The 113,151-nt window shown below is 38.2% G+C and overlaps 3 protein-coding genes across 7 annotated transcripts; all 3 read left to right on the top strand.

Annotated features, from left to right (window-relative positions):
* The first annotated feature begins 1,063 nt into the window (after window positions 1-1,063).
* On the top strand, window positions 1,064-57,566 carry znf609b (zinc finger protein 609b). Of its 3 annotated transcripts, none has more exons than XM_079864930.1 (9): window positions 1,064-1,509; window positions 10,865-11,733; window positions 39,871-40,096; window positions 49,352-49,439; window positions 50,032-52,342; window positions 52,746-53,070; window positions 53,601-53,975; window positions 54,956-55,034; window positions 55,536-57,566. In XM_079864930.1, the coding sequence occupies exons 2-8, from the start codon at window positions 10,990-10,992 to the stop codon at window positions 55,027-55,029; spliced, it is 4,143 nt and encodes a 1,380-aa protein (XP_079721056.1). In that variant the 5' UTR covers window positions 1,064-1,509; window positions 10,865-10,989; the 3' UTR covers window positions 55,030-55,034; window positions 55,536-57,566. The 3 variants fall into 3 exon arrangements, with proteins under 3 accessions (XP_079721056.1, XP_079721055.1, XP_079721057.1); XM_079864929.1 differs by having other exon boundaries at window positions 54,956-55,025; window positions 55,536-55,957; XM_079864931.1 differs by lacking the exons at window positions 1,064-1,509; window positions 10,865-11,733 and adding an exon at window positions 35,270-35,323 and having other exon boundaries at window positions 54,956-55,025; window positions 55,536-55,957.
* Window positions 57,567-57,763: 197 nt separating this feature from the next.
* On the top strand, window positions 57,764-94,272 carry gramd2aa (GRAM domain containing 2Aa). Of its 3 annotated transcripts, XR_013820417.1 has the most exons (13): window positions 59,868-60,069; window positions 67,512-67,613; window positions 75,116-75,173; window positions 78,038-78,110; window positions 79,521-79,624; window positions 80,836-80,934; window positions 83,695-83,766; window positions 83,857-83,919; window positions 85,006-85,183; window positions 87,581-87,674; window positions 90,235-90,342; window positions 90,433-92,367; window positions 93,724-94,272. XR_013820417.1 is itself a non-coding variant. In XM_079864941.1 (12 exons), exons 1-12 carry the CDS (start codon window positions 59,139-59,141, stop codon window positions 90,434-90,436), a joined length of 1,065 nt encoding a protein of 354 aa, XP_079721067.1. In that variant the 5' UTR covers window positions 57,764-59,138; the 3' UTR covers window positions 90,437-91,237. The 3 variants fall into 3 exon arrangements, 2 of the variants coding, with proteins under 2 accessions (XP_079721067.1, XP_079721068.1); XM_079864941.1 differs by lacking the exons at window positions 59,868-60,069; window positions 93,724-94,272 and adding an exon at window positions 57,764-59,248 and having other exon boundaries at window positions 90,433-91,237; XM_079864942.1 differs by lacking the exons at window positions 59,868-60,069; window positions 67,512-67,613; window positions 93,724-94,272 and adding an exon at window positions 74,929-75,002 and having other exon boundaries at window positions 90,433-91,237.
* A 1,427-nt stretch (window positions 94,273-95,699) lies between these two features.
* Window positions 95,700-112,190, top strand: LOC307155275 (E3 ubiquitin/ISG15 ligase TRIM25-like). The gene is made up of 11 exons (XM_079865837.1): window positions 95,700-96,371; window positions 96,978-97,073; window positions 97,200-97,430; window positions 98,294-98,447; window positions 98,984-99,043; window positions 99,197-99,723; window positions 109,247-109,390; window positions 109,671-109,901; window positions 110,767-110,920; window positions 111,374-111,433; window positions 111,585-112,190. Exons 1-11 carry the CDS (start codon window positions 95,775-95,777, stop codon window positions 112,118-112,120), a joined length of 2,790 nt encoding a protein of 929 aa, XP_079721963.1. The 5' UTR covers window positions 95,700-95,774; the 3' UTR covers window positions 112,121-112,190.
* Window positions 112,191-113,151: the final 961 nt, after the last annotated feature.

The raw sequence follows: 113,151 nt of genomic DNA, 5'->3' as shown, positions 1-113,151 counted from the left end.
TTATTCACAAATGTTTAATGCCATATTCCTATTTTATGCATCAGTTAAATTCGCAACTTTGGATGGAAACACAGCTAGTGATGCGTATCTTCATACCATATTTGCACCATATAGCAAATCTCTGGCAAAGAAAAAAAGATTGTATTTCTTTAGAAGGTTTGCAAAATAGTATACCGATCCCTTTTATGGTCCATTTTTGTGTGTCTCTTTTAGGCTCGGCATCCCTGCTCACTTCCCACTCTCAGTGCTAAACTGCTAAAGTTCATGGAGGAAAAAGTCAAATGGAACGACATTTAATAAGAGTTTTCATGTAGGCAGGATAACTAAATTGTGATTTGATTCTTCAGCATGACAGTAAAAACCATGATCTGTTCGAACGAGTCCTTTTTATTATTCAAAACTGAAGAATGTTAATGCCATTCATTGCAAGTCTACAGAATCATCTAAATAATATTTAATCCCTGAAGAACTGATTAATAGTCATTCAAAGAAGTTAATGAAGACAAATTGAATAAATATATTGTTTTTGGTGCATTTGCTTCTAACTAAACTTAGTTTGAATTTGATGCAAACTCTGAATCAACATGCACCAATGCTACAATTTTCTAAATGTCACAATCATTTGTTAACAAACATGTATTCATTACTTCAATTACTCATTGTTTCTGCCTTAAATTATTACAGTGTTTAAATTAATTCATGTTTAGCTTACTGTGTGATTTGTATATGTACATTTCTGAAATGCAGAACAGTTGCCTCTGATGACAGATCACTCTAAATTGTAATGTGGACTCATGCATTTTCTGTAAAGCTGCTTTGAAACGGTGTGTATTGTGAAAAGCGCTATACAAATAAATGTGAATTGAATTTGTAAAATCAATTTGTCATTTCATATAAAAAAACATTAAGAAATATGTTAAAACAAGACCAGGAAGAGGAAAACAAGTTAAGGCAGAAAAGAAGGCTTTTTTAAATGTGCTCCACTCATAAACACACACAAACACATGGTGGAAATTCCAGGAAGAATATCGACTGATCCAGTTTCCGCGTCTTACCGCGCACTGCGCGCGCAGGGTTCAATCCATCCGGATCATTCTCCTGGATTTCATGGCGCTTCCTCCTCCTGCCCTTTAGTTACATTGTATCCCCCTTACTGAAAGGAGCGAGGGATCTAGGACTCAACTCAAGGGAAAAAATGAATGAATATACGTGAAAATGGACGTGCCGAGATGTTGGATTTATCGTCTTGGAGTTTAAGAAAGACGTATTTGAAGAAAGCTGTGAGATTTCGATCCTGCGATGCCAGTTTCAGGGCAGTGTTTGCATTTCTGAACGGGATCTTTAGGAGTGTGATGGCTGCTGGCCTTCCTTTTCTCTAGTTGCTGGATGTGTTGGGAAGTGCACTGCTTTGGGATCATTTTTGGAATTCCGTGCGCAAATCCAGAGGCCTTTCCACCTTCCTCTATGGAATGTACATAAGTATTCTCTGGATAGGGGTTCGCGTGTGGGGTAAGTGACGCTGGGATTAATGCATTTCTTTTGTGTGTGTGTGTGTGTGTGTGTGTGTGTGTGTGTGTGTGTGTGTGGGTAGGGGGTGGTGTTTTATTGGTGCAGATGGAGACTGGAGGTGCTTTAGCCCGTTAGCTTAGCTCGGTTGTCATGGCTCACACATGCTTTGACCATCTTAGAGAGTCATTTCCTTAAGAGCAACGCGTCGCGGATCAATGCGCTCGAACAGCGCGTTAGGTGCGGCGAATCGAACAACGAGTCCCAGTTTACTCGATTACGAGCACAAATAAACGGGTTGCGAGTCCATAAACACCCCGACAGTGCTTAAAACGGCTGTGGTTTGTTTATGCTGGAGTTGCAGTTCTCTGTGGAAGAGCTCGAGTCTGTTATGAATGTCAAAGGATGCGTGCGAGTATCAGAATATTCGCAGTGAATCACTGCTCCAACACAGAACTCACTCCAGATAATACAACCTTCAACAGTCACACGTCTTCAGAGCAGTGCTCATACACTAACAAAAGGTTTTAGACATGGTATCATGATTATATCATGGTTTTTGGACGCGAACCATGATAGTACCAAGTGGTTTTCTTTCAAGTATATTCGATTACAATGTAAATTACATGGTTTATGTAAGTACTGTGTTATTAACATTTGATGCCATATTTCTATCTTATCCGCTTGCTTGATTTTCCCACTGATGCTAAATAATCGTAACAAGTCCACAAGTTTTTCCAGTAGTTAGCATTATGATGGGGATTATTAGCTCTTCAACTAATCTTACACTCATTCTAGTTTTCATGGGCTGTTTATAATGGGATGCTATGTCAAAACATAATTGTAGAATCTTTCATATAAATTGAAAATTATTTGTTTTGCTGCAGGCTATAGGGAAACACTTTTCATTTTCTCCTTTTAATTTCATAAAAGTCTATTTTGGCTCTGAACGCTAACAAAAAAAAAGGTTGGTGTATGTTTTCCTTTCATTGTCCATTTTGTACCATTTTCTGATGGTTTCAGATGTTGGTACCATATAAACACCATGGTATTCTTTGACATACCACATCCATGTAAATACCTTGGTGTGTTAATATCATCTAGATTTATTCAGTCCATGGACTGCACTACTAGCTAGGGGAACCTATTGTGCACTATTCAGTATGTGTGTGAATGCAATTGAAATGCATTTGCTCTGTTGTAATGTTTAAAGAATTAGCACAGATATCAAGTAGCCTCAAATAAAAAGACAAGCAGGGAAACCATAATAAATAGCATATGGAAATAATCAGCTTTCAGAAGAAACCCCAGACTTTATGTGGTCTGTTATAAAATGGGCTATTTGAAGAGTTGGAGCAGACACCTGCTGACATCCTCAAGATAAGTCGAAGATGTTTGTTCAGAAAATCATTTAATGAACTTGGGTTTCATATTAAGTGTTTTGTTTACAATTTCCTTCTTTTGGAAACACAGTATGTTAATACAGTCAGTGAAGCACGATCATATGGCTCATTTCTATTGGCCACACATCATCATCTGGTTCTATATAAAAGCTTATGTCAGGTGCTTTTATATAGAACCTTCCATGGGTTCCCATCATGGGATCATTCAATGGATTTAGTTGTCATTCATTTGTTATTGTGATTCAATTTTATGAATGAAACAGCTCGTAAAAATATTTGTCTCTAGAATAACCTGTTAAACATAAAAGGATTATGCAATCATTTAAACTTTTCTCCTTGTTTATCCCTATATCCTCTCATTTTTGCCATACAGGGTCCTTTAAAATTGAGCCAAGAACCCTAGTGTTCTATATAGAAGTCCATTGAACCCGGAAGACTAATTTTAAGTGTTCCCACAAAGGATTTTTTAATGTTTTTTTTTTCAATTTATGAGAAAAATAAGGTCTGCGGTAGAGCTGCGTGATTAATCTCATTCCCAAATGACAACGATTCGCCTGTCTATGGAATCAAATCACTCAAACCTGCGTTGTGCTGAACCAGAGCAAATGTCACGTATAGGTATGAAACCGCACACAGTTTTGTTATTTCTGTGTTACAAATATTCATTTCGCAGAACAATTGGGATAAAAGTTTATAGTTCGGATATCAACACTGATGTCTACAGTACGGTAGTGATCACAATAGAGCAAATCATCTCCTGAAAGCACTTGACGCTTCAAATAAAGATTATATCATTACATCGTTACACCAGTAGGTGGCGACAAGGGACTGTTAAACATGTATTTGGCATTGAATTCATCATTCAAGAGATGCGTTCAAAAACACTGATTCATCCAGTAATGAAACAAGTGAAGTGTTTATGAGTGAGTCGTTGAATCATTCATTTAACCTGTTTTTTTTTTAATAGTTTATTCAGATTAATTAAACATTTTAAATAGACTGTTGCAATTAAAATGTGTCAAAGCCTCTAGTAAATTAGGCCTGCATGATATTTCGTTTAGTTTAGTGATCTCTGTGTGAAACGGAAAAATCATGATTCCCAGTTTATCCAGAATCATGCAGCTCTAGTGTGTGTTAAACATAAGTTGACGATACTTGGATGTTTTATTCTACAACATAAATTACACACGTTTGGTGTGTAAGTGTGTGTAATTTGCGTCGTGGAACAAAACATCCAAGTATCGTCAAATTACGTTTAACACAGAGCTTATTTTACTCAAAACCTCATTATAAAAACCCATAGGGAAATCTGGAGGGAACCACTGGCGGGTTTTGACGTCACGACTGCAGCACTATTAGACGGTACTGGTAATACTTCAAAGAAAAATGTTTGTGACACTATGTCCCCAGAAAATTGCAATATTATGAATGGAGGCTTGACACCAAATACAGGCAAATATGTGACATTTTCTATCATCTGCTTTCAATACGATTGGCTTTTATCAGTGATAATGTTGTAGAGTGCTCATGTGGAGATGAGTTGGCAGTCAGCCGGAGGGCGAATCTATTTCCTGGATCTCAGACACATTGTTTTCTCTCTTTATGAGCTGTTGAGTTGAGTTTTGTCTGCAGGCCAGAGCTAGATGTTGTTTACTCTCCATACTTTACACTGGAAAACTTTTGCTCAGCTTTGGTCTAGACAGATGTTTTTGTAAAATGTTTTTCAGCCCATATATATATAGCGTAGCGCTCCAAGCTTTGATATTGAACGTTCTCTGATCCTGTGTCGGGATAGTCCAGGGAAATCAATATGTCCGAGCCGGTGGAATAGAGATGCATTGCTGTAGCTCTCGCTGTAATGTTTGTGAATGCTCAGAAAGATCCATACTCTCATTATGAATTTACAGTTGTCACCGCTCAAGCTATGCGCATCATTCAGTTCAGCGTTTCGATCTTTATTGCACGTTACAAGTGCTCTGTTATGCACTTTGGTGCGATTGTGCTTTATCTTTCTAATGCAGATGAATGTTATTCTCTATCTGCTTTTGAAGCCTTGTTACATTGTGGTGTCAATAGGGCTGATTATTTGATATTATTATACTGACAATGTATATGGCAAGCCGATTTAGTAGTTTTACTAGTAAGAATTACATTTGAGAGCTCTACAATTCAATTATTACTTGTAACAATTACAATTACAGAGCTCTCTAATTGAATTTTTACTAGTAAAAAAAATCATTAAAGATATGTATAATTGCAGAGCTCTGTAATTGAATTAAAGAGCTCTGCAATTGCATTCATAGTAGTAACAATTGAAATAGAGAGCTCTCTAATTAAAAATGAATGGAAGTCCAAACACAGATTCAACAATGCATTACCGTTATCAGAAATGTTCTTCAAGCATCATTTTAGATGCTTAAAATGTTTAGTGAAATCTACCTATTTATCACTATTACATTGGTGAACATAAAAAGAAATGATCAGATATCATTCTTCCCTTTGTACATTTAGTGAAAAACTGAAAAGCATGCCTTAGATTTTTACTGTGTTTCAGATGTTGAATTTAGCCTCTTAAATGTACTTGGCAACACCAGCTCTTAGCTCAATATAATAGTTCCCTTAGCCACTTTTAGTCATTTTACAGCAGATAAATATCAAGATGCAGCGGATTGAATAAGCTGTGCGTCTCCTGGACTTTTAGAGGGATCGAACATGAGTCCACATACACAGACAGGTTAGCTGCAGATGTTGTACACTGACTTTGACCTCTTCGACTGTTTGTTCCAGCAGAACAGCTGCAGTCTTTAGACGTACGAATGACCATCTGGGATTCTGCTCGTCAATGAAGGGGCCTGCGATCAACACGAGCTTTTGCGCCGTGTTCTTGGTGGACTATCGTCATTACAAGGCATAGTTACAGGGAATCCAATGGCTCGGTTATGGTAGAAAACAAATCTTTATCTAAATGGCAACCCAATTATCATCCTAACTTAGAATCCTAACAGTAACCATTTTTCAAATCTAGGATTTAGGAAGTTTCTGTAAGACTAGATTCAAAAAGCTTTTATGATTTAGTATGAATATGGTATCTATATTTTGGTATCTAAAATATGGTATCTAAAATTTTCACTTGTCCCACCACAAAAACAGTAAAAAAAAAAAAAAAAATTATATTGACCCAAAACCTTAATAAATAAGGCTGTGACACCAAAACCTACTTTCCTAAATCATATACATTTCATATGTTGTTAAAGACAAGCAAAGTTGTCTTTTTCAGGTAGAGAAAATGAATAATCAAATATAAAATGGCACTGCATGCATAGTCTTCACTGTATAAATAAAATGTAGATTAAACCTTATTAAAGTTACTAAAGTTAATCAGTCCAGAGCAGTGAGTGATTTCTCTTTATCTTATGTTGTTTGATGAACAGTAATGACACAGATGGCAGGAGGAATATTAGGCTTCTGTCACTTTAAGAGCGAATGCACACATCCAATACACTGATACACATGCATTTTATTTCTCAACTGTTTGTTCACTTAAGATATAGCCTAACATATTATGTTTACTAGGATATTCGTTGAGACCAGCGTTTTTTGGGACGTTTTTCATGTGAATATGTCCGTTCAAGCACAAGATGTAGTTTTATTTTTAAAAAAGTGTCTTTTGGCTAATTTTAGACATTAAGCATTGTATTAATAATTATTTATTTATTAAATAACCCCAAAATTTGATATATAATTTATAACAACAAAGTACAAAAATGTTTTCCTGTTAACACACTTATAAGAAGTATCATATATGTATCTCTCATTTTTTAAAGGAATGAAATAAACACTGCGTATACATTTTATTTGAGGATTGAAATAAAACATTATTCTAAGTTTGTATTTCGAAATTGATCTACTCATCCCTAGTAGGAAGTAGAAGCACTGTTATTGATTCATGCGAGATGCTTGATTAGGGAATTAGTGTCTGAAATTACAGCGCTCACATTCAATGCCACTATTAGGCTTTTGTGATGATTAGAGACTTGTGAAAACTTATATGGAAGTAAATGAAAGGCTAATATAAGCTCCAGCTTAATGAACAAAGCCATCCGCTCGCTGAACTGATCTGCAGTTAAGCTTGGTGAAGCATTTCAAATATGGATAGAGTAACAAGAGTTGATCAGATGCTTAGATCTAGCGTGAGCGGGTTTCTTAAGTTATTTTCCAGCTCTGAGCTCATTGGCATTGCAGGACAAATGCTGCAGACTTGAGTGTTAATTATTTACGCTGTCAGAGGTCAAAGTGCATGCTCCTTTGACTTGTGTTGGCTTATTTGGCCGTACCCTGGCTAAGCAGAGATGACCTGTGTTAAAGAATGACTGCTTTAATTAGACATCAAACATCAGGCTTTGAAAGCAGCCCAATTTCAGCAGACACATGTTCTTAACCAAATACTTTGGCACATAATATAGGTCAAAATGCTCACGATTTCACAGATCTGTTTTCTATTTAGAAGTGAATGTCTTTGCAAAAATGTTGCCATTGTTATCTAAACTTTGCTCATTGTTCAGTGTAACTCTGTTAATCTTGTTTGCAAGATATACACTTTTAACAACTGAATAGTGGTCAAGTGATAATATATTTTTTAACGGCCTATGCAGATATCTAGAGAGCAGAGTTGCCATACGCAACATAAAACTCTTTATTATCTGTTTTTATGACTGTTGGCAGATTTTGGAACTGGCAAAAGAAGGAAATTTCACTCAATGATATTTGGCTCTGTTTACACCAGGTATTAAGATGCGATTTGGTCGATCGGGTCACAGGTGGACGACACTAAATACAGGTCAGGGTCTAAAACGTTTAGAGTTTGACCTCTTTCAGAGCTAGTTGAAAACACATTCGACCTGATTGCTTTCGTAGTGTAAACGCTCATGTGATCAAATGTGTTCAAACAGCCACAAAAGACCGTCTTCTCTTTATTAACATTATGGGAAGAGCTCTAGCCAGACGGGATTTAAACTTTGTCGACTGAAGACCCAAGTTTGGTTTAAAGATGAAAAACGTACCAAACACAATGTTCTCACACCATTCCTGATTTCTAACACACACTCTACAGCGTTCGGCTGGTCTTTCGGCTGTCAGAGCAGAAACTAAAGCTGATGCTCTCCGTGTGTTTTTCCATCATCTCTGGTCACGTTCATATTTAAATTGTGTAAGCTTATTTTTTCCATTAGATTGAAAGATCTGAAAAAGCCCACACATTTACCCACCCATAGACCCTGCCCTCGAAGAAATCAGGACAGAAGTGGTGGAAAGTGGACAAAAGAGACGGATTAAAACACCGGGTGTAAACAGCTGTAAAATGGCCAAATATTGATTAATGATAATTGAATGAATGATTAATTGTCCTGGCCAATCTATTTCACTAGACTAATTAATTTTTTTTTTTTAAATTTTAATATTTTGTGTATAAAGTTAACCATCATCACAATCACCAAATCATCATCCATTTTGATGTCCGTGAAGGTTGTAGTGTATAACTATGTATCTTTACTAACTGTACTTGTATGTGGATGAATAGTAGAACTGGTAAACTGTTCTTTTTTCTAGACTCTTATGCAAGTGTTTCCTTTGTTTTGCCATCGCTGAATCGTCAAATGCCACAGTTGCAGAAATGATTTAATAAGTTATGGAATGTTGGTTGCACTTAACTTAACAGTACATGCATTTACGGTGTACTGACCCAAGAAAGAACGGAGTAATAAAAGGTAACTACATGGTTGGGCTGTGCAATTAATCGTAATTGATTTTTGATTTTGGCTTCCAACGTTTATGAAAACATAATCGAGTTAAAGATAATCGAGTTAAACTATTATTAACCGCTGCCACATTCCTCACTGCGCCAAACCTAACATCCAAATCAGCCAAATAAGTGAGTGTTGTAAAATATAGTCTACTGTTGCTAAACTACGGGACATGTTTGTTTGATATTAAACAGTGTTATTAAAAGCGCATTAAGCCGCAAAAGAGACACTGTTTCCTAGGCGGCTTTCTGTGCTTTCAATAAGCAAAGAATACTGTGGGCTTCGCCTAAATGGTTTAATAGCCTACACACAAAAATTTTAATTGTGTTTTGGGAAGTATCCTCATAAACACAGTTGATTATGTCTTAAGTGAATGTAAACAGTTGAGAAAGAAAACGTGTGTGTGTAACAGTATGTTGGATCCGTGCATTAGCTCCTAAAGTGACAGCAGCCTAATATTCCTGCTTCAGTCTGACGTTAATGTTCATCAAACAACAAAAGACAAAGATAGAATCACTCACTGCTCTTGAATGAATAACTTTTGTAGCTTTGATAAGGATTAATCTATGTTTAGTGTATACAGTGAAGACTATGCAGTGTTTTTACATTTACATTCAGTTTCTGTTGTAGGCTATTAGCTATATTTTTTGTCCATTTTGTTTAATTCGTTTCTTTGTTCTTAATGTATTGCTCTCTGTTTACTTGTCTTCTGTAACATTGTCTACATTAGTTAACCTATTAATTAATCTACATTAGTTAACCCAACTATTAGTTTTTGTTGAAGTAGCCTATCCATAATTGTGAAATTACTCGTATAATGAAATAAGACTTTGATCATATCGTTTCATATCATATCATTTCAATATTGACCAAAATTATCTTGATTGTTTTTTGCCATAATCGAGCAGCCCTACTTACATGGACTTAACATGGGTTGAGGTTAGGATTATGGTTAGTATGTAGTTATTACACAGTTATTACTATAAAAGTACGGTAACACTTTATTTTACAGTGTCCGTGTGTTATAGGGCTGTCACTTTACGTTCGAAAATCGATTGCACAATCGATCGGACCAACCAACACAAGTTTCGAAAACGAAAATAGAGAATCGATTTTAACGGTCTTTTCTCGGAGCTCGTCACGATACGCCCGCAGCGAACGTGCATCACACAGCAACTCTGACAAACACACATTATACTTCTGCATAATGTTTCTATTTTTACTACAAAAATGTGAATTCTGCCGGTATTCAGACAGTCTCATGCATACAGACACAGATTCAGGCTACGGTCAACAATCGCCTACGTAGGCAACATTTGTTTGACTTTTCTAACCGTAAACACAGGCATGTTGAAGACTGCAGTAATGTTTTTCATTGATGTTATGGCAGTCCACTCTGCTTATTGCTTTTCGAGAATGTTGCTCTCCTGTTTGTCATTGTGCATGAAACCTCACGCCAATAAATCAACAGGAATATTGCTGACTTGAGCGCGTCTCAAGCGCCCTCTTTACGTTCGTCCTAATGCCTGTTAGTTGTCCGTGGATTTGCCCATATTTGGCGTTTAAAATGGAAACGTCTTTAGACATGGAAAATGGATTTTACAATCGATTCAATGAACACATATGTCTCAAAAATCAGGATTTTTTCACAAAAGTGACAGCCCTAGTGTGTTACATATGTTACATGTACTTACCATAGTAATAACAGTAAATTATGCATAATTACATGCAACTAACCCTCAACCAAACCCTAATCCTAATCCTAGTACTTAAATATATAATTACACTGTAACAACGACACCTTAAAATAAAGTGTAACCAAAAGTACTTAGTATATACATGAATAACAGAACTGTAAAATAAAGTGCTACTGAAATTTGAATCAAATGCGATGAGATAAAAATGTGTACCTGAAAATAATGACAAGAAAACATGCCTTTCTGTTGAGTTTCTCAAATTAACATGGAAAAGATTGATTGCATCTGTTTGGGACACTCTTACTCTCCTGCTTTTCAAAGTTATTGCTCGCGTTTTGTGTATTTGCTCTTGTGTGGTAAGCCAAGTCCTTATTTAGTGCTGCATATTCATCACTTACCGTTTCATTTTCAGAGTACAATTTCAAGACAGATAATCCCTCTTTGTGTGTCTCTCCTCTAGGGCAAAATGTGGGCGACTGGGAAGTTGACATCAATACGTTGAGGCCACTGTTCTCCTTCTCCCCACACCCTGGCAGTCTGAGAAATCAGACGTTACTGTGACAAACCTGGGCCGCTGGCACTAAAATGTCCCTAAGTGGTGGCACTGCAGGCGGGAAAGGTGTGGACTCGAATGCGGTGGACACTTACGACAGCGGTGATGAGTGGGATATCGGGGTTGGAAATCTGATTATCGACCTTGACGCTGACCTAGAGAAGGACAAACTCGAGATGTCTGGCACCAAGGACGGAGGGGGAATGGCAGCTCCACCCAGCGCAGTAGCGGCTCTGCCAGACAATATCAAGTTCGTTAGCCCAGTTAGTGCCCCTCAGGGCAAAGAGAGCAAATCCAAATCCAAACGCAACAAAAATTCTAAAGACAATAGCAGCAAGTCTCCAGCTGCAGATGGAGCAAAAAAGGAGCATCAGGGACGGACCCAAGGGGAGGTTACCGGTGCGACAGGTAGTTCAGGAGGCGGCAACTCCGCTACGGGCAAAGGTGCCGAGAAGGGCGCCAAGGCCTCACGCGGTGTGCCAAACAGCAAAAAGGAAAAGGAAGTATCGAGTGGGAAAAACAAGAAAGAAAAAAGCGAAAGCGCACCAGTTGCAGTCGTGGCAATTGAGAAGGAGATAGTTGTGAACGCTCAGGCGTTTGGAAGCACACGCAACACGCCCTTTGACAATACGCAGAACGCAGACATTGCTGTGACAGAGCAACTTGGGAATAACGCTCTGGAAACTGTTGGAATTGTCTCTCCGTTAGCTATTAAATCCGAGCCGGAGGAGCTTGATGGGGAATGCAGAGTTCTGAAGAAGATGAAAAATGAAAAGGTAAGCGCGGATGGCCCGCTTGTATATTTCAGCCATTTAGCAGCTACTGCAAATTGTGTTATTGATGTATTGATAACTTGAGTCAATATTAACGACCTAATCCTCCTGAATGCAACTGAGTTGTTTCCTCCTGTTTCTGACATTGTGTGTGCTTTGTGATGGAAAGACCAGATTTAAACTTGCATTACCCAAATAAGGTAATCATGGTGTTTCAACTGTTGGGTCATGGATCTGGCATTTAAAAAAAGATATTTTGCAAAAAAATTAGCATGATCACAGTGTGTATAAAAACGTATTCAAGCAGTATTTACAGTATTATGCTAACGTTATTACATTACAAATTTGTTTGGCTTGTTTTTCCCCCCTGTCGTTCCGGTCTTTGAATAGAGGGAAGTTTCGGGCTGGTTTGGCTGTTAATCCCAGGAGCCAAAGATGTGTTTTGGGGGGGGGGGGGGGGGGAGGGGAGGAAAGAAGCTCAGACCCCTCAAACCCACTGGCCTAAACTTGCTGTGGGGGAAGGGTTGGAAGAAGGTCATTTATCTGCATCTACACAAGCTTTTAATCTGAGCAGAACAACTTCTGTGCTTCTGGGAATCATTAAAATTAGGAAGGAAATTCCAATTAAAGCTTCAAATCCAGTTTCAGGTCTTAAGCAGATAAGTGATGACAGTGTTTGTTTGTATCTTTTACATTGGCCTTTTATCTGTGGAAAAAACAGTTGTGGCTTCCACCGTGTTAAAAACTTAATTATGTAGCCTAATGTTTTGCAAGTACATGCCGTTCGACTAAAAGAACAAATGCGGATTGTCATATTCATTACAGGATTATGTTTGCTAATGTTGTGCTTTGTTGCGTAGATTTGCCAACATTGAAATTCCAGTCACCATAAAGAGCCTACCATGTCTTCTGGAGATGGTTTTAAAGCCCATTTTAAGATCACTCCCTAAGATTTTTTGTCTTTTCAGTCGCATGGTGTGACAAAATAAATCTGTGGTAGATTAGGTAGGTAACCATCATTTCAGATATTGATGACCCAAATGTTGTAAATCAAAGCCAAATCCTGTACTCTCCCAGATTTTCAAAGTGCGCAATCTTCTTGGAAACATCAGTACAAAAAGAGATGTTTGCTTCTCGGTGATTGTTCACATGACTTGGTTCTCGGGTCAAGTAGATATTATGCAATTAAAAGATTCCAAACTTGAAGTAAGAATGCAGTGATTTGTGCAAAAAAAGGTCAATTTTTGCAGTTTATGTTGTGACGGTTAATTGCGCATTGGTATTTAATGTAAATTGAATTCCTGTAGGCCAATTTTTCCAAGAAGAGATGCATTTAGTATGTCTATACGTTCAACATATTTTATAAACTATTGACTGATTAATAGATAATCTGCTTTTTCCCCTCCTTTGTTTTTGGTGTCTGCAAAATCCAACTGGTTGACCTCTAAATTTTAGTATTGGTGATAGTTTTGGATGGTGCAACACTGTTTTTTTTTTTAATGGCGTTTAAAATGATTTTAGCTTATGATGCAGCATGCGAGAAGGAATTCAGTAAAATACAAGGTGGCAAAAAAATCAGCAATTAGAGCAATGGCAGATTTGTGAAACAAAGCCTTTCCGTGGTGCGTTTCCCTCAGCTTTGTGCATGGCGACTGCGAGTATGTCTGGATGGGTGTTAAAGCCAGCAGTGAGGGTGGGGGAAGGGAGTGCGCGAGCGAGCTAGCACTGCTAATTCAGCTCATGAAAGGCTTGAGCAGTGAGAGCAGCTGTCCTCCATTGTCAGCCAGCAAATTTCCAGCATGCCTCATTTCACCTCTCAATGTGAGCAGAGAGAAAGCTAGAGGGCAGAACAGAGGGGGATAAACAAACAGAGACCGATAAATGAGAGAAGGAATGAATAAATGAGAGAGGACTGTTGAATGCCTCAAGTTGCCGCAGTGCTTCCAAACGAAGGTTGGAGAGATCATGTGTTAAATGCCAGCGATGGAGTCTGGGTGTAGCTTTGCGAGGGGTTGGAAGGTGCTCTGCTCGAATCTGCCGAAGAAAAAAGGACAGAGGAAAGAGAAGGGGGAACAAATGATCTGGCTAAATGAAAGGGGGGAGAGGGGTTGCTTTGTAAGTGGATGAAGTCTTTAACTTCCTACACACTAAGGAGCTTGTCAGCACTCCCAGTTCCACTGAGGCGAAAGAGGACTGGTGAAGAAATCAGGACTTCGTCACAATTCACTTAATTGCACTATTGAAAATACAAAGTATTATTTGGGTCACACTTCCACTATAAGCAATGTGTTTTTTTTCCTCCTCAATGTTGTGGTGCTTGTAAATTAAATTAATTTGAAGGATTAGTTCACTCAAAAATGTCTTCTGAAGAAACACAATCACTTTATATTATGTACTGATTTAATTTAGGCTTTTATTCAAAAACAATTGATCAATGCACATTAGAGCTGCACGATTCTGGATAAAAAAAAAAAAAAAATGTTTAAAATAGAGATCACAATATCCCCGCAATTCTGAAAAAACATTTTCTGGAAGTTCTGACCATTTTAATTGCTTTTTAGATTTGATTATTTAAATAAATAAAAATCGGGTTGAGTGAATGATTCAATGACTCACTCACAAACACTTCACTTGTTTCATTACTGGATGAATCAGGTTTTTTGAACGAATCTCTTGAATGAATGATTCAATGATAAATACATGTTTCATAATCACTTGTCGCCACCTACTGGTGTAATGATGTAATGATACAATCTTTATTTGAAGCTTAGGAATAAGATCACGTGTGTAATTGTGCATGCACGGTGGTAAATGAAAGCTCTTTTTTTTTTTTAGATCTATTACAGGAAAGAAGAAATAGCATAGTATAATAGAAAAATGAACGGCATTTTCTAACACCATGCCATTTAGTGCTAGAGTAGATGATGGCAAAAGTTATCGGACATTTAAAAAAAATGGTGGAAATGAGCATCCACATGTTCATTATCCAATAACATTACAGATAAATAAATAAATAAATACAGAACACAAATATCAGCCAATAACCAACATGGTTCCAATATATTTTTCATCCTTATTAAAACTGTTGCATCTTCAGCCTCGCATTCGTCACAGTTAAAAGAGTTAAAAAATGCTGCAAACTCCAAGGGGTTGTGAACAATATAAGCCTGAAGCACACTTTGGAAAATCCACTGCAAACAGTTCATCCTGGAATCTTTTGGCATACAGTGCATTATTTGAGACACACTAATCCTACTCTGGCTGACTGTTTAGGGTGGATGTTATGAATTGGGATGCGGTGTAGTCAGTTTAGGGCATGTGGTCTGATCATTTGAACAGCTCTCTCTCTCTCACGGTACAGAATGAGGGTGGGAACTTGCTGTGATTTTTGTAGAAAACTTTTCATAATCTGTAGCATGTGCAGCACATTGTTTTTCTGAAATTAAAAATTATTTAGCATACAACTTTTGCAAAAACAGCTGTTGTATAAAGTAATGTGGGGGTGGCCATTGGGACCATCATGAATCTCTTTACAATGGCAGTTCTTTCATTTTGACAAGCACAATGCTTTAAGCCCTTGGGGCTGCTGTGAAAAGTGGAACATTATTGTTTGATCAAGAAAATCACAAGATCTCATTCATACTTCTTTCTTATACTGCCGAATGTATAAAGAACTGCCATTCAAGGATGCTTAGTTAGTCGTATGCTGTGTTTAACATCTTTGTGCTCTGGCATTGTGTTTCGAGTTACTCTCTCTAATGAGGTTAGTGTCACTGGAAAGATCCTTTTAAGAAGATTAGAGGGAATTGTTAAAGATTTCAGCGACAGAATGATGTCGGGTTTCTTTGTGTAGGAGACAATCCAGGCAGCATCTAGCGCCGCTTTAGTTCACAGTTTACAAATCTATGTGTATTGGGATTGAATGCTGCATGAAAATCTTGCGTCTCAGAAACTTCAGGGTGATCTTGATATCGTAATGGTATAGTTTGGGATAATTAGAGCTTACAAGATGCGATCTTGATTCAAACACCCACATGATCTTATTCCTAAATGACAGCGATTGAACTATTAAGCCTTTGACAAGTGCGATCACAGCGAACATTCAGATCTGCGTTGTGAATGTGATCCAGAGAGAGCAGTTGTCATGTAGGTTTGAAACCGCTTCACAGTATCATTAATTTTTTGTCTTACAATAATTACAATTTTCACATAAGAACTGAGATATAAGTTTATTGTTCGAATATAAACACTGATGTCTACTGTAGCGATCAAAATAGAGAAAATAAAGATTGTATTAATTACATTGTTACACCAGTAGGTGGCGACACATGACCATTACATTTATTTGTCATTAAATCGTTCATTCAAGAGATTCGTTCAAAAACACTGATTCATAATGAAACTAGATAAGTCTTTATGAGTGTGTCATTGAATCATTCACTCAACCCGGTTTCAAAAAAATTATTAATTCAAGTTAATTAAATATTTTTTAAATAGACTGCAGCAATTAACATTTTGTCAGAACCTCTAGAAAATGGCATGTTATTTGGTTTTTAGTTGTCTATTCAGGATTGTGGGAGAATCATGATCTGTATTTTAAACAAAAAATCCTCATTTTATCCAGCTCTAATTACATCTACATGACCATAAGTATATTTCTAGGAACTTTTTTTGGTTTTCTTTTCTTTATTGTGGAGTCTCTTATATATCACTGGCCCTACTAACTGCATATCAACTAACTAAATTAAAGACCAATATACATTTTTTTTTTACACACATCTTCAAAGATTTGCTAGCTGTTCATCTGTTTAAAAAAAAAAAAATTTGTTAAAATGCTTTCCCTTTCTCACATTCATCTGCTGTTTGTTTCACTATTTCACACCCTCTGGTCATGGGAGCCCCTGAATGAATCGAGCCTTGCTTGCACAGTCAGTCTCAGTTACTCATTACATCATGTAATGCTATGGATGTTTTATGTTGAGAGGACGTGCTGTGCAATATGTTTTGCTGCTTCAGGGGTGCGAAGTGCACATGTGAGATGAAAGGCTCATGCATCCATACTCCCATGTTTCCATAATAAATGTCAGCCATGACCTGAGCTCAGGGACCATGACCTGCCACCCTTTTCTCTCCTGTGAGCACCTATATAATTAATAGCTATTGGAACACAGAATGAGTTATTTAGCAGAATGTTCTTGCTGTTCTTTGCATTAAAGGGATATTTTACTGCTGGAAAGATGAATGTGTATTTAAATTGGGTCATTTATGTAGCAGAAATGTGAAATTATTTTAGAAGTTGGAGCCTTCTAGACTGAGAAAAGCCAGAAAATGTATTTTTGGCTCATGTGGATGAAAGACAACAACTCCCAGAATGCACTTGCTTCGCTGCCCTACGAGGCCATGCCCAAGCCACGCCTACCGGTTACAGAGGGCGGTATCGGTAGAAATGATACAGCTAGGCTACTAGTCGACTGGAAACTGAAAAGACGGCGTTTTATCGTGAGATCCCCCTATGGGCGAGTTGAAGACATGCGGGACGAGCTCCTCCTACTGGCTGGAGTCTCTCGCCTCTGGACAGAAAGCCTCTGATGAGCTAAATGACGATTTTTGCGTCATTGGAGGTTTTTTTCCAGACACACAATACAGAAATCTCTCGTCTCAGGGGGACATGAGGGAGGGAAGCACGGTCATTCGAAAATACTACCAGGTTTCTACTGATGCAAAGCTAAATGCTAATCGTTCACCGATTAAAGTATTGCTTAAAGTATTGCTTAAAGTATTGCTTTAAGTAGGGAATTAGAAATTGCTGGTACTTGGGTACCAAGTTGATACAAAAAAAAAAGTAACTTCACCAGTAGCAGTATTTATATAATATTGGTAGTAATTTGGTACCAGCATGACACATTCCTAGAGATGCACTGATTGCAATTTCCTTGGCCGATTCCAATTTCCAATTATTTTGTGAGATCTGCCGATTCCGATTTTCTTTCAAAGAACTATAATTGACAGCATAAACAAACAAAAATCTACTTTTCCTCAATGCAAAAAGATACAAGTAAAAAGATCATAAAATAAGAGCAATTAAACAAATAAACACAGTATTTTTCAGTAGTTTTTCAGGTGGGCAATACAATATATTCAGGTAAGAAATGCTACAGAAATGAAATTAATCAAATCGTAAAATAACACTGGATAGTCTTCATTGTAAAAATCAAATACAGATTAATGCTTACAATTAGTTCCAAAAGTTATTCAGTCAAGACAGAGTAGTGAGTGATTTTTCTTTGTCTTTTGTTCTTTTATTAACATGACAGAGAGAGCAGCAGGAATATTAGGCTGCTGTCACTTTAAGAGTTTATGCACGGATCCAATATACTGTTACACGACTTGCGTTTTCTTTCTCAACTAGTTAGGTTCCAAAGCTGACTGTGTGCAATTGAATACTCGCCAAGATGGACATTTTAACACGATGTTGTTTGTATTTGACTGTTTAAGCGCAATAAGCCACTCTTGTGAACATGAAACCTACAGGAATTAGTAAAATTATGCACAATACAAGCACTATTTAACCGGAGCAAATGAGACGAGTGAGTGAGAGGAGGCGGGTGTAAGTCTACGGTGCATCTCTACTTTCCAATGTAATGTGTGTGTGCATGTAAACAAAAATCTGAATTGTCAAAATATTGAATCTTGTTAATCCGATCCGTCACTGTCATCATTAATCATTGATTCAATCAATAACATCAATATTGACAAAAAAAGATGTCATCACTACTCTTAATTGATGTTTACTTGAGTAATTACTTGGAAAAACTCTTCTCTACTGAGAAATACTTGAAGGCTATGTTTGTTTGGATAATTTAATTAGCTTTTTTTCTTCATATATATATGTTAATATTTGTAAGAAGTGTGTTCAGCTGAGCAATTGCACTGGTGTATGACTAGGGAGATCTTGGTTTCTTGACAATCAAAAGCTGCTATTCATTGAATTTTGCAGTAGAAACAAGCAAGCAAACACAAGCTTTTGAACATCATGAGGTTGAGTAAATGACATGATGGTCCAGTAAAGAGCTTGAGACTAAAACTGAGTTTGTTGTATATGTTTGTATGGCTGTTGGTTTTCCCACTCAGACTTTAATGTTGTCTAAAATATAGACTTTTCGACACTAAAATATTAAAAGTTTGAAATCAAGCTTCCTTGTGCTGTCTGTAAGATATTGAATTAAAATGACCTCATTGTAAAAACACAAATACATTGAGTGAGCAAACATTTAGGTGAGAGAGCTGATCAGTGTTTACATGTGAATAAGCGTCTAAATGAAGTGATTGCGTCTCTTCAGAAGACTTGATTAAACTGCTTGATTACTGTTATGATGTGTCATGTGCTTATTGATGTTGGGAAGTATTGATTGATGAGATTGTCAATGAATGGACATAAACAATGCGATAATATTAAAACGATCTAAATGGCAGTTTTTCTCTGTGGTATCGAAAATTATATTGAATATTTTTCAAGGTATCGTATCCAAGTTAAGATTTTCAGTATCGTGACAACATTAGTGGGCTTTAACCCCAAAACTGAGAGCTTGGCTTCATCATAAGACTCAATAAATATCAAATCAAATGAGGTGAAATTAGAGGACATGCCAATTGCGTTTACAGCATCTGGCCAGAACCAGTTTTGATTCATTTTATCTGTATCTGAACTGTAATGATACACACACACACACTGATTAGATATAAATCACTCAATGTTGTTCCTCACTGCAGCCGATTGATGATGTTTTAACATGCCTGGCATCGGTGTGTTTTTCCTGAGATTGTGTGAGTTTCTGCACTCAAGGTTACACTGATGACTGCAGTTATTAATGAATCACTTGCCCTTCCTCTTGGTCTTTAAAAGTGTAAGTCTGCACAGCGTTAATTGCATGCCCCTACTGCGACCTTCTCAGATGCCATTTGTGCTATCATGATTGATGTTTAAGTTATCTTAACCCTTATTTAACCCTTTTTTTTTGAGCGGAAAACAAAAACAGTTATGGAAGAGATTCTGAAAAATATATCCTTGTTCTATGGAAGAAAAATATGCATAAAAAAATAAGGGGGGGAGGGTGGTTAGGTGAACTGTCCCTTTAAATGCATCCGCTTGTGTGTATTGAATTTCACATACACAGATAGGGCCCCTTAAAAGGGTTTGATCCAATAGAGCAATGATCGTACAGATGATGCTGATAGGAATATTGATCTAACGCATGTGTCTGGTGCTTTATTATAGTTGAACTGTTGAGCTCATGCCAATAACTGCCCTTATTGATCAGGGGAGATGACATGAATGGCTTGGTTTGAGATTGGGATTTCTAATGATAGTTAGCTACTTATCCTCATTACATATGCTAGGCTGTAGTACAGTATTACTTATTATTTTGATCAAAGCTCGTATATTTAAGTTCAGTAAATGGCAATGAAAATTACCTATTAATTGTCATTTAAGTGAAATTACTGAACTTAAATATACAAGCTTGATAAAAATGATCATTCTAGAAGAAAATGTAAGATGGCACTTAGAGGCTTTTGCATCTGAACTCGTATGTATGTACAGTGCTATGCATAAGTTTAGACACCCATGCTAAAGTTGACTAAAAAGAGGAATAAAAAAATCATCTTTTGGAAATTGAACTTAATGCCTTAATTAAAAAAAAATAGGAAAAATCCAACCTTTAAGGACCTTTAAATCCAACCATGTATGTATGTATCAATCATAAGATCTATTTATTTTTTGATTGTTTAGCAATTCTGGTGTAACTCTTGATTTAACTTCAATTTCCTTGGATACCGTTTGTGCATATTTTCCACATGATTGCAATGATTAATGTTTTTGAGTGTCATTTTTGAAAATAACCATTTTAAAGAGCTTTTACAAAAAGCCAGTTTTTATATACAGTACAACAAAACATTTTCTCAAGTAATAACAGTATGAAGCATTACATGTCAATCTGATTCCAGCTTCTGAAAGCTCTGAATGTACCCAAAACATGTTGGTTTTCATGTGCATTACTTCTATTCTGAACAGAAACTGAGGAGGACATCACAATTGGCATTTTTCTTTTAATGACATATCTAAACAATTTGACAGCACAGCTTTTCAATCTTGTAGTCTTTCCCACTGAGCGAAGGTGCTGGTACTCTCTGCTGGAGTCCACATGCTCTTGAATGCATGACATTGGAGCATTTTTCTTCCATTGTCAAATTTACCATTGTATCAGTCGTTCAGGGTTGTATAAACCACTAGTATAGAAGTGCTTGATGCTTAAACTGAAAATATTGTGAAGTGGTTTTTAAAGCTGTTGACCTGACAGTCACTTAGCTGTACAGTCTATAGCCTACATCACGTTTGAATGGCATGTTGCAGGAGAGCCTTGGAAACCTTGTCCTAACTTTTTCAGTGGATGTGTATCCTAATATAACAGTGACCAATGTTAATGATTTTCACTAGGGATGCACCGATATTAAAATCTTGGCCGATACCGATAACCAATAATTATTTATTTCAAAGGCGATAACCAACCTATTGGCCAATAAATCTAAATTCATTACATAATTTTTGAGAGCCTGATTACAAATCAAAAGTGCACATCTGAAGTGTTTCAGCTGAAGGAAATAATCCATTATTTATCGGCTTCAATATATCGGGCGAATTTTCTTATCGGGCCGATAACGATAACATTAAAAATAAACATATATCGGCCGATACCGATATGGTGGCCGATATATCGTGCATCCCTAATTTTCACTGATAATTACTAGGAGACCAAAATGGTTTTTCAAATGATCTTGGCCACTGTGTCTGTGTCTGTATCTATCTCCAAACTTCAGTAGCAAATGCACTAGAACGTGTAGTAGTTTTATTCAATGAAATCTAAAGTTTCACCAGTTTCTTCACACAATCTATTTGCCGAGAGATCTGTCAATCAATACTTTTTTTGATGGACTTTATTAAATGACGTGCTGTTTAATGAATGAAATCCCATAAAGAAGCCAACTGTTTAGACAACGGCCTCAGAGCATGCAGACGCAATAAACACTGTCGTGTTATCTTGCTTTCGGAGGAGGATGCCTGTTGTTTGGGAACGCAGTCGTGTGAGAAAGTCCTGGGAGGGAATTATACTGAACACTTTGCTGACAGACTTCGGCTCAGGCGTTTCACAATGAGCAAAACAACTGCAGTTATGCCGTCCCATTATGCAAAGTCACACTTTTTATTTAGTAAATGTGTTTCCATCGTAGTTTATGGACACGTTTTCTTATTGGATAAAAAAAATGTATCGACCTCAATTGAGCGTTTAAGTTTCTTTTATGCACATTTTTATAATTTATGCACAACCATTGATATTTTTTGTGCCAAAATGCGCATAAAAATAGGTGGATGGAAACAGGTAGACACCACATGCATTCTGGTCATGCATTTATTTTAAATTGTTGGTCCACGTTACATGCGTATCAGACTAACATTTTTAGCTGTTTCATCTTGTCTTGTTAAAAAGTAGTTAAATATGCATGTTGAAAAGCCTATATTCTGCTTCATTCTGTCGCTACACTACACTATTACTACTAAATGAATGTGTTAAACTGATAACCCTAAACATTCTCTGGCGAAAAAAGCTGAATTCTGGTTTGCTCATTGCTGTTATTATTGGATAGGCTGTCATACACAACAGCAAAGAATAATCATAAAGATTTGTAGCTGTAGTATTTCAAGTCACCTTTCAACAAACTATTATGTGAAAGCCATTGCCAAGAGTACAAAATGTGTGGTAGTAAAACACTAATCTTTTCAACTCCAGCTGTTTTGCTTGACATTCGTGTTTTGAGAGCCCATTCAGAACGAAGGTTTGCGCGTGAATGGATGTTTTTTCCCCTTGTGGTCACCAATCAACGTCTTTTGTTCATATCACTAGACTGAAGTTCAGCTCAGAGTTCAGAGAAATGTGAAAAAGCTGTTCTTCCCCTGGCTCTGTAAATAAGTTGTATCTGTTAAACCGAGTACCACCCACATCGAGTCTTTCCTCTGTTTAGAGGAAGCGGCAGAATGCATTCTGTCCATAAATAGTTGGCTTGTGGTTCTCCAGGGAAATCTAGCAGCATGAAAAACAACTTGTCTTGTAAGTGGGCATGTAGAACATTGTTGTGGTTCTGTCATTGTGAACGACTGTACACCAGAACTTTAAAAATATACACATAAGATAAACATAATTGCAGTATTCTTAAATCTTTTCTTTGTCATGTCTTTGTTCAGTCGCATCACAGCTGATCTGACCTCGGAAAATGAACATTTCTGAAAATCTCAATTGGGTGTTTGAAAGCATTTTTGAAAATGGCATTTTAAACATTGTAGAGAGTTTAGTCTCATTTTTATGCATCTTAAACATATTGCATTATTAAATCACAGCTTGATTGAAACTAACACACAATAATCATATTGTCAGATTTAGTACACAAACATTACAAAACTAGTGGGAAAATTGGTGGAAATGTTTGTGGCATAGATTTTGAAAACTTGATTTTCACTATAAATGCTGGAAATGTTTTTTTTTATCTGTTTTTAATTTTTTATTATCATAGTTGTAAACATGTCATGCGATGTAGTTCATATTTTTATGACACATTTGCCTCTGGGACAAGGTTAAAACAATAAAATATAAGGCATTTAAAAACAAGCCAAGATGTGGTAATGAGACCAATTTAACGTGACCTGCATAAAACAGTAGAAAAACAGATCATAACAATGGACATTTGGGAAAATGTCTTATTAATAGACTTGTTTTTCTCCAGGATTGTGGGCCAGAGTTCTAGTTCATGTTGCTGGAACGCTGGATGTTTATTCTGGCATCAAGCAGCGAGTCGTGTTGCTCTTTTTTTTTTTTGTGCATTTGTTGTGAAAAGGCGTATGACGAAGCAGAGTGCCGGAGAGTCTGTGCTTCTGAGCTGCTTATCTGGATTTCCTCTCAGCCCAGCCTTTTCCAGAGAGGGTGACCTTGACAAGAATGTGGATTATTATTGTAATAGATACTGTTGTTAGTGAATGACTAGTCACACCAGGAGGTGGTATTATGGAGGAGGGGAAAGACTTTGCTTTTCTCCCCCTTCCCCCACATCTGTTTTGCTCTTGATCACTCTCACTCTCTGATCTGTTACATACTATTAGTGCTTGGCTTGACATCTGGATCTTTTTTTTTTTTTTGGGTCTTCCAGCCATCCTTTTTGCATTTAAGAAAAGAAAGCAAGATGTGGTTTGACAGAGCGCTCAAAGCAACGTGAAATTAGCTGGATCTCCTGTGTCTCGAACAAACAAGCTGAAAACGTTCTCACTGGCCGACAAGAACGTTCCTCGTTCAAGAATATGTAATGTCTGCTATTCTAACAGTCCTGAAAGGTACCACGTCATCAAACCACTAGAATGAGCCGCAGTGCTTTCAGCAACTGTTCTTCACGTCTTTATTTATTTATGTGTTAATGCATCTTTCAAATGGTTCAATTAATGAAGAAATGAGTCTAAATCAGAGGTTATCAAACTGGGCCCAGAGAAAGGGGTAACAAGAGGATTAAAGTGGTCTATATAAATAAATAAAAATGCAAAATGTCTGTGTTTTTTAGGACTGTCAAAGTTAAAATGTAAAACATGCATACCTGCCTTTCTCAGTCAGGGTTGGAAATGAGGGAAGTGAAATTTGAAGTGGGACTTTATTCACTCAGTAGCCTATAAAAGTGATACGAGTTCCACACTAAAAAACAAAATGCATCTATGGTTGCTGTGCAGTGTCGACTTTCGGGATTGGCTATATTGGTGATTGCAGCCAATGCACATGCTCCTCTATAAGTGCACATGAACTGAGATGTTGACTGAAAATCTCAACAGAAACTGTTACTTTTAACAGATGTGTTAATAGAAAATGTAATATGGTTAAAGCTGTTTACAGGTACATCTAAAATGATCCAGGTTTAAGAAAGGGATAATGTAGATCCAGCCGATTGTTATCGCAGAATAAACCCCGACAGGGCAATCAGGACTAGCGAAGAGGGGTTTATTCAGGGTGTCAGGGGGATTGGCCACTTGCTAAAAATCACATTTTAATGATGCAAAAGAAGCATGCATGTCGTTAAAATAATAAAGTGGTTACATGTAGGATATGGATCATTACATCGATCAATTGACTTACGATACAATGCATTGATGCAACGGCGTACAAATTTACGTATATTTAAGCCAAGGTTGGGTAAGCTACTTTGAAACTGTAGTTTGACAAGCTACAAGCTACTCATAAGTTAAAGTAGTTAAGATACATTAAAACTACTTTTATTTCTTTACAATGAAATTGCATATTACAAATAACTGAATAATTGTTAATGAACAATGTTTTAAGTAAAAAAAAAAGGGTTTAAAACAAACGTAATGCAATACAATTGTGTTTTCAAATTGTGTTTTATTTTGGAAGATAGCCTACACACAATGCTCAAATCTCAATCTGACTATCAAAGTAAAAGTGCATAATTGCAATAAATGTAACATCATTGCAAGAACAAAATGTATGCAAAGAAATTGGACATGCAGTAGTCAAAAATGTATATTAAACTCACAGCACATGCAGTGATGGAGCTCACAGTATTTACTGAGACCCGAATCATGAGCTGCATATGTGAACACAGTACGCCTCGTTTTTGAAACCCATCACTAAAAAACAGCTATATAGCTTACCTATTTAAATAAATCGTAGCCTTTGCCGTGTGATAAGCACACTAAACTATATCGCTTTCCTGTAGCTCAAACGGTAGAGCATTGGCGCTTGCAACTGCAAGGTCATGGGTTCGATTTCCAGGGAAAGCAAGACCTGATAAGAATGTACAAAATGTGTACCTTGAAATGCAATGTAAGTCGCTTTGGATAAAAGTATCTGCCAAATTCATAAATGCAAATGCAAAATCGCAAATTAGTTTATTGTTTCGATTGACAAGATGATTTGCAAAGCAATAGCGCAGACGTTAGTGATCTTTTAGGTTCATTACGAAATTGTGGCTGGACAGATTAGTCTATGTAAAGCAAATGAGAAACACTGATTCATCATTGTAATTAAAACAGAAATAGACATTTGATGTAGAGTGCAATAAAGCAGGATAATTAATCAATTTAAAATGTCTATTACTTACAAAATGCTTTTGATATATGGGAGTTTTTGCGAAATTCTCGTGTTTTCATTAGGCGTGTTTTCAATTTGTGAAATTTGGAGGGTAAATTGAAACGCCGCTATTGACAGCCAAAACGAACACAGACAACGTATAGCAACTCGTTAACCTCTGGTGATTTAATCCGTGTGAACGTCCCTTGAGCCATGTTCACAAAAAATCTGTATCTTTCATTTTTAATAAACAGACGTTTTAATAATGAAGTTAAAATTCCAAAGGTGGCTTTTTACACATCAGTGTAAATCCTTTTTTTCCCGCAGCTTCAATAAATGCTCTCAGGCGTCCATTTTCTCGGGCAGCAGCTTTGAGGAATGCAGGTCGCCACTCTCGCTCAGCTCAGGGACATTCCCTCTTCCCCTCCAGCCTCCCACAGGCCCGTAAACAATACTGGGCATGAGCCCAAGCTAACCAGCTGCGTGGAGGAGGCCAAGCGAGGCAGGACTGGGGGATGGTCAGACACGACGAGCCATGTTGAGAGAATAGCGTTTAAAACACCTGCTGTGCAGAAGCCAGTCCACCAACCAACTCATTTTCAAAGTGCACAAGCAAATGCTCACTGCGGATGTTCTTGTTTTATTTTAGCATAATTTTGTTTTATTCAGATCATTTTTATGCATCAGACAAATGACGTTGGCTGTTGCGTCGCATGTTGCAGCATTGGCATTGAATTTTGGCTTGACTTTAAAACCACCGCGTTCAAGTCCATTGTGTTGTGTATTCCCTTCGGGTTTACCTCCCACTCCTTTAAAGGGGTCATATAATGCCATTTTTGTACAAGCTAATATGATTCTTTAGGGTCTAAATTAAAAGTTTGTAATAAATTTTAATTAAAAATTCTCATTAGTATTGTAAGAAAACACTAATTTTACCTGGTCAAAAACAGCTCTGTTTTCAGCACACCGTTTAAGTGCATGTGTCTTTAAATGATAATGAGCTTTGCTCACCCCGCCCCTCTGTTCTGTGCGTACACCGTAACACAATAACCATAACGCGTTGTTCATTATAAACGTGGGATTATGAATTATATTGAGAACGTCGTACATAGAAAACATGCCGTAATGTACCCTGAGTGTAAACAGCCGCATTCATCGTGAAGCGTGCAGCAAGCTTTTAACAAAACCAGCTTTATACTGACCTCGTTTGTAAAGCAGTCTGGTGAAATGATTCGCGCAAACATGAAAGCATTGACGTTGATCGTGGGGAATATTCCCTTCGAAAACAAAACTCAGCCACTGCGTCTTCAGCTGTATGGATTTAGGAACATCAAAATGATGCTGTGTTCCTTATTACCCGCTAGGTCCGCGCGGGCTATAATTGACAGCTCGCTCACGAGCGAGGGCGGGGCTGTGTTGAAACGCTGCTGTCAATCAACAATCGTGGGAGGGGCGTCGATTTTCTGACGTCACAAAATCGAACAGCTTGATTTGAGATGGGGGGGAAACATAAAAGAAGATTTAAAAAAAAAAACACTGGATGGATTTTTATCATTTTATGATGGTTGTGTACAGGTACTGCCAACACACATTTCAGTACAATCAACTTGTAAAAGTGCATGTACCATTATATGACCCCTTTAAGATCCTTGCAGGGAGGTTTGATCTTTTACAGATATGCTAACAAGAGAAAAACTATCTTTGTTTAACTCCACCTTGATTTCCTGTGCAAAGGGGTGGGCATTATGGCAAAATATCATATCACGATTTTTACGATCCATGATCTTACCACAATTATTTTTCATGTTTGTTTTTAAGACTATTTTGCAATCACTGAGCATTACAGACAAATGTATTTCCCTATTTTAAAAATTTCACCTGCATGATTCTGGATAAATTGAGAATCACGATTGTTTGCTTCAAATCGAGATCACGATTCTCCCCTGATTCTGAACAGACAACTAAAGAAAATAACATGTCATATTCTAGAGGTTATGACAAAATTTTAATTGCTGCACTCTATTTAAAATGTTTAATCTGATTGAATTATTAAATCGTGTTGAGTGAATGATTCAATGACTCACTCATTAAGACTTGTTTCATTACTGGATGAATTAGTGATTTTGAACAATTCTCTTGAATGAATGATTCAATGTCAAATAAAAAATTTTAACTCACTTGTCGGCACTTGGTGGCGTAACAATGTAATCGATACAATCATTGTTTGAAGCGTCAAGTTCCTTTATTTTACTCTATTTTGATCTCTACCGTAGACATCCATGTTTATATCCGAACTATAAACTTTATCCCAGTGCTCCTGAGATAATTTGAACTATTGTAACACAGAAGTAATAATAATCAGTAATAAGTAATAATAATCACTTCCTTAGTACCGTCAAACAGTGTCTGTTTTTAAACCAACAGCATTTAAGTTTAAAAGCTTTTATCTTGCCATCAAATATGTCCAACAAAAAGGACATATGTAGGCATACGATGGACAACATAATGTTTTCAGTGCTTGAAATAAGCCTAAGCTTAGTTGATCAGCGTAGGTCATCTGTTATCTTGGAAAGCGCAGAAGCAGTTAAGTAAAGCTGACAGATTACTGCCTCAGAGCCACAGTCCAGCTGCTATCAGAGCAGAGCAGTGCAATTCAGCCGGCGTTCGCTTTAACCGTCTTTGGTTTGTGTGTTTAGTTTGTAAGTCCGTTTGATATCAGACTTGGGTTTTTGGTATGTGTGAAAGCTGTTTAGCGTAATGTTTAGATGATCACCTTTGGTACTCACCCAATAGACCTTAATCAGGGTAATGCTAGGGGTGTAGCGGGACGCAAAAATGATGGTTCGGTCGGTACGTTTTCAGTACAGAAGGGGAAATGAAACAGTTTTTGGTTTACTAAACAAACTATGTCTGTCTTTAAATTAAAAGAAAGTGTCAATATTGTTGTTGCGTCCAGTAGCAACACACACTGCAGTTTATGGTGCTGTTGGAAATGAGGGAAGATATTTCAAGGGCCTACAATTTTGGATGCAAAATATGTTAGTGAAATATTTTAGAATAGGGTTAGAATTATTGCGTTCTGTCGGCAAATTATTCTGTCTGCAAAGTTAAAAAGAGACTCTTTTGCTGGCAGGATAATCCTTTATGTGAAATGGAAACACTTGCATGTATTTGTGACATTTAGGGTACGTTTACACGACAACGATATGCTTAAAACTGAGCAGTTTTCCACGTACAGACGACACAATTGTCCAAACGATCCCAATTCACACGGATCCGCGAAAACGACTAAAAACCCCTGTATTGTACAAAATAACAAACACTATAGACTGAACACGTAATACACATGTGCATGACGTCATCGGTTTCACAGATTTGCGTTTTTGTTGTTTACACAGAGACCGTTTTCAAAAACTTGCACTTTAAAACACGTTTTCAGGCACCCAAAACGGCGTTGTCATGTAAATGAATGGCCAAAACGCATAAGTTTTAAGTTTTTAGCTGAAAACGGTGTCGTGTAAACAGCCCCTTATAGGCAAGTATTCAACCGTAAGTTGTAGCTAGTTGAGTAAAACTTGTCTCAAGCGCATTCAACAGCACTCATCTGATAGCAGGGCAAGCCATGTAGATTTATGATTTAGTTTGAAGCGCTTGATATAAAGCACATCTCATGTTTAAGACAACTTGGATCTTGCACTTATCTGGCAGCACCTCACTCCGTGTCCTTCATTATTTTTTTGGTAACACTTTAACAATAAGGTTCATTAGTTAACATTAGTTAGCTACCTTAGTTAACATGAACTGGTTAATATTAATTTCAACATTTACTAATACGTTATTAAAATCAAATGTTAATTCACTGTGAACTAACATGAACAAACAATGAACAGCTGTATTTTTTATTAACTAACATTAACAAAGATAGATAAATACTGTAACAAATGTATTTCTCATTGTTAGTTCATGTTAGTTAATACTTTAACTAATGTTAAAGGGATATTTCACCGCTGGAAAGATGAATGTGTATTTAAATTGGATCTAGAAATGTGAAATTATTTTAGAAGTTGGTGCCTTCTAGACTGAGAAAAGCCAGAAAATGTATTTTTGGCTCATGTGGATGAAAGACAACAACTCCCAGAATGCACTTGCTTCGCTGCCCTACGAGGACACTCCCAAACCACGCCTACCGGTTACAGAGGGCAGTATCGGAAGAAATGATACTAGGCTACTAGTCGACTGGAAACTGAGAAGACGGCGTTTTATGGTGAGATCCCCCTATGGGTGGGTTGCACAAATGCGGGACGAGCTCCTCCTACTGGCTGTAGTCTCTCGCCTCTGGACAGAAAAGACTCAGATGAGCTAAATGACGATTTTTGCGTCATCGGGGTTTTTTTTCCAGACACACAATACAGAAATCTCTCGTCTCAGGGGGACATGAGGGAGGGAAGCATGGTCATTCGAAATACTACCGGGTTTCTACTGATGCAAAGCTTAATGCTAATCGGTGAAGTATCCCTTTAAATAATGAACCTTATTGTAAAATGTCACCATTTTAGTTCCAGGTGTGTTCACAACGTCAAAGTAGGGAAAAACTCTGAGTTTCAAATGGCGTTCCACACGTGCAGTGGTTAAAACAACACTACATTAGTTCGCTACACATGCGTATTTTGGGTGCGAATACATGTACCATTACACCCCTAGGTAGTGTCATCACTCGGTTGAAATCGCCGGGTCTGCTGAAATCCGGGGGTCCCTAGAATCAACACCACTTTTCTCCCCTCCTGCGACGGCCCTGATTGGATCTATTCTGGAAATCACTGGTCTTCATGTTGCAGAAACTTACTGGAGAGCACATTTACTGCTATCAAGGGGCACCAGATTCAGATGAAAATGGGGATCTAGGGAAAGTTTTTCCGAGGTATCCAAACTAGGTGACCGCAAAACAAAATTAATTATCATATTATATAAATTAAATGTATTTAAGTTCACAATGACTTATTCAACAAATTACTATTTCATATTGTTTTGTAAAGACTGGTCAGAAATCATGAGATTAATTGTAGCCTAATTATTTGATTTCTACTGACAATATCAAAGCCAGTTATTTTGGAAACAATTTTTTTTGTCTTTCTGTTATATAATACTCAATATTTTTATCACGGTAAATATGGGTGTTGTTTGTACATACAAATATACAGCTTAACTTTATATTTTAGGAAGGATTTCCTAAGGGGCGTCAAAAAAACCTTCTTATCTAGGATATTATTCTTGTTGACTCAAGGGATGCACCAATATGAAAAATTTGTCCGATACCGATATCCGGTTATTCTTTATATTTGAAAGCCGATAACCGATATATTGGCCGATAAATCTAAATCCACATTTTTATATCATTTTTGAGAGCCTGATTACAAAAACACAGGTCTCACCATTAAAAGCCATGTCCCAAGCACACAATCATAATGATGTTCTCATTATAATTTTATGTAGCCGATATGACAGACTTGCACTTTACAGTATTTTCCTTTTTTGAAGTGATTCCAATCATATTTCAAGGTATTCAAAAACATCATGTTGAACAGTGCGCATCTGAAGCGTCTCGGCTGAAAGAAAACAATCGATTATTTATCGTCTTTAATATATCGGCCTAATTTTCTTATCAGGCCGATAACGATAACATCAAAAATGATAGCGATATGGTGGCCGATATATCGTGCATCCCTGCTATAAACAGTCTGGCCTGTCTCGCTGTTGATTATGTAATTTGCCCATTTTATACTACGTCCGATTGTGTGCCTTCAATGAGCAACTTTAATTCTTTGTATGGATTTGTTTTGAGGGGGATTTTCAAAGTTATCAAGCAAGGTGGGAAAGCAGCTTGAGATATTCCGTGGAAGCTTTCCAGATGAGATTGATGGGTCCGGGACGTCACAGAGCCAATCATGCATGTGGGCTGATCGCCTGCTTATTAGGCTCCATCGATTCCATCTCAACGTCTCACCCTCAGGCACCGCTATCACTCTCAGATTGATTCTTGCTGTTTTGTATTTGAAGTCATAAAAGGCAATTGTTTTATACCCCCTCTATTAGTTTTTCTACGGATGTCTTCTGGGGAATGCAGAATCCTCTTAGCTTTCTGTAGCAGATCTTCCTCTGCCTGTGGAAAATGTCTTTATCGTTTATAAAAATCACTTCCTTGTATGCGGCTCTAACGGAAGACTAAGCATCAGTGAAGTGGAGACTGGAGAGTGCTGATAATTGTTTTTTAATTAGCCAATAATAAATCTCTGCTGCTGTGGTTTTGACGCACTTCGGTTCCCTGCTTTTGAATCTGGAGCAGTGCTGGTTATTAAGCCAGAAACGGGAATGTGGAAACACTGTTTTCTCTTACTTGGAAGGGCGATGATATAATCTTTTCTCATTGTTTGTAAAGATGTCGGCGAGATTCTCTGTTTGTTTGGTGCATCTCCACAGACGGCTGAAGATTAAGCGGTTTCATCTGGCAACTGCTGTGAAGATTCGCCTCATCTCCTGTGGCCGCTTCGCCTTTTTCCTGGCTTAGTGAAGTTATTGGTTTCTCTGCGAGTGAAATGGAGTTGAACTCTTAAGTATGCATGGCTTCTGCTTGCTTCTGCATTCTTTAGGACTGAGTTGTACTTCCACTCTTGTGCAACTGACTCTCAGTTCATCCTCTGATATGTGAAAGTGGACTATTGCTCACATTGTAAGAGTGTTTTACCATCTGATAACCTCCTGAAAAAGGTGGTTTGTATGTTAAATGACCGTTTGAGTTAGTGAGAGATAGCCAGATTGAGCCAATGCACTTTTATTCCTCATACTATTGCAATAATACTATATTTCTGTTACTAAAAACACAAGGATCTAAATCAAACAACATTGGATATTTCTGTATGCATTGTCATTTCTGCATGTTTTTAGATTTAAAACACATGCATATACTTAATGCATGTTAAGTGTACATAATGACTGGTTACATTTTGCACTTTGTAAAACCAGTGCATAGTTAATATTTTTGAACTTTATTTTATCTAACAGTGACCTTTTGTTATATAGCTTGTACCTCTTCAAATATTTGTGATGTTTGCTGCCACTAATTTAATATGTTACAAGGCAACCCAACTTCTATTATTTTTAAGGCAGAAAAAGCACGTTTGCACAGTTTGCGTTATGTTTTTTAATAAACTATATTCGAAAATGTAATTAATCAACCCTCTGGTTTCTCCAGGCTTCAGTCATTGTTGGGATACTCCTCAACAAATTTTGATATCAATCAATATGGAAAAAAATATTTTGATCATATTTTTTGCCCTATATATAACGCTCACTTAAAAGTCTGCTTTAAAAACATTTAATAATAATTTAATAACATTGAGTAAATGTTATTTGGCAGATTTTTAAACATTTGCATTTCATGATTTCAAACATCATTTTGTAATGCCTAAATTCACTTTTAAAAATATAGATTTTCTTTTTTAACACAAAATAGTATAGAATTTTAATATTAGCCATTTATGCTTCATGACTTATTAAACCATAATACATGTATTATAGTCCATTAATCAGCCACTTTTTGGAGATTTTGGAAATACTGGTAAACACTCCTTAAACTCTTCATTCTTTTCACTTTACGATTGGTACTGCATTCCCCCCAAAATATTTTGTAGTGAAGTTCAAGTTAATGTCCATCTTAATTGCTGTAATCTTATCATTATGTGTATTTATATGTAATACCCTGTCAGCCACTACCTACTCATTACAGAGTCCAGGTAATGCATATGCAGAGAGTAAGTTCTGATCTCTAGTCAGATATTTAACTAAACGGCATAAATCCTTCCTCACACTGCAGTTTATTTTAGTCAACAACCTTCCACTTAAACACTAAGACACTGTTTGACCAAAACGTAAAGCTACCAGCCACAGTTCACTTTGTTTTGCAGCGTGAAATAGACATTTATTTGAAACCGAGATCTTGTACTTGTTAAAGGTGTCTCCTAATGAAACTCTTTCAGGGATGATCCTTCAAAGATTTAATGCCTTCCTATTTGATATTTACTTGGTAAATTTGTCAAATCCAGTGATGAGTTTTTTCCTCTGAAGCGCTCCTTGTAAATGCGACTGTTTCCAAGTGGACTAATAAAAGACACTAAATGCCATTAACTATCAGTCAGATTAAATTTTATAACATTGGGAAAGTAGGTTCCTGGTTTTCTGAGCAGAAATGCAATGGGACTGAGCGTGGGTGTGCCGTCTTAAAGCTGAGAATAGGCTCTTTATCATAATTTTAAGAGTTTCGGGGATTTTCTTCATGTCTCTTTCATTTCTTCTATCTTGTCCTAGGCTATATTGGTGTTTTGCGAGAGTATTAAAAGCATCTGTGCTTAGACATAGATGATTGATGTTTTGGGCAAGATTTAGAAATCACATTGAGTTCTCATCTCAGGAAAAGATTAGGTTGAAGAACTGGAATTTTGTTATTTAATTTGAAGGCCTTCATTTTTTCCTACCCTTCTTTGTATGCGTTTGACAGTTGTTTGCTGCCAAGCGTCTGCTGGCAATATAGCTAGATTGTGGCACTTGGCATCAAAACCACTTGAAGGTTTTTTCCATTTACATTCTAAAGGCTCGTGTCAGTATCGGCAGATGGAGATGCACTCTCGTTATTCGTCACTATTAAAGTCCTCCTGCTCAGTAATTTTATCCTTTAACTCATCTTTGATCACCAAAATGACATATTTAAAAGTTTTTTCCTTGAAAAAAATTCAAGGAAAACAGCTTGAATGTAACTCTACACCCTCATTTAGTATACGCGGTTCTATGAATATGCAAATGAGCCCCGCCTCCACTCACTCACTCAGCTCAGAGATCCACTCGTTGACGATCACACGTTGACCTGATTGGTTACAAGGTAGTTTGTGACGTCAGAAACACCAGCGATTTCAAACCGTGTTTTTGAGACTGTCTTTGGTTCACTGCAGTTTTAAGGAGGAAATACTCAGCAATGCTGTTGACTTATGAATTTACACATGATTTGTCTTGAAGCGTATTAAAAACCCCACATAGACACATAAACAACATTAAAAACTTGATTTTCACCACAGGGAGGACTTTAAAAGTCTTGAATGTGCTCATTGGTGTATATAGCAGAGTACATCCAGATCCTGTGAGGTAATTGCTTGATGAATGTGTTACGGTGTATATTACGGCTGTAAGTGTATTTGATGGGCCTGGCGTGTGTTTGAGCATGTCTGTGTGTTTTCTGGGAGAGCTGACAGCTGGATGTTTGCTCGTCTGTTGTGTGTGTCAGCGCACCAGCTACCACTCTGGCGAGTCACGCATTATCATAAATCAGCTGGCGGCCGAGATGACAGGAGCTTCTCTCACTGGTGTGATGTTTCATGCAGGAGGTAAAAACAGTCATGAGCTTCTGAACCAGTTATTATCTCAATCACAAATGATAACAGGCCTCAATTCAGACATGCTTCACTATTTTTACGCATGACCTTCCTCTTCGTCGTGAGGTTTCATCGTTTAGATCAGGAGTTGGGAACCTTTTTAACATGAAGTAAAATCACACCCTTTTTCTAAGTATTGTACTCTATTTTGAATCATACATAAGGCCTTATATTTTAAAAATACGCCACCATTCAAAAGTTTGGGGTAAGTAAGACTTTTTTTGTTTCATGCTCACATCAAGCCTGCATTTATTTGATCAAAAATGCTGTAAAAACTTGTGAAACAATTTTAAAATGTAATTTATTCCTGCGATGACGAAGCGGAATTTTCAGCATCATTACTCCAGTCCCTGTAGTCAATAATAGTATCCCTTAAAACTCATCTTTGATCACCAAAATTACATATTTAAACATTTTTCCTGTCTTGCCTTAAAATAGCTTGAATGTAACTCTACACCCTTGCCTCATTTAGTATACATGGGCTCATGAATATGCAAATTAGCCCCGCCTCCACTCACTCACAGCTGCTCGGATTACCTGATCCTCTCGCTCAGCTTTACTGTGGTAAACGCTACACAGTGACAATATTGGTTTAATTCAGCCATATGTGTTTGAACCAGAAACTGATTCAGAAGAAGAGTGAATTATAGAGGATCGTCTACAAGTCGATGTATCAGAATTGTAGTGTGTTTTATGTCAGGCACATAATGGTAATTGATATGACTAGCCTTTGGCTTGATTACATTATCAAACAGCTAATAATGTGTCGCTAAACACAGACCATGTTCCCGTTCTCCATCAGAGTCACACAGCTGCCCTTCTAATAATCAGCATCCTTAGAAACACTCTGAACATCATTGAAGTCCGTGGAGAAAAGCCCCGGCTTCACATTTTCAGGATTGTTTACATGTTTGTGACGGTAGGAAACAGGTGATTTCAAACCGTGTTTTTTGAGAGTGTCTGCAGTTTTAAGGAGAAAATACTCAGCAATACTGTTGACTGATGAATTTGCACATGGTTTGTCTTAAAGCATATAAACATAAAAACACCACATAACATTAAAAACTTGATTTTCAGCACGGAAAATGTCACTAGAAGTGTCGCACTAACCTTCTAGCCTTTTTTTTTTTTTACTACAGTATTTGATTAATAGAAAGTTCAAAAGAACAGCATTTATTAATTTTATAACTAAATAAAAGTCTTTACTGTCACTTTTCAATTTAATGTGTTCTTGCTGAATAAAACTATCAATTTCTTTCAAAAACAACAACAAACTGACTCTTAAATCTACTTTCCCATCACCTCCAATGCAACAATGTTGTAAGTGTGAGTGTGACTGCATTTCCCAAACGATCATTTACCACTGCAGTGCTGATCAGTTTTGGTTTATAATTTTGGTGACTTCATGTGAGGAATATTCCACATGAAGGAAGTCCTGAAGGAAAACATGTGACAGCAGATATTTTCTCTAGTAGGCAGTGTGTATACAATTCGACTTTAATCATATAATGTTTTATTAACAATTTCACATGTAATGTTAGATTTACTCATGATAGCCTCTCATTTGCTGCTTAGCGAGTGTTAATTTTGGACCTTGACTTCAGTGTTTCCAAAGTAAACAACTAAATATAATTATAATCATATAATATTCCCCTCTCTCCATTTTGTGCCAATGTTTACTCCTCCGCGTGCCAGCGGTGGGACACATGCCCTGGCATTGATGATTTCTGGTGATTAATATATTTAGTCATCTTTTCTTTCTCCTTTTGCCTTTTTTTTTTTTTTTTTTTTGTACCAAAGTGACATTTTTTAGGAGGAAATATATTACAAAATATCGCTTTTTAGGACTAATTAAACTATGGCATGTTAAAAAAAATACATTTCTAATTTTCCCCCTTTGTTTTGGTCATGATTGGGGATTGAATCTCGTCAATTAAGAGTTCAGAAAGTAAGTGTTTACAGTTGCTGGATTTGTCATAACTTATTCTTAGTTTTGAATTTGATTTTGATTTTGGGGTGGACTATGTTTTGATGCTTGATTGTTCAGAAATGCATTATTTTTCTCATATTTTACATTATTACTGAACCTCTCTAACCAGTCTGGCTAGAACACGCTGATTTCGATGAAGCCCCTCATTCCGAAATACGATATGTGCTGTGATTGGTTAGCTGGCCTAGTGTGTTGTGATTGGCAGTGCTTAGCTCGGGAAATGTCCCGCCCCTCAATAACTACGAGTTCTTCTGTAGTGTAAATATGAATAAGCATGGTTTCAATTTCAAACCAGTTCGAGCCCGATTCAGACCCTGACAATGTTAACGAACAAGAGGATTGTGCAGAACGGATTTCATGCATAGACTTTGCTAGCAAGGATTTCACAGGACGTTTTAGAGTGATGTGTTTGTAATTTTCTTATACATTATAACTTCATAAGATCTGTACAAATTGCGTTGTTGTCCAAACGAGCCGTTCGTTGTAGTTCTTGAAAAGGAGATTCTGTTAAATAAAATCTCTCCCTTTGGAGTGGACTTTGAGCTTTGTAACCTTGCATATCTTTTTTATGCTTAAACAGCAGCATTACACACTAACTAAATTGGAAAAGCATAATAAAGTCAAAGCTTGAATATTGTTGGAGCACCTTTCTGTCTTCCTTTTAAAGGTATTTTTGTGGCATTAGTGGCACCAAATAGAATTGCAAAAGTAATGATTGTTCCCAAACATATAAGGGTTCGTACAAGGTGCTTAAAGTGCTTGAAGTACTTGAATTTGACGCTTGAAATGTAAGTCCTGGAAAACCCTTGAAAACAGCCCTATTTATGAAAAGGCACTCAAAGTGCTTGAATTATTGAAAGACAATATGTTTAAAATTAGTGTTACATTTTTTTGATAAAACAATCTTTTCACACAAAATCAACACTGCAACCAGTCTGATATAGATATGGAGCCATCTTGATATTCACTACTTGATATTGCTCATATATCCAAGTATATGATACATATTTCATTCTTCAGGTCAATCATATATTCATGGGAGAAAAAATCAGTTTGAACAAGGAAAGCGATATCTGTATCTTTCTCATTGTATCTTTTTTTTAATTTGAAAGATAATAAAGATACTGTTTGATAAGTGAGATCTCTGATTGTAGTCCTTGAAAACCAAAAAGTAGTGCTTGAAATGTCCTGGAATTTCATTTTACGGTATCTGTATGAACCCTGTAATAATGCATGAGCTCAGAGACTGTAGACGCAGGAGATGGATCACTCACAGAAAAATACTGTGAAGCAGCATGCCGTATTCATACTGGTCTATTTCTGTCCGTTCACCTGGCTGGTGTCCATCATGGCCCTGAATGCAGGTAGGGTCAATTATAGTGCCTGAACACACAGCCACTGTTCCTTAATTGACCAAACAAGCCTGTGCTCTCTCCGTGAGATGATGTGGTGTCAGTGATCATGCTGTGTGTGCCTGTTCCCCTGGAGTGAGGAGTAAGAAACTCAAAGCATCTCTGGCTGTTAATGAGATCCACTGTCCAGCAGGGTGCAGGTCAGGTCCTTTCTGTAACAGAGGATAATATATGTATGGTTTAATTATAACTGTGAAGCACTTTGGGCAACAACGTTGCTATTAAATGTGCTATAGAAATAAATAAGTTGAAGTTAACAGCCTTCATGTAAGGGCATGTGCGGATACTCTCCATGGGCCCTATTTTAACGATCTGAAACGCAAGTATCAAACACGAACGCAAGTAACTTTGTGGGCGGATCTCGCAAATCTAAAATGGGATGATCTGAAGTAGCTACATTACTCATAGGTGTGGTTTGGGCGTAACGTGAAATAAACCAATCAGAGCATCATCTCACATTCCCTTTAAAAGCAGGCGCGCTTGTTCCATGGCGGATTGCTATTATAATGGAGGATTTGCCAGACACACGCCAGGAGCGGTTCACAGCCGAGGAGACCGACGTTCTCGCCAGGGCCGTAAAACACAGAGAAGTGACATTGTATGGGGATGGGAGAAACCCACCCCAAATTAGCTTTGGTTAAACAGGCGTGTAATAATTTGCGTAAATGTGTAAGCTAGATTTATTCCTATTTTAGCTAGTGGTCGAAATAGGTACTGCAGTCCACATTCAAAATATCGGAGATCGTTGTTTCTCCTGCCCCCTCCTCCTCAGAATCGACGGTGCTCACACGGGTTGCCACTTTGAGCACACGCAACAGGAACGAGCGCAACTGACAATGATAATGGCAAATTGTCAACGTCCAGTATCACACAGACCAAAGCAAAAACAGACATTCCAGCCTGGAAACGCACATTTCAAAGTAAAATAACTGGCTGTAGAAGTGTTTTTCAGAGAAACGAGTATGTGAACTTAGCATGTTTCCTCAATATATGCAAACATATTATGGTACTTTTATGCTTTAGTAGAGTGAAAAAGCCTTGTCTGAGATCCACCAGCACTTATCTTCCTTGTTTTGTCTCTCTCTCTCTCTCTTCAGATGGAGTCTCCGGTCTCCACCCCTGCTCCTCCACCGCTTCACCTCCTCTCCTCTATGGGAAACAGTGATATCGCCTCACCTTGTGAGCAGCTTATGGTGCGCACGCGCTCGGTGGCCGTCAATACGTCAGATGTGGCCCTGTCCACAGAGCCGGAGTGCCTGGGACCCTGTGAGCCGGGCACCAGCGTCAACCTGGAGGGCATCGTGTGGCAAGAAACTGAGGACGGTAAGAAAACACACTGTAGCAAGTAGGGCTGCACGATATTGGAAAAAAAATTACATTGCGATATTTTTTTCCCAACGATATATATTGCGATATTGCGAGCCATCAATCCAGGCTAAAGTCAATAATTACCATTCCATGATATTAATAATTTCACTAATAAGCAAGCTTCATTACAAGTGACAAAAAGGTCACTTAATATTTTATTCCAAAATTAGAACATATTTCTGTCAGAATTCGGTGAACGTTCTACGCAATCCAGCGTGGCGGCGCTCTTAACAGATGTTTGTTATTCATTAGGCTATAATTCCTCAAAATAAGTAAAAAAAAAATCGTATTCTCTTACTAAAAGCTGAAAGCTGTCACAAAGGCACCTAAAAGCTGTCACAAAGAACCAGCAAAAGTAATGATTATGAATATGTAAAATACTGCAATGAGACATTTTAATTGTTTATTAATAAACAAGTGTTTTCTGTGTCGGCTGCAAAGATGAAGTTGACGATACTGACTCGCGATCTTCGCAGTAGTGAACGCGCCGGAGAGAAATGCACATTTCATACCGATTACATAGTTTTGTTTTGTTTTGAATGGTTCTGTTTAAATGTAGAGATTTCTGTAGATAATAGATATATTTCTATTTTTTTTAGGTGTGTGAGGCGAGTAGGCTACCTTATACGCTGAGTTTCGGTTCATGGATGATAGCTTAAGCTCCTGTTCAGGCGCTGGCGCCTCCGTGTCGTGATTATCTATTGTCTGCTATATTTACTTTTTATTTATTAAATCCAAGAAATTGGATAATGAAACACTGATTAAAATTAAGATACAATTAATACAAAACGAAATTTGCTTTAAAGAAAGGCTTTGTGCTTTCTGTTTGAGGTCTCTGTGAAAGTTTTAAAGCAGTCTTTTAGTGCCGCTTTCAGAGCGCTCACGTCCGTAATGGAGAACTGTCACGTAACATTGTTTTTTCCTCATAAATGCGAACACGAAAAATAAAAGACAAAAGACTTTTAAAAAAAGACAACCATCCACAACTTTATAACACTCCAGGCAAAGTACCTCTTTTTGGTCAACATCCTCCTTTTTTTACCCGAAATAGTCCCAAATTGCTGATTTTGACTTTCTTTTTGGTACGAAATCATCATTTTTTTGTGGCGGATCCTCTTCGTCGCCCATTTTTAGCTATAGGATTGCCAGTGAATGTTGGCTGTGAGCGGTGAGCAGCGGCACAGCGAACCAATCACTGTGCAGGCACGCGGAACGTGCATGTCACCCCAGCAACAAGCCATACAACAAACTCGTGTTTACTGTGTGCTACCCTGGTGCTACCGTTCTCTTAATACACCATGGGTGCTACCCTTCACATCGCATGTTCCGGCGATGTGACTATCGCTCATGCGCACATCGCGATGTCGATGTTAAAACAGAATATCGTTCAGCCCTAGTAGCAAGGCCTTGTGTGATTTATAAGATGAGGTTGCAAGTTTTGATGAGCCAGACTTTTTTGGTTGAACTTGTGACAAAGTTCAGAAGTCCAATCCGATTTTTGTGCATATCCGATTGAAATCCGGATAAGCTAATCCGAAATCCGCTAATCCGAAGAATGAGCTAATGTGAACAGCAAAAAAATCACATTAAATGCGATTTTTACAATTCTGTTTCAAGCTACATCTATATGTGGTTTGAAATCCTATTCAAATTGCATTTCTGGAAATCCGTTTCAGTCTGACCGCTCAGATCGGTTTTCGCATGGTTTATGAGACTTTCTCACGTAAACGTCAGACATTGTTATAGGAAACATGCTGGAAGTCACTGCCTAAAACAAGGCTGTGTTTTTCCAAAGTGCCTGATGAGAAGAAAATGACAATATAACGGAGACATATTTTGAAACCGGCGGAGACGACAGTGTGGAAAAAAGCCGCTCATACCAGCATCATACAGTTCTGCCTCAGAGGACATAGTCCGGCTAGTCGGCGGCTATACATTGTCATGTTGTAAAATGTAAATAAGACAATTGCAAACCCTCCATGTTGCAGTTGTTGTTGTTGTTTTTGGCGTATGGCTACCAACACAACGTCGCTGACATAGAAAGCAATGTAGATATTCCGGAAAACGAAAGAGTTGCATGGACACATACATCGGATCTAAACAATTGCGATACACAGTGTGGACATCAATATTTTAGATCAGATTCCAATTCGGATACACAAATAATCGGATTTGTACCGACAGTGTGAACGCATCTTAAAGGCAAGATTATCTGAAATAGATTATATCATTTTAAACACAGGGGGAAAAGATGATGTAAATAGTGTCTGTGATTGGTTGTAAAGTCAATTTGGAAATTTGTATAGATTGTGCTTCTGATTATTTCAGAGATATAACTCAACATATTATATTATATTATATGAAAATACAGTATGTGAACATGAATTTAATGAGAAAACACATTAGGCAGGCAGAACGCAAATACGACGCGATGACGTCATGAATATGCTAATTGACGTATGACGTCATCTAGTGACATTTAGCGACTTTTAGTATCAATGCAGTATCTCTGTTTCCAAGTGGAACGATAAAAACAAGCCAATCATGATATTTTGTATGCACACAAACTGGTGGTGGTTGAGAAGATTTCCCTGATCCCATTCTAAATCACTTTGGCCCTATTTACATCTGGTATTAAGGATGGTTTTGGTCGATCGGATTCACAACTGGACGACACTAAATACAGGTGTAAACGGGGGCTAAAACGTTTTGAGCTTGTCCACTTTCAACCACTTCCAGAGGCAGTGGAAAACACATTAGACCGGATTGCTGTCATAGTGTAGACGCTCATGTGGTCAAATGTGTGATGGTCGAAGTTTGTTTTGAAGATGAAAAACATACCAAGCACAATGTTCTCTCACCATTCCTGATTTCTAACACACACTCACAGTGTTCGGCTGGTCTAGAAATGAAAGCTGATGCTCTCTGTATGTTTTTCCGTCGTATTCATACGTAAATTGCGCGAGCTTATTTTGTCCATTAGATCAAAAGATCTGAAAAAAAAAATACATTTACCCACCCACAGACCCTCGAAGAAATCTGGACAGAAGTGGTTGAAAGTGGACAAAAGAGACGGATTAAAACATCAGGTGTAAACAGGAATGCGTCTCCCTCGTCTACTTGTGATCCGATCGACCAAAACGCATCTTAATACCAGGAGTAAACAGAGCCTTTTATTGTACATTAGTATTAAATGTGCTATATAGATGGTTCATTCATTCATTTTCTGTGTACAATTTTAATTGGTCATTGGATTATATGCTTATAAACTTGGTGAACTTAATTTAATAAAAACAATTTGTTAAAAAAAAAGAAAGCAGAGAAGAAACCAATTAAGTGTACATAAAAAAAGTGAATCTTGGTTGAATCCTGAGCCAAGATACTTTTCACAGAAGTAGATGCTTAAATATTTTTGTCAGCCTCCAGCAACTGTTACTGATAAAAGACAAAAAACTGGCAGCGAGTTACAATGGTACTTCAGAACAACAGTTATTGAGATGAATAAAAAACGGTCCAGTTTTAAGTCATGGGGGATACAAAAACAATTTAGAATCTAGAGAGCAATTTACTGTGTTTGGAATATAATGTTTTGATTTAGGGGTGGGCGATATGGCAAAAATATCATATGATTTTTTTCAGGCAGGGTCATGATCCACGATCTCATCACAGTCCTTTTTTCGTGTTGGATTTTTAAGGCTATTTTGCATGTCACTGAGCAGTACAGCCAAACTAATTTCCCTGTTTAAAATTAGCTTTACAAAGTAACAAAAAGATAAACGAATGACAGGTCAAAGTAGGTGTGGGACAAAATCTTCTTTCACTTTATTTAATTATTTTATCGTTTTTAAAAATAAGAACAATGATGCAAATTACAAATAATAGAATAAATTCAATATAAGGTACAAATTAAATAAACTGCTTTATTTTATTTAGCAAGGTCTGTTTTGAATATTCAAATAAAACTGCATTAACTTCTTTAAATAGACATTGATGTTACTGAAGGTATTCAGTGAGTGATTTTCTCTGTCTTGTTGTTTGATTAACATTAATTTACCTCATGCACGGATCCAATATACTGACACACATCCGAACTGTTTACATTCACTAAGATATAACCGACTGTGTTTATATAAACCTTGTATGTGTTTGACAGTTAAAGCTCAGTAAGAGAACTTAGTTCAGTGCTTGCACTGTGAGACAGTCAGCTTTGTGCGTACGCTTTCTGGTGTATCTCAGAACAGCGCGAGTTCTTTTCCCCAAACATTTATACTTCAAATGTAAACAAGAGCTGAAATGCCTTTGAAAATATAGGTGTAGAAAAGCATATGTCTTAATCTGTCGTTATTAGTATTGTTACACTTTTAAATGAAAAATATATTATTGTAATTTTACTTAAATAAGCTTGTAAAAGTTGCTCGATCTGTTAGATTTCTAGAGTAATTATAAGAGTACTCCTTACAGTACATTACACAAATACCAAAATAATAATTTGTTCCTGTCCTAATTTACATATCAGTCTCTTCCTGAATTTCTCCTCAGGGATCAATAAAGTACATGCTTTCCTGTAGCTCAAACAGTAGAGCGTTGGTGCTTGCAACACTAAGGTCACGGGTTCGATTCCCAGGGAAAGCAAGGACTGATAATGTAAATGTGTACCTTGAAATGCAATGTAAGTCGCTTTAGATAAAAGCGTCTGCCAAATGCATAAATGTAAATGTACATCTATATATATCTTATTTGAAAACACCTGCCTCGTAATGATTTCAGACCTTCGTACTTTGACTAGCTCTTTAGGCAGAGCAGTGGACGGTACCTGACGCTTGCAATTTAATTTATTCTAACTGGATTTGTCCAGATTCTGTAGGTTTTATTTTTTTTAATCCCTTCTAATCATAGCCAGAAACGTCAGTTTGTTCTGCTCTCCACCAGCCTCAGTCTTGATTGCTGAGAATGAAAAGGAAAAATTTCCTTCAAATCCCTAAATGAGAGCATATCTAGGCTATGGGTAGGCAGTGGAATACGCGCCGCCCACACTCTGCCATCCTCCCAGTGCCACCACATAAAGGCCTGCTTCATCAACATTCACAGCGCATTGGCTGTCTAAGTGTTTTCTATTCCTCTTGCCATGGGCACAGTGTGTCTGATTCACCCTGCTCCTCTGTGGCCACTCTTGTGTGTGTGTGTCTTTGACATGGAGAGAGAACGCAGTTGAAGGGTCAAGAGGGAGAGAAAAACAAGTCCGTTTGTGTGTCCATTGACAGCCCTTCCCAACCAGTGCCACACTTCCACAACATCAGCTCGGATCTGTTTTTGCAGGACGCGTCCCAAACACAGGGCTCCAATCATCTGCTCTTTCACTTTAGAGAGGCATTCTTTGTTGTGCTGGTGTTATACACTTTCTCTCTTTCTCTTTGGGATGCGAGAGCTGGTTCCACTGGTGTGCATCTCTTCTTTTGATGTGTTATTTTTCTCATCAGGGTGTTGGGCAGATCTGTATCGTGGTGACACTTTGTGTGGGTGGAAAGTAGAGCAGCAAGATCCCGTGGCAGGGAACACATCTCTCACACACTTTGAGATGTCTTTCCGCTGTGCTGCACTCTCTTAAAGACGTTGCAGACAGTCCACCCACACTTCTCATAAGGATAACTTCCTAAGTCCTAACACTGACAGTGTGATACGTTTATGTTGGGTTTCGAATCTTTAATGCAGGAGTGATGTGCCTTGCCGCAGAGTTTAGATTAAACACACCTGGTGATGAAGGCTTTGTGGTGACTTTCATGTGCATTCAAATATGATCTTTCCGACATTACTTGAACACAGCATGAGATACCTCTGGTGATAACTCTGGCACTCAAGATCCACTTTCCTGCTGAGTTTAGCTCCAACCCTAATCAAAAACACCTGAACAAGCTAATCAAGGTCTTCTGGATTACTAGAAAGCTACAGACAGGTGAGTTTGATCAGGGTTGGTGCTAAACTGCAGGAAAGTGGATCTTGAAGGTCAGGACTGTGTCTGAAAATGCCCCCAATACCCTCATTCACTATTCCCTACATTAATCCACTAATATAGTAAAACAAGTGAGTGAATTCGGACACTGAGTGCGTCAGAAGGGCTGCCGCTTTTGCGCAGTTTGTGTAATAACTATGTGTAACTATTGTGTAACAGCTCCAGTATTAATGAAAACATTTATCCTAAACTCTATCATGGAAACTATGTATAAACATTAATCAAACTATTTAACAATCAATTTAAAAGGAATTTATACCTGTATGATATTACGCTGTAGCCACATTGGACCAGCGGTTTGGAAGATGGATGGATGATTCCGTTGCGGGCGCCATCTTCTGGAGAAACGCAGGAATTCATTCGGCACGTGACTCTCATAGTGCATTATGGGTATTCTCTAGCCGCTGAGCGTACATCGGTTGTACACTCGTTATTGCGGTGCATTGTGGGATTGAATGGGTGCACTTGAAAACTACGGTTTCGGACACCACTACAAATGTCTGTTCCCTCAAATAGTGCCCTATTTAAGGAAATGGGGGGAAATTTCGGACACATACCAGATTTGCCCAGCCCTGCCATAAGACCTGCGCTATATCCAAAATCGAATACTTCCCTAATATATAGTCTGCAAATAACAGTACGCCAAAAGAGTAGTATGTCCGAATATTCGAAAAACAGTAGACGACAAATCCCCGGATGGCCTACTACTTCCGGCGAGATTCTGAAGTGTGCATTCAATGGACACTTTACTATCCCATGAGGCCATTGGATGGGATTTATGAATAGAAGTGAAGTGACGCTCGTTGGTCACGTGACAGTAACAACATGGCTGATGAAGTACGATTGAATTTCATTCATACTACCCATATTTATACTATATAAAACATACTTTTTAACGGACTTGATTTGCATCTTTACAGTGGTTGTCATTCCACTACTTTTGTTGGATATCCCTTAGTTACACTATGGATGCATGCAGTGCTACCTTAGATTTCAGCAAAAAAACAAGGTATCTTGTAGGGGAACATAATTTAGAGTGACATTTGTGTCAGGAACGTAACTAGGAAAACAACAAATGTTGCCTAGGTAGCACGCTGAGCTTTGTAATAGAGCATCTATCTTCCATGACTTATTGCAGATCAAGTTGTTGCTGAGTCGCAGTGTCCTCTCTTGACTTCCTCGAATCAACAGTGCTGTGCTTTATTTCAGCCAAAGCCCAGTGTGGAAATCTTATCTAGTGCACTGCAACCTTTTATTTGTGGACAGACATATTGACTTGCTCATGTTTCAGCCCAGTGCGTGAATCCCAGAATGGCAGGAGGTTAAGGGCAGACAGCTCTCAGTTCATGATGAAACAGTCAGAGGCAGATTGGTGCAATATTTCTAGGCATCACTCTGACACAAATCCCCGCTGCAGGACGTTGGAAGCAGACCAGGGTCGTGTTGGTGTGGCATCCACTCTCACAAGCCATGCATGCTGATGCCTCCAAATGTCAGCCCTAAATCTTCTGAAAGTTTATTGCTCTTGAAGTAGAGCCCAGAAAGCCCTCACCCACAGACTATGAAGGGCTCAGTGCCAGCAAACACAACTGTGCCAAACAGCAAGGCTCATGTGCCAGTATCCTGATTCAACCCTCTTTCCAGGGCCACCTCAATAAGCCATTGCTATTTTATTGCCAGAATTGACTGTTGGTTTAAACAAAACATAGCTGATTGTGTCATTACCTTTTCTGGTTTCATTTGCATATTTGTCACTTCTTGGATTTCATCATGAGGTCAATGAAGCGCATGCATCTTAAATATCAATATTTTTTTTCCTGTGCTCATGTATTTCCTAGTGAAATGAAAAATTTGGGTGGACATATTGGATGACTACTCCCCCATTTTTAAAATATCACTAGGCTTATGTAACGATGAACGATTTAAAAATCTATATATTTTCATCATGTCTCATGTTATTTCTGCAATTGTTTTATCATGACTTAAAAAAAAAAAAAAGATGGTTTGCTGGTCTTAGCTGGTTTCCTTCCAAACCAGCTTGACCAGGATCCGGGAACAAATAAGAACTTAAAAAATAAGCTGTTTTTTTTTTTAAGCCAGATTTTTTTTAGTGTTGTTTTGTGGAGTTTGTGTTATTTTTCTGAGTGTATGTGAGAGCTTTTGTTTTGTTTAATTCTTTATGTATAGTTTTATTTTAAAATTCTGTGTTTTGCATGTTAAATATTACATGTGCACAATGTATTGATTTAAATCCCCACGATTAAATCTTGACAGAGATGTTTTTAATGAAGTGTAAGAGTGCAGCCGTGCACATGCCAGACTTCTGTTTGTACCACTCTGGCTTCTGAAGAGCATCAGAGGTGAAATGCCGGCCATTTAGCCTCATTTAGTCTGGGTTCAGACAGGTGGCCAGAGAACCACTAATGACTGCAAGTGAAAGAGGAAGGGGCCCCGCTAATGTGCTCTTCGACTGACCTCCATTGACATTTTTCAAAGGAACGGTCATGAATTCAGCTCTCACATTCTGATGCCCATACTATAATGTTTGGGATTGGGAAAACAAGACAAGGTTTTGAGTAAAAAGATACTCCTCCTTGAGTAATAGTATGCAGAACATCCTAGAGGCTTATCTGAAATGCATGTATTAGTTTGACTGAAGACATATCAAGGTTACACAACATTATACTGCCTCTCATGTGCTTATAAGGGCATTTAATTGGAATCTAATATTGATTTTGCCTGCTTTTATGGTAGTGTAAAATCACAGAAATATCCAGCACTTACCTTTCCAAGCTTCTGTAGCAAAGCCTCTGAATCACTGCCAGCCCACAAACATTTTCATTTACTTCAGCTATTTTCACACAATTGCTAAACCATTTGCAGAGGCGGCTCACAGTACTGCAAAGTCAGATGGAGGACACCATCAAACAATTTTCCTCCCAGAAATGACACACTCTGCTCCTTACAGCTTTTAGCTGGTGTAATCATGAAGTACACAGTAAAAAATACCATGCTGCTTTGAGAGTCTCCAAAATACCATTTGAACTATTTAAATTGTGGCTTCTGCCAGTACTGTATGTGAAATATTGTGAATGAGGTGGAGGAGCATTAGAATTATAACTCCATGCTATTACTGTCTCATTGAACCTCTAAGATAAGAGATATTCTCACATTATATTAAGGGTCGTCTTTATTTTTTACAGGTATGCTGGTGGTTAATGTTACCTGGAGGAACAAAACATATGTAGGAACACTTTTGGATTGTACACGTCATGACTGGGCCCCTCCAAGGTACGTGAAATGTTTTAACTTTTCAAATCAGGAAAATCAAGTGTTCTTCTCCCCAGGAGCCCCCCTCCCTTCCTCCCACTTCACTTGCCCCTACTCCCTCCAGGCTAACAGTAAGCCAGGTGTATCACATCCATAACCCTTAGGGATGAGGCACACTATTAAAAACATACACATCTCAAAGCTTATCAAGTGATAAGAATACAATCCAACCTCTGGCTTAATGCAAGAATCTAAATGTGTGCTTTTTTGAATCAGTTTTATATTTTGAATATCCATTTTTAATTAGTTGTTTAGGAGTGATTTTGTTACGAAAAGCTTTTTATTAGTATTTAAATGTGTTAACTCGTAAAGTGCATGCTGTATTAAATATTTAAAGTACAATTCTAAATGTCATACTATTTCGTATTTTAACTGCAAGCACGTTTTAGAGGTCTAAATGTTTTTTTGTTTTTTTTTCCAAATTCCTATTATTTTTTTACAATTTTGATCTAATTTACCCATTGACAGCATTTAATTTAGTGATTGTCATGACGGCTAATTATTATTAAGTTAATTGTGAAGGTCTAATAAATAATTTTCATTTTTCTTTAAGGTTCTGCGAGTCTCCCACAAGTGACCTAGAAATGAGAAATGGACGTGGCCGTGGTAAAAGAATGCGACCCAATAGCAACACCCCAGTCAATGAGAACAGCAACTCGTCTGATAATAAGGGCAGCAACAACAGCAAGACAAGAGCAAGTTCCAACAGCAAGGGTAGGCGTGGAAGCCAAAACTCCTCTGAGCGCAGGACTCCGCCCAACAGCAACACAGAGGACATAAAAGCCAGTCCCTCCTCAGCCAGTAAGCGCAAGAGCAAGCCTACATCAGACATGGAGCCCAACTCCAGCTCTGAGGACTCTAAAGGCAATAAGCGTATGCGCACAAATTCAAACGGTGGAATGACCTCTTCTGCACTCCCAATTCCTATCATCAAAACTGAGTCCCTTCCTCCTCCACTAGACCGAACCTGCCCCTCACCTGTACTGATTGACTGCCCACATCCCAATTGCAACAAGAAGTACAAGCACATCAATGGCTTGAAGTACCATCAGGCTCGTGCACATAATGACGATGATATTAAGTTAGATATGGATGGGGACAGCGAGTATGGGGAAGAATCCTCTCTCCACCCTGAGCCAGGAAGTTGCAACGGAGCTTCGATTACACAGAAAGGCTCTCTCTCCCCAGCACGGTCTGTCACGCCTAAAGGAAGAGGCTTTGATGCTCAGAGTCCATCTCCCTCTCCTGGAAAGTTTGGCTCTAAGACAAAGAAAAAAAATTGTGATGTTGAAGCAGACGTTTGTGGCACACCAATGGAGGGTTGTGAGGATGGGCCTTGCGTCACTGCTGACGAGGCTAGCAATGATGGCATAGAGGACAGGAAGTCCAAAAAACCCAACAGCACTGTCAAGTCTGACAAGCTGTCCCAGAAGAACATGAAATCTTCCAGGTCCATGGCTCCATCCATCCCTTCTCAACAGATGTACGCTCTTCAGCCAACACCATTCAGTGGCGGGAGCCCCAACCATCCCCCTGGGTTGGCTAACATGTTGCAGGGTATCCCCAAGAGTCCCCAGCTGAAAGGCATGCAGTCTAAGTTAGGTGTAGCTGGGGACTCGTCGCCAATTAATCCAGCCTTGAGCAGCTCCAAGGACAAAAAGAAAAAGGACAAGAAAAAGAAAGATTTGGCTAAGGATGCAGACAGTCCCAAGCTCCCAGCAAAAAGTGGGAAAACTGAAGAGGGGAAAAGTCCATACTCTGAATCCTCTGACCCAGGAAGTAGAAGTGAGGGTCATCTCAATGGCTCGTCGGACCCTCATCAAAGCCGCCTTGCTAGCATGAAAGCTGAGGCAGATAAGATATACAGCTTCACTGATAATGCCCCCAGTCCATCCATCGGGGTGGCCAGTCGTGTGGATAGCAGTGGACAGCCTCTCACTCCTCTTCACGTTGTCACCCAGAATGGGGCTGATAGCTCCTCGGTTAAGACGAATAGTCCTGCATACTCTGACATATCTGATGCCGGAGAGGATGGGGAAGGCAAAGCGGAAGGGGTCAAAGTCAAGGCGGAAGATCAGTCAGGCAGGGATAGTGCGAAAAAGGCTCTCTTTCCCTCTCAGGCATCCTCTAAGGAATCTTCATATTATGCTAGCTATGACAACTACTATTCTCCAAGTTACACCCACCCTAGCCCCGGTAGCTCCACTGCTAGTGGGTCTGTACCAGACGGGCAACCTGTGAAACTAAAGAAGGAAGATGAACAAGAATTGCCAGAGGAGAAGGCGAAGGTGGATGTGCAGGATGAGCGCAAAGCTGAGGTCGCTTCAAGTCACCCACACCAACAGCAGCAAGCCTCGGTCATTCAGCAGCGCTCCAATATGTACATGCAGCCACTCTACTACAACCAATACTATGTCCCACCATATGGATACCCAGACCAGGTTTATCACAACCACCTCATGAACAATAATCCAACCTACAGGCAGCAGTATGAGGAGAGGCAGAGACTTATGGCTGAGCAGCACAGGTCTGCTGAGAAAAAGCCTGATTTTGGTGTAAAGGACAGGGAAACCTCACTGAAGGAGGACTGGAAACAGAAGGGCCCTGTTCCTCCAGGCTTAACAAAAGCCCCCAGCCTTTCAGACCTGGGAAAGCCACAGGCCACTGGCAAGCAGAGAGACACTTCCTCCGAACCTGTCAAGTCAGTCATCATCCCTAAAGGGGAGGAGGTCAAGCTACAGCCACAGCAGGCTGAGGGGCTTAAAATGAAGCTTAGTGAAGCTGGCCATCATGGAAAGGATGACTCAAAGGCAAGTGTAGAGTCTGCCAGGCTGGGTATGGAGCAAGCCATGTGGTACAGACAGGTGAGGCAAACATGTGATTCTTGAACTGAACGACAGCACTGTTGACAAGCTAGAGGGATAATTTACCCACAAATGAAAAATGAGTCATCTTTTACTCACCTTCATGTTATTTAGGTTATATATATTTCAGACCGGGGAGTCTGAAAAGGACAAAAACAAGCCCAATTAAAGTCTTCTAATGCAAAACGCAAGATCTGGCCTTTTGAGTATTATTGTGAGAATTGAAATCAAAATAATCAAATCACAGATTTCATTAGGGTGAGAATTGAAATCAAAATGATAAAATCTCAGATTTCATTAGGGTGAGAATTTAAATCAAAATAATAAAATCACAGATTTAATTTGGGTGAACTAATTTCATTACCTTTCAAAAACCCTAACTGTAACTTCTTTCTGTTTCCAGTACCCTGACAGTCAGAGACCGCCAGATGAGGAGCGAGACAGGGAGCGAGACAGAAAAGGCAAAGATGAGAGGACCAGGCCGAAAGACAGCAGCTCCAAAGAAGATAGTAAAGATGGAACTGATGGTTCATGTCCTCCCAACACTGAGGACCATCGAAGCGGGGGGAAAGATCCCCGGCCCAATGCCCACATACCTTTCAGCTCCCCCTTGACACAGCACCAACCATACCTGCATTACATGCATGGATATCCTTTTGGACAAAGCTACGATCCCAACCATCCTGGATACAGAGGCATGTCCTCCGTCGTGATGCAGAACTACCCAGGTAAGATGAATAATAACATCTGAGTTTAACGATTGATTTGTATGGTTTGGCCAACATCATACTCTATGCAAGTACAGAATGGTGCAAAGGATTGCTTGGAAGACGCATTTTGAGTGCACAGTCTTCTTGCGTTGCATTTATTATGTCCTTAGCAAACCTCAGTACTCAAGGTGGCCACTGAGTTACTTTCAAAAACCACTGCTTTTAAACCAGATGCGTTATCATTTAGGTAGCTAGCTTTAGACATGACAACAGTTTAACTGGTTCAGCAAAAATCTCCTCGCGTAGATGACCTGATCCCCACTATAGTGCTCCTTGTGACAATGTTGAGAGTGCAACACATACTTGCACTGCTTTATAAATTGGTTTTGACATTTTATAGCACAATGACATGTGAAATCAACTTTGGCATGGTGGAAAATTGCCATTCATATACTTGCATAAAGTATGTTTTTGGTCTTTATCTGCGTTAAAAGTGCGTAAAGGCACTTCCATGAAGTAGAAACTCAGTATGGATTCCTAATCTTTAGGGTCGTATCTGCCAGCGGGATACCCTTTCTCCCCTTACGGCAGTAAAATGGGAGGTGGAGAGGAAGCAGAGAAATCTCGCTCCAGCCCCACAGTCAGCAACAAGTCAGCTTCAGAGTCCAAAGCCTTGGACATACTACACCAACATGCCAACCAGTACAAGAGCAAATCGCCCACCGTTGCCGACAAGCCCTCCCATGAAAGGGAGCGAGGAGCAAGCGACCGAGAGCGGGAAAGAGAGAGGGATCGAGAGAGGGAGAGAGAAATGGATCGGCCTCGATCATCTCCCTCCCAACGCCTAATGCCACCCCACCACCACCACCATCATCTAGGCTATCCCCTTGTAGCCGGGCAGTACGATCTGTCTTACGCCACAGGTTAGCAATACTTTTTTACATTGACTTGTAATATAAAATATGAATATTCTGATTATTTTGAGATGGTTGTGGATGAAGCTCACACAGTCTATTCAGACTCCGGGGGTGGGGGTGGGGGGGGGGGTCGGTATATATGTATATATGTATATAGTATATATACTAATATGTATATATAGCTAGGGCGTTTCTTCCAAGGAGGCAAGGGAGGCAGTGCCTCTTCAAGAAATTGGATGAGAAAATAATCCATATTAGAAAAATAAAACAACGCAAATATTACAAAAATGTGGGTTTAGTGGGGGGTAATTGATAACGAATGGGGAAAAGTCACGTGAGAGGAAAGAATGACTATCGCAGTATGATTGTGTATGATTGGTTTGTGCGATAAATCCCACCTCTTGTTTTCGTGCAAGTTTGCAAATCGGTCTGAATGAACAAAATTATGGTGTTAATGGGAAGACTAATTAAAATGTAAGTAAACAACTCAGCCATTTAGATATCACCGCTTTTGTCAGTCACGTCAAAATCAAACTTGAAATAGACTGAAAACATGAAGACTGTGGGAAGTGTTTATTGAGCTTGTATGTATGTATGTATGTATGTATGTATTATATATATATATATATATATATATATATATATATATATATATATATATATATATATATATATACCACCTTATTTCAGAACACCACCATACACCACTGATTTGTACTATACTGTGCATTGTGACCTTATGTTTAATTATGACATTGTTATAAATTACTTTCTGTACCACACTATTCAAAATTAGATTTTTTTTAAAGATATGGGGGGAAGGGGGATATAATATGAACCAGGCATTTCTTAATGAGATTTCAAATGGCTCATCTGATGTGTTTAGGAGGGAAAAACAACAAAATATTGCTGCTCATAAAACTGTGCCAATTCCACAAGGAAACTGAGCGTAAACAACATCTTTACTGGATGTTCCTTAATTGCAGGCCTTTCATCGTCAGCAATTGTTGCCAGTCAGCAAGCCTCAGCCCCTTCCCTGTACCCACCAGGACGGAGGTGAGAATGGTAAGAGGAAACAAAGATCAAGGAAAGTCAGCAGAAGTGATGGATTGTGGCCAAACAGAGAGTAAATCGCATAAATCAGTCAGTTTTGACAGCAACACGTGTATCCCCATTTCCACTTTCATGTCATGCGTAATGTAAAAGCTTGTTTTTGATATCCAAGCTTACACTAAAGGTTCTGTAGACCTCCCATCTGTTTCATGGCAGCATGATTATAAGGACTCCTAGATTGAGGCTAGTGTTTTTAGCATAGCAGCATTGCTAGCACTCCTGCAACCGTTTCGACAAACGAAGCCTATGCTGACCTCTGGTGGAAAGACATGTAATAACATCAGGGAAATGGGGAGAGTCCATTGGATTAGGCATGTTTAATAATACATATAAAAAAGACTAAATTTACATTGATAATTAATTAATTGTTTATAGATTTCATTTGAAAGCCAAATCATAGATTCAAAATATGCTGTATTCTGACCAGTTGCTTCTTGTGTTTTCTTTCTTTAGGGAAACCTGATTGTCTCGCCCTTCTTTACAATTAATCATGTGACTGGATCACATGGGGAAGTATATGGAGTTCATTTAGACATCAGTTGAATGGTGTTTCTATATTTTTAGTTTTTCTGCCGGAATGTGTGGCAGATTGATGTTTTCCTAGTATCCGTACCTCGTACCCCACTACAGACTGAGACCAGGTTTAAAGCCATCCCGCCCTGCTCAAAGCCCAGCTGGCCACTGAACTCTTGCCTGTGAACTGGCGAGGAATGATTGAGAAAGCAAGGACTGTCATTGTACTCGCCCGACGCGGGCTGTGGCCAGACTGAGGCGAGGACTCGAGGGGACATAAGAACACAAAGACTGAAAATAGTTTTATCACACTGAGATAACTAAAGTTGTTTCCTTTTTTATTTTAGTTGGCATCCTCACTGAAAAAAAAAAAAAAAAATCGGTTTGACCCACGGTTTTTGAATTGCTCTCTAGATATCGCTGCGGATAATATCTAGCATTGTCTCATAACTCTTGTCTTTCTGCCCTCGGTTCCTAAACGGTTCTCATCGCCACATGCCTCAAGACTGCTCTTATTTTTTATTTTTTTTCCCATGCCTGGCTTCTCTATCATCAGCATGGTTCTGTGTAACAAAAAACTTCAGTTCCAACAACCAGTAAGTTATAGCACTCTGCTTAAACTGTGTAGGAGACAGTCATGCTGTTTTATTGGGACGTGTTCAGCACTACCATCCAGCCTCTCGTGGTAAGCGTCCACTTTTAAAAAGCATGACTGTCCGAGATACTTCACTTCCAGATTCATTCACGTAATATAATTTAAGTGAGCACTGTTCCGCCACAGTCTTTCAGAAGAACATCAGCGGCTGAGGTCCGTTTACTCCAGGGAATTCACTTGGTTATCCTTCAACTTGAATCCGAATATCCTCCTTGGCTACCTTACCTCATCGCGGACAGAATTTCCGACTTATCGCTGTGGTTCTTAAAATGGATGTTTGTTAATGTGACGAGGTATAGTAAGTTCTTTTAGAGAGACGCTTACGTGGTGGCCGTTCTGCTACAGCATTATGGGGTGCGTGACACCAGAGGCCCAGTAGTTTCGTTCTTGCATGGGGCCGCTCTATCCCTGAACACTTATTGTGGAAGTGTTGTGATAACTCCAGCGTGTTTTATGAAACCAAGTGAGCGTTTGACCCGAACATGCTTTCATAGCCCATCATGCTCTGTGTATTTCATGTGTCGTCCAGCATGGTGTACTATAGCACTAGAAATGTGACTTTAAACGGTGTCTCCTCAGGCAAAGCAAACTTTGGTTTCGCACCAAACGCTGTCGACTCTCTTGGTTGCGCACACTATGTGATGTCTGTATATGATGTACAGAGGGACTGTTTTAAAATGCAATCAAGCGACCATCTGATTACTTTGATGTTTTGTTTTGAAATCTGTCTCCTGGGTGTGCTTTTCTTTTCCTGTTCGGTACTGTCCTCTCTGCTTTATCTGCCATGGCTTTGTTTTGGCTTGCTGGGGTTTTTTTTCAAACATTCAGTAGATCCTCGAAACCCTCAAATGAGTCTGGGGAGTCTCTTAATCTAAAATCTGGACCAGTCATAGCTCATGGTGGATCTCAGGCGGTTTCCTGGTCATTTTCTGCTGAAAATGCTGATTTTGGGGTCACATGTTCAAACGGGCAGGTCGATTTTAACAGGCTCTGTTGGAACGAGACGACTGACAGGTGTTCGGAGGATTATGTTGACTCGTTCCCTCTCTCCCATGTGTAAATCACAATGGAAAAAAAAAAGCAGTAAAGCACCATGGTACACAGAATACTAAGAGAAATGGGCTGTTACACATCCAAATATGTAATTTGATATTAGGTACATTGGGATGTTTGTGCTGCACAGAACAACTACTTTCAAACCTGAACAATTATTTTTGTGGTTTTTGTCAGTTAAGAAAGATTCTCAGTATATGAAAATTGTCACGTGCATTTCATTTCAAATGGTGCTGTTGACACGCTGTGATTTGTTGGAAAGAGGACGCAGTGCACTATTGCATGCTTTACGTCATTTCCACGATGGACTAACACCTCTTTCCTGTTGCGCTTCATCCCAAGTGTTTCTCAAAAGACAACTTATCACCGAGTATCAGGCCCCGGTACTTAAAGAATGTTTACATTTTTTTTTTTTTTAATGGCTTTGTTTTGATTTTTTTTTTTTTTTTTTTTTGGCTGTATCACCCAATTCCTCCTGTTCTTTCTTGGACTGTTCTCTTATGTAAAGTGTACATTACCACGTTTCTTTTTTATACAATACTGTAACTTGCCTTTGTACATTTAGGCAAAAAAAATAAATCTTTTTATGAGACAATCACATCTGTCCTTGTGTGGCTCTCTCTGTTCTGTTTTACAGTCATTGAAAGAAAATAATTTGTATGGTTTTTTTATGTAAGTTATCTTAGGCCCTGTTTACACCTGGTCGATTCGGATCACAAGTGAACGGCACTGAATACAGGTGTAAACGGAGTCCAAGGCGTTTTGAGCTTGTCTACTTTCGACCTCTTCCAGAGGCAGCTGAAAACACACTCATGTTGTCGAATGTGTTCAAACAGCCACAAAACACCGTCTTCTCTCCGTCTACTGATCTAATGCGGGAACATTATGGGAAGAGCTCTATCCAGACGGGATTTAAACTGTTGGCTGAAGACCCAAGTTTGGCTTAAAGATGAAAACGTACCAAACACAATGTCCTCTCACCATTCCTGATTTCTAACACACACTCACAACGTTCGGCGTGATCTCGCGGCTGTCAGAGCAGAAACGACAGATTATCACCTCTCCTTCCATGTTTAAAATCATTTGAATGTGTAAATTGGCAAGACAAATCACATCCAAATGATAAACTTTCACTCTGTTGGTTAAACTTAGCAGTTAATCCACGAATAACGTGCGTGCTGAATAATGAATGAACACACTTATCATATAAAATAAAATAATATCTTCAGTCTAATATCTAATATCTTTAAAAAAATCCTTCTCCAGTCAGTAAACGTGTCCCTGTCCCCAAAAATGCCAAATATGTTGATGCTCAACAGCGCCTTCCTCCAGGGTTTCTGCTGCGCATCGTTCATTTTCACCACGCATGCGCACTAGATTTGTTTATAAGACTGACAGGCTCAATAAATTGCTGGAAATATTTCAAATCCTTCACCGTTAAAAACCTTGGATGCATGAAATTCCAAATCCCTAGCATTTTAATTCACTTGCCTTATTGCACTAATGCTGTTAGACAGTCATATGACAACAATAAAATGTCTGAAAGGGTCATTGTTTTGAATCATTTGAGTATTTGCACAATAAAGCCCTTTCAGCTTGTGTAAAGTGCTTTGTCTGTGACAAAAGGAGCTTTTTATGTGCAACGTGATGCAGCAGTGGAGATTATGCGAGATGATTTTGTGGATTGTGAATGTAAAATCTGATTATCGCTGGGGGGAGGGAGGGAGACAGGGAGATGCGGCGGCAGTGACTTTTCCTCTGATGTCCTGCAAGGGCATGGAAGTACACTTTTCCTCTTGCTGCTAAGCAAGTCTGCATCGGACATCTGGGATTTCATGGGATGCACTATATACGCAGCCAGTTCTGAGGCTCCTTCAGCGGAGGGGCCTGAGGCGCAGAAACGCCCCCATGGTCACAGCAACAGGACCTGTCGTACCCGGGACCGGTGAGGCTCAGATGCATTATAGCGTGTGGACTGACTGTTGTTGACCTGTGTCTTTTATTAATGCTGAACTTTAAGCTATTAAAAACTCAGAGATTTATCGCTAAAATGTGAATGTCCCCAGTCATTTCAGGCTGTTTATGTGTGCTTTAGGCTATAGGCCTATGTTTTACTTTGGATTTCATTCATATGCTTTCTTGTGTACATGTTTTAACTTAATTTGCACAATCTGCTATTTGTTATCTTGTTTTCAAATTAAGATCAAGGTAGAAATATAATATTACCAACAACTGTTGTAAAGTAGCCTAGCCTAGGCTACTATATAAAATGCTTCTGCCATTAAGTAAAATAATAATAGGCTAATAATAACAAAATTATTTTGAAATTATTTCTTAATGATAGTAGCCCAAGTTATGAAGCATTTCAAAGACAACAGATTCGTTTTTATAGACGTCTATGGACATTTACTTTGTCAGTCGTTGTCAAAACTGTCTGGACTAAAAAAAATAATTGATTTAACGAGCAAATGGGTAGTTATTCCGATTCTGCAGCGTGTCAATCAGTGTGTGTAATGTGTGTGTGTGCGCGCTGGAGTAAATCCAGCGGGAGTTCCAGGAGCTTCCTAATAACACCGCGAGTCGCTAATGCTGCTGACGCTACAGCTCTCATAAGACCTCACACTGACTACATAACGCTCACGATCACACTTATGACACTTTACATTCATAAACACGGACTATTGTTACGCCGGTAAAGATGTCGTTGTCTTAACACTGACTCACCTCTATGGGACACGTCGAGCGAGGGTTTGGATATTTCCTCAGGTAAGTGTCTGTCAACGGATCTATCACTGACTGTGATGACGCGTTTTTACGGTCATCATCAGCATCGTAAATCCTGCAATGTTTTTTTTTTTTTATAATTATTTTTATTTTTATTTTATGTATGTAAATTTATAACGCTATTCTTTGTATTATATTACCTTTGCATCAAATTACAAAACAACTACTGCTGTGAGGGTGTTTCAGCTGTGGAAGTGATGGTCAAATTGACATCTTTCTCTCTTCTGATTTCCGTTTTCAGGCTCTGTCTATTTTTTCCCTCTTTTTAAAAGTTGTGAAAACACTATTCTTTTTCTATTTGAGCAAATGGGAGCACAACAAAATAATGTAGTCCTCCATTCACTGCTATATAAGTTTACCCAACTATGACGACTTCTGAGAAACCCACGAACAAAGTGACATACTGTTTAATTCACATATCTAATGTGCATGCAAAGGTTTAAATTGTTGTTCACTCAGAGAATATAGATCAGATTTAGTTTTTCTGAAACGTTTTAGTTGGATGTTCGTCTAAAGATTTTTGTTACTACTTGTTTCAGAACGTTGAGAAATTCTAAAGTAATGTTCCCATAATGTTTACAAAAAAATGATGGCATGTTCCCTTAACTTTTGTATAACCAAGAAATAACGTTTTTAAATAAGTTCAACATGCAGAAATAACATTTTTCATAACAGAGTGGGAACAGTAACAAAACGTCATTGGAATATATTTTTATTAGCTGGAATACAGCAAAATAAATTACCATAAGCTGCTGTAGGCTACTTAATTATTGTGCAAAGTTGCTACATTGCTTGGAAACCGCAAACCGTCAAGCAAACGATTTACTTGGCGGATATATATTAGTTTTATTCAGATTATTATTACTATTATTAATACATGTATTAGACATTTGTATATTTTATTATATGTTCACCATCATTTTGCTTAATGCATTGCTTTACAGTGATTTTATCACAGTTACAAAAGTTTAGGCGGCTATAAAATGGCTTTATTGAACTTTAACCACACCGACTTTAATTTAAGCAGATATGTCTGGTGGTCTGTTTCTAGTATGTAGCCTATAGACCTTACTCAGGGTAAGCGCCATATTGAATTTAACACGGATGAAAACGAGGCTGTGAGGAATAGACGTACAGTCTTTACAACGGCGTGCTCTGTAGGCTATAAAGGTCCTAGATAGATCACATACTTTTCACAATTTACAACTTTCAAAACTGTTTTATGGAGTTTTTGTATATTGAAAGTTTTTCTTGAAAGATGTTTTGTCAGCTGAACAATTGGATTGTTGTTAAACATTGAACGCAATATTCTTCACAGCCTCGTTTTCATTCCTCTCTAAAATGAAATATGGAGCTACCCTGATTAAAGTCACTGTTTAATACACACTTAAATACCACGAATTGTTCCTTTAGATTGTGCAGAATACTTTTATCACACAAAACATTTTAACTAGTCGTCATCAACTACAAACTGAAACTGCTGTGTGCTTATAAATGGAAAGGGCAGTGGAGCAGGCCAAGAGGAGTTAAGACTGGGTTAAGACGTTTATGTAGGTCACTCACAGCGAGTCCACTTAACTCTGAACAATAATACATAAACAAATGTGATGCATATGAGAGTTCAACATTTTACCACGACAACCATAGTTTTTTTTACCAAAATTCCAAAAGTGACATTATTAACCAGTCAAAAATAAGGTGACACCTCTCATGAATTTATTAAGGTTTTACAGTAGTAACAAATTATGATTACCATTAGTAGGCAATATACCAGTAGACACCATTAACCAGTAGAAATGTATCAACCGGTAGAGATTTTGGAGTCTCGAGGACTCTATCGTGGTTACGCTGATGTGACGTTGCTGTGCTGAGCGGTCAAGAAAGCATAGGCCTATTATTTGCCCGTCTTTTTAAGCATTGCGGATTTAAAACAAATAGCAGCAAAAAACAACTCATTTTGCTCTATGCGCGCGCTGTCTCTGTTTGAGCGCACAGCCGCTGCTCATAAAGCACAATTGAAAAAAAACTGAATTGGGTTCTTGCTGCCTAATCGGGCTTGAACTGTTCAGTACACTTATGTGTCAAAATGCCCATCTTTGCAAGTATCCTCACACACCGTGTCCTAATCAAGCACGCCGCGACACGCGATAAAAGGTATCTTTTCCGTGTTAATCAGAGTGTTTGTCCTAACCAGCCACGACAGCGACTCGCGATGATTCTATTTTAGAAACGGTTTCTATCTCTGCGACGTCGCGTCTGGAACAACAACAGAAAGTATGATAATCAGGTACTTTTCATGTGCTTTAATTAATGTTAAAAATGTCTGTGTGAGTTTGAATATCATTTTGTGTGTCTTTTGTAGCCGTACACACAACAATTCACCTCAGATCTTCAAAATAAATAAAAGTGAACAAGAAAGTTCAAACGGTCAACTCATTGTTAGTGTATTCTATGACAATTGTTTCAGTAACTCAGTTGCCTATGCATTTTTATGTTAAAATGGTGTAATATTCATGAATTTGATGTAGGCTACTTATTCGTTGCGAGTGCAGCGAGCTTGCCGAGGGAGCCCGCCCATACGCTCTTCTGATTGGCTGTGTTTTTTTGTAGTTGCGTCGCGTCTGGTGTGGACAGACAAATTATTTGCCGCTGGAATCTTATCGCATCGTGTCTGGTTAGGACACGGTGTTATAAACACAGTAATCAAAGTCTTAAGTGAACATAAACATTTGAGAAAGAAAACACATGTGTATCAGTATATTGGATCTGTGCATTAGGTCTTAAAGTGACAGCAGCCTAATATTCCTGCTGTGTTGATCAAACAACAGAAGATGAAGAGAAAATCATTCACTGCTCTGGACTGAATCACTTTTGTTACTAAGAATAAATGTATATTTAATTACTTTATAAAATGTATGTAGTAATTCTTATTTTTTCAGTGTTTGAAGCTTTTCATGTCTATTTCATTTGTGTCTTTGTTCTATTGTAGTTTGTTTTCCTAGCCTAGTTTCTTTGTTCACTGTTTTACTTATTCTGTTTTATTTTTTGTGGCATTGAAAATGGTGAGAAGAATTCTGAAATTTCAATGCTATATCAAACATTTTGAGATAAAATTAGTCATAGCTGGTCTTATCTGGATTTTGGTCATATCGCCCACCCGTAAAGTTAGGAGAGGAAGTGTTCCAGTAATGTCAAAATGAAACAGAGTTGTTGTCCTTATTTAAACCTGCCTCTGACTGACATAAACCACACAGGTGTTTTCCAACATAATAAGCTCACTAGCATGTCCTCACAATACAGTTTGGATAATGCAGTGTGAATGGCTTGCTAAGTGTCCGTCAGTGTGTGTGTCGACGGCCTGCAGACGTACATGAGAACAGCCCTGTTGTACAGCTGTTATTACTGTGAAGCCCTGAAGGCCCTTTATACAGCGAAACCTCCTGCCGTCGCCCGCTATAAACCAGTAACATTAACAAATTAGAGTACTACTTCTAATATTGTAGTTACTACTGCGGTATCTTATGGCATATTGTACTTGAATAGTTGTAAAATATGCACACTACTATATTAGTCATATCAGTTATAAGGCTAATGATTATTCCAGAATGCATTCGTTTTAGACATTTATTCAAGTTAGGCTACTTTAAGTTTGAATGGTGCTATTAGTTAACTGAGGTGTTTGTGAACATCACTGAAATGCTGCCTGTTGTTTAGCCACATTTAGACACAGACTTTCATTTCTACCTAAGTTGATTTGGTAGACATGCTTTTCAGTCCACAAGCTGACAGGTTGTTTGTTTAAGGTCTTGTAAATCATGTGTATTAAGAGCAAACATGGTTCTATAAAGAACCTTTCCATCGCATAAAAGGTTTTTTTTATAGTGGAAAAGGTTCTTTAGATAGTTAAAATGTTCTTCACATTAAGAAAAAAGTGTTATTTTAAGAACTGTTCACTGAAACTGTTCTCTTGCTGCATGTGGCAATTTTGTCAGCAGGGCCAGAAGAAAAATGGTGGTGTGTCTTTAAGAGAGGCTTCTGTGCCTGCAGGCTAATGTTGATTCAGCTAAATGGATTAGCAGTTATCCTGCCTCGTAAATACGTATTAATATAGAGAGAAACAAGGAGGGCACTGAGTAACCTCTAACATTTAGGACAGCTCTAGGCGTCATATCATGATATAAACAGTTCATAGTACTATACACTTTCAGAATCTGGATCCATAATGCATAAGAGCTGCTGAGATGAACATTCATTTTAGAAATGTTCATGACTTTATTAATTTCCATGACCTTTCCAAGTTTAGAAATTCTCTCATATCCAGGTTCACTCCTTCTTACATAAAAATGACAGTTCTTGAGTAAACAAATGTAAAAAGAAAGAAATATCTTTACACATCTTGATTTGCTAATTTTGTTTTTCTTTAAATCATTTTAAGCCATCCAAGAAGTGTCCTTAATTATAAAAAAGTAAATAAAAACTTTTAAATCTTTAAAAATAAAAAACTGTACTGTACTTGCAGGTAATATAATCTTAATTAAATAAAGTGTAAATAAAGGCCACTTAAGTGTAATAAAGAGAGTATGCTTTCATTACTGTTTCTTAACACACTTAAGTACACTTTTAATAATGTACACTTTGTAATTGTCAAATTACATGTTTTGCTTTAAAGTGCATTTTAAATTATTATGTTTTAATAATCTTTTGTCGTGCTTTAAAAAAGTACACTTATTTTTAAGTAGTGTATAAACTACTTGTAAAGTACTTGATAATATCTAGTGTTATTTGATGTTACATTGTAATTGAATATCATTTGCTGCAGTATATACAGTATATATACACACAGTATACACACATATATACAGTGTATGTGTGTGTGTGTGTGTATATATACTGTATGTATATATATATATGTATATATACACACACACACAGTGTGTGTATATATATATGTGTGTGTGTGTGTGTATATACAGTCATGGCCAAAATTGATGGCACCCCTGATAAATATGATAAAAAATGGCTGTAAAAAATAAATCTGCATTGTTTATCCTTTTGATCTTTCCTTAAAAAAATTCACAAAAATCTAACCTTTCATTGAAGTAAAAGAACTGAAAGTGGGGGGTAAATCACATTATAAAATAAATGTTTTTCTCCAAAACACGCTGGCCATAATTGTTGGCACCCTGTTATTAAATACTTTCTGCAACATCCTTTTGCCAAGATAACAGCTCTGAGTTTTCTCCTATAATGCCTGATGAGTTTGGAGAATACCTGACCAGAGATCAGAGACCATTCCTCCATACAGAATCTCTCCAGATCCTTCAGATTCACAAGTTCATGTTGGTGCTTCTTCTCTTCAGTTCACCCCACTCATTTTCTATATGGTTCAGTTTAGGGGACTGGGACGGTCATGGCAGAAGCTTCATTTTGTGCTCAGTTGCCCATTTTTGTGTTGATTTTGATGTTTGTTTTGGACCGTTGTCCTGATGGAAGATCCAACCAGGCCCATTATAAGATTTCTAGCAGAGGCAGTCAGGTTTTGATTTTTTATCTGTTTGTATTTGCTAGAATCCATAATACCATGTATCTGAACAAGATGTCCAGGACCTCCAGAAATAAATAGGCCCACAAGATATAAGATCCAGCAGTGTATTTAACCGTAGGCATGGGGTACTCTTCATCCTTGTTTGCACCAAACACATCAGCTGGGTTTGCTGACAAAAATCCCTTTTTTTGTTTCATCTGACCACAGAATCCAGTCCCTTTTGAAGATCCAGTCGTGTCTGACCACTGAATATGCTGGAGTTTGTTTTTGGAGGAGTGAGGAGGATTTTTGTTGAAACCCTCCCAAACAACATGTGGGGATGTAGGGGTTGTTTGATAATTTTTTTTAGGCTTTCTGACCCCCAAGACTCAACTAATCTCTGCAATTCTCCATCTGTGATCCTTGAAGAGTCTTTGGCCACTCAAACTTTCCTCCTCACCGTGCATTAAGACAATATAGACACACGTCCACTTCCTGGCAGATTCGTAACATCTTTAGTTGATTATAACTTCTTAATTATTGTCCTGATGGTCAAAATGGGGATTTTCAATTCTTTAGATATTTTCTTACAGCCACTTTTTATTTTGTGAAGCTCAACAATCTTTTGCTGCACATCAGAACTATATTCTTTGGTTTTACTCATTGTGATGGATGATTAAGGGAATTTGGCCTTTGTGTTTCCTCATATTTAAACTCCTGTGAAACAAGAAGTCATAGCTGGACAATTTCATGTTCCTAGTCACCCTGGTGTGCTTAAAAATGTAAATATTAATGGGAAAATACTAAAGAGATATTTTTCTCATAAAAAATTCTAGGGGTGCCAACAATTATGGCCAGCGTGTTTTGGAGAAAAACATTTATTTCATAATGTGATTTACCCCCCAATTTCAATTCTTTTACTTCAATGAAAGGTTAGATTTTTGCGAATTTTTTGAAGGAAAGATTAAAAGGATAAACAATGCAGATTTATTTTTTACAGCCATTTTTTATCATATTTATCAGGGATGCCATCAATTTTGACCATGACTGTATATATATATATATATATATATATATATATATATATATATATATATAGTGTGTGTGTGTATGTATATATGTATGTGTGTGTGTTACAGTGTGTGTGTATATATATATATGTAACATTAAACCTGCAGGAGCTTGTGAAGGCGGAGTAAAGAGGTTTTCTTCCCAGTTCACATGTGATGGGGGCGTTTCTTAAAGGCACAGCAACACAAAATGCCCTTCTTCATTCTAAGGGTCAGAGAGAGAGAGAGAGAGAGAGAGAGAGTGAAAAAAAAATTAATTTATGCTGGAAAAAATATTAATGATGAAATATGTATGACATGACCCTTTAAAAAAACTTCAGTAACTATCATCTAATTACTATAATCATGCGCTGGCCGTTTAATCCCCTTGTCTATGTATTTGTCTTTGTATTTTAAAATGCATATGTTGCTCTTTGCCCTCCTCTCATTGCTGTCCTGTGAGGGGCATCAGCAGGAGAACTGCTAGTTAAGCGTTTTAGAGGAGCAGTGCACCAGCTGTGTGTGTGTGTGTGTGTGGCGTATAGCAGCGTGTGTTCAGTCTCTGGGGTGCATTAAAATAGCGGATCAAATGATGTGACCTTCAAAAACAGGAACCGGTCTGTCAGTGCACACAGAGATGACTCAAACGCCTAATGAAGCTTCCCAATTAAAGATAACAAGGGAAGAATAGGCCATGCAGTAGAGCAGCGTTCTCAGCACTGGTCCATTTATCACAGCTCTCTAATTGAAGCCCAGAAATAGCATGTGCTCTTTTGCTATGGGAAAAGGCTAAATGTTCATTAGAAGTGTGTATGACGTGTTGTTGTTGTGTGTGTTTGTGTGTTTTGCAGGCCTAGGACCATGAGTGATCATCAGGATCCGGCTGAAGAGATCGGGCTCCTAACACCTCACGATCAGTCGGAGCCCTCGAAGGACGAGGACATGCATTTCAGGCAAGTTAGGACTTGACTCCGCTTCGGTCGCCTTTATCATCTGGGTTCATCATACAGTAATAATATATTGATATCATCATGACTTCATGTCATAAGTTGAATGTATTTGAGTGGTTGAAGCAAGAAGGTCCAGGGTTTGAGTCCCGCTGAGCTTTCTGAGTGGAGTTTGCATGTTCTCCTCGTGTTATTGTGGGGTTTTCCTGTGGGAGGAGACGCTGGGAGAGGCTCCAGCTGTGACCCGACATGATCTGGAAAATATATTAGTTAAGATGAGGCAGTCATAATAGATATTCAGCAGGAAGTGACATACTCTCACTTTTTGGCTTCCTTCCTCAATAAACAAAACAATTTTAACAGAAAGACATTTAATATTTGCATATTATTTTTTGTTAAACAGTCTTTTTTTTATCCAATTCACAGACTGCAAACACAATATTCAGGTAAAATATTAGTTTAGTACAATCACACTGTCCTTTCTATGATACCATCGCATGATGAATAATGATTTTTATTGAACAATGTTCATAAATAACTCTTAATTTATCACAATCTTTACAATTACAATTGATTACAATCTCTGTGATGAAGAATGACGGTACACTCGAGTCTTTCAGCTGATTACCCAGTTACAGCTGAGCTCAATAATCATAAGTGGCACCGATAAAAAAATTCAACACACTCCTCCTTACTACTCTATTACTATATTAGTAATGGTAAAGTCATCAAACTTGACATAAATGCACTGATGAAAATCACTAATCAATATTAAAAACGTATTAAAATGTTTTATTATGAAATCTATACCCCTTATGTGACCCTTAAGCTTCTTATATTCAAGAACTTCCCTTATGAAAAAGAAGAACACTTTGGCATACTTTCAAATACAGCATTATTACAGAAATACTATACATTAAAAGAATATACTTAAGTGTGAAATGAACTGCATGTTAAATTTCAAAAGTACTTCAGTTGTCCTGCTGAATGTACTGACAAGCATTTATGGTAAACTAAAATGTACTTTAATATAATTTCGTTCACACTTTATTTTAGGGTCTAATTCTCACTATTAACTGCGACTTTTGCCTCAAGAAACTCCTAATTACTGCTTATTAATAGTTAGTAATGTAGTTGTTAAGTTAAGGATTAAGAGATGTAGAATATGGTCATGCAGAATTAGGCATTATTATGTGCCTTATAAATACTAATAAACAGCCTAATATGCATGATAATAAGCAGTTATTGTGAGAATTGGACCCTAAACTAAAGTGTTACCATAATATGTATTGAAATATGCATGCAATTTATTTAAATATATTCGGAATTTGGACTTTTGTAGTGAAGTTGCATCTAAAATATTAACTTTAATTGTAAAATTGAATAACACACTAATGTTAAAATTATAATCAAGTACTTTACATGAGCTTTAGCATGTTAGTCAACCCTTTATAATATTCGAGCTTTAAAGAAGTACTCTTATTTTGAAGTAAAACTTTTATTTTGACATTATTGCAAAGTGCAGTTTTTTAAAAGTGTGCTTAAATGTGTTAAGCATAGTCATGTAAGTAAGTACACTTAAATAGCCTTTTATTTGATTAATATTATTATTTTTTTTAATATACTTTTAACATTTGAAGGTCACATTCAATAAAATGAAGTGCATTTCTCTTGGGAAATGTTAGGAATGTTAGGAATGAATTAAACTAGTTCACATGGTGGCAGATTCCGTTATATGTGAACTTGTGCACTTCTTGTAAGTGTAATGTGCTTCCAGACGGGGTTTAGTTGAGCACTATATGATCCGCTGAATGACTGAACGGCTCAGTATCACAGAGCCTGTATTGTGTTTCCTCTGTAAAAATCCAAGTTTGAAAATCTTTGTCCCCTTTTACTTGCTTCTAGATGAATTATTGACCATACACAGGAACATATTCTGTTTCTGGCTCGAGATGTGTTCTGGCTGTTAATCCGCCTGTCTATGCAGAAGCTCAGCCAAGGGCAAACACACACACACACACACACTCTCTGCCAGTCTGAAACTCTCACCGTGAGCAGAATAAGAGCTCGTGACTCATGTCTGCATTGCACAGGAGACACAGCAGCATTTGTGTTTATATCTTACTGTCGTTTCAAAGGTATCTGCGAGCGGATGATGCTTTCTGATCATTTTTGTTGCTTAGAGATCAAAGAGAAATGAGTTAATCTATTTAACCCTTTAAGTGTCACCCCCCTTTTTTTAAATATACATGAAAATGCACATTTCGACTTTAAATGGTTGTAATTAAAGAATGCTTTGGAGTATAGACGTAAAATTGGTCTTGTTTTAAAGAAGACATTTGGCAGATTTTTGTTGAAGTGAAATAAATTAAGAAAGTGAAACAAAAAAAAAGTTATATAAGTTTGTGTTTATGAAAATATACAATTTAAAAATTTTAATTATTCATATTTTATATAAAATATATATTTTTAAAACCTGGCCGACTCTAAAACTGCTAGAAAATCAAAGCCAAAAATCTGAATAAGTTGTGTTTCAAATTTTAGGTTGATATCTCAAAAAATGAGCTTTCAGTGAGATTTTGTTTGGGCGCAGTACCAAACATTTTCACTAGGTGACAACCAGACTCCATTACTGCCCATATAAGGGCGCCTTCATTTCCATATGTGTAATTAAAAACATATTAATATATTTTTTTTTTAAATAATTGAATGGATGATATCTTTTGAACTCTTGGCATGAAAACAAACTGAGGTTTCATCCATTCTTTCATGATTTTTCATGTTCATTGCTATTTCAAAATAAAGGTCTGAACACGCCTTATAAATATGAAAATATTCTTGTTGCAAATTGATAAATTACAGCTCCTCTCTAATTTATTTTGGAAATCATTCACCAAATATGAAAACTAGAGTTTGTAAGCTTTCAAATGATATATAGTTTGTCAAGATTAGTTTATGTTTATTATAGGATATTACTGTTTTAAATATGTAATGATTTTGGGCCCACCGGTGGGCCGGTGACACTTAAGAGGTTAAAGTAGTTTGTGGCAGCTGAAATGAATGGTTATTAATGCGAGACATGTCACGTGGATGTCCATAATTCAGTCTGTGTATGGCGTGATACCAGATACCAGAGCCAAACCTATTTAAAACAGGTTGAACAATTATTCTGAATGATATCTGTCGATACCGGTAGTTTGATTTTCTTAAGGGAAACTCATTACTCTTTACTATAATATTAGAGGTTAAAATTAATAACAGAGCTATTATATTCAACTGCTATTTATTTTTTTAGATATAATAATTACACAAAAAACCTGAAATGTTTGCATACAGCTCAGTTGCACATAAGGTAGTTTTCATTAGCACTTGTCTTCATTACAAATTTATTCAAGCATATATATATGATTAACAGTAAATAAGCTCCTCTTTAGTGTTTTTATAGCTAGCTAACGAACTGTGAACATTTAATAACTTTTCCCAACATCAAGTGTCATTGTTAACAAGCTGTTTTATTGGTTGAAACACTGATTGGGCGAGTATTTTGATTGATTGATTGATTGATTGAAGTTTATTTCGAGCAATAAAAAAAAACATATATATATACATATATATAAAAACATAGCACAGTTTATCTCCCATATACATACATATGCATATACACATACATATATATACACATACATACACACATATACATTACAAATAATAACTATACACATACACATATATACACACATATACATATACACATGTGTACCTGTACACACACACACACACACACACACATTACAATTTTGATACACATATCCATATATTTACACTAATACTAGTTGCTCGAAAGGGAGTGGAAAGAAGTATAGCTTAAAGTACATGAGACATGAGATGTGATACATTTCGGTGAGTTGTACTGTATCTTTCAGCATAGCTTTCGATATTCATGCATGTTTTTTAGCGCTACAACTTGTAGTAAAGTGGAAGAAAAGACTTGCGCTGCTGCTTGAACTGAGGTGCTATGGCGATCTGTCGCGATACATGTAAGAGCGTCAAAATGCCATTTATTGTTTGAATTTCATGATAAAATGGACAGAATTTGAAAGATGAGACTTTGTTTCTTAACAAAGCGATGGCCAATAGTTTTTATCTGCCAATATATCAGTGCATCCCTGTTTTGATGTTGCATTTCATTTTTGACCTCAATTAAGTGAGCAAATCGTTACAAGTAAACAGTTGTGGTTTGGAACACTGTCAAAACTTTATTTTTTTTTTTTAAATTGAGATTTCTTTGATCCAGCACTGATGAAGCGATTTTTAATACATAAAAATAATGTTTGTGAACAAGTTTGACTTGGTTAGAAGGAACACTAATCTCCATGATGGTGACCATATACACTATACAATATAACCCAAAACAAATGTAATACTAAAGAGAACTGTTAATACAACTATGACCCCTATACATTTGTTTACAATAACTTAAAAGTCCCCCAAAGCCTCCTTTTTTTGCAAGGCCCACTTATTTAAATATTCAGGTGCGAGAGCCAATGGCCACTGATCCCGAACACAATATGCAGATTTGCAGACAGACATGACCTCAGCTGAATCTTTCATTAATTGACATAAGTTTGTTCAAAATGCATTAAAGCATTTGTTAAAATAAACATATTTAACATTAATCCAAAAAGCAAAATTGAATGGTTCACCCGGAGCTCAATTTGATTTTGAATGCAATAATGAAGAGTAAATGTAAATGATGTTTTATCTATTTTGTCATTCTTGTGCTGCTCTTGTGCAGAGGATGATGGGAAATCAAACCATAGCCTGTGTTTTTCTATGTAGTATTAAGAGAAGGAAAATGCTCATTTTACTGGACAAAAATGAGTATGCAGCCCTGCAAACAATATATTTATTGTTGGTCCAAGTCAAAGACAAATGTAGTATGTCTTCCATGTATAATTCATATTTTCTGTACACACTGCATACCACATTTGGTTGACATTTAGTGCCATTCTCGACTCACACACCACACAGGAAGCCACATCACATGTTGCTCTGAAAAACACACACTTGTGCCTCACACACCACTCTCTATTTGTTTTTATTACATTAAAGCACGCCAATGTTTGTAACTCAGTCAGCACTACTTGACGCATTGTGTCTGTGTTCAAGTGGCAACAAAAGGAATATACAGTAGAATCATCTATAATAGATGCTCATTTTTATTGGATTCAACTGCATAGTGCAGTGGAAACAATAGCGGCCTAAGGGGACATAATTGTATCTTCACGGGAACAATGATGTGTGAAAAGAAACATGTTTGTGTTCACGAGTGTGGGTGTAGCGGGGTTCCCTGTTATGTTGAATGATGATAAAAGCATAATAGATGCATTTGTCCTGTCAGAAGCCGTATACAGTGAGATAGGGGAACATGTGCCATTGTGCCAGAGGACTCCATGTGCCTGCGTTCCCAACACAGCTCTTTATCTATGTGCCTGTAGAATAAAGAGAGTTGGTGTCATAATCTCATTTCTGATGTCATTTGTAGTTGCAGAGTTATAGTTAGTCTGATGAAAAAAAGTGTTACCCAATTATGACCTCTTGCACCCCTATGAGTAATTCCCTTTTCTTCTTGTTTCATTATTGACAAATAACCTTAGGAACTAAACTATTAACAATTTTTCAGTCAAATTCATTGACTTCTGATCCAAAGCCTTCTTTTAAAAGCCTGTTTATATACTGGTGATAAATTGGTATTGTATAATGGTGTAAGTGATGCTATTGGTATAGTAATGGATTAAAGAGTCTGACTCAAAGTAGTCACACAAAAGATGTGAAAAAATTTATTGCATATTTGTACAACTTGGCTGCTGCCTTTAATAGGTATATAAGATCAAATTCAAGTTTTTTTTTTTTTTTAGATGTTGATCAAACTGTAATTGAGACTCCAATGTTATGCCTAAACTTTCTCAGTTTGATTTTGATCAGTCATAATTATAAAATCAGCAATTTGTTGATTTTTATTAGAGAACACGTTGAAACATTTTTCATATAGTGTTAGACAATTTATTTTGCATCCACCAAGACAATGGAATAATTTGATTTGTTAACATTTTGAATACCGTACTTGGAGTATTTGCTGATGCATAAATAACAGTATTATCTGCATACAGTACTGTGCAAGTCTTAGGCATGTTAATACCCCCCCCCCCCCCCCAAAAAATGGTTTTAAGTCAGTTATTTCTATCTTTTGCTGAAGTGTGTCAGTAGGAAATATCAGTTTACATTTCCAAACATTCTTTTTGCCATTAATTGTAATAATCCAGTGAGATTTGTGTATGCACAAGGAGTCTGACAACAGCCGGTATGATCTGATCTCACCATCATCGAGTCCGTCTGTGATTACATGAAGAAACAGAAAAAACTGAGACAGACTAAATCCAGAAGAACTGCGGGAACGTCTCCGACGAAAACCATTTTTTTGGGGGGAGGGGGGGGGATATTAACATGCCTAAGACTTTAGCACAGTACTGTACATTTGACAATTAGTATTTATACAATATTACGGAATATTCATGTAAAATGTAAAAAAACAAACAAACAAAAAACGGTCCCAGAACTGACCCTTGAGGAATGCCCATTGTAGTACTTTAGTTAGAGGGCCTTATACCATCGCAAATACTTGTACCCAGGGTTTAAAATGAACTTTTCACTCACCAGCCAATTTGGCTAATACATTTTTTTATTTATTTTTTTATTCAGCATAGTGAATTCAGCGCATAAGCCTATCCTCCATTGACAACAATAAAAAAAAAAAAAAGCCAAAAAGTCTGCTTACCATATAACAGAAGTTTGCATAACACCTGATTCATAAATATCTAAACAAAAACCAAACTGTGAAAAAATCTGTAACATTTTATTTTGATGCTCCCCTTTAGACATTCTGTTGACTATATATAACCTTGTACCTACATGTCAACTAATTCATTACAGTATTAGACAGTCTGCTAAACATCTGCTATGCCCCCCAACAGACATTCTGCTGACTGTAACTTTACAAGTACATGCCAACTTATTCTACTACTCCTAACCTTGTTAATAGACATGTAGGTATAACTTTATTTATAGTCAACAGAATATCTAAAGGGACCATCAAAATAAAATCTATTTCGTATGTCACGTGAATGTCTCGAGCTCTTATCTGGAATATGCAACAGTCATAAGCTTCATGTAATGGGACGGCTCTCTGCCTCAGGCTTGAGCATGAGCACATTTAGAGGGCTGAGGGTCATCGTGAATTGTCATGAGTTCGCCCTGAGATTAAGAAGACTGTGTTTGCTCAGTTTTGTTGTTGCGCTTAACAGAATAAATGCTGAACTCCATATCACAGGGGGAAATGTATAAGTTCACTTTATATGTGATTTTATCATGTGTCTATGCTACTAATTTAAACGAAATCATGTTGGTTATCCGGGTTGAACCTCTTATATATTTTTCTCTATATATTACAGGTTGCATCTAATAGATGATCTGTCGTTTGAGGACCTCAAGAAATGCTACCGTGGATCTGTAAGTACCAGATGCCATACAATTCAGTTTCATTATGTAATGTCTAACCTGTATAACAGTGATCTGAAAAACATTTGGACACTTTTTCATATTTTAAAATGTCAAAATATGAAAGTATATTTGAACATATATACAGTGTTTCTAAGCATTTTCTATCAGATGAGACATGTTTTTTCTATGTCCCCAGATTCTGTTTGTATAATAAACGACATTATTCGGTCATAAACCAAGAAAGGAGATCTGTAAAGCTTTCCATTGACATTTACATTAATCTAATTTAGTCAGAATACAGATATTTTTGAATGGCTGTCAATGGAGGAAGATGTGTTTTAGTTACAGCAGAGACTAATAGAGCAATACAATTTTAGGTCTCTTGAATAAGATATGATAAATAAATAAATTTTCTCCTCCAAAAATCTGATATTTAGTTCAACAAATCATGAGGTGGAAAAAGCACCACATTCAAGGAATGACTCAGCATTTGTGATATTATTTTAGCCACCTGGTGTCGTAGTGATCTTTAGTGTATGTATGAAGCGCGCTCAGGAGAATAACCATAACCATAATAATTATGAACACATTCCACTAACATCTGACACAAGAAAATGACTGTGCTATATTTCCTAAAAATAAATGCTATTTGTTTTGATACCGTATAATCTTTTACTTGTGTCTCAAGTGTCCAAGGCTCTCTGTTTGTGCAAATGATTTTGGCGCCTTGCTATTTTGTTAGATTTCAGAGTAGATTCTGTGACCACAGCTTTGCTACTCAGGAAGTTTGAGTCAAGTGCCATTTCTCAATACGCGTTCTTGTCTGTACTTGTGTTCTTGTGAAACGTCATCATTCGCTGCACAAGTTCTGTTCCAATTCAAAGTTCAAGTACGGTTCAAATCTCGGACGTGTTCTTGCATCAAGAGGGGACTTGTTACTTGACTTGAGACAGCCATGTATCCCAGAATGCATCTCGCATCAACCAGCAAGCGTCAATGGTGAAGGATAAAACCCGTGTAATTTAAAAATACTACTGTTATTGTGTCATGAAATGTAGTTTTAAGAGTTTCTCAGGCGAGAATGTAGTTGTTTAAAGCTCAAGTCAGTGGTTTATTTATTAAGATTGGGTAACACTTTATTTTACAGTGTCTTTGTTACATATGTACTTACCATAGTAATAACAGTAAATGATGCATAATTACATGCAATTAACCCTCCACCAAATCCTAATCCTACCCTAACCCTATAGTAAGTATGTAATTACTTAAGTATATAATTACACTGTAACAATGACACCTTAAAATAAAGTGTAACCCTAGATTGCTCCTATTTGAAAATTGTAGTTGTGCGATCCAGTTTATCACCAGGCGCTTATTAACCCCGCCTGGAACAGCGCTTCCTCGGCTAGTCCTTCTGACGTTTGCCGCTGGCTCTGATGTCTCAGTAGTCGTTAAACAAGAGATATAATTTGTCTTGTGTATATTTAACAGGCGACCTTTGGTCTCATGAATCTACAATTTGTCCCCTGGCAAATCTTTTTTTTATTTAACTTTACTGTTGTAGCCTACTAGAGCGCTGACTTAATACATTTGACTGAATTGTTTGCTTTATTTCTTATTGTATAGCTTATAATATTATTGAATAGCTTCTTATACCTTTTACATATACTTTTATAATTGATCATTAATTCTGACATTTAACAAAAAGAGACAGGATTGTGTTTTATGTCATATTTCATTCAATTACTGTGAAACTAATCAGAATACATTATGCACATATTGCCTGAACCACATATTAATATGTTTAATATTTTTAAAATGTAAACTAAAAGAGGCTGGGTTGTGTTTTATATTTCGTTTTGTTATAAATAGTCATGCAGTGAAGATAAGCTATATGCTACTTGTTGCCTGAACCACATTTGTATGGCTATTAATATGATTGTTAAAATGAAAAGAGGCAGAGTGATGTTTTATAACATATTTTGTTTCATTGCTGCCTAAAATATAGGTTACATACAGAGATAACCAGAGTCGGCCTTCTGCTGGAAGCTAGTTATTATAGCTAATAAAGATATTTTTCTTACAAAAACCCTCAGAAGGCATTTAATAACCCCATTAAGTGGTATGGATTATTTTTTATGGGATTATCTCCCATTATAAAGCTTGGAAGAGCCAGAATATAACTCATCATTGTATTCGTCTGAAAGAAGAAAGTCATAAACACTTAGGATGGCTTGAGGGTGAGTAAATCATGGGATCATTTTTGGGTGAACTATCCCTTTAAAGATTACGAGACCACATGAATAAAAAAAAAATAATAAAAAAGATGATGTGCACTGATAAATCATTTATAATGCACTCAGGGTTAAACATTCACGGTGCACTCCTGATTGGATCAGCCCATCTACTTAATGAACATCATCCAAATGCATCAGTGAGACGCTCTGAGCTGCAGGAAGCAAGAGTGAGACACACACACACACACACACCAGTGAAGACAAATGCGCTAGAAACAAGCCCACAAGTTTTTCCGTCGAGGTGCAGTGGGTGTTTCTTCTGCGGAGAGAGAGAGAGAGAGAGAGAGAGAGAGAGAGAGAGAGAGAGAGAGAGAGAGACACGCTTGTGAAGGAAGAAGAGACGCTGTTTACTTCACTCACAGGAATAGGACGGAGCTGAAGCTGAAGCTGAGCTGGCTCTCGGGTCCCGGGACAGTGTAACTGCAGCACACACACTGTCTCTCGGCTCGTGTGGAGTGTGTGTGTCGTGTCAGCATGCTCAGTTTGGTGCAGAGCTCGCATCCCTTACGAGAGAGAGCCAGGCTGCAGAAGAGCTGTGCGAAACAGCTGATTTCTCTGTCCTCTGCTTCCTCACAGACCGTCAGCAAGTATAATGCGCAGTTCCACAAGCTTTTCCAGAGCGTTCCCAAAGACGAGCTTCTCATGAAGGGTACGTTCGGTGTCATTCTCCTTCTATACTGCAACCTCTTCTGTTTAGCATCTCCTTGTCAAGTGACCTTGTGAAATGACTCTTAATAGTGCAGCTCTAGTTTCCTCAATAGTGGTGCTTGTTTTGGTTTATGTGAAATTTGCGCATTGTTAATACAATTGTCTATTAAATACAGAAAGGGGCAAATATCAGAAACCACTTGTGAAAATGCTTCCAAATTATTGCATTTTTATAATTTAATAAACATTTGAAGTTTCAGTTTAATTTACATGCATTATTATTTTTAAGAAAATGTTTAGTCTAAACAATATTCACTACCGTTCAAAAGTTTGGTAAGAGAAGTCTCTTCTGCTCACCAAGGCTGCATTTATTTGATCAAAAATACAGTAAAAACAGTAATATTCTGAAATGTTTTTACAATTTAAAATAACTGTTTTCTATGTGGTGGGGGTGGTGTGGCGCAATGGATAAGACACTTGCCTTTGGTGTGAGAGACCCGGGTTCGAATCCACTGTGAGACACCAATGTGTCCCTGAGCAAGACACTTAACCCCTAGTTGTTCCAGAGGCGTGCGACCTCTGACATATATATATAGCAATTGTAAGTCGCTTTGGATAAAAGCGTCAGCTAAATGAATAAATGTAAATGAATAAATGTATGTGAATATATTGTAAAGTGTAATTTATTCCTGTGATCAAAGCTGAATTTCCAGCTTCAGTCTTCAGTGTCACATGATCCTTCAGAAATCATAATAATATGCTGATTTGATACTCAAGAAACGTTTCTGATTATTATCAATGATGAAAACAGTTGTTACATTTTTTTGTCAGGGTTATTTGATGAATAGAAAGTTCAAATGCTCAGCATTTATCTGAAATATAAAGCTTGTCTAACATTACACACTATAGGCTACTGTTAGGCTACAGAAGCGACTTAAAAAAACGTACCAATCTAAAACTTTTGAACCGTAGTGCATATTGTTATATTACATATTTTATAATATTATTTACAATTCACAATCATAATAACTGGCGTGAGAAGTTTATGTACATAAATGCACATTCATTTAATTGATTAACAGTGTGAACCTAGAGCTGCACGAATGCAAGTTTATGTAAAACCTGCTGATCATATTATCCAGTAATATGCAAAATCTTCATCAAGTCATAACTTTGTTTGTATTCCAAATATTTTATAATCCTAAAACTTTACTTCAAGGATTACATTATATTTGGAATCCCAGATTTTTGGTGTTTGAACCCCAGTGTATTGCTGGTTCATCTTGATGTTTGATAATGTTGTTATCCGCATTTTAACTGCTTTGAGCCGTCATTGAAGTGAAACGACGACATAATCTGATCAGCATACTTCAGTTCTCTTGAGTAAGTGCACTTGTGACCTCTTCTTTAGTGTACTCCTGTGCCCTGCTGCGGGACATACTCCTGCAAGGCCGACTCTACATCTCTCGAAACTGGCTGTGCTTCTACGCCAACCTCTTTGGTAAAGACATCAAGGTGAGTCACATCCTCAGCTTATGATCAGAGACACGACTAGAAGGTTCATTCCCTGGAAACGGTGGCATATGTTTGATTTGAAAACTGAACGTTATATGAAGCTGTATTTTCCCACTGTACGCAAAGAACTAAAGCCTATTACCACAATATAGGGCTTTTCACACTTGAACTAGTTAACCGTGGGTCATTGTAAACCCCGGGGTAAACCCTGGGTTAACTTTCTTTATGGTTAAGGCCTGTTCACAGCTTCACACCAGGATTGATAACTATAAAGATAACTTGACGATAACTAGGCCAATAGTAGCACCCACACCAGCGGACGATATCGTTCTGTTTATTCTAAGCGCGCTACAGTTTTGTCGCCTGCCGCGTTAAAACCTTGAGCTCTCTAAAGTCTGCTGGATTCTGATTGGCTGTCATTGTTTTTTATCGGTCATCAGCTGAAAAAAAAAATGACTGTGAAAGTGATTTAATTGATATTGTTTCTCTGTGCCGTTATCGTTATTGTTGTGGTGTGAACTCTGCTATTCTTTTATATTTAGAATGATTTTTAGAACTTTATCTTTACCTTATCATTATAGTTATTGGCACCATTGGAATCACTTTATAATTTTTTTTTTCTTCCAGCTGATGAATGATAAAAACACTGACAGCCAATCAGAATCCATCCTGCATTAAAGTGCTTGAGCATTTAAAGCTACAGATGTTTAGAATAAACAGAATGAGATCGTCCGCTGGTGTGGACACTAATATAGTTATCGTTATAGTTATCATTCTTGGTGTAAACGAGCCTTAACCCTAAAGTTACATTTTTATTAGCCCTGTCATAGCTTAATTTCATAATTTCAATAAATAGCTGGGAATGTTTTGGTAGTATCAATTCCAGTGTACTTTGTACTAAATCCTGTTACTGTATAATTGACAAATATTATAAAACCTGTGAAAAGTATGATATCAGTAATTCAAATATGATATAGATGATAATCGTAAATAATCATATAGATCAATGGTGTTTTGTTCACTTTCAGCTGCCATGTTGCAGTTTGTTATGCTGAATTAAGCGTAATGTTATATCGTTCCTTTGTGACCTGCTTTATTTAGTAATTAGATGAAGCTGGTCCAGTTTCCATCCTTGAGAGGGAAAATGTTGTGTGCAAGAATCGGTAAGCGAAGATGCACTTTGAAACACAGAACTTTCTCTCGCCTCTCAGGTGGCCATTCCTGTTGCGTCTGTGCGGATGGTGAAGAAACATAAGACAGCAGGTCTGGTTCCCAATGGCTTGGCTATCACCACAGACAGCAGTCAGAAGGTGCGTTTCCACTGGGTTCCAGGTCACCGACCGGCAGATTGAAATACAAAGCTTAGTCAGCACATGTTGCGCTGCTGCAAAACACTGGAAATGCAAATAGTTGCAACACTGAGACTCCAGGTCACAGCATGAATCCTTGACTTGGATTTTGTCAGCATTTATCACACATTGTATACCTTTTTGTTTAGTGAACTGTTTAATTCTTGTTAGGTACAGTTGGTAACACTGGTTTAGAAAGTAAACCCATTATTCAGCAGTGCAAAGAACGGATGATCAGATGGTATATCAGAGGTTAAACGAATGTTGAAATCGTTGCTCAGATAATTTTGTCTTCATGGGAAACTTTAGTTCCTATTGCAATCTCTGAGGTTTGATTGCAGACTCTGGTATCTTGGCAAATATGATTATTTTTATAGCTCTTTTGAATCTCTAGAGGAGAAACGAGAGATTATTGCACTGAAAAAAATTGGCTTTGAAACAATTTTCACAAAATAATTTCAAAGAAATGGCAAGTAACTATCGAAGCTTGTTTCCGCCATGGAATAAAACAATGAAAAATAATCATTTTTAAGACAATTTAAACATAATTGTGTTTTTTTTCCCCGCAATTGCGAGTATATCTCGCAATTCTGACTTCTTTTCTCTGAATTTTGAGATATAAACTCGCCAATTGCGAGTTATAAAGTCTAGTTCTGAGGTAAAAAGACTGACTTTTTTAAATTAATTAAAGTTAATATTACACAATTCTGAGAAAAAAGGTCAGAATTGCGAGTTAAAAAGTTTAATTAAGTTTAATTTAATTTTCGCAATTACCTTTTTTATTTTTTAGTCAGTGACGGAAACAAGTAACACTTTATTGTTTGCATGTTGCACATTAATTGTAAAAATTCTCAGGAGAAGCAAAAGTCACATTTACTCTAATTTCCATCCCATTGCCATAAAAAGTTGAAAACTTTTCCAGAGGATAACCATTGCTCAGGAGATTGGATTTTTATTGTCTCAGAAGTTTCTCCTAAAATTCCATATCAATACATACAAATAGAGACAATTGTTGACACACTGTAGCAAGATTATACAGCTATAAACACAGCTATCATTTAGTCTTGAAAGAATTTAATGAAAAATGTGCCATTAAGATTTCTGTCTTTTGCACACACTCACACACTCATTCAACTCTAGAGGAAATTCTCTGACATCTCATGTGATTTTTCTTTCCATTGGGAGGGTCAGTGGACTTGGCATCAGATTCTTTTCAGTTAAAACTTCAGTTAGCTCATATTACTGTAGAACTTGTCAGAGCGGATATGAGCATGGTATTCATGTTGAAGAGTGTTAAGAGCAGTTTTATTGGAGATTGCGATGACAATTAATGCCTGTAATTCTATAGTTCTCAAAAGCAGTCATTTACTTCCTGTTCGGTAAAAGCAGAACAAAACGACATTGTGAAAAATGAGTATTGCTGCCTTGAACTGCACCTGGTAAAATCTTTGGTATTGCAACTACAATGAATTAAAGTTGGAATCAAAATTCAGAAGCAACTGAATCATAAAATTCAATGGTGGCAAATTCTCTTTCTTGTGTTTTAAAGATAAACAAGTGAATACACTTGCATCTCTTTTACACAACCTATATTCTTTTTTATACATGGCATCTCGCAAATAATCAATTGTGACGTATATCTGAGTTAAACGGCTTCTCGAACAAAATGTAGGGCGAGACTTAATTTTGTCCGTGGGGAATTTATTTGATGGTTGTGGTTTGCTATTGGTCGATCTCATGTGAGTGACAGGTTGCCCCGCCTTCGTCATGTCGCTGCAAGAGGGAGGGGAAGATATTTTAATTAACGATTTGCACGGATAAATCATTTAAAATAATAAATACTGCAATATTCCATAAAAAAAGGTCAATTTTTATTTCATGGTGACTTTAATTTGCATGAAGCATATTGAAATATAACTTCCACTTCTATCCACTGTCGTTTGCAAACATATTTTCAGATATTTTACAGGTCAACATGCACCTTCTGAAGTCGGGTATCATTGGGAATTTATTTGGTCATTCATGTGCACATAATTTCAATATTTTCCCCACTCCACTTGAAGGTTGCATTTGCTTTGAATTAATCCATGGGATCGGCTTTCACACACTCTTAGTGATCCTTTTCCTGGTAGTGAGATTATATGTCGCTACATTTTGAAATTAAACCAGAGTGGTTTGTCTTAATCTCTAATCTCTGCTGAAAAATCAGTGTAAGGTGGTAAATGTGTCTTGGAACATGGACAAATAGAGGTTCTTTATTGGCATATAATGGTTCCATTAAGAACCTTTAACATCCATGGAACCTTTCCATTGCACTAAATGTTCTTTTTTAAAGTAGAAAAGGTTTCTTTAGATTATTAATATTTTCCACACCAAGAAAATATTGGTTCTTTTAAGAACTGATCCCTGAAAGGATCTTTGGGGAACTAAAAATGGTTCTTGGCATCACTGTAAAAACATTATATATAAGAGAGTGTGTTTCAAGCTGGTTTAGATGGTTGACCAGATGGTTCACCAGCTTTCATGTTTTGGAAAACGGTAGCTATTTTTTGATTGTTTTCCCCCACTGTTAACCAGCTTGGACCAGTTTGAAACCAAACTAACATGTTTCAAAACCAGTAGCTGGTTTTAGCTGGGTTTCCCAGCAGGAATGTTGGTTGACATGCCACATCCACCATGTATTGTAATGTTTTGATATGTTTGTGTCCTCTCCTTGCACAGTACGTGTTTGTGTCTCTACTGTCCAGAGACAGCGTCTATGATGTGTTGAGACGCATCTGCACACATCTACAGGTGAGAGTTACTCTATACCCATGGGCTGGATCGTTATATAAACAGCATTAGCCTAATAACAAGTGTGTTGTATTGCTATCTGTCGTACAGGTCAATGGGAAGAAGATCCTCAGCCTCAGGCAGTACATGGAGGAGCCTAACTCTTTATCTCTGGTACGTTTCAGAGTCTAGATTGATCTGGCTTCTGGAGAACATTTACCATGTTACATTTTCGTGCATAACATCCGCATACTAATTATAGTGATTTTACTTGTATGGCACATTTAAAAAACAACACACGTTGGCAGAAGTTCTTTAAACACCAATACAATACATATCGTTTCAAAACAGCTTTACAGAAATGCTTGTTTCAGTGTTACAAGTATTCTGTTATCAGCCAGAGATGAGTGTATCAAAGGAATGTGCATATACTGCTATTAAATAATACATGTTGTGTGGTTAGTTATACGTCATTTTAATCATGAAAACTCTTACGTTATTGAATAAGGTAATGTTAATGTATTTGGTCTTGGTGAACTAGATGTTGCAGAGCAAGTATGGATGCTAATACTGCTAATAAATCCCGTAACAGATCTAGGCAGGTGGAGCTGGGGAGGTGGAGGGTCTCAGAGGAGCTTTGAAAGGACTAGCCTACAGCAAACACTGAAACAGACTATTTAAATGTTTAAATGTTGAGCAAGCAATATCATTGGCTGCAGGATCAGAAGAGGCCAATCAGCTGGTGACTGCTTGCAGATTGGCCTGCGCCCCCTAGAGTTTCACGACTGAACTAGATATTTATTCAGTTAAGCAGACAAAAAACTTGCGCAATTACAACTTGTGCTTATATTGATTACAATATAAGGATAAAATGACAATATTAGGATAATATTTGAAAGCTTTGCGTGTCGATTTCAGAGTTCCCGTCATCTGAAATCTTCACAATTGTCCGCGTCGCCTGAAAACATTGGATGCAATCTGGAGATGACGTGATCTGTAGTTACTCCATCCCGAGGTAGAAACAGGGAAGGAAAAGGAGAACATATCAGTTTATTAGAAGTATTACATGAATGTTTTGCGCCTCTTTGCGCGTAAATTAGCTGCAAACTCTGCGCCTTGTGCATTTAGTCTCAAATTAGCGCAATACTACCTCCCGACAAATGCAGGCTGTAAATGATTGTTTATATAAAAGGGATGTGTGCGTTTTCACTGGGCGCAGTTCATTCTTAGTGTGTCCTGTACTTCCATGTGGTGGTGTAGGATGAGTTCCCCGTCCCTGAAGTTTTCCCTGTCCCAGACGAGTTTCCTCCGGTGCTGAAGTGGAGGAGGAAGCCATCAGTCGTGTCCGTGTCTTCTTCTCTTCCTGATTTACTGGGAAACTCCACCAGCAGCCTGAGTGCCGTAGACGCCCCTTTCCAGACAGACAAGCCTCTGGAGGGTGAGTGACCCGCCAAAAAACATACTTACATGTTTGATACTATGGGCAATGGTATGTGGTATTCTGTAAAGTACCTGGGAGTAGCATGTATATGTCATGTATGTATGAATCTGACAACTTTTTTTGAAAGGGGTAACGATGGGTTAGAAGTTATAAAAATTGTCAGTATTGCATATTTCAGATGTACAGGTGAAACTCGAAAAATTTGAATATCGTGCAAAAGTTCGTGTATTTCAGTAATTCAAATTAAAAGGTGAAACTAATATATTTAGTATATATATAAATATACATATGCATGATTATACTTTTCAGAGGGCCGACATTTCTGTATTTAAAATCTTTTTTTTTTTTATTGATTTCATGTAAAATTCAAATTTTGTGAGATTTTGAATTTGGGGTTTTCATAAGCTGTAAGCCATAATCATCAAAATTATAACGTTTGCACGATATTCAAATTTTTCGAGTTTCTTCTGTATTTTGTTTGTTTAGTTAAATAGTATAGATTAAAGGATGTTTTACGTATATCACGTTATCAGTGTTGTGTGTGTTCTGTAATCAGATTATTTTCGAAGTAAATCCTTGTTAAATTTACACCAGTAACACGCAGTGTGCAGGACAAGTCATGGACACAAGGAAAATCTTAGGAAGTCATTGAAAAGTCAATAGTTGAATAGAGAAATCTGCTCGGGAATATTTCAGATAGATAATGCTCTTTGTGAACGTTCAAGCAAAAGCCGCATGATGTCTGTCAGTTGATCTGTATTGTGCATTAAATCCATTCATTCAGAAGATTGCTGCTTGACCTCAGAAATCTCTATAAAGTGATTTAAAAATAAAATCTCTAGTAATCATGAACAATCGGAAAGGTCAAAGAAAAGTAATTCTTTGGTACTATAAATATAACCTTTTAAAACAAAATATCAACTAAAATAACTAACACTTACGAATATGTAATGTGTATATACTGTGCACAGTGCATGAAATACCTACATGATCTATTGCATTTAACAAAATGTATAACTATAACTTGGAAATGAGACGAGGAATATCAACCTTAATGTCTTTCTTGACTTATTATGAGATTTTAGACATACATCAAAACTGAAGGCAATTGAACAATATAAGTATAAATAAGTATATGTATTTCCAAGATAAATAATTGGATGGCCCTTTCTGAAATAAACATGTGACGTAATGAAATTACCACCGACTGATGAGAGAATCTGTCAGTTTTTGTGCTGAACTTCTGAGGAGGGTAAAGCCAGGTAAAACTCTGCCGTTGGAAACGCATTATGAGCGGATTAATTTCTCAGACCAGACTGGAAGTTAATGTCCCCATTTGATCTAATGTTTCTGGGATGGAATGAAAAAATGTCCATTAAATGATTTTGTTTCATTCGGGAACAAGCTGATCACTTGACTTTGACGTCACATCTCTGCCTGTGTCGTGAGTGGCTGGTTGACTGGCAGGAGTCGGGTCCATTATGCAATACGGGATTAATCCCAGAAGGAGATTAAATAAAATGTGGAGATAAAACATTAAAATATCAGCCTCTGCTTAAGACTAATTGATGTAATACTTTTAAATGCTTGTTTGGATAATGTTAAAAGCTGTGTTTGGCCGTTATGGATGGTTCACATGTTCTTTGGGCATTTTATTTCAACATACAGCATTTCTCCAAATAAAGTCTCTCAACTAAAGGCCCCAATATACAGTACTTCAAGCCAAATCGAAGAGCGAACTGGTGTGAACGGTCATTTCAAACAAAATCAGACCAAAACGAAGTTCGTTTCGCACCTAAACACCTTTGAACTATCATTGGTCCGTGGTGATGATGTAATAGGTGGGTGTGGCTCTGAGGCTCCGCCTTTTTCAACAAGGAAATCTTCTGTGAAACATGAACACACTGGATCGTCTCTCTATAGTAGAAACTGAAGTTGTAATTCTAATTGAAAGTGACTTTTTAATACATTTTTAGTAATGTAAAGCTACTTTAAATCAATCTATTATTGTATAAAGAGCTATATAAATAAACATGAGATGATTGAAGCGCTGGTTTAAACATCCACATGGCTACGATCAGATGCTTTCTGAACGGCTGTTTTCTCACCGCTGTTGGTTATTGTGTTATTGAGAGGAACGCATACAGCACATATTTACATATTTACGTTTACATCTAAACGTCGCTCTCATCAGTATGGACGGCGTCGGGATGTTTGCTAACAGTATATCGCTGCTCACGTATTTTGAACTTTTTTACCTCTAAGCGAAGAATGAAGCTTCGCTGTGAGTATATCAGGGCCTTAAGATGAGACCTGTGTTCATTTATTAAAGAAAGAAAAGACTGGAGTAAGTCAGAACGTTTCCTCATCCTGTGATTCTGTGATCCGCTTCAGATCAAGGTCTGGAAACCAAGACGTTCCTCCTGACAGAGACGATTCCAGAACTGGGTCAGATGGAGTACCAGCTCCTGAAGTTCTTCATCCTGCTGTGAGTTTGTCTGGTCATCCTCGCTGTGTGTCCATTCCTTTATTCTTACTCTTTTAGAAATACTATATGATTGGCCATATAAAAACCGTATGATTGGCTAAACGAATCATTTGCTTGTGTGGTATCACAGAGACCGGTGTATTGTTTCAGGACACCTAATTCACTTTTATCATCATTTACACACACACACACACACACACACACACACACACACACACACACACACACACACACACACACACACACACACACACACACACACACACACACACACACACATACACACACACACACACACACTCTTACACACTAGTACTCACACACATATACTCACACAGGCGCACACACACACTCACTCAGACATACACACACATGCACACACTCACTCAGACATGCACACACACACACACACTCTTACACACTAGCACTCACACACATGCACACACACACACACACACACACTCTTACACACTAGTACTCACACACATATACTCACACACGCGCACGCACACTCTCACTCAGACATACACACACATACACACGTACTCAAGCACACACTCACTCAGACATACACACACGCACACACTCACTCAGACATGCACACACACACACACTCTTACACACTAGCACTCACACACATGCACACACACACTCAGACATACACATATGCACACACACTCAAGCACACACGCGCACACTCACTCAGACATGCACACACACACTCAGACATACACACACATGCACACACACTCAAACGCACGCGCACACACACACTCACTCAGACATACACACACATGCACACACACTCAAGCACACGCACGCACACACTCAGACATACACACCCATGCACACACACACACTCTTATACACTAGCACTCACAAACATGGACACACATACTCACACGCACGCATGCGCACGCACGCACACGCACGCACACACTCACTCAGACATACACACACACATGCACACACACACACACACACACACACACGCACGCACACACTCACTCAGACATACACACACACATGCACACACACTCAAGCACACACACACACACATGCACGCACACACTCACTCAGACATACACACCCATGCACACACAAGCACACACACACACACACACACGCACTCTTATACACTAGCACTCACAAACATGCACACACTCACTCAGACATACACACACATGCACACACACTCAAGCACACACACGCACACACTCACTCAGACATACACACACATGCACACACTCACTCAGACATACACACCCATACACACTCTCTCTCTTACACACACACACACACACACACACATCACCTTTAGTATTTTTTCATTTTTAATATGGGTATCGTGTCAAACGTATTTAATTAAATCAAACTATCTAGATCGACACATACTTGGGAAATTATATACGCATATTATCATACTTTTTTAGTCAACTTTTCTTCTAGGCTTTATAAATAGATCAAATCAAGAGGCAGGGGAGATTTTCTCATTACTTTGTCACTCAAACTTGTGTGTGTTTGCCAGTCCACCTGTTCCAGTAATCCGTCCCCATCGGCTCCAGCCGGAATAATGTGGAGCGGCCGCAATAACTCACGTGTGGAAACTGGCTCCACATGCGCACGCCAGGAGTGGAAACAACACACTTAACAGAACAAGATGACATCTCGGGAACCGCAAATTATTATGAATCAACAAATTCATCCAACAAATATATTAGGAGTTTTTTAAAAGTTTTCAGAACAACCTTTATATTAAAACAATACATTAGATTTCAACTATTTACCTTTGTGTGCTTAATGCCTATACTATATAAACGACAAAATTAAAGAAAATATATGAAACTCATATTCAATATAAAAATACTAATAATAAATAAATAAAAATATAATGAAAAAATGAATAATAAAAGGAAATAATATAATTTATTATTATTAATACTACTACTACTACTACTACTACTACTACTAATATATTAAATAATATAAAAAATTATAAAGTTAAATAACATAATAATAATAATATATAAAAAATAATATTAATAAATTAATAATAATAATTATTATAAAATAATACAATTAAAAAATAATATATAAAAAAAAATATATAAAAAAAAATTGCTTATGTCCTCTGCTCTTCAGTTGAGAATTAATAATATTTAATAATAATTGTAACTATTACTACAACTAACAATAATAATATATTAAATAATATAAAATAATAATAATAATAATAATAAAACAATACAATTAAATTATAATATATTAAAATAATTTTAATTTGAGAATTCCAAAACTCAATCTCTTTGGCATTATAATATTTAGGTATAGCTTACTTTTTTTAGGAATAATATTTATGAATATAAAATTAAATGAAGTGTTTTTATTTAATTTATTTGAGCAACCAAGATATCAATAGTTGTTTCCATTAGATATGAATGACCAACGCTGCCATCTAGTGTCCATCCGAACATTCATACGGCTCTCCGTTAACTCATCGCTCACGCTGTAGTTCTTCTGGTCTTGGGTTTCCCTTTGAAATGTGCCTTCTGTCCCGCAGCATTATCCTGCTCATCCTGTCGTCGTGTTACCTGGCCTTCCGTGTGTGTAGCCTGGAGCAGCAGCTCTCTTTCCTCAGCAACAACCCTGCACTGACTCTCAGAGAGAGGTATGTGATCCCACACTCTCTTACATCATTCACGCCAGTCTTACAGCTCGTTCACCAGTGCTGTGTGTCCGTCTGTCTGTCCACACACAGGTAACTACTCACGGTCAGATGTCCACAGGAAAGTCTTCCGGCGCTGGCGCTCTCTCTCTCTCTCTCTCTCTCTCTCTCTCTGTGGCCACCTTGCAACTATGCAAACAAACTCACGTATTTATGCAAAGTCTTTCTCGGATTGCGTTGACAATGAGCCTGAAGACTGCGAGTGTTCTCAAATAGTCCTTGTGTGTTACTGGACTCGAGAAGAAAGGACCCGACCAGCCTACGCTACTTGTGCATTATTAACATGATGAAGGGCTCTGCTTCCCCTGTTTGTGGTCACTCGTCACCTAATGTATCAGTCGCTTTACATCCAACCAGTCAAATGACTTTCAATAGGTTGTAAATCTCTTGAATATATGTATAGCTCAGGATCGAATGCAGTATATTTGGATAAGATTATTTTATTTATTGATATGCAAGCCATGTTCTAGCTCTTCCAATAGGATTTTAGTTGACCTGAAAATCTCTATCATGTACAGGTTGATCAGGTTGTGTGATAAGGTTTACCGTGTTCACGCCTGGGCGGAATGTTTATGGCATAATGAATGTTTACTCAAGTAAATCTTGAAGCTGTTGAATTCATGGACAATAAAATAGTGCATGTATAGTTTCATGTACTGTCTTAAGGTTATCATTGTGCTGTTGTTGTTGTTGTTGTTTCCTAAAGCATATTGTGCAGATTTTATATACTTAACCATGTAAAGCCTGACATATGAAATAATAGTCAGAAAAATATAATTTTTTGAAATGGAACAGTTTATTAAATCTTTAGACAAAATATATATTAAAAAAAGTTACCAAAAATGTGCTTTTTTTTTTTTTTTTTTGAGTAACATTTTTGATAAATCAGGTTTTTATCAGACTCGCACTCAAGGAGGAGGATTGTTGATATTTATATTGTCAAAAACTAAGATGAAATTGTGATGGATTGATATGTAAACCAATGAGATCTTTATAACAGTATAGCAGACTACTTAAAATATAAATCTCAATTGTCAAAGATTTTTTTCATTTTAATGCAAAATAACAGCTCTTACCACATCATTTTCTAATTTCATTTTTTTAATGACTAATATGATTAATTTATGATATTATGATAACTTCATATGCTCCATCCACATTTTCATATGTGGAACCCTGTTATATGTTTTTTACTTGAGTGAATGTGGACGTAAGTGTTAAGCTCTGCTACAAATTCATCTATATATTACACCAAATATATATAAAAAATGCAATGTGCAGAATATGCCCACTGAGGACATCTGCTGGTCAAACAGAAATGCAAAATGCAGAGAAAAGATCCAGCATGGTGGTTGTGACACCAGTTGCATAAACTGCTCAGACTAGTCTTAAAAGTAAGTCATCTAAATTTTTTTCTTCAAGGCTGGTGCTTACTTTTTAAAGTCAGTTACATAAAAAGGTAGATGGTCTTATTTGAATCAGAAAAGTAAGACTGGTTACCTCTGTCTTGACTGATTTCTAGTGGTCAAATTAGTTCTTAAGGCACAGGTGGCTAAGTTTATGCAACTGGCCCCAGATGTTTTTTTTTTACAGTTAAAAGGTCACGGTGGGAAACTGCTTTACAATAACAAATAGCTATTAATGAGGCAGACACAAAACAAATGCTGAACACTTTACTGAACAATCATTTAGTGGTCAACATGACACAATTGCACTTGCTCACATTGCTAAAATAGTGGAACCTTCGCAAACCTCTCAATAACACATTCCCCAATACACGACCACAGTGTGTGTGTTGAATCTGCTGCTGTATAACAAAGCATTTTTTCCTTTACATGCATGCAGCTTATTTTGTGTATTTTAGTAACTTTCCTTCCTGTTTTAGTCAAATCTTCTTCAGCACACTGAAGTTCCGAAGATCCTTCTATAGGCTACTGAGTGAAAGAGACAAACATTGATTTCCGAAGCGCTTCAACGAGAAAGACCTGGCTGCAGCCTGCAGATCGGGGCGGGGCTGCACGTGTCGCCCCGCCCACACCTACTCTGATTGGCTCCGTCGTCTTTCATAGGCGTACGTGATAGAGAATCGTGTTCATAGTTGGTGTAGGAAGGAGTGTGTCATTTAAAAAAAACTGTAAGAGCTGTGCAATTTCACAAAGTCTTCATTATAATGCACAGAAGGGAAAAAAAAGCATTAACCTGTAACTCGCAACATCCCTAAATGATTGTTTTGATAAATTAAGCTGGTCTTTAGGCTAACGTACGAACGACCCCACAACATTTCTAAAAATGAATTGGTTGATTATCCACAGCAGGAGGTTCAGTCTTCAGGTAGGAATGAATTATGAATTAGGCTAAATGATTTATGATATTTTTATTATTTCATATCACCATAGTGTGAGAAAGGAAATGAAAATTATGTATCAGTATCATTGTCAGTAACATGACAAGACATCCCTATAGTTACAGAAGGTGTTATTGATCATGCATTTGTATGATAACTAAATAACACTGCAATAGGATAATGTGTCTGCCGTGTTATCTGTTTATGTGTGTATGAAGCTTTATTTTCTTCACCACATTGAGCATAATATCAGAATTTTTGCTACACTTTATTTCAGAAAAAAAAAAAATCTGTTCCTCGTTATTTTAAAGTGACGAAATCGAGAACTTTTTTATCTGTACCTGGCATGATTCGGAAAGAACTTTCACGCGAATCTGACTGGCAGATAAACAGCGCGTTTTTAATTCAGAGCTGCTGTTTATGTTGTGGTTATTTCAGCAAACAGTTTAGTAAATTCAGCTTAACAGCATTAAGTATTTTTTTTTTATTTATCATTCAACTGAACTGTGCGCACGCATTTTAGACACTAAGTCCACTACTCGTCCTTGAATAAGACACAGAATTTGACACATATTCTCAGATTAATTGTGCTCTAAACTAAACTTAACCAATTTAATCTTATGTGGCATTAGAAACCTCTCTTTTACAGTTTTCTAACTTGATTGATTACATTCGCTCATCTATCCATGCACTTATCTGACCTACACCAACTAAGAACACTATTTTCTATCATGTATATCTATTAAAGACGAATGAGCCAATCAGAGTAAGTGTGGGGCGGGGCTATATGTGCAGCCAAGGGCGTAGATTTGGTTTGAACATTGGGGGGGTTGAAGTTTGGGTTCTGCATATGTTTCATGTGATCATGGTATACATATTGAGGGGGTTGTAATGCATAGATTTAAATATTGGGGGGGTTATCTCCCCCCTAACCCCCCCACAAATTACACCCCTGTGTGCAGCCCCGCCCCGATCTGCAGGCTGCAGCCAGGTGTAGGGGAGCGCTGGGCACAACCTAACGCAGGGTTAAATGCAACACGGACCTTTTACATAGTTAGTCAGGGTCAAGCAGGTTGTGTTCCCACTCTTTTTCTCTCACTGCCAGAAGACGGTCTGCCGCGGATTTGTGGAAAGTTTTGATAAGATACGTTTTTTTCGGTTTCTGAGTTGGGTGTGTTCGTCACCAAATCTAACTACCTCAATCACTGTCTTGTTGGCTAAAACATAGCACCATTTTGAAAGATGTCAGCAACTGTTAGCTAGGCTTAAACTATTTTTTTACACAGTGGGGTTAGTTGGGTAATGAACTAACCCGATAATGAAATGGAAACAGAGAGCCACACAACTTTTCAGGTTTGAGTATTTATTTATATATTTATTTTGCCACATTTAACTTTGTTGGACTTTCACAAACAATGTTGGAATTTAAATGTCAAAATATGATTTCTTTCACATTTGTTAACTATGCATTGATCACTTGTTTATTTATTAAGAAGCCTGTTTTTCATGCAATAAACCCTTAAAATGTGATTTTGAGCTCGTTTTTTATTATTATTACTGTTATTATTAATAATAATTTTGCATGCAGCTGCCACACACAAATACAATTCAATAGCAATTACAATATTTGATGATTTTATTTATTTATTTATTGCAAAACTGTGCAGCCCTTTCCTATATCTCTATCCATGATATTGATCCATAAAAGAAGGATGATTGGATGAGGGATGGATGTATGGATATCTATCTATACAGATGTACAAACAATATCAAACTATACAGATAAAATAGTACTGATTTATGTGTGTTACACACAAGTGTTACAACTAACCCCTCTGTTACATTAACCCCGCATATGGGGTAAGTTGTAATATTTGCACTTCTGTCACTTTCAGTGCAACTGTACAAAAATGGTAGATCTTAGAAAAAAACGTTAAAGGGTACATAACATGCACAGTTTCACCTAATCTCATGTTAATCTTGAGTACCTATAGAGTAGTAGTGCATCCTTAATATCTCAAAAAAGTGTTTAGTTTTATTAAATTTATAAAAGAAAAATACAGCTTTCCGATTCTCTCCGGAAAAAGCCGAGGTCCTGGAGGCGGAGCTATAGAGTCAAGCGGTAGTGCTTGATTTCCAGCAAAAGACAGAAATCTGATCCAGTTGTACTTACATGAATGGGGTCTTTTATCACTGGGACCACTCCACGTTTTAATAGCAAACGATTTGCAAATCCAGCGTCGGTGAGCCTTGTTAATAAAACATTCGTCACTGAAATGGCCAGAACACACAACCGCACTTCCTACACTCCGTTGCTGCCCCGGAAAAACAAACGGCATCCACTGTTCCTGTAACACTGGGTTCTTTGGAAAGCTGGACACGGTAAGCTTTCCCTCACATCCAAAAACACACTTTTTTGGAGACATTCTTGAACAAATCCTATGCAGCGCTGCCGATGATTTCCTGTTGAAGCGCGTTGATGTGCGCGGTCTCGTTCTCCTCTGGTCGACGTGCGCGCGGGCGCGCTTTTCCGAGAGAAATGCTCATATAAGGAGTTCCACTCTGGTCTACGTCATTAGATCCACGGTCGAAAAAAAAACAGCCGAAACTTGTACCAACCCGGAAGTAAGATTTTCAGCACAGAAATTCTCCGTTATTCGTCCAAAATATTTTTTTAAAACTTTGCCCATGTTTAACATGAGAACCCATCTCTTTAACACTGTAAACAACTCTGAATACATGAAACACCATGGTACCCCCCCTTTAAGTGTTCATTTCTAGAAGAGATGTGTATGTTGCTTGTGAAAAAAAGATGAATCTAACTTAATTATTTTTTTATAATTGAGCAGAAACCAAAATGTGTTAGGTTGTGCCTCGCGCTCCCCTACTCGGTGTACTTGGCTTCAACTGGACACACCCGTTTTGCACACAGAAGCAGTAGATCATGTGATCAGTTGAGAGAAACCGAAACTTAAGTGTTATTGAACTGTTGTTTGTCGCTCTTCGTCTGACTGAGTGTACTTAAAGTGAAATGGCGGACACTATTTTTTCTCATGACCAGTTCAACTGTTCAATCTGCCTGGATCTCCTGAAGGATCCAGTGACTCTTTCCTGTGGACACAGTTACTGTATGCACTGCATTACAGGCTGCTTTGATCAGGAAGAACAGAAGAACGTTTACAGCTGTCCTCAGTGCAGACAGACATTCACTCCGAGACCAGTTTTGGGGAAAAATGTGGTGCTTGCCGAAATGTTAAATCAACTGGTGAAGCTAAAACTCCAATCTGTGGTTCCTGCTCACAGTGCTCAGTGTTGTTATGCTGGACCTGGAGAAGTTGAGTGTGATGTCTGTACTGGAAGAAAGTGCAAAGCTGTCAAGTCCTGTCTTGTGTGTTTGGAGTCGTACTGTCAAATTCATTTTGAACGTCATGAGGAATTTCGTTCAGGAAAGCAACACAAAATAACTGATGCCACAGGACGACTCCAGGAGATGATCTGTCATGAGCATGATAAGATTTTAGAGATTTATTGTAAAACAGATCAGCAGTGTATATGTGTGCTGTGTATGGTGGATAAACATAAAAATCACGACACTGTATCAGTTACAGCACAGAGGACAGAGAATGAGGTATGAAGTGACTTTGTGAATTGGTGTATTAATTCTGATACTTATTCTTAATTCTTAATCTTCAAAGATTATTATAAAGGGGTTCACAATCCCTTATAGCACAACTAAATGCTGATATACAGTCAAACCAAAATTTATTATCACAGTTTATTCACTATAGTTTAGAAAATGGTAATAAAATATGAAAAGAACTCAGGGTTATGAAATCAATTAATATTTCACAGGTTTTGTCCCATCCAGACTGTCTCATAAATGAATTAGGTTGAATATCTGTCAGCTGTTAAATTTAACTACACAATTAGCCCTTACCAGTTAAAGGGCAACACATGACCAAGCAATGCTTTATTTTGCTCAGTTTGTGGGGTAAAAATGTCACATTAGCAATTAAAGAAAAAACTCTTCAGCAAAACATGGTCAGGTCAAAGTGTCTGAATAATTTTTGGTCCCAAATTTTTATCAATACAATTTTACTGATTGATTTTTCTGACTAGTCCTGCACCCACTAGTAAAAAGATATATCTGGTTTCTGAACAATTTTTGGTTTGACTGTAGTACGTAGTGAGTGATTTTGGCTTTTTGGCTTTCTTTCTTTCTTTTGTCCTGCAGAAACACTTTAAAGAGACACTGAGAAAATGCCAGCAGAGAATCCAGGAGAAAGAGAAAAATCTTCAGGAGTTGAGAAATGCTGTGGAGTCTTATAAGGCGAGTTTTGAGAAGAACAACTGCTGGGAGAGCTGTTTCATGTGCAACAATGACCAATTACAGTTAGAATGTAAACATATGTAAATATAGTTTGGAGGATTTTTATAACTCTTATTTTATATACAGTGCTCTGCTCAGACCGCAGTGGAGGAAAGTGAGAGGATCTTTACTGAGCTGATCCGCTCGATTGAGAGAAGCCGCTCTGAAGTGACACAGCTGATAAAAGATCAGGAAAAGGCTGCCGTGAGTCGAGCTGAAGAATTCTTGAAGCAAGTGGAGAAGGAAATCACTGATCTGAGGAGGAGTGAAGCCGAGCTGCAGGAGATTTCACATGCAGAGGACATCCAGTTCATCCAGGTAACAAGGGCTCTGAAAATCAGGGGTAATAATGTAATTAATGTTTTGTGATTAAAGGGATATTTCTCCGCTGGAAAGATGACTGTGTATCTAAATTGGGTCATTTATGCCGTAGAAATGTGAAATTATTTTAGAAGTTGGAGCCTTCTAGACTGAGAAAAGCCAGAAAATGTATTTTTGGCTCATGTGGATGAAAGACAACAACTCCCAGAATGCACTTGCTTCGCTGCCCTACGAGGCCACTCCCACGCCACGCCTACCGGTTACAGAGGGCAGTATCGAAAGAAATGATACAACTAGGCTACTAGTCGACTCGAAACTGAAAAGATGGCTTTTTAGTGTGAGATCCCCCTATGGGCGGGATGAAGACATGCGGGACAAGCTCCTCCTACTGGCTGTAGTCTCTCGCCTCTGGACAAAAAAGCCCAAAAAATAGTTTTTTTTCCAGACACACAATACAGAAATCTCTCGTCTCAGGGGGACATGAGGGAAGGAAGCATGGTCATTCGAAAATACTACCGGGTTTCTACTGATACAAAGCTCAATGCTAATCGGTGAAGTATCCCTTTAAAGAAACTTTACAGAAACTATAATATTGTCAGGAGTTCTGTTGTGAGCGTATTGTGAGAGGTGTTGTGATATCACTTTGTAATTATCTCAAAGAGAGAGTTCATAATGAGGAAATGTCAGATGCAACTCATTCTCCCTTACCTATAATCTCCACGACACAGCATCAACCAGAATAACACCTGCGTGACCAAACGCAATGACATCTAAATGTGTTGTAGGATCTTGACTTGTTTTGTCTTAACATTTTAAGATTTGTTTCATGTGAAAACGTTCTGTTGTTTGTGTGTCTGTAGAGTTTCCAGTCTCTCTCTGTCCTGCTTATGGACTCACCCAACATCACTGTTAGTTCTCTCCTTTCCTTTGATAATGTACAAAAATCTGTCGCTCATCTGAGAAAGAAACTTGAGGATTTCTGCCAAGAGGAGATAACAATGATATCTGGTAGAGGTAAAGTACTGGATGATGTATTCACTCTCAGAAATATGTCAATGTGCAAATACAAAGGTGAAATTACAAAGTGTATTGTGTAAGACATTTACTTACTCTCAAACATGGATAAATAAGACATCAGTTATTGAGTGTTTACATGTACATATTGACACCTATGGTCTCTATGATCTACTTGGGCTTACAGTGCCTTTGGAAAATGCAGGCAAAATTATTATTTAAAAAAACTGACATCACAAGAAAACTGGTTGCATGAAATGCTGAATTTGTTGGATTTTCTCTTTAGTTTTGTTGTTAAAATCTAATAAAATATGTGTACAATGAATAAGCTGCCAGAACATTCATATGTTCCATAGGTTTGCAAGGTATTGCTTGATGTCTGTTTATTAAGGATAATTAGTCATGAGATTGTGATTGTTGTTGTGACAGAAACTATAAAATATACTCAATATGTAAAAACACAAATGCAATTGATATAAAATTCATGTCGATTTTTTTTTCTCACACTAATGTCTACTTTTTACTGTTTTTCTTAGTGAATTGCATCCAGATCATCCCCGTTCCTGAACCCAAGACCAGGGAAGAGTTCCTCCAGTGTAAGTCAATATGAAAATATACAAACACAGAAAGAACTAATAGCAACTGTGGCAAATAATACACACACATTCATTCTGATATCATCAATATCGGTGAGACACAATGGTGTGAACCTTTTTCCCTAAAGCATCCTATTTTTCTACCTTTATTAGATCGCATTCACTTGACTCTGGATCCAAACACAGTGAACAAAAACCTCTGCCTGTCTGAGGGGAACAGAATGGCTACTTACACTAAAATGTTCATTCGGTATCCTGATCATCCAGACAGATTTGATCATTGTGAGCAGGTTTTGTGTAGAGAGAGAGTGTGTGGACGCTGTTACTGGGAGGTTGAGTTGGGAAATTATGTGGCTGTATCAGTGGCATATAAGAGCATTAGCAGGAAAGGAAAAGCTGATGATTGTTTGCTTGGATGTAATGGTCAGTCCTGGAAACTGTCCTGTACTCCCTGGAGTTGTTCATTCTTGCACAATAGCAGAGAGACCAAACTGCCTCATGTGTCCAGCTCCTGTATAGGAGTGTATGTGGATCACAGTGCAGGAACTCTGTCCTTCTACAGTGTCTCTGACCAAATGACCCTCATTCACAGAGAACAGACCACATTCACTGAGCCTCTCTATCCTGGGTTCAGGGTTATTGATGGATCAGTGAAACTGTGTGATCTACAAATATCAGGGGTGTAAAAGGTGTAATAAAAGCACAGGTACTTCGTTTTACTCAAAAGACAAAGCATCTAACCAAAAATTGTAGAAAAAAAGTAGGCCTATCTACATTTAATTAAACTTATAAGCCTATTAAATACCCGTTAGTCACTTTATATTCACTTTTCGAATATTTTCAACAGTGATTTGAACGGCTGTGTCAAAGTTACTGTCCTAATAATAATAATTCTAATATAAGAATTCAAAATTCCTTTGAGTTCAAAAGTAGAATATAATCATTACTCCTTTTGTTTAAATTTAGGGTTGTGGTGTGTGTTTTTTTTTTTATTTTTTTATTATGTGTGAATATATACAACAATTACAATATCTTTTATGTTGGGCCAACTCAGTTTTAGTCAGTGGATTTCCTTTTCCTGCAGGATTAACATTTATATGGTTTTTGAAAACTAAATGTCCCCAACACTTCAGCCAAAGTTAGTGTGTCTGAATATAACAAAAGAGGAAACAAAACTAGACAGCAGCATAAATATATTAATCAAGAAATCCAGATTTGCTTTTACCTAGTACCAGAAGGATTTGCTTAATTATACATGTGAAGAATCAGTCATATTGTAGAAAAATGATGTAATGAATCATGTCATATTTTCCGGGCTCCTATTCTATAAAAACTGTTGTACTCTTTTTGTCATGAGGATTCTCTGTGAAAGGTCAAAGATCCTCCCGGAGATGATTAAAGCATATTCAAAGGCATTGTCTGGAGTCTGTCTGGTTAGTGAAACACTAAAGATCTTATTCCCAAATGATAGTGTTAATAAGGGGCGAGATGTCGTCCAACTCAGTGGGTCTGTTAGATGTCCAGTACGGGGTTACCGATGCGGTCAGGTAGATACAATTCTCAAGCATCTTATGTGGTCAGAATACTAGTATTTCTACTCTTAGGCACCTGGGTTTATGTTGTTTATGTTACACCGTTTCATTACCAGCCACCAGATGGAGGCATTACTTGCTATCTAAATGCTAAACAAAATCTTTCCAATATGAGAACAAAGTTAGACAGATAGACGAGAGAGAGAGAGAGAGAGAGACATTACATTGTAGATAGATATTAAGTGAAATAGTAAAACTAGTAAAAAGCCTGATGGCAAAGATCTCAGTTTATTATTGAATATGTTTAAGCAATTTACATGAAACTATATATGCTACACTGTCAATATAGTGTGATCATAGCTGAAAGGTTTTGTTAGGAAACACGAAGTGCCTTGATTTGATCAAATGTCCTTTTATTAAGGGCAAATTTACATATTAAACAAATTAATTAAGTGCCATCCTTCTGTTAGAAGATATAGTCCCTGACATTGAAACAAACATAAAGTTCTGTAAAATATTGCATATTTTTGTCTAAATGGAAAATCTTTGACTGATTAGAATTCAGGATTGGAACAATCTGTATTATAATTTGAAATAATATGTATTCCTTAGAGCATCTGAGTGGTTATTAATTTTTCGTCCACTTTTTTGCTGGTTTTTCAACACATTTAATAAGTCTGACAAATCAGATTCAACCTACAAAAATATGTTTATTTGTCATTATACTGTACAATATTTTGAAAGAAGAAAATAGGTCGAAATCTCCACCTTCATATCATCACATAAACACTGAATGATTCATCAGGAATTACATACTGGAATAAAGACATGAGCATGAAGATATACGACAGCAGTGATTACTACGAACATATCATGATGGCAGATACAACAAGACAGAGACATTTATATATGCATGTTCTTTAGGTGGAGCAAATAGTTAACTAATGAAAAACAGAAACTTTTATAAAGTGCATATAATGTTTCAGTCTTGTCTTTGGTCCACACTACAATTGATACATCAAATTTATAGAGCCACTACTACACAAACACTTAAAAACATTCGTTGAGACTAGTCTTGAAGGACCGGTTCATACTGTAATTTCATGAATGATTTTCTCGTCCTCATGTCGTTTCAAACATGTATAATTTTCTTTTGTTGAGTGAAATACAAAAGGAGATGTTGAGCTGAATGTTCACTCTGCTCACTCCCATACAAATACAACGTCAATATATTTTTATTTTTGGGTGAACGATTTCCTTCATGTCAAATTTTAGAGAGTTAATCTATAAAAGAAGTATATCGTTACACTTAAGAGGCTCTGAGAAGTAAAAATAACTATAATGGGGCCTTGGCCTCAGGTGAAGAAATCCTTGGATATGGCCTCTACGAAGTTCGGGGCAGACATTAAGATACCAATGGTGCAGAGAATGGTGAACAGGGAAAAGGCCATGAGACAGAGACGGTCAATGACAGATGCTGCAAACTTCCACTCATTACACAAAGTCTCTTCCTCATCTTGGTCCCGGAAGCGTTTGGCAATGTACCGAACCTCATCCAAGATTTTGGAGAGTTCAGTTTCGCTCGGACCGCTGCTAACAGAAGACGCCTGAGCTCCAGGGAGAAGCACATCTTCCTCTCCTGAGGCGACGAGTCGACTGCAGATCAACCCTGAATCCGGTGAAGTGGCGTAGTGAAGAGTGTCCATCCCGCGGAAGCCGATGTACAGCAGGTTTCCATTGGTGGACTGTGTGGCTCCAGTGATGTTCAGATCCACGCTGGAGACGCTGCTGCGCTGATGCATATTGTGACAAGCTGAGCGAACTCTGTCCTCGCCGGGCCTCTTCATCCGCAGGAACCACGCGCACCAGTTCAGCAGCACCACACGGGTCTAGCAGGAAAAATTACTATTAAATACAGGGTTCATGTGGTTATGGAAAACCTGGAAAAGTCATGGATCGTAAAATCACTGCTATTTTAAAATTCCATGTACGTTGAGTTTATTCGTTTTTGATTTAAAATTTAAAGTAGAAATATGAGAAAACGGTTAATTTATTAGTTTTTCCCAAAAAATGAAATAACGAGAATTCGGCTTGATTATATGATTTTTAGATTCAGGACAGGAGTAGAAAATGGATTCAACAGCTTGAATATTCGATTTCCACATGGGGCGGGGATGAAACGCCCCTTTCCGCTGATTGGTCGACCAAATATCAACCCCTGCCGCTTTAGTTCTTCCATAGTTCCGTGCAACAAAATAATAATCCAACAATCAGACTACTAAGGAATGCTTTGACACAAATCGCACTGGGCAGGGCCTAGAAAGGGGTTTCTTCTCTATAGGCATGGGTTCGACAAGCTATGCGCCAGAAAAATATTAGCTGATTATTTCAGAAATATTAATTATAGGTTAATTATAGGTTATCTCGCATCTGAATTCTCTTTTTTTTTTATTTTTTTTTTTTTATGAAAAACGAATAAAGTTGTTTTTTTATTTTCTACTTTCAATTTTAAATCGAAAAACGTAAATGGACCTTTTATAGTGTCTTCTCTCTCTCGCTTTCTCTCTCTTATGAGACGCAAATGGCTTCACATCAGAACATTGCATCTTCACTTCAAATGATACAAGGCTTCCACTTGCGTTTCGGGACATTTGATGGAATTGTCAATTGTGTTGCCTCATCACAAAAGTTTATCATTTCCAAGTCTTTTTAAGTCTTGCCAGTTTAAACATTTAATCAATTTTATAAAATAAAGATTAATTAGGATTAACAGGAGACAAAAATAACTCACCTCTTCAGTGCATTAACAATGCCAAGAGGAAGAGGAGGACACAAAACAGGAAATTATGTAGGCTCATGATAACCGTACTACACAGCAATTAAAGGGGAAAACGCTCATTACTTAGGCAGGTATACCAGATATATCAAAATAAACCATTTTGTGTGAATTATAATAACCAATATATATGTTTTAACAGTACACTTTCTGTACCTGTTACATATGCAGCTTATTTTGTGTGTTTTAGTAACTTTCCTTCCTGTTTTAGTCAAATCTTCTTCCGAAGATCCTTCCATACAGAGTGAAGTGACCAGATTGATTTCCAAACCGCTTCAACTGGAAAAGCGTTAAAGACACACCCGTTTTGCACACGTCTCTCCAACACAGAAGGTGATCAGTTGAGAGAAACCGAAACTTAAGTGTTATTGAACTTTTGTTTGTCACTCTTCGTCTCAGTGTAGCCTACTCCCAGCAAACACAGAACGTTGGCACAATGTACCCAACCTTCTAACAACGTTTTAACAACATGGCCAAAAGGTTGGTATAACTACGTTGTGTGGTGAAGGTTGTTACAGCGTTGTCACAATGTTTACATTGAACCACCGTTCAGGGCCATTGCTTAAGGTTGTGCCTAGGGTGTCTGGACCTATGGTCTCTGGACAACCACTGGACGACATATACTCGTCACTGCCCTGAAGCACGAAAATCTGCCTTTTAAATTTCAACTGACCATTGGGCCGTCTCTCATTCTTCAAACTTCTTATTCAAACACAACCTACAACTTCCTTGTCTAATGTGACATTTATTTGAACATCTTCTGGTCAGGTATGACAAATATTTAATAACTTTATGGCAAAAGTATGAAGCCAAAATTACTTTAATGATGAGTAGCCTAATTGATTTCAGCGCGTAGCCTACTTGTTGCACGTTAATGCTTTTTCCTTTTTTTTTTTTTTTTTTGGAAACGCACAGAGAAAAAAAAAAAGTTTGTAACTGCTCGCACAACTGTTTATTTTTTCCTTTCATTTGTTATCTCATTCGTTTCTTTGCTAAATTTTCTCATGTCTGCTCATGCTAGTTAACGTTAATCCACTCCCTGTTTTGTTTTCTCACAAATGTGTGACTTTTGGAAGTGCAATTTGATTACCATATGCAGTTTTAATAAAGTTGAATTAGGTAACTGTCACAATTCATGTCTTTGTTCCCCTGTCTCATTCTATGTTTAGCAGTTCCCCGTTATGTTGATTAGTCTTCCCAGGTGTTTTTCATTAGCCACGCCCCCTTGTTATCTTGTTTAGCTTGTCTGTCTGTGTATTTAAGCCCTGTGTCTTGTTTCAGTCTTTGTGAGTTCTTAATGTTGTATGTTGGCTGTTCCTGAGTCTCTGTCTGAGTTTATTATTGTTTGAGTTTGTTTAATATAACCTGCTGCAATTGGATCCTGCTTCTGCATCTGCTTCAGCCATCAGCGTAACAGAAGAACTCACCATTTATGGATCCAGCAGTACGCGTCCTTCAAGATGTATTGGGATCGGCTCACGGCGATAGTGAAGGAAAGCCACGATCTGTTTGAGTTTACTGAGAAATTGTGTGAGCTAGCTACAAACTGTGATCTGAGTGATGAAACTTTAAAAACAGGTTATATAATCGGAGCCGGATGCGTCGATCCTCGACCACTCCCCGATTTCTCGGGGCTGGACTGGAGAGAAGCAAGTTGCCATCTGCTGGGAGAGTTTTACTCCCAAGTATGCCCTACATTCACCCAGCCCAGCCAAACCTGCTCACACTGTCAGCCCAGGCAAACCCACATTACCACTCCCTGCTGAGCACCGTATCCGTTTCGGACCAGTGGCTGAGATCACATGGCCCAGAGCACGAAAACTTATTTCAAACAGTGCTGATCTGGCGTCTAAAGTGTTTGACCCCGCTTGGATATCCGTCCGGGGAGCTCGCAGGTCTGCTCCACGTTCCACCAAAACCACCGAACCAGTCATTTGCCCAGCCGAGCCTGCACTTCACGCCAGTCCAACCGAGCCTGCACTTCACGTCAGCCCTGCTGAGTCTGAGCCTTTTCACGTCAGTCCTGCCGAGCCAGAGCTTCACGTCAGTCCTGCCGAGCCAGAGCTTCACATCACGCCCGCCGAGCCAGTGTCTCTGGACAAGATGGCTGCCGCCGAGACAATGTCTCCGGACAAGATGGCCGCCGAGCTAGAGTCTGTGATGGTTCCGCCCAGCTCAGAGCCCTCTTCGCCGCTGGTCCCGTCCAGCTCAGAGCCCTCTTCGCCGCTGGTCCCGTCCAGCTCAGAGCCCTCTTCGCCGCTGGTCCCGTCCAGCTCAGAGCCCTCTTCGCCGCTGGTCCCGTCCAGCTCAGAGCCCTCTTCGCCGCTGGTCCCGTCCAGCTCAGAGCCCTCTTCGCCGCTGGTCCCGTCCAGCTCAGAGCCCTCTTCGCCGCTGGTCCCGTCCAGCTCAGAGCCCTCTTCGCCGCTGGTCCCGTCCAGCTCAGAGCCCTCTTCGCCGCTGGTCCCGTCCAGCTCATAGCCCTCTTCGCCGCTGGTCCCGTCCAGCTCAGAGCCCTCTTCGCCGCTGGTCCCGTCCAGCTCAGAGCCCTCTTCGCCGCTGGTCCCGTCCAGCTCAGAGCTCTCTTCGCCGCTGGTCCAGGAATCTATACCGGGGAGCCTCCCCAAGAAATTTTTTTTGGGGGGGGGGCAATATGCCTCCGGACCAGCCCGATTCCTCCAGGACCGCCAGAGGGGTGGTCTCCTGCACCGCCATGGCCACCCGAAGGGTCCTCACCGCCATGGCCACCTGAAGGGTCCTCACCGCCGTGGCCGCCCCCGAAGGGTCCTCACCGCTGTGGCCGCCCGAAGGGTCCTCTCCGCCGTGGCCGCCCGAAGGTTCCTCTCCGCCGTGGCCGCCCGAAGGTTCCTCTCCGCCGTGGCCGCCCGAAGGTTCCTCTCCGCCGTGGCCGCCCGAAGGGTCCTCTCCGCCGTGGCCGCCCGAAGGTTCCTCTCCGCCGTGGCCGCCCGAAGGGTCCTCTCCGCCGTGGCCGCCCGAAGGGTCCTCTCCGCCGTGGCCGCCCGAAGGGTCCTCTCCGCCGTGGCCGCCCGAAGGGTCCTCTCCGCCGTGGCCGCCCGAAGGGTCTTCTCCGCCGTGGCCGCCCGAAGGGTCTTCTCTGCCCTGGCCGCCCGAGGGAAAGTCTCCGCCCTGGCCGCCAGATGGACTGTCTGCTCCGCCCTGGCCGCCTGAGGGAAGGTCTCTGCCCTGGTCGCCAGATGGACTGTCTGCTCCGCCGTGGCCGCCCGAAGGGTCGTCTCCGCCGTGGCCGCCCAAAGGGTCCTCTCCGCCGTGGCCGCCCGAAGGGTCGTCTCCGCCGTGGCCGCCGAAGGGTCGTCTCCGACGTGGCCGCCCAAAGGGTCCTCTCCGCCGTGGCTGCCCGAATGGTCTTCTCCGCCGTGCCCGCTCGAAGGGTCTTCTCTGCCCTGGCCGCCCGAGGGAAAGTCTCCGCCCTGGCCGCCAGATGGACTGTCTGCTCCGCCCTGGCCGCCTGAAGGGTCGTCTCCGCCCTGGCCGCCTGAAGGGTCGTCTCCGCCCTGGTCGCCTGCACTGCCTGCTCCGCCCGGGTCGCCTGCACTGCCTGCTTTTTATTAGCCACGCCCCCTTGTTATCTTGTTTAGCTTGTCTGTCTGTGTATTTAAGCCCTGTGTCTTGTTTCAGTCTTGTGAGTTCTTAATGTTGTATGTTGGCTGTTCCTGAGTCTCTGTCTGAGTTTATTATCGTTTGAGTTTGTTTAATTAAACCTGCTGCAATTGGATCCTGCTTCTGCATCTGCTTCAGCCGTCAGCGTAACAGTAACCTTCTATCTCATTTTTACTCTTCAAAGTGTACACTTGCAGATGTTGATTATAATGAATTTACTGTTAGGCCCATAAATAATAATAGGGATAAACAATATTTAAAAAGTATATAATTTTTTAACGTAGGCTATGACTAATTAAAAATTAACCACAAAACATGCTAAATGGGGGATATCTATATCTAGCATTACAAAAAAAAATGGCCAGAACGTCATCTCTCATTTGCTGAATGTCGCGTAGCAACGTTGCTACATCCCTGGCGTGTCTTGTTACAATGTTGCCAGCACGTAGACAGCGACGTTGCCATAGCAGAAATGCAACGTGCCACAGACGTTGCCACAACGCAAATGTTTTTGCTGGGCTTACAGTGAAATGGCAGACACTACTTTTTCTCATGACCAGTTCAACTGTTCAATCTGCCTGGATCTCCTGAAGGATCCAGTGACTCTTTCCTGTGGACACAGTTACTGTATGCACTGCATTACAGGCTGCTTTGATGAGGATGAAGAGAAGAATGTTTACAGCTGCCCTCAGTGCAGACAGACTTTCACTCCGAGACCGGTGTTGGGGAAAAATGTGGTGCTTGCCGAAATGTTAGATCAACTGGTGAAGCTAAAACTCCAATCTGTGGTTCCTGCTCAGTGTTATTATGCTGGACCTGGAGAAGTTGAGTGTGATGTCTGTACTGGAAGAAAGTGCAAAGCTGTCAAGTCCTGTCTTGTGTGTTTGGAGTCGTACTGTCAAAGTCATTTTGAACGTCATGAGGAATTTCGTTCAGGAAAGCAACACAAAATAACTGATGCCACAGGACGACTCCAGGAGATGATCTGTCATGAGCATGATAAGATTTTAGAGATTTATTGTAAAACAGATCAGCAGTGTATATGTGTGCTATGTATGGTGGATAAACATAAAAATCACAACACTGTATCTGTTACGAACTGCTCGGAGACACGAAGGGAGAGATCCAAATGCAGCTTTATTTTAAGGGTTATCCAGAATCGTAATCCAAAAACAGGCAATGGTCGAAACACAGGTAAGCAGTCCAAACAAACAAGTAAACAAACAAACAAAACAGGCAGGGACCAGAGGCAAGAGAGTAATCCAGGGAACAAGGCAAGATATCCAGAAAACCAAGAAACATGAAACCAGGGAAAATGCTCGGAAATGCAGACTAACAGTACAACAAGACTTCGCGGTGAATGAATGAATGAACATGGTATAAATAGACAGACTAACAGGATGAGACACAGGTGAATGCAATCAGTGAATGAGGTACAGGTGAATGTGATCAGTGATAAGTGATGAGTCCGGGCAGTGAGTTATGGGAAATGTAGTTTGTGAGTGAAACATGATAGTCTGGTGTGGAGTGCCCTCTAGAGGCTTTCAAGGGCACTCCTGCTGGTTATCATTACAGTATCGGTTGCAGCACAGAGGACAGAGAATGAGGTATGAAATGACTTTGTGAATTGGTGTATTCATTCTGATACTTATTCTTAATTCTTAATCTTCAAAGATTATTATAAAGGGGTTCACAATCACAACTAATAGCACAACTAAATGTTGATATACAGTCAAACCAAAATTTATTATCACAGTTTATTCACTATAGTTTAGAAAATGGTAATAAAATATGAAAAGAACTCAGGGTTATGAAATCAATTGATATTTCACAGGTGTTGTCCCATCCAGACTGTCTCATAAATGAATTAGGTTGATCTGTCAGCTGTTAAATTTAACTACACAATTAGCCCTTACCAGTTAAAGGGCAACACATGACCAAGCAATGCTTTATTTTGCTCAGTTTGTGGGGTAAAAATGTCACATTAGCAATTAAAGAAAAAACTATTCAGCAAAACATGGTCAGGTCAAAGTGTCTGAATAATTTTTGAATTTATCAATTTTACTGATTGATTTACTGACTAGTCCTGCACCCACTAGTAAAAAGATATATCTGGTTTCTGAATAATTTTTGGTTTGACTGTAGTACGTAGTGAGTGATTGTGGCTTTTTGGCTTTCTTTCTTTCTTTTGTCCTGCAGAAACACTTTAAAGAGACACTGAGAAAATTCCAGCAGAGAATCCAGGAGAAAGAGAAATATCTTCAGGAGTTGAGAAATGCTGTGGAGTCTTATAAGGCGAGTTTTGAGAAGAACAACTGCTTGGAGATGGGAGAGCCGTTTCATGTGCAACAATGACCAATTACAGTTAAAATGTAAACATATGTAAATGTAGTTAGGATGATATTTATAACTCTTATTTTATTTTTTTATTTCTCTATTTCTCTTTTTTTTCTATTTACTGGTTGAAAATTATTTTACATTTGCTATACGTTCAGACACCCAGTTCGAACTGTCCTCCAATCAGTCAGTGAAGAGCCTGGACCACTTTCAGGACCACTGAAGCCCAGTTTAACCCAGTAAGAGCTGAGGTATAATGAATCGATTGTGACGTGTCTCCTAACAGTGCTCTGCTCAGACCGCAGTGGAGGAAAGTGAGAGGATCTTTACTGAGCTGATCCGCTCGATTGAGAGAAGCCGCTCTGAAGTGACACAGCTGATAAAAGATCAGGAAAAGGCTGCCGTGAGTCGAGCTGAAGAATTCTTGAAGCAAGTGGAGAAGGAAATCACTGATCTGAGGAGGAGAGAAGCCGAGCTGCAGGAGATTTCACATGCAGAGGACATCCAGTTCATCCAGGTAACAAGGGCTCCGAAAATCAGGGGTAATAATGTAATTAATGTTTTATGATTAAAGGGATATTTCTCAGCTGGAAAGATGAATGTGTATCTAAATTGGGTCATTTATGCCGTAGAAATGTGAAATTATTTTAGAAGTTGGAGCCTTCTAGACTGAGAAAAGCCAGAAAATGTATTTTTGGCTCATGTGGATGAAAGACAACAACTCCCAGAATGCACTTGCTTCGCTGCCCTACGAGGCCACTCCCACGCCACGCCTACCGGTTACAGAGGGCAGTATCGGAAGAAATGATACAACTAGGCTACTAGTCGACTCGAAACTGAAAAGATGGCTTTTTATTGTGAGATCCCCCTATGGGCGGGATGAAGACATGCGGGACAAGCTCCTCCTACTGGCTGTAGTCTCTCGCCTCTGGACAAAAAAGCCCAAAAAATAGTTTTTTTTTCCAGACACACAATACAGAAATCTCTCGTCTCAGGGGGACATGAGGGAAGGAAGCACGGTCATTCGAAAATACTACCGGGTTTCTACTGATACAAAGCTCAATGCTAATCGGTGATATCCCTTTAAAGAAACTTTACAGAAACTATTATATTGTCAGGAGTTCTGTTGTGAGCGTATTGTGAGAGGTGTTGTGATATCACTTTGTAATTATCTCAAAGAGAGAGTTCATAATGAGGAAATGTCAGATGCAACTCATTCTCCCTTACCTATAATCTCCACGACACAGCATCAACCAGAATAACACCTGCGTGACCAAACGCAATGACATCTAAATGTGTTGTAGGATCTTGACTTGTTTTGTCTTCTTAACATTTTTAGATTTGTTTCATGTGAAAACGTTCTGTTGTTTGTGTGTCTGTAGAGTTTCCAGTCTCTCTCTGTCCTGCTTATGGACTTACCCAACATCGTTGTTAGTTCTCTCCTTTCCTTTGATAATGTACAAAAATCTGTCGCTCATCTGAGAAAGAAACTTGAGGATTTCTGCCAAGAGGAGATAACAATGATATCTGGTAGAGGTAAAGTACTGGATGATGTATTCACTCTCAGAAATAGGTCAATGTGCAAATACAAAGGTGAAATTACAAAGTGTATTGTATAAGTGTATTGATCTACTTGGGCTTACAATGTCTTTGGAAAATGCAGGCAAAATTATTATTTAAAAAAACTGACATCACAAGAAAACTGGCTGCATGAAATCCTGAATTTGTTGGATTTTCTCTTTAGTTTTGTTGTTAAAATCTAATGAGACATGTGTACAATGAATAAGCTGCCAGAACATTCATATGTTCCATAGGTTTACAAGGTATTGCTTGATGTCTGTTTATTAAGGATAATTAGTCATGAGATTGTGATTGTTGTTGTGACAGAAACTATAAAATACTTTATGTAAAAACACAATGCAATTGATATAAAATTCATGTCGATTTTTTTTTCTCACACTAATGTCTACTTTTTACTGTTTTTCTTAGTGAATTGCATCCAGATCATCCCCGTTCTTGAACCCAAGACCAGGGAAGAGTTCCTCCAGTGTAAGTCAATATGAAAATATACAAACACAGAAAGAACTAATAGCAACTGTGGCAAATAACACACACACATTCATTCTGATATCATCAATATCGGTGAGACAGAATGGTCAACCTTTTTCCCTAAAGCATCCTATTTTTCTACCTTTATTAGATCGCAGTCACTTTACTCTGGATCCAAACACAGTGAACAAACAACTCTGGCTGTCTGAGGGGAACAGAATGGCTACTTACACTAAGATATTCAAGCAGTATCCTGATCATCCAGACAGATTTGATCTTTGTGAGCAGGTTTTGTGTAGCGAGAGTGTGTGTGGACGCTGTTACTGGGAGGTTGAGTTGAGACATTATCTGGCTGTATCAGTGGCATATAAGAGCATTAGCAGGAAAGGAAAAGCTGATGATTGTTTGTTTGGATGTAATGGTCAGTCCTGGAAACTGTCCTGTAATCCCTGGAGTTGTTCATTCTTGCACAATAACAGAAAGACCAAACTGCCTCATGTGTTCAGCTCCTGTATAGGAGTGTATGTGGATCACAGTGCAGGAACTCTGTCCTTCTACAGTGTCTCTGACAAAATGACCCTCATTCACAGAGAACAGACCACATTCACTGAGCCTCTCTATCCTGGGTTCAGGGTTATTGATGGATCATCAGTGAAACTGTGTGATCTACAAATATCAGGGGTGTGAAAGATATGGAGATATCGTAGTTGGGTTAAAGCACAGGTACTTTGTTTTAATCAAAAGACAAAACATCTAACCAAAACTTGTTGAAAAAAAGTAGGCCTATCTACATTTAATTAAACTTCTAAGCCTATTAAATATCTGTAGCGTCTGGGAATTGGGAATTGGGAATTTCTATTTAGCTGACTTCTATTAATCATAATAGAAGTCAGCTATTCATTTTTTTCATTTAACCCTCTTGTTCTAGTATGGATTTATTTCCCCATAAAACCGCAAAAGTAACTAGACAACTTTCCGTCTTGATTTTGTTTATTTTCTACAGTTCCTTCAATTTTATGAGCCAGCTACACAAGTAATCTAGACGATTGCTATGGCATACTTTTGAGCACCACTAATAGACACAATCTAATAGGAATGCTCTCCTCTTCCTCTTTCTTTCTCTTCTTTATTTGTTCAGAAATCAACCCTGTTGTATGCTATCAGTAAGTCCTGATAAAGAATTTGACCATAAAAAACATCTTAAGTCATTTATTAAATCTAGGCTTACGCTCTTTTAGCAAAGCCACTCAGATCCACACAAATCTGAGCATCCTGCTTTTTGCAGCTGAGACAGTAATAATCAGGTACACATTTCACTTGTTAACCACACCTGGCAAAACCTAGCTGTACATTATACACCTAGCTGTCTCACTTTGCCTTTAGCTCCATATTCTGTTTGTTCTTGCATTAGTCTCTTGCCCTTACTCTCACCACAAGTGTGCCAGAATGTTGCAGATGCTCAGCCTAACTGCCCAGATGGCAGACCAAAAGGACTGGCTAGGTGTTTTTAGGAACACCCTTTTGCCCATGGCTGCTGACGACCTTCAGCACAAGAGTCAAAAGCAACTGGAAAATGAGGGAAGACAACTAATGACAGATGACTCAAACCAGAGGTATGACCACAAATATCCCAAAGGAGCTGGCACATGCTAAAAGCCGCATAGACCAGCTAGAGATGGAGGCTAAGGACAGACACAAGGACCCTGACAGAAGGGAGT

Source organism: Squalius cephalus, assembly GCF_949319135.1.
Source record: "Squalius cephalus genome assembly, chromosome: 3".
In the NCBI taxonomy this organism is placed as follows: Eukaryota; Metazoa; Chordata; class Actinopteri; order Cypriniformes; family Leuciscidae; genus Squalius; species Squalius cephalus.
Note: the sequence above shows the minus strand (reverse complement) of the source record. Positions and strands in the feature narration are given on the sequence as shown.

Excerpts from the sequence above, each read along its gene's own strand:
- znf609b (XM_079864929.1), top strand. The coding sequence starts at position 10,990 with ATGTCCCTAAGTGGTGGCACTGCAGGCGGGAAAGGTGTGGACTCGAAT. Across the intron at positions 40,097-49,351 it reads GTGGCAAGAAACTGAGGACG|GTATGCTGGTGGTTAATGTT; the intron begins GTAAGAAAACAC and ends TATTTTTTACAG. Across the intron at positions 53,071-53,600 it reads CGTGATGCAGAACTACCCAG|GGTCGTATCTGCCAGCGGGA; the intron begins GTAAGATGAATA and ends CCTAATCTTTAG.
- gramd2aa (XM_079864941.1), top strand. The coding sequence starts at position 59,139 with ATGGGATGCACTATATACGCAGCCAGTTCTGAGGCTCCTTCAGCGGAG. Across the intron at positions 75,174-78,037 it reads AGAAATGCTACCGTGGATCT|ACCGTCAGCAAGTATAATGC; the intron begins GTAAGTACCAGA and ends GCTTCCTCACAG. Across the intron at positions 83,767-83,856 it reads GCATCTGCACACATCTACAG|GTCAATGGGAAGAAGATCCT; the intron begins GTGAGAGTTACT and ends TCTGTCGTACAG.
- LOC307155275 (XM_079865837.1), top strand. The coding sequence starts at position 95,775 with ATGGCGGACACTATTTTTTCTCATGACCAGTTCAACTGTTCAATCTGC. Across the intron at positions 99,044-99,196 it reads CAGGGAAGAGTTCCTCCAGT|ATCGCATTCACTTGACTCTG; the intron begins GTAAGTCAATAT and ends TACCTTTATTAG. Across the intron at positions 111,434-111,584 it reads CAGGGAAGAGTTCCTCCAGT|ATCGCAGTCACTTTACTCTG; the intron begins GTAAGTCAATAT and ends TACCTTTATTAG.